Genomic DNA, 128,180 nt, shown 5'->3' with positions numbered 1-128,180 from the left:
CTAACCAAAATATAGCATTCACTCCAATTTGGGTAAGTTTGTTCTAAAAAGATAAGATTTTTGCTCCATTATTTGGAATGTACAAAGAAATTTTTTACACAGTGGTGATAGTTGCCATGAGGTTAACAAATTCACATTTTTAATGAAAATGTTACCCCTGTGTGAATACCATTGACTTCAACATCGAATTAAAAAATCTTTGAGTTGAAGAGTATAATTGAAGGAGAGGTTATTCAGTGCTTAGCACAGCAGGTTCATGTGTGGGTAGACTCTTCTATGCTACTGCTACAGAGTGGCACAACTGGATCTTTGAACATTTTTTGAAGGAAAATAAATGTACTTAGGCATTAAAGTGAGATATATTTAAGTGGTCAATGCATTATACTATTGAATATAAGCTAAGCAATACTTTTTGGGCCTTGGGAAAAAAAAAATTCCCCTTCACATTTTAAAATTCTGTTTGTAGTCCTGAATTCAATCCAGATGCTTTAACAGTTGCTTTTTTTCAGTTTGATGATTGTAACAAAATACCGTCTGCAACAGAATAAGTGGCATTTTACTTACAGTCACAGTCAAAATTCATTGACCTGCTCTGCTGCATACAAACACAGTACATTAGCATGTGTGAGGACTGTCTTTATTTAAGTTACAGGAAGAGGCAGCTTTTCTTAGGAAATGGTTAGTAGAATCATATAGTCACAGAGTTTTAAGGCGAGCATTTTTATTTACAAAACCGGAACTTCCTTTCCTTGAACCAGGAACTTGCCATAAGTCAAGTCACAAACATAAAGATGGGTGCAAACTCCACATATAGGTACTCTTGTAATTGTTATTTTTTTTTATCAGGTGTGGCAAGCAGCTGCTGTTAATTTGTCAGCTCCTCCTGGAACGTGTATTGTTTGTTCCTTTTGGAAACTGGGCGGAGATTAAATAATGAGTGTCTTTACTGGCTGTTTATCTTGGGCCAGGCCACTCTTTAATGACAGCTGTTCTTTTCTCTGTTGTAAAAAGAGTTTTCATTTTCAGAATCTCAGGATTACAGCATCTGCAGCATCTGGAGAATTTAAAAGTACTTCAGTACATTCAGCTTCTGTTCACTATTGTTCCCAAAAGCTATTCTGAGTTTTCTGTACCAAAGTGATCCAATTTTAGAGATGCATCCCTCCACAGATCCAGTAAATGAAAACTAAGCATGTCCAATAAACTGAAAGTACGTATCTGTGTTGTGATGAATAAAATATCATTCACTAGAGCTGCATGCTCAAGAAGCTTATTACAATGCAGTTCTAAAAGGCAGAAATCCTTTGTTTAGGATAGAGTTACAGTGTTTGGTGAGATAGTTTTACAAGCAGCAGGCTGTATTTGTGAGATTAAAAGAACACTCAGTGAACAGAGCTGGTAATTATTTTCTAGTTTTTGCTGTTCTGAAAATAAGTGTATGCACTGAAACATGGTGTGGTGTATGCTTTTTTTATTTGAAAAATTATTTCAGTACTTAAGGAGTAGAATAAATGTCAGCGCTTGAGGGTATAAAACATTTAATATAACCACATAGTTGATACAACACACTCAATGCCTGTTTGTGCTTCAATGCTCTGTCTCATCTCAGCTTTGCTGATGCAGAATGACCACTGGCATCAATGAAAAAAATATGAATTATTGATGCATCTGATTATGATTTGAGTCAGATGAATGCCTGCCTATAGATAGTAGAAAAAACACAGTACTTTCAAATGCATACTGCAAAAGCTGTAGTGATTTAACCTCATTACCATTATCTCAGTTGTTTTTCAATTTCTGGTTTTCAATTTCATACAAATACATACAAAAACATACAAAAAAGATCTAAATACCATTAACAATTAGGAAAATGAATGGTCTAAAACGTATGGTACTATGCAAATCATGACACATCTTTCAGTCTTTATGTTTGTCCATCTTATGTATTCATATTTTACCCTTTTCCCCTTCTCGGTATTAGTGTTTTACCCTTCTTCCAATCATTCTTACTTTTGTCTGATCACTAGGAAAGCTGCAGTTATTTGTGAAGGTTTCTTTTCAAACTGGGTGTGTGATGAATTAACTATGACTTTAACGTGGCATGTAAGAGGAAAATACGAAGATGTAATGACATGTTTTTATTTATTACCTCTTAAATTCTGCCTCCCACTCAATTATTGCTTTAAAAATTGAGATGAGTATGAAGTGCTAGAAGACAGTTGGTATTAATGGTACCAAACAGGTCAGTCTATATGTCATATATGTTTGGATTTTTTTCTGATAATAATAATTACCCTGTTGTAGTTCATTCATTATCATATTTCCTCTTCTCTTTGATGGGGAATATTAGATTGTCCCTGACAATCTGTTGCACTGCAGGTATTAATAATATATGTTATTTGCTATTGTCAAAATGTGTGTGTTTATTACACCCTAAAGATGGCCACGCATTTAAGAAAGGCATAACTGTTCATTGTATCACCATGAGTAACTCATGAATAAGGAAAAATTAAGAGCTGTAGACTTTTATTAAGGGAACTTTAACACTTCATATAACCAAAGCCTATAGATTTCAAGAAATGGAGTACAAATTTTCTCTGGAGTTCAAAAATAAGAGAAGGTGACTATGCAGGGGAAATACCATTATTTGAGTAACTCACACCTAGATTTAAAAAAAAAAAAAAGTATACTTCAGAAAGTAACCATGTTTGCAAAAGGCATATAACTTTTTTTAAATTCTTTGTTTCTTTTTTCTCTCTTGATTCTGCTGCTGTGCTTCTTCTGCACTTCTTTTCACTCCTGGATTTCTCAGTCTCCTCTGAGATGAGCTCCTTCTCGGGGAGTCCCGCTTGTTACAGTTCTCCGGGTCAGGACAAAAACTCCAAAACCTGTTAGGATCTTGTTTCTCATGTTTATTAGGATGTTATCACAAAACTTGGCAGGTCTCTCCAGACTTTCTGCATGAGTTCAATTCACTGCAGCCTGGCACATTTTGTTCTGATGGTACAAAAATGGCCTAGAACTACGCAGTTCTTTTATCTTTATACTCATTCTTATCTAATTAACAATAGACGTATATTGTTTTTCTTAATGACACAATGACCCATCACCTGTGTGCTGCACTGCGACATTTTCTATCCAATCACCTACTATTACCCAAAAACCTCTAGAAGAAGAACATGAAAAAGAAAGAAGAAGGAAAAGAAACAACATTCTAAATCCTCCATCTTGTCCTCTGCTTTCTTTAAACTATTTTAAAGTCTAAACTTTTTCACCCAGTGACTTAAGAAAACTCTCTAATCTACACACTCACACTTTTAACTTTTTCTATCTAACTTTAACAGTTGTTTTCATGTATCACCATGAAAGCATGCCCATAAATTTCATGTTATATGAAATTCAGTGTTTTTCTGGATCTCAGAGCTAAGCATCAGAAACACGTGCACACACTCTGTGTTTTAGACTCCAACAAGCAGAGACGATAAAAGAGCTGTGTGCTTCCACATTCAGATAAGTTACAGAATACCTTTAAATCACATTTGCCTGTATTCTTTGGCAGGAAATACCAATACGTGTATAATTGATAAAATATAGTTTTATAGTCAATCTTTCTTAATGTGGCTTTTAATTGTTAGAGAGTCTTTTTTTCTAACAGTTTGAAGTAACTCTTATGTAAGAAGGATCTAGCAACAGTGTCTATAAAATGATTGTGTACATAAGCAGTCTAGTTTGTAAAAAAGATACATTAAAATAAAGTAGTTTAATAGAGGTGAGAGGACAAGTTTTGTCAAAGAAATGAACCATGTAAAAGAAGGCTACCAAGTACCCATGTCTTACAGAACATCTCATTGCAAAGGTGGAAGAAACAGGAATAAGCAGTCAAGCCTTCAGAGTGAAGATTAGTTAGTGTTCAAATTGTGGAGCGAACTGGGACTTTTAATTTACAAGTCCAGTTCCTGGAAGAAAGTGCTGAATATTGATGCAGTTTTCCTTTCCTACAAAATACATTGTTTTTCTTTATATCCAAAAGGAAAATTATTTTTTTCTCTGCACTGAGTAGTGTCTACAACTGAGCAGAAATCACTGTGCTAACAGAATTCACTGTAGTATCTATAGACTCAAAATCCCATCCTGTTGCACTGTGTTAGGAACGGTGATAGTGACGACACAGACTCTCAGCTTAGTTGCAAAGAGAGAGCCTTTTTATTCTTCCAGATCTTCTTTTATAGACAGTTCCGAGAAGGTCCGAAAAGGTAAAGCAAAAGCGATGAAAATAGGTCGTCAAACCAACACATCACCGTCATTGGACAGTTAGGAACAACACCCCTTGACTGTTTCTTGCAAGTAAGTAACAAGGAGACAGACAACACATGCAAAGGTTGTTTTCCTTCTCTAAGGCCTGTTTGGATTCTTCCTTGTGATTTCACTTTCCAGACTGAGAACGTTGTGTATTTGACTTTCCTACAGGCTCAAGCTAGTGCCTGAAGCCTACAAATCTGTTATGTGACCACTGTCAGCTCTCACACCATCCTACTTAAGGGAAAATGTTGGTTACATGTTAAGAGGAGGTCAGTGCACTTTCGAATATTCATGCAACACAGGAAAAGTTGGAAGTGGAGGAAGTAGTCCAGAAAAGGAAAGAAGATATGGCTATGAGAACAGAGTATGTGTCTGCTTAGCAGTATCCATGCACAGTAGTTAAATGTTCAAAAGAGCTATGTCTTTATTTTCTCACAATGTTTTTTCAAAGATGCTGGAATGGACTCTTGAAAACAACCACCTGGGAAATAAAAACACCCCCACCCCCAAAAATCTTTTAAGGTCGTTTAAAAAATTTTTGCTGATCAAATTGAAATGAAAATGATGAAAAAATGATTCTTTCTGGAAAATATCCGCCTTGTCTGTGACTTCTCAAGCCACTCAGACAACTGTGGGACAGGACTGCACTCACCTGATAGCAGCCTTCCAAAGGGGCCTTAGAAGAAGACTGAAGTGGGACTTTTCGCAAGGGCATGTAGTGACAGAACAAGGGGGGAATGGTCTTAACCTGAAGAAGAGTAGGTGTAAATTAGATAATAGGAAAGAACATTTTGCTGCGAGGATGGTGAGGCACTGGAACACATTGCTCAGACACATTGTGGACTTCCTATCCCTGGAGGTGTTCAAGGCCAGGCTGGATGGGGCACTAAATAATCTTGTCTAGTGAAATGTATTCCTGTCCGTGGCAGGGGGGTTAGAAGTACATGATCTTCTCTTCCAACCCAACCATTCTATGAGTCCACAATTTGCCCAAACTCGTGTTTGTGTTCAGCACCATGGCCAGGGCAAAAGGTAGGGGATATGTAACAAGGACAAGGGGAATGTATAAATAATTGTAATAACAAGTAACCTTTCCGTGGATAAGTTGCTGGGTGTGTATTCAGTAGACGATCAGTAGTATATGATTAGCGAGATCTACCAGGCATAAAACTTATTGATTTCCTCCTTCTCTTGATAGTCAGTCATTAACTCTATGTTTGTTTCTCCTGTAAGTCAGAGCTGACAGTAAGGTAAATTGCGCCAAATTTAGAACTCTTAATCAGAAGTGAAAAACAATAATGCCCAAAAGGAACTATGGCCATGTCCCCTTCAATAGTGCCTTACTTAGCTTCCTCTTGAGCACCTCAAGTAAGGAGTTTAAATGTTTATTATAAGGAGCATATTCCAAGTATGAGAAAAACACAGTAAGTGCAAGAAACTCAAAACTGAATCTGAAGATGTAGTTTTGCTTTAGGTAACGAATAAATAATATTAAGGATATGCATGATTATGCTTCTCTTTCTGCCTCTGTATCAAATATAAATATGATCTTCATAACTCATGCCCTTCCCCACCCTGCCCAATCATTTAGTAATCAATGGCATATCCCCTGCAAGAAAACATTTGTACTAAACTATGTGTGGAATCTTTTGGAAAAGGAGAGATATTCTTATTTACAAAACTTCTAAATGAGTTTATTTTATCGTCTTCATTCCTTTTCTACTGAATTTCACCCAGTTGCCCTTTCACACCCACATTTTGCAAGCATTGAGCTTGGGTTGCCAAGTTTTACCAGGTTTGGCCAGGATTGTTGATGTGCAAAGCAGAGGACAAGAGACATTGCTGTCAGTGCCCATTGCATTTATTGTTTTTCCTTGATTGGTGGTGACAAACTACTTTGTACAGATCTGTATATCCTTTTGTAGTCTTTGGCTGTTAAGACGTGATCATTTGCCGCAGAATATGGCTTATTTCACTTTTCTGAAATCTTAGATCTGATTGCTGCTTATTGTCTGTTTCCCCCCATTTAAGTTATATGTCTTTAGTGTGTTTTCTTGGTGAACTAATGGAAAAGGAATGGAATATGCGACATGGTGCTACTTATTTCCATCCTGATCTCAGGATGGAGATCTTCCACTGTCAAGTCATCTGTGCTGTGGTCTTAGCAGAGTGCAGGCCTTTTTTTCCCTGGAGGTAAACAACACAATTCCACTTTATCCCTGGTAGCAGCATCTTGAAAAAAGTGTTCTTAATCATAATTTTGGGCTGTTCTTTCAATCCTAGTTCTGCCACTTCTTCCAATGCTTACACACATACATGTTCTTTTTCATATACATTCACATTCCTACCACCATCATCTAGTTCTGGGGCTAGTTCTAAAAATCACTGATTTTTATGTGTGACCCATACTCAGTGGCACTTCATATATAAGATATACACTTAGCAGTGGAAGAAGTGGTGTAGGAAAATACAAACAGCCATAGTCATCCATAATGTCCATAGCTATTCATATGCAATCAATGAGAGGCGTCTGAAGACATCCAGGGTCCTTATAAGTGGTTAACAGAACTAGAACATTACAGGTGAACATTCTGACCTTTTATAGAAAGAAAATATGCTTCTTGGAATGGAATGACCAGAATAAGAATTGTCTCTATTACTGCTATGCCTAGCCATGCTGCTTTTTTTCTCATTCCTAGTCCTTTTAGATCTATTTTGTTTTGTACTATTCACCTATTTGAGCCTTTAATATGGTACATGTAAACAGCTACAAGATCACTCTTTATTTTGATTTTATTTGATTTTTTCATGGGCGTTGCCCATTTTTAAAGTTAAATATTAATCTGATGTTAATGGCTTTATTACTCTCACAGGTATTTAATTATGTACATTAAAGCATTATTAAAGTATTTCATATCTCCACTCCTACATATAGCAGATGAGTCTCCACAGAAATACATTGCAGACCCAGTTCTCTGTGCTTGATACTCAGATTTCCAACATTGCAGTTCTGGTAGTCTCTGCCTTAGTGAAAATCTTATTCTTAGCTAATGTCCATGGACAAGAAAAACAAAACAAAAAAATCTCTCCAAACAACCCCAACCTCTAGCAATTAAAGAAAAATAAACTGTCATTGCTATAAATGTATTGTTGAGAATCTACACAGCAAGTAACTTGTTGATAATGTAGCTAAAAATGCCTCCTTGACCCTGCTGTTTCGGTAGGTGAACAATTTACATCCCACAAAGATAAGCCTTTAACTTGTAACAGACAGCTGTTCTGAAGTCAGTGTGTAACATATGGATCAAGGTGCTGGGCCTGTAGGTGCTCCAAGGTCTAATTGTCCTTTCTAACACTGTGTCTCTGTGAGGTATTACAGAGGAGGTTGCAAGCTCAGTTATGGAACTGGGGAGGTATAGAGAGAACAGGCTCTGTCTCACAGAAATATATTTGTGACTAGCAATGCTCATGATCTTGTGAATATTTTCATTAGGATTTCCATAGAATCAAGATAAGGGTCCCAGGATACCGTACTGGTTTTATCTGGGATAGACAGAATTTTCTTCATAGTGTCTGGTATGGGGCTGTGTTTAGGATCTGTGCTGAAAACAGTTGATAATACAAGGATGTTTTAGTTATCCCTAAGCAGGGGTTACACAAAGTCCAGGTCTTTTCTGCTTCTCACCCCATCAACGTGGAGACTAGGGTACACAAGGAGTTGTGAGGGAACACAGCCAGGACAGCTGACCCCAGCTGAGCAAAGCAATATTCCAGGCTATATGGCTTCATGCTCAGAAATGTAAAGTTGGGGGAAGAAGAAGAAGAAAGGGAGGGATACATTTAAAGTGTGGGCATTTTGTCTTACCAAGTAACTGTTGCATGTAATGTAGTCCTGCTTTACTGTTGGTTCACAGTATTTTACAGTACTGAACTTTTTTCTTTTCTTTTTCTTTTTCTTTTGTTAAAATAGCTTTTGGTTTTTTACTGTTCTTTTGCAAATTTTACTCATGGTATTTAGTGATTTTTGTATTGACAGTTTCAGACAGGAAGTAGTTTTTGTGAGATGCACTTGACTTCTACATGGGGTAATGATAAATGAGAATATGAATGGTGGCAATGAAAGATACTAAGTGCTTTTTTTCTTTTTTTTAATCCAAATTACACTATTTAGGCAATTCTTTTTCTGATATACAAGTCTTGGATTGAATGCAAATATCTGACATGGATTCTGTATTTAGAGTTAGAAACGGAAGTATTCTATTATTTTAATTTTAATGATGTATTCTTGTCACTATTTTGCTCTCTTCCAGCTAATCAAACTAGAAAGCTTTTTCTTAAGTCTCGTGGAGACTGTGCATGTACTCTCACCTAACTCATGCTCATGACTCAGTAGCATGCAGTAATCTTCTGTTCGCATCAGACTCCTTTTATATTTTTTACATTTACTTTGTGAAATGGGAGTTGCCAGATTGTATGGGAGTTTCTCAGTAATCACACAAAGAGGATACACCTCCTTAGTCAATTGAAGAGAATTTATTATGAAGGTAAATGCCAGAAGTTAAGCATCAATCACTTCCAAGTTCATTCAGGTGTGCTTTGTTTGCTGGCCTACTTTAATATTATTTATATAATCTGAGTCAAGATAACATGCAGGATTATATATAATTACTGTTTAGCTTCATAAAACCAAATTCTGTTAGTTCAAAATTTCTGAATTATTGCCAGCACCTTTCATGAAAATGTGATCTAGTCATCCCCATATAGGATGACTTAAATTTCTCTTTTCACATGCACTTCCCCCTCAGTTAAAAATTATTCCTTTTGTATTTGTGGTTTATTTTGGCTCAGTTCCACATACTAGCTTACATGAGAGAGACCTCACAAGTCCAGGGTCATGACATGAAAATGGCATTTTCAGCCAAAGAGGGAGATTTTTCTAGGACAGCTACAAAGTAGCTCCTATTAAAACTCGGATGATCCATATTTGTAATCTGTATTTCCATTTATATTCTGTGTGTTTAACATAGGTTTGTGTATAAGAAATACTGTCATTTGTATAAGTAGTAGCAAAATAAAATCTAGTTCAACATCAGTCAGTTCAGGAGTATTTTTTGCTTTGATTTGGATGACTCAATCTGAAGCATGTGATGACTAAACAAAGCAAAAAAAAATCCCAAATTTAGGGAATGAAATGAAAGAGTTGAAAAACAGGCTTTTCTTTGACATATCTGTATCACCATAAATTTCTTGCAAAGAAAGGGAAAAGTCCACTTCCAAATGCATGTAACATTAACAGAAACCATTATTTTTTCAGGTAAAGCCTAGAGGTATGATTTCCATTTTATTTTATTTTATCTTATTATAATACTCTTCTTCAAGAGCTCATGTGCCTGTCTCAGTCTTTCAATTTCTGTAATATCCTAAGCTATGCTGAGCACTTTGTAATAAATCTACATTAAAGTCTGACCATTTTTTAATAATTTTTGTTGTTTTAAGCACTTTTCCTGAATGATAGGTGATTTACAGAAGAATGTTCCCCTTTTGTCGGAGAGTGCTTGGATTCAATACCTTCAGAATAAATGCCTAATTGCACTGTTAGTTTACCGACAAACATGTTCAGTCTGGCCTGAAATAGCAGAAAAAGATCTTTTATTAATCATATGGTCCTCTGAGAGAGTGAACAGATGTTTCTGTAATAATTTATGTACAGGTGTGTGGTACATGGTAAGATTGGGTATCAGGGGAGCTGTGTGGGGGCCTCTGAAGGAAGAGACTTGGACAGCCCTGTGATGGACACAGGCACTGGCCAGCTGGCTCCAGACCTAGCATAACACACAGCTGAACCCATCAGCCACGCTGGTGGCTTGGAAATATATTTATTTATGTGTTTTGAAATATATTTAAGAAAGATTGGAAATATATTTAAGAAAGGTTAAAATGCTCTGTAGCAATTAGAGAGAGGAGGGAGAAATGTTCTGTTGAGGAGAGGGAGTGAGAGAGCTGCTGGCTGAGGGTTTGCAGTCAGCCAAGCTGAACCCATCATAGCTGGAAAAATGAAGATTCTTTGTGTCTAATTACAGATTTGCCAAAGTAGAGTGACACTTAATGCAACATTGGTGAAGCACTGTTCTGAACCTGAAACTTTACTCTAGTCTCTGTCTTGGGAAAGTACAGATAAGATATTATCATTTATCTCATGGACTTGCTTTTGAGTTAACATTCTTATTAAGCTATTTGCCTTCAGTAAACATTTCTTACAGAGTTTTTATGATATTCTTTTCCTCTATAATGTTTCTAACCTACGTAAGCATTGACAGAAAAATAACTGTTCTTCAGACTGAGAAAGGGGATTGTACTCTGTCATCCATGTTCTTTATGTTTGTTCACATCAGCAATATTTTGTTGTGTTAAGTTGTTACGTAAAGTCTTACTTTCCAGGTCAAGATAAGAATTCAGCTTATTTTTTTATAATATTTTTCTTTACATAATCTGAGAAGCCTCTTTAAAGGTAGATAGCCTTAAAATTTTGGGCTTATATCCATTCCAAAGTTTCTATTTCCATGAGCTATATCAGATGTTTGGATTAAATGCAATCACATCTCTCCTCCCTTTTCTCATCAGTGATTCCCTCTAATTTCTGCATTGTACAGTCATGCTCATTCCTGCTTACCTGGTCTTTGGAAAAGTGAAGAAAGGTATTCTGTGCAAAACTGAAGTGTTTCAAAATTAGGAGAGAGCCTTAGAGCCCAAGGATTCAGGTATTAAAACAGAATTGATCAGTTATAAGCGACCTACAACAAACATCTGGTCCAACTGTATTCTCACAGGAAGTTATAGAGCCATAGAATGGTTTGGGTGGGAAGGGATCTTAGAGATCATTTGCTTACAATCCCCTTACCATGGGCAGGGACAACTCTCACTAGACCAGATTCCTCAAAGGTTTCCATTTAACCTGGCTTTGAACATGCACAGCAATGGGGCATCCACAGCTTATCTGGGAACCTGCCCCAGTTTCTCATGCCCCTTAAAGTATTGAATTTCTTTCCACTGTCTAATCTAAATCTACCCTCCTTCAGCTTAAAGTCATTCCCTTTTGTCCTAACACTACATGCCCTTCTAAAAAGTCACTCTCCAGCTTTCTTGTAGGTCCCTTTTCAGTATTGGAAGATGCTTTAAGGTCTCTCAAGAGTTTTCTTGCAGCTGCTTTTTTTTTTTTTTAAGATTTTCCTTTTGCCTGGTGCACATATCTCCTTATTCAGAATGCTGGATGTGTTATACATATTGGGACAGGAGTTTTGTGGAGGTGCATATATCAAAACTCTGAGATATTCTAATGCTCTGGGTAAAAGCTATTCTGAACATTAATTACCCACAATTTGAAGTTATAATCAGATTTTTTTATTCCAAACATTTTTTATACAGCCCTTACAAAATTTGAATATAAGTAGACCCAGCAGATGTAATGGACTGAATAGCATGGACTGTCAGTCTCACTGCTGGCATTTCATAGTGCAGATAATTGACTTCTGAGAAGTGACATTTGAAAAAGCAGCATCTGAAAAGGAGAATGATGAAGAAATGCCCAAAGTATTTTTTAGTTTTGCTTTCCTTTTCTTCCCTTTCAAAAGACACCTTAGAGTAATCTGATTCAAATTTTGAAAGTGCATTGCAAATAAATAGTGCAAAATATAATGGAAGTGTGTAAAGGAAATGTTTTCTCAGGTTGTCTAATTCATCAGCTCACAAAATATTCTTCTATATATGTTGTTATAGTCACAATGTTGCTCTGATAAAGTGCTGTATTGACAATATTGTCTTTTTGATGACTCAAATTTTAGTCATAAAGTGATGTTGTTAGGAAATGTGCATGGCAGCTGGAAGACTTGGATATGAGTCAGACGTATTCTCACATTTGACGCAGTTATTCCCTGTCTTGCAATACAGAAGGCACTATTAACTACGTAACTGCTGACTTACATAACAGAAAAAAGTTAAACTTTACCATAACTGTGGCAAGTTTGCTATTCTTTTGCAGGCACAGCAAATTATACCAGCAGGATTGTAGAATTTGGTGGTAAGGAAGACTAAAGATTCTTAGCAATTCGTACTTCAGATGAGCTCAACTTTTCATAATGTCCTGTGGAACCATCACCATACCTTTACCATGACTCAGAATATTGTTTATCTAAGCTTTTTGATATTAAATCTTAAACTTACGAAAATCTGTCACTTCAGTAGAGCTGTTGACTGTGGGCCGTAAACTAAGCTATTTCATTAAGAATTGGGGAAAAATGTGAAAAGTTTAATCTATCAGCCAGGTGACTAGGTTGGCCATGCTGAAAAGTACAAGAATATACTGTGTTGAGCAGTAATACTTGACGTGTCTTTCATAAATTCTTGTTTTGAAAGCTAAAAAATAACTCATAGCAAACATTGACTTGGAGGCAATATTGATAATGCTGCTGCAGAAAGAGAGAGTGAAAGGTTTGCTCTCCAAGGTTTTGAGACAGTGAGTCTGATTTTCCATATAAAAATATTAAGTAAATGCAAATTTACTTCAGTTCCACCTTCAGTGTTCCACATCTCCTTGATATGTGAGCTCTAATGAGAGAGCACAGGTTTAGGTACTCAAGTTTTGTCTGGAATATTTTCTAGCATCTTAGTGAACTGTATTTTCAGAAAAAATCCTCTTCAGAAGACAGAGGGGAAAGAAAGCACATTTTGCAAATATTTTTTTTCCCCCACTTTTTCCTACAGAGAAAATAAAAGATTTGGAAAATTCTGATCCCCTGGGGCAAAATTACCAGAGTATGGTATGTGTATTACTAGAGTAAGGTATGTGAAATGTAATTCCCTTGATGCCTTTTCCATGCCATCTCTTCTTGGCTCAGTCCATTTCCCTGTAGTAAATCTCACAGATGCTTGAGCAAAGCAGAACTGCTCTAATATTATTTTAAATTGTCAAATATTTTTCCTTGTGTATTGATGTAGAAGCCTCTGTGCAGAGGCAATTTGAAGACTAAAATTTTCTACAAGTTGAGTGTTGGTAGGAAAGCTTACTCACTGAAGTTATTTCCTACATCTCTTCCTAATCTTCAGTAATTGTGTGTCACATGTTTATCCCCACTTGTATCTAACTGGAAGAGAAGGAAATGTTTTGCAATTTTATTCTCAGAGGATGAGATGCTGACTTCCAAAGAAGGAAGTACTATGAGTGGAAAATGGATGCTATTCTTAAAATTTCTATGCCAAACCACTTAAGGAAGGGCATGTGAGAATGTTATACTGCAGCCAGCATCAGCAGATACCTTACAATATTGTATTTGTTGGAATGAAAGGTAATGCCCATAACCCAAAGGCTGCTCAAGGTTACAGTGATGAAATTAATTCTGTTTCAGTTTTACATCCATCTAAATGTTGACTCCTTTTCTGTTGATAATTTTGGATTAATCTGTTGGCAGTGTGCATGTCTAAATGAAATTCACCCGCATTACTTTTATGTCATTGCTTTAACAGTTTCACGCACTGTTCAGCCTTCTGCTGCTTGTCTCTGTGGCTTGTTAAGTTTTTGTCAAGATATGCTGTAGAAGGCTTAAATGCCTCAGTGAAGGAAATACAGTGATTGTGTATGATACATCTCTGAATTCATAATTTGGCTAGATTTTACCAGAGCTATTTTAGAATCACTGCGAAGAGAGTTCCAGCAACCCAGTTCAGACAATCTGTGCTTGAAACAAAAGGAGTGATGTGTATATTTTGCAGTTGTATGATCATGTGTAAGGCTGTGTGTGCTCTGGTGAAATTCTGGTGGGTGGAAGAACATCAGAACAAAATCCTGTGGCCACTTCTGCAGAACAACATTACTGATAGAACATTGCTGCTTGGTTTGGCAGCCTGTGATCAGCAAGTCAGGACTACAAAAACAGATATGGAAAAGATCTCAGTCACCAAGTGTAATTGTACTTTTTGAGGAATTTGTACAGTGGTCATCCTGCGATTGCTGTGGCAAGACTGTAATTAGATTTCCTCTTAGTATGTTAACTAATAGAAACAGACCCCACATTCTTGAAAATTTGTTTATTCTTCCTAAAACAATAAACCAAATCAGGTCTCAGCTGAATTCCATCTCAAAGTTACATAAATTATAATATAGGCCCTTTTCTTCTGCAGTGTGATTCAGAATTAAGATAATCTTCCATGTAGAATCTCATTTTAAAAATAAGTATATTGCAAAATAAATTTACCCTGTAACTAAATGAACGTTAAAGATTAGCTATGTTGATGGAATGATTGAAAATAGTGTCATAAAAGTTTAAGGGTAGGGAAACAATGCATTGACATAACCATGACTCAAAACACATCTTTTATCTCTGCTTCTGCATCTGCTGCTATAACAAACACACTTGTCATGCAACCAGCTTTTCTTTTTTATGCTTTGGAATCTAGCAGTGATTGTTGTAGCACTAGTGTTGGGGCTCCTAAGTCAGACATATAGTGGAAGCTTATGGGAAGCTGTACTGCTACTCATGGGTTTCAGGAATTCAAAGAAAACCACTCCTGTTAATACTCAGCTGCGGAACCTAAATATGAAAATCCTTCTTCTTGTCACTAGTTCTGCTGCCTCTTGCATAGTGACAGCATGCAGAATTATAAGTAATATGTTTGGTAATAAAAGCACCTGAACATCTGAAATTGGAAAGAGGAAGGTGACTTCTGATTAAGATGGCTAGAAGCAGGAATGGCATGAAGTTCCACAGAATGGTCAGCTTAGGTATAGATAACTTATATAAGCTTGGGGCAAAAATAATAATGATAAAGTGGAATTAACTTTGCTGCAAAATGGTTGGTTCCTTCAGGTTGTCAAGTAATTTATGGTAAATTCATTAATGCATACATACAGATGTTATCTGTGTATAACCAGTAAGGTTCTTCTGGATTAAAAAACTTTAAGGTAGCTGAGCAAGAAATAAACCAGGCTCTGATGTCTACCTCAAAGACTGATTATTTCTGAAAGACATATAAAACAGATGGTAGACAGGATCATTACCCTTCTGGCAATAAGGAAACAGAGACAGTATAGTTTAGGACACCTTCTAATGCTAGCAAAAGTACAAATACCCAAAACTTTTGGAGATAAGAATGTCTTTATTTCTCTTCAGATCATCACAGTCATGTAAACTCAAGTGTGAATTCTGTAAGAGTGATCTGAGTGCTTAAAGACATGTTGATAGCCCTTATTCTCCAGTTTGGGATGTCACAGCAAGCCACATATATGTCAGAAGAAGGGACAGTGGGAAATTGTTGGTCACTCTGAGAAGCAAAGACTGCAGAAGGAAAATTGTCCTGTGTAACTTTATAGCTCAAGAAGGAATCATGCTTCCTGTACAGGCAGGACAAAGCTGGAGCAGAGTAAATCAGTCTCTAAAATTCAGAGATGCTTAGCTAAAAATAGCTCTTCTCCTACACAGAATATATAAAAATGATAAAAATACTGGCACATTGAACTGAGATATGGTGCAACTTCAGTTGAAGGATGATTACCTTTCCCAGTCCCAACAAATGAATGAGACTGGTTCCATTGATGTCTAGAAGTTTCATGGCAAAGAAATCTGAATGGAAAATATGCAAGTTTCCAACTTACATCTGTCAGCATACACATCCATTTTAATCTAAAAAGGGGTCAGGTTTACTGTGTACATAAGTAATGGAAACACTTTTTCTTCTGAGGTGATAGTTCTAGCCAAGAGACTACCTAGAAAAACACAGGGAGGAAAATAAAAGCTCAAAATACAGTCCTTTGGGACTCTCCTAAATGTTTTTAGAAAACATGTCCAAACTAAGAGTTTTGGTGGCATAAAAACCAGAAAATTCCAAGTTGGGAGATGTCTCTGAGATATCTTAACAAGTTAAGTCTGGTAAAGTAACCACTGAGGAAAGATCTCTGTAGACTGTGGTTTTTCTTTGTTTTCTATGAATGGTTGGTTCTAACCAACCATTACTATTGTAATTATTACTATTATTATTACATATTATTACTATACGTAATTATTGTAATTATTACTATTTCTAATTATTACTGGGTTTATTTTTATTTTCCAAGAAGGAAAAAAAGTTATAATCTTCCACTGTTAGACTCATGAGGGAGAAAAGGGCTACTACTTAATTTCAGCCAGGACTATTGAGTGATACACTATGTAAGGGTAAGAGAAGTGCAAATTTGTATTCTCAGATAGAGAAAGGAAAAAATCTAAAACCTTTTGAGATGTATTGAAGAAAAACAGGAAGATGTTCAGATGGAGTCTAGGCTATAGTTGAGATGAAATTATTAAATAAAAAAAAATCAGCTAAAGAATATGCTTTTATGATAAGAGGATGTTTCTAGTTGACTAGAGCAGTCAAAAGGGCTAAGTAAAAAGTTTCCTTGATGTTTTGAAAAATATAAAAGTTCTACTTGTAATATAATTAATGAAAGTAAGAAATATTTTAAAGGATGAAGAGGATTACAGATTTCTTTTCACTGCATTGAAAATTTTTTGATGAGGAAATGTAGAGACTGGCCTGGGAGCTTTAAGAAGTAAACCCTGTTAATGCTATGAAGTAGATGTGTTACAAGATGTCTTGAAGGAAGTGTGCTTTATCTCAAAGAGCCTGTCTTTTGTCTTTGTCTTCTGAAGACAGTTGCAGAAAGACCTTCACAAAGGAACTTTTCAGCACAAAATCATGTGCATGTGAAAATCTTCTATTTCTGAAGCAGCATTCTGAACTGGTTCCTGATTCTGTTTTCTACTTTCTTTCTTCTCCCAATGACCCTCCCATCTTTCTCTGCACAGAGCAAACCTGACCCCATAGCTTTTGTAGGATCTGATGTGTGACAGCAGACTGTAAATTTATCATTTATGTAGAAAGTAAGCCAGAATGAAGAAGAATGTTTAGCAGGATTAGGGACAGTAATATTTTTCCATTTTTCCTTATTTTTTTTTTACTTTTTCTCTAAAGTTAATACTAGTGAGAATCTCTCCAACTTTGATGGAGAGTCTGTTGCACCATGATAAGGTTTGAAGGAGCACCTCTTTTACTGTAAAATTTTTGAACTTACTGTGTCACCCAGTCTCAATTATGTTTTGGGTAAAATATGCAATATGAGCAGTATTTTGGTTTAGATGTTCCCAAGAGCTTTTAAAATTAAAGAAATCAAATAAATGCCTGCAAAATAATTTTACAACACATGATGTGCCATTTTATTTGCAAGGGTTACTGTTAATTACCAAGAGCTTCACAAGCATCACTTAATTTTTTACAGAAATCATTTCATCTGATGATGAAAAAATTCTTTGGTTTTGAAGCCTCTATTTTAGGGTTTCACCTTAAAATGTCTTCAAGGGATTTCTTTGTTCATCCACCCCAAAATTCATTGTTTGTTATGGGAGTTGCTGAGGGTTTAACTTGGCGTGAACATTTGAAGGATTTAAAAGCACAGCATCCTGTAGATGAAATAGAGCAATAAAAAATTACATGATTACTGAATCAATATTATACTATTTCCTTATGCTGAATTCCTTCATTTATGGTGAAAAATGATTGTCTGTTTACTTCTTATCTTCTGCAAATATCACATCTGTTTTTTCACCCCTCCTCTTGCCTCCTCCCTTTGAATCTCCTCCCTGTGATAGAATCAATTGCCTCAGTGGCTATTATAAAAAGCCGAGTTTCCAGTGGAGTTCCCATTCACCCTCCTTAGCCACCATGGGGCTAAGAGTGGCCAGCCTCTTCCTCCTCTGGCTGGCTCTTTCCTCTGCTAATGAAATAAAGAAAGGTAAGCTCTAGAGATGGAATGGTAGCAGACTGCCTCCTGGAAAAGAGGGAGAGAGCTGTGGAGCTGGAATGAGGCAGTGCATTTAAATAATATTCTGGAGTTTTAGGACGCCTTAAATTGCTTAAGCTTTCAAATATTGAGGCTGCATTGCGTGGACAAAATTGGTAGATACTACTTTCTTTGGAGAAGTTAGTGCCTGTATCTACTACATTGATTTCTAGTTTGATGTGCTTGGAAAATACTTTCAGAGTTGCTTTTCTTTCCATGCATTGAGTCTTTACTAGGTACGGCAACAACTTGACAGAAAGTAACTGTAGGACTTTGAGAGGTTCATTGTTAAAGCAATGAAGGAAATGAATGATTGTGTCTTCTGTTACTTTGGAACAACACAAGTTGGTCTTCAAAAATGAATGTAATAACATTGAAAAAAACTAATTTTGTCATTTAGGACATTTTAAATCCTTTTCCAAAAGCTCTAACTTACTGTATTTGCTGTAAAATTTGAAGTAATGGAATGGAGCACTCTTACTGAAAACTGCTTTTTAGAGAAAAAGGTGATGAACTATATCCAATGATCAGGTTTGGGCTATTGAACTTGGTCTGCTGTGTCTTGAATTCAGCAATGGGAGGATAGCTTTACCTTGGATTTGGTCTTCCAGCTGTGACCTCCAGGGAGGATCTCTGTGTAGCCTTTCTTCTGGGGAGGGAAGCATTCCAGCTTGGCTGGATGTATCTGGTATGATTGATACCATCAAAGTATAGTAACCTAGAGGTGTCCTTAGTAGTTTTGCTTTCTCATGTTAAATGATCCAAGAAAATCTTGTGAAGATGAAAGATATATCAAGATTCCCAAGGAGGATCAGCTTTTATGATTTGCCCCTAACTTACAGTATCTGGAGATTCATCAGATATTGTGTTAATTTGTATTATTTGTTGGTATAGATGGCTGGGAAAGGAACAAATCATCTTCATATTTTGCTATTGCAAAAACTTCTTTTATTTTTCTCCTCCTACTATGGCTATTTTCTGACCTATCTTCTGAAAAATTTCTGTCTTGCAGCAATAGGAATCACTACTGCTTTTAGGAAAATAAATAATTCCCTGAAATCTCCTGTTGTGCACAAGCCCTTTCATAACTATTAAACTATTTGCCTTCCAGAGTAGGTAGTACTTTCTTGGTTTCCCACCTGTTTCGTTTCTAGTACATGTTGCACTAGGAAAGAAGATGGTTCTTGGAAAAATTCAATATTGATAAAAATAATACTGTGATTCAGAATAAAATCATATGCTTGGCACAGAAACCAAGTTAGTGGTCAGTATTAAGTTTCCTCACCTCATGCAGATAAGTTCCTTCACGTTAGTGAGGATTACAGGATATACCATGGTCTCAGAATTATTTATTAATATCTTATTCAACTTTAAAGATTTTAATATTTTCTGCTGACCTGGCGGATACTTGATGAGGCTTGAAATCTATGGAATCACTGTGCACATAATTGCAAGTGGTCCCTACCGTAAAATGAAACACTTACCTTTTTTAACACTAGAGCATTTCTTGCACTTCTTTTCATATCTATTTCTTTTTCATCACTTAACAGGAAGGACAAGAAGCCATGGCCACTATGTCTGCAGCACTTGGGGAAACAACCATTTCAAAACTTTTGATGGAGACATCTACCAATTCCCTGGCATTTGCGAGTACAATTTTGTTTCCGACTGTCGAGAGGCTTACAAGGAATTCTCTGTCCACATCCAGCGTGCTCTCAACAGCAATGGCCATCCTGAGATCCAGTATATTCTGATGAAAATCAAGGATATAATGGTCTACCTCAAACCAAACCTGGTTGTAGTGGAAGGGCGGATGTAAGTTCCTTTACTATAATGGTATTCAGAGAAATGTGCTGGGAAGATAAAAGCAGAATTGATTTTTTATGCAACTGTCTGTGTACCACTGGAGAAACTGCTACAAAGAATTTCCACAGACAGACAAACAAACAAAAAATCTTTTTGAAATTCAGCATTAAAATTGCTTTGGGGAGGGGCTTTAGATTTAATTGTCATTTCTACACTGGCATAAGGGATTATTTAAATAATCTCATTAAATAAATAAAGTCAGGAATATGTCTGAGTAAATTGTTCTTCCAGTTGTGCAGAAAACAGTGTAGCTTAGGTGCCAGTTTTTTCACTGTCTTAAAATGACATAACTTCATTTATTTAATGGCATCATCTTGAGTTTTACCTTAGCAGATGGTCTAGCAAATCCTTGAAAAGTAAATGCATTTCTCTGTGTTTTTTTCCTTTTATTTTCTGACAGAAGAGGGTAGTTTTTTCTGATCTTCATAAATAATTCTTTAAGATCTGATGGCCATTTCTCAAGGGAGTTTAGTAGATACATCACAGGTCAAAATTTACACTAATTTATCTGTGGCAATATGTAATTTTTTCAGACTAAGCAGTGTTATTTTTCTCCTTCTATAACATGATTAAACAAGAAGCTTGTCTGACACCGTTACTGATGCTAAGTAGTGTCTTCACCTAGTCTTTCCTATCATTGGTGTATCCTTGTAGTGTGTGCATTTATACTCTGAAGCAACTCATGAGTTAATTAGTATATTTTAGCATAATTGAAAAAAAGAGAACTTTTTATTTGTCATTGGAGAACTCAGTTTTGCCCAGAATTCAACTTTTGCTCTAAAGTTCGCAAGCCACTACAATGAAAATATGTTCAGAGATTGAAGGTAACATTCAGTTTTCCAAAAATTATATTAGAATGCATGAGAAAACGGAAGAAAGTTACAAAAAATTAATTCTTGCCTCAAATTGAAAAAGCTCTTAATTGTGTACTCAAGTCTTAAAAAGAACTCCATGAAAAACAAGTTAGAAGTCCTTTTATAACTGTTTCTCTTAAACCAAGCCATTTTTATCTTAGATAAACTTTACTGTCATAAAACAACAGATCTCTGCTGAACAGGTTTTTGCTGCTTGGATTGAATTTATTTTTTTGTAGAACTTAATTTTCCGTATTGATCCTGAAATGATAAATGATCAAATGTCATGTAAAATAGCATTTTGCAGGGCTGAAGTGAAAACTGTGAAGTAGCAAAGTGTATGGATTAGCCTCCAGGTACTTGATCCACTGACTGATTGAATGTCCTACTATTAGAAAAAAAGATAAATATTCCGTGCTGTGATAGTTAAAAGCTGAAAAGATGTCCAACATTTTATGCTCCCCCTCAAGAAACATAATCTATCAAGACTTCATTGTTTATTGATGAACAATGCAGTCAAAAGTAGAAATAATGATCTCTGAGTTTGTACCTAGATGTGTAAGTCATTTGGACACGTTAAAAAATGTCTGAGGTAAATAGCTGTAAAAACCCCAGTGACAAAAAATTAGGAGATAAAGCTCTCCCAGTCAGGAGACTAGTTAAGAGATGTGCATACACATGCATGAATCCTGATGGATAGAAATTACATTGATTAATCTGTACAAAATTAACCACTTATTTTGATTGGATTCCAGTTTACATTACTGCTTTTTGAACAGACTCTAGTCCTCTAGATTTTAAAGGATAAGACTGCCTGCCACAATCCTTTTATTGCTGAATGAAATTCAGCAGTTCGATTTGCTTGTAAGACATGAATTGTTATCACACAAAAATATCTATGCTCAGCCCTCTGCAAACTGTCTTCTGTCACCATTAACAAGCTCAGTCCTGTACACTTAAAACAAAGTAACTAACTACTGAAAGAGCTACTGAATTCCTCTTAACATTCTCCTTTCTTTTCAAAATTTTGTTGGCAGTCCCTGTAACTGCCTGTGCATTCTGAACTCTCTCTTAAGGAGGCAGTTCCTGGCAATGGAACATTGATTCTCTCTGAATTGGCTGAGATATTTTGGTAAAGAAACACTGTAAATTATGTTGTAGCTCCTTTCATTGATGTAAATTATTAGTGAGTGTTTGAATATCCTCTGTTAATACCACAATGATGATGGTTTTTCTTTGATTAATTTAAAGACATCTGACATTTTGGGTTTTTTTGAGTTAAAGAGACAGAAGTGTTGGGTAGGCTTTTCCTCTGAAATTGCTTTGCCTTATAAATGAGTTTTTTCAATGAGTTATTGTCCCAAGTGTCAGAAAGAAAAGACTTTATGTCTCATTAAACAAGGCATCCTGTGCAGTTAGGATGAGGTAGTCAGACTAGTTTCTCTATTCCTTGTGGTATTTGGCTTATTGCAGACATTCATGTCAGCCCTTAAGTTTCCTAACTAATGCAATGTCTGTGATTTTCTTCTAGTGTGAAGACACCTTACTACACCTCTGGTGTCCTCATTGAGAGCAATGAAATTTACACCAAGATTTATGCCAAATTAGGCATGGTTCTGATGTGGAACCAGCAGGATGCCCTGATGGTATGTATGATCAAAGTATTTTTAATTGGTATTTCCTGGGTTTCCTGGGATATTTCTCTATCTCAGTTGGAAAAAAAAAAAAAAAGAAGGAGGGGAGAAAAGGAGGAAAAAAAGATAATTCTTTTACATTTTTCCTTTTTCTTTTCGTTATTTAGGTGGAGCTGGACAACAAATTTAATAACCATACCTGTGGTCTCTGTGGGGATTACAATGGAATTCAAATCTACAACGAGTTCATCAATGGAGGTGTGTCATCCCACCATACTGACAACTGTCACTGAAGATAGGCTGGCAAGCCCTGTGCATAGAAACACAGGAGAGCAAATTTCACTTGAGAGGTTTCTGTGATTGCCCCAGACTAAACATTAAGTTCCAGTGCTGCATTCCTGATCTAAATTTATTCTGTTCCAGATTAATCTTTTTGTTCTTTACTAGCCTTCTTTTCCTGTTTCCCTTTTACATTTTTGAGCACAGTTAGACATCATTCGGAGCAGGTACCTGTGTCTGACAGGCATCTTTGATATCATAGTAACTGTTTCCCTTAATCAATAGAGTTTCAGGAATCAGGTGCTCCTTGTCAATTTTTGGAGCTCAGAAAGTTCTCTTTACATTTTTTTCTCATAGATGCAAGCTACAACTCAATTACATATGGGAACATGCAGAAGATCAGCAAACCCAATGCCAAATGTGAAGATCCAGATGAAACTCAGGCTCTTCCAAGCTGTAATGAGCATGTAAGTATTCCTTGTGGTGAACTTTATTTACATGGGCACATGGAGACATCCTTGTGCAGCAGGGAGTTAGTTGCAAGGAGCTGGAAGGACTCTCCCTTCCAGGATAAATGGTTACTTTTTCTTAGCTGTTCAAAAGACAACAGGTTTTTTTTCAAGATAAGAAATGTCCAGAAACTCAAATGCTTAAAAATCTCTTAAACATTATTCACCTTCCTCCTCAGCGTGATGAGTGTCAGAGGTTGCTGACTTCCCCCGCATTTGCCGATTGTCGGCTACGTCTGAATTTGGAAATGTACATCCAAGCCTGCATGCAGGACAAGTGTGCCTGTAATGGGAAGGAGGACTCCTTCTGCCTCTGCAGCACCATCTCTGAGTATTCCCGCCAGTGTTCACACGCAGGCGGCCGCCCGGGAGAATGGAGGACACAGAACTTTTGCTGTAAGCAGCTACACAAATTTTACAAAGATCCAAATGTTTCATGCATGTAGAACCATGAAATTTAAATTCATTACTTCTTCACAAAACTGTTGGCATGTATTATAAATTTCATACCAGTAGTGCTAAAAATATGATGTTCTCCCTTTTTTTTCCTACTGTTACTTTGCTATTAAGAAATATTTTTCGGCATATTCTGCTCCCATTAAAAAAAACTAAGATTTGATGCTGCAGGAGATGGGAATAATTTGAACTATTTGAAAGCAAAAGAAGTAAATATAAAAAACAGTTCAGAACTAGATGAACATGCTTTTCCATGTGGAGTCTGGCTTGAGACACCACTGGCTTGAAGGGAGTAGGATGTATGATTTGTGGGTTTCAGGAATGATGAACTTAAGTCAAATAACTCATGGTGTCTTTCTTATTCCTTCAGCCAAGAGCTGTCCTGCTACCATGGTCTATAGAGAAAGCAGCTCACCCTGCATGGATACTTGCTCACACTTGGAGATCAGCAGCCTTTGTGAGGAGCACTACATGGATGGCTGTTTCTGCCCTGAAGGCAAGTGCTATTCTAGCTGTTGCACCTGGGACAAAAGCAAGAGCCCTGGCTAAAGGAGTCTTACTAAAATACTACATATAGTCAAATAATATCGTAGAAACGAGTAGTGATACTCCTTATTTTCCTCCCTAGAGGAACATAACTGTAAAATTTTCTAAGGAGGTAATAATTGATTAATTAATCAATTATTTTATAGTTCAAACATATGAACACAGTGTCAGGTAATAAACCTGCTTTTTAATTCTCAACTAGTGGGGTTTTGATCCTATATAGTAAATCATGCATTTTAAATTGAATAATTCTGAGACAATGGAGACAATGGACATAATTTGCCCAGAGAGTGGCAGTGAGGGACAGCAAGTGAAATTCTCAGGCTTGCCATCAACCTTAACCTTAGGAAAGAAGATCACAGTGATAATCTTCACAGACAAAAAGACTAAAAATCTAAACATGTGACATTCTGAGATTGTTCTTATAAGCTTGCAATAACCTTTTTATCTATGTATAGTTATAAATGAACAGGCTTGGATTTTCAAAGCTGAATAAAAGTGCTTTCCCTCTGTCTTATTTACAAAAAATAGAGACAGTATTCTTCACAATTTAGATAAAACTCAGCCTGTGTGGAAAATTAGAGTTTTTCCTCTGTGGAAATTGCTTATTTGGAAAAGAGCTGCAATATTTAATGTTGTGTTTTATAGGAACTGTGTATGATGATATCAGTGAAAAAGGCTGCATCCCTGTTAGCCAGTGCCACTGCAAACATGGTGGAAAGGCGTATGCACCTGGAGAAAGCATTTCCAAAGAATGTGAAGAATGGTAAGGATCCTGGTTGTTTTACATTCGTCTTTGAATGATTGTAAATGGGTTTGCATTTTTCAAATTACCAGTTGGTCATGACAGATGGCCTGAAAACACTCTGAATTTAATGTTTATGTTGCATGTCTATAGAACAAAATTTCTGAAAAGTTTTCTTGATTCTATGGCATATGTCAGAGGGAAAATCTCAAGGAAATGGTCAAGGCTACAGTTCTAAAACACCTGGGAATAGCTTGCTGGTTCCCAGATATACAGATACTTTCAGTGATGCCAGCTCCTGTAACAACTACAAGCATTTTTTGTATAATTTGTCTGTTTATAGCACCTGTAATTCAGGCAGATGGACCTGCAAAGATTTACCCTGCCCAGGCACATGCTCAGTGGAAGGAGGTTCCCATATTACCACCTTTGATGGGAAGAAGTACACCTTCCATGGAGACTGCTACTATGTGTTGGCCAAGGTACTGTGTACTGTGGGGCTGTTCTCTTGTAGAATGAAGCACATTCCATAAGGCCACTTCCATAAGGCAAGGAAAGCAGAAATGCTGGAAGCTGTACTAGAAAATTCGGGATTTAGCTGTAATAGCCCTAGGGGAAGCTGGGGACTTACTGCGATGGTTGATTAACTCAGTGAAATAGAAGACTGCCTATGCTGTCATTATCCAGTGGAGTCCTTTGTATTTAAGAAGTCAAAAGGTGTCAGGATTAGACATTCTTTGCCACTTCTGTAATACCTATTTCTGAGTCAAAGTCAGGTAGGGAAAAGAAGTAGGCAGCTGTTTCATTCATCCTTAAAATATCTGGTGTCCATTCTCCTAGAGAATGAGGAAAATCTAGAGTGAAGGTTATAATATGACTGATGAATTTAGTCTTTGTTGTGGAAATCATCTCATGAGATTTTTAATTTGACTAATGGAAACTTCTTTCCCTGTGACTGTAGGATACTGCAAATGAAAGTTACGCTCTCCTGGCAGAGCTGGCTCCCTGTGGTTCCACGGACAAACAGACCTGCTTGAAGAATGTTGTGCTGTTAGTGGATAACAAAAAGAATGTAAGTGCTGTTCTCTGGATTCTGCTAGATATATTGAAAATTAGCATATTTCCCTTAATGTGGGTGAATACTTTTTTCTTCTGGAGTCATTACTGTGGAGAGATAAGGAACCTCAGGCAGGCTGACAAACAGCTCGGGTTTCTGCCTTGAGAATTCAAAATAAACCTAAACTTAAGAAAAAATAAGACTCAAAACAAGTGACATTTCCCCCTCCTCTTTCCTCTGCTCTGTGCAATATGATTATTCTCACAAAATTCCAGGTGTCTGGAGAGAAGAGTAGCATTCTTCTCTCCCTCATAGTTTTTTTCTTAATTCAGATATAATTTTATAGATCTAATTGAGTCTTTTTCAGAAGAAAAAGACTGTCTTTGAATGGTGATACAATCCAACCTTCTCAAATATTCACTTTAGTATTCTTTGTTTATGAGAATATATAGACTATCTCTATACATAATTTACATACATATACACATGATTTTCTTCACATATTTATGAATTTCCTTGTTCTTGCCAGCATTAATAGAACATAAGAAAACCAAGATCAAATAATTTTATGTTTCTATGTGTACAGAGTAGCATCTGAGGAAGTTTAATAAACTGCTTTCTTACCATGTCAGAATCATATTAACCATCACACAGAAGCTGTAGCACAGGCTTTAATAAGGAATAAGAACTTGCTACAGATCCTGAAGACCTAGTATTTTCTTTTACTTGCTGAAACCAAAGTTCCCAATATAAATGAGTGTTTCCTTTCATTATTGCTGTGAATTCTTTAGGCAGATGTAAGAGAAACACTGAATAGTAAGACGATACCTTACATATACCCTCTAGGGCTGCTTCCAGGTTCAATTTTCAGATAGATTTTTCTTTCAAAAATGTGGAGCTCTAGATGAAGCCTAAATGTGTAAAATGCACTTCCTGTTAATTTTCTTTGTATTGGTTCCTTTTCCTCAGTCCCTGAAACCTCATTGATTCTGTTTGCCGTTACACAGGTGGTGGTTTTCAGATCAGATGGCAGTGTGCTCCTGAATGAGATGACAGTGAATGTGCCTCATGTGTCAGGTAAGGGACACAGCCTTGTATGTCAAGTGTCACACACCCAGCTTCTCATGCAGGGATGTATTTTTACAGAGGCAAAAGTGGAATAGAGGTATTTAGCACTTTCCAAACCTGGTTACATGGTGTGGACTTGCCCATTTGGTTCTGATCCCAGAGATCAGTCAATATAAGAAATAAACTTGTTAAGTTTGTGAGGACCAGCATCATATCTAGTTGGTCAGTGATTTTTAAAGGAAAATAAATATTAATTTGATCCTGGTATCAGAGATTTCATACTGGGTGATACATGAGAATCTAATAAGAAGTGCTTTGGCTTTTGGCAACCTGTGTGTCTGTTTACTACAACAGTTCATATTTTGTTTTTCAGCCAGCTTCTCAGTATTCAAGCCATCTTCCAGCTACCTTGTTGTACAAACTTCTTTTGGGCTTCAGATGCAGATCCAGCTGTTTCAAGTCATGCAGCTGTTTGTGACTGTGGATCAATCAGTTAAAGGAAAACTTCAAGGCAAGTCTCTATGCAAATGCGAAGCAAAGCTGTGCTGTTTCACAGCTGAATAATCACTCTTTATGAGTGATTACTCATACTACTTGTTAATTCAAGGGGAGAAAACTGAAAGAAAATTGAATCAAGCAGACTAGAAATGGGTTTTTATTTTTTGATATTGAAATTACCTATCACTCTGGTGCCAGTACATAGATGTTTTTTAGAATATTCCTTACTTTTGTATTCAGTTTAAATTTTAACTATCCACAAAACCAGTTTTTTGGTGTATTTTGTGGTTTCAATATCATCAGAAAGCATAAAAAATATGGGTTAGGGTAGTAATCTCTTGAAGCACAGGTATAGTATGGAATAAGTAATGCTTATGTGAATTTTTTACCTTGTTCTCAAATAGGTCTTTGTGGAAACTTCAACGGAAAGGAAGGTGATGACTTTAGAACAACTAGTGGGCTGATTGAGGCTACAGGATCTGCCTTTGCTAACACATGGAAGGCTCAGTCCACCTGCACAGACCAGGCAGAAAAGCTGGAAGACCCCTGCAGTCTCAGCATTGAAAGTGGTAAGCACATTTAATAAGTCAGATGGTCGGCTTCTGCCAGGATGAGCAGTGCCTGCTATGCGTTACTGCAACAGCTGTGTAAGAGTTGTAGTGGGGTGGTGAAGATTTTTTTTACAGGACTGTAAAATTAATCATTAATATATGCAAGTAGGTATACATACAAACACTTCATCAAACTGAAGTGAATATTTAAGGGGTAACTGTAAAAGAATCCTTGGGTGGAAGAATGAGAAAAACAATCATTAATTTGTCTTATCTGCGAAGACAGGTTGTATCTCCTAGCATTATCTATCCTTATGTTTAACTTAGCTTTATGGTCCCCAAATGGAAGAAGTTGTCACAATTCCATGTGTACAAGTTGCAAAAGTATGGTGCAATTTTTGATTTTATGATTGCATGTCTCTGAATCAAGGATTAGAAGTACATGTATGGTGATTGCATGTTGTTTCTCCACTACCCAAAATGCACACAGTTCTCTCATTTGTATTGTTGCACTGCATTTATGTGTCAGCATTAAGTAGGCTTGGCACAAAGAAGATAAGGAAAGGTGACGAATTTCTCCTTTTTTTTTTCAGCAAATTATGCTGAGCATTGGTGCTCTTTGCTGAGAAACCCAAAGGGTCCTTTTGCAAGATGTCACTTAGCCATTGATCCTTCAGAATACTATAAGGTACTGTAATTTTGCACTCTTTTAGTACTACATTATTTCAGATAGTTAAGTGCAGACATTTATCATTGTTTGAACATTTGAAATATCAGTGGGTAGTTTGTCCATAAGAGACGCTGAAGTTTCTGCATTGACCGATTCAAGCAACATAGCATCCAAAGTATCTAATATGATGAGATCCTTATGGGCTGCTGCTGAATAAAAATGTACATTTTTTTTCTTTTGCTTTCTTATGTTTTGTGTTTCATGTACATTTTTATTATCTTGGATATTTGGACTGAAAAGAAGATTCAAGAGTTGCACTTGTGCACAGTCTAAGCCTACCCTTAAACATTAGTTTCTGTAAAGTTGAGGGGAACATTCCAACCAGTACGTGGTTGGAATGTAACACCAAATCATTTTCATGCCAGAATCTCCATGAATTCTTTTTCTCCATGCTCATTTCTGTTGAGCAGTAAGTGAGGCTTACCTGAGGAAAAGGAATTCCAAAATCATTGCTTATACTTGGAAGTCAGTGTAAGCTCAAACTTTGTTAATGTCTTCATAGACCTGGTTAATATTTTGCCTTTATTATTCTAGTTTTTGTGGATCTCTGCATTTCTAATTAGTAACCGAGAACAAATGGTATTAATATCCTTTGAAAAAGGTGCTCTTAGGAGGCTGGCTACTTTTTAAAGATTCAAGAGGCTTGGCTTAGGTTAGAATGAACATCCAAATATTTTCATTGTGTATTAAATGAAGCAGCACTTTAACTTTCTGGTCTTTCTCTATTCCTTCCATTGTTCTCTGGTCATGGGAATTAATACAAACATCAGGAAAACAGGACATTTTGTAGCAATCAAGTTGCAATTGCCCATTGATTTAATGACTTAAAGACCCTTTTCTTCTTTTTTATCAGAAATGTAAATATGACACCTGCCTCTGTGAAGACAATGAAGAATGTCTGTGTGCTGCCCTGTCCTCTTACTCAAGAGCCTGTGCTTTCAAAGGGATCATACTGGGAGACTGGAGAAAGAGTGTCTGCAGTAAGTAGTGGAACAGTAATCCCTGTAGAAATAATTAACCATGAGAAATAAGAGGCTCTCTCTGAATTTGGTTGTCAGCGATCTCACTGTTAAGGGATTTGGAGTATCTTAGAAATGTCTAAGGGACCTAAAAAGGACAATGCTGATAAAGTTTACTAATTCATGTTATATTCTTCAGATGTAATCTGAAAGTTTTATACTTAAAAGTAGAAATCAATATTTTTAACTTTCACCTTCTTTTCCCAGTCTTTCTATTATAATTCTGTTTACTAATGGAATCCCAGCCATCAGGGCTTTTACCATGCATTTGTTTAGCAATGTCTTTCTTTCTGATCATGCTTGCTTTTCATCAACAATTCAGTATGTTTGAGACTGGAAGTTTATTGTATTGTGCTCTGTATCTGATTATCAGTATGTGAAATAAATAGGAGTATGAAAGTAGAAACTATTAGTAGCAGTTAAAATTAAGTCTTCAACTGGTAAAATTAGATTAGCGTTACTTGTAACTTCTGATAATTTTGTACTTTAATAAGGTCTAAGGGAATGTTTTTATCACTACATTCAGCACAGCCAAAGAAACCAAAATGGAAATGTCAATGCCAAACTGTCCATCCTGCATTCTTTATTTATCAGTTTGTTTTTTTTCCCCTCCAGGCAGTGAAGCATCTTCTTGCCCTGGAAATCAAGTCTTCCTTTACAATCTTACAATGTGCCAGCAAACCTGTCGTTCCCTTGCTGATGGTGAAAAGTATTGCTTGCAAGACTTTGCTCCTGTGGATGGCTGTGGCTGCCCACCCAATACGTACTTGGATAAGCATGATAACTGTGTGCCCATCTCCCAGTGCCCATGTTATTACAAGGGATCATACCTGGAACCTGGTGAATATTTCACAAAAGACGGAGAACGCTGGTATGTTTTATTTTGGCTTCTTGTTTGTGGAGAAAAAGCCCTTTAAAATTGCTTATTAGGTGTAAGGTGCTTAGGTTTTTTGGTACTTTAATGGGTATTTTTAATGCATTTCACAGCATCTTTTTGCTGACCAAAGCATTATCCTGTTGCAATGCAATGTATCAATAACTGAGATGTGCAACTTGCTTTGGAGGTGTGAGTACTGGCCTTCACAGATAAATGTTATTCTGAACCTGCAGTGTTAATAAGGCTTTCAAATTTATATAAACAAATCCTTAGACTTAAATTTAAGATCTTGACCTTGCTTTTTTTTTAAATTTCTACTTACTTCACTTTTCTAGTGTTTGCCGAAATGCGAAGATCCAGTGCACTTCAGTGAAAATAAGAATGAGAAGTAAGTGACATTCTATAAACTAAACTAGAATAAAACCCATGACGAACCTCCCAACCCAAACCTACTTCCCTTTTGAATTTTCCATTTACTTGTTTTGTGTGTTTTTTTCTCTTTATGTAAAACAGTAACACATTTTCACTTTATTCTCTCTTCAATGAGCCTACTTTTCTCATAAGGATAGACTGAGATTTCTACCTCAGAAACTAGCACCTTTCACTCACATTACTTTTGCATTGTCTTGGTTGATCTAAAGCAACAATGTACCTTTCAGGTGGAAAAGAATGTTCTTCCAACAAGACATACTTTGACTGCAATGCATCCTCAAAGTGGACATCGCAAACACCTCTACAACTTAGCTGTCATACTCCTCAAACTGATCATGTAAGTATTCAACTTTTCTTTGTGTCTTGCTTTGTTTATTCTGTATTCTTTACACATGGTGCTACACAGCAAATACAGTTGTAACTAACCATTTATTTCTCTTTGGTTTAATCTACCCTTCTTTTCCCCCCCCATGATATTAATTTGTTGCCATTTTCACAATGATTCCGCTTATGGTTTCCTTCTCCTCTTACTTTTTACTGTCTTTAGTAGAGTCATCATTTCCAACTGAAAAAGAATTTGGGTTCTTAGACAATCAAAAAAGAAAAGAAAATCATTAGAAACCTAGAAAAAAAACCCTTATAAACTAATCAATATTAGACTGTGTGCTTGTAAACAGAGTTTATTTAAAGAGTGCTTGTGAAGAAGTGGAATTAAGATGCAGTGCTTTGTCATAAGATAATAATTTCTCCTTATATTCCTTAGTTCCAGACAGAGTGTGTCTCAGGCTGTGTGTGTCCTGAAGGTCTGTTTGATGATGGCAGAGGGGGCTGTGTTGAGCAAAAAGATTGCCCATGCATTCATAACAATGAGTGGTATTCTTCTGGAGGCAAGATAAAAGTGGACTGCAATACCTGGTGGGTTATAAGTGAATACTCTCTTCTCAAATATATTCTATGCAGTATATTCATAGTCCTGTCTAGTAGTAGCTGCAAAAGCTGGAAGTATCATCCTTAATTTTAAGGAATACTTATTGCTATCTTTGAAAATACAGATTCTGCTGAAAGTATGGGAGTAGGAGTTACCTCTGTTTACAGTAGGCATCTCTTGTTGGGAAAACTCCCTTATTTTTTAAAAATAAATGCTATCACATCTAAAGATTGTAGCTCAACAGAGTAAAAATCATGTTATAGGCTTAAAAACAGGCTAAACAATTGAAGTTGAAACTTGGATATTTTGTACGTTATTAATGTTATATCAGGCAGCTGCTTGGTTTGTTCTGCAGTTTTTCAAACTGCACACTCTCGGCGATGTCTGAAAATTCAACTTCTCTGCTCTCTTCTAGCACCTGCCAGAAAGGGGTTTGGGAATGCACTGATGATGTGTGCTATGGGACTTGTATGATATATGGAAGTGGCCATTATAACACTTTCGATGGGAAATTCTATGACTTTGATGGGAGCTGTGAATATGTGGCTACTCAGGTAATTCTCATCAGGAGGGCTGCAAAAGAATTTGATTGCCTTGAAAATCTACTTTCCTTTTTGATTTTGTCATTCCTTATTGCCTGTCATTGTTGTTCCCAAGGTATTCACACATTCTGCCGGGATAAATTGTGTATTTTCAGTGCAGGCAGGCTGTGAGAATGTGGATTCTTTTTTACTAGGCTGAGACTGTGTTAACTGTTTATATGTATGCATAGAAGTGTACATATATGGTTGTGCATCTGTAAAAATATGTGTGTGTAGGATCTCACATTTGAAGGGGCAGTAACTATTTATACATCGTGAAGATTTAAATTATTTCAGTTTTTATGAGAGTGAACTACAAAGAAATATGCTACCTCATTTCTCATGTTCTTTACTTTTTTTAATTTTTTTTTTCTTTTTCAATAGGACTTCTGTGGTGCGAAAAATTCCAGCGGCTCATTCAGTATCATCACAGAGAATGTCCCCTGTGGAACTACAGGAGTCACATGCTCAAAGGCTATCAAAATGTTCCTAGGGGTGAGTGATGATAGTCAGCACAAATCAGTAATTGAGTATTACCAAAAGTATAATGTTCCAAAGTCATGTCCCTAAAAGCAGCTGTAACAAGTATTAGAGGCCCTATCAAATTATTCTCTAAAGGTGTCGGTTCTCAGGTGATGAAAACTCTCAAACAGAAGTGCTACACCACTCCCTGCCATCTTGAAAGTCATCTCAGAGTTTGAGCTATTGGTTTCAGAATAAGTTACATTGTTACAAGTATCTAATATTTTATCTCATCATAGAAGTTAGTGTTATAATACTTCTCTCTTTTATCTTTCAGAAAACTGAACTGAAATTGGAGAACAAAGAGTACAAAGAAATTCAGCGAGACGTTGGTGATGATGTGCAGTATTGGAACAGGACAGTCGGCCTGTACCTGGTTATTGAGGCTAGCAACGGTGTGATGCTGATCTGGGACAAGAAGACTACTGTTTTCATCAAGCTGAGCCCTGATTACAAAGTTAGTGCCTTTCTGTCTTTTTCTGAAGTAGTATTATGGATAGACAAGGAAATGTAAATGTGCTTTTATTCTGACTCCATGTCTATATCCGCTCCTATATCCTCTGTGCGCTGATGATTAGCTTGCATTATTACCATCACAGCTTGCAGAAGTGTTTCTGGGGTTTCTTACAGTCTATCACAATGCATTGCACAGAATGCATAGGATGTTATTCCAATAGAGATAAACATCTTGGGAAATACTCCTGAGTTTGTGAGTATTGATAGCCAATCATCCAGAATAATTTAGGGGACTGCACATGTACTTCGAAACCTACATGCAATCTCAGCCCTGTGTTAAAACCAAACTCCCTATACCATGTATGGCCATGGTTCTGGTTCTTGAAATTCAGCATGCTGAATTGCAGAATATTGAGGCATTGTAAAAACAGTGACATTCTGTTTCTTGAGGGGACTGGTGGACCTTAAATAACACTACCAAAAATTCACCATTGAGGGCAGATTGATACATTTTCTTTCAAGAAAAATGGGTCCCTGTAATTTCTTTTCCATGAATGAAGAAATGGTGCTCATTATGCTAGAAACTTTTAATAAAAACAGCTTTGAGCAGAAATTAATTACCTTAGGCTTATATTAATAGGTGAGTTATGATAAATTGAGAAGAATGGGGAATAAATAATTCTTTTCTGTAAGCTGTAAGAGGCTTGGGCACCCTTTAATATTTTAAGTTGAATGTGGAAATAGAGATATGGAAATACACTAGATATAATTGATTTCAAGGAGAGAAGACATGGCAGCTGAATAATTTGCTGAGGACAGACAAATAAAGATTTATTTTCAGTACAAATGATTTGACAGTAAAGATGAAAGTTGTCCTTTACACAGACAGTCATTTGTCATTTTTCATGTCAATGTTTTGCTCTTATTTTACCAGAGCCTGTTTCTCACTTCCATGGTATATCTAAAAACTCAGTTTTCTTTTCCAGGGCAAAGTGTGTGGTCTGTGTGGCAACTTTGATGACAAGGCAAACAATGACTTTACAACAAGGAGTGGACTGCAGGAGACTAATCCTCTGGATTTTGGAAATTCCTGGAAACAATCTCCCATGTGCCCAGATGTCACAGAAGAGATTAAGCCCTGTGATCTGAAACCACACCGGAAGTCCTGGGCAGAGAAAGAATGCAGCATCATTCAGAGTGAAGTCTTCAAAATTTGTCACTCCAAGGTTTGTAGAAGACAGTAGGTGATGGGACAGCACAATGCATTTCTGATAATGCAGAACCAAAAAGACCATCAGAAATGAATGAAGAGATAGTTAAATAGAGTGATCTTCAATTAAGTCTTCAGTACAGCTACAGGTGTCAGCACATTTCATGTGGCCTTGGTCAAAGTAGTCTGCATCTCTGTGGCAATGGGCCTGTGTCAGTGGTGGTGGTAGCCCCAGCTGTACAAAGCCATATTCATCACCACAGTTTCACTACTACTCTGCAAGTTAGCTTCAGAAATGTATCCTGAACAGGTCTGTATGTACTGTAGTAGCACCATCTCTTGTTGAGAGACAGTCAGTATTACAAGTACTGAAGGACTACAATCATCCTATCAGACCTATCTCTGGATGGAAATTCATACTAAACATGGAAGGTGGCTGTTGAAGAGGCTACTACTTCTTGTAGTATTCAATCCACAAAACGATCTTCTTAGGCACCACTGACATCACATAGTTTCGACAGACAGGTACTGGTACTGTGCCTCTGAATTGCCACAGCAAACACTGTGACAACCCACAGCTTCCAGAGTACAGTGCACAGAGAGCACTTCTCTTTATTTCTCATCTCTTTTCTGATGTATGGTAATACTAACAACAGTTTGCTCCCAACTAACAGTGGAATAGTCACAAGCAATTATTAATTTAATTAATTTTCTATATGTTTCCACATGGTTTACTTCAGCAACAAAAATCCATTCTAAGTTTCTTCTCTTGCAGACTCAAACAGAAAAACAAAAAAAAAAACCAAAACAAAAAAAAAAGAAGCTTTTTTTAATGTGTCATTGGATAAACTCCAAAAACTGACAGGCACAAAATTATATGCTTCATATTTGCTGTGAATGCAGACTTTCTGACATTGTTTACCATTTGGTTGGCAAAGGTTGCTGGAAAATAAGACTTTGCTGGCATCAATTCAACTTGGTTTTGGGAGCACTAGAATGGAATTCTATTAGGAAATGTGAGCAGTGCCAAGGACTCTTACTTTGTTTTTTCAGTCATAGCAACTTATGAAGGAACTATATTATTTTAAGTCTATTATTCACCAGAACATATTGAGCAGCTTCAAGCTTGTAAATGTTTGTGATTTGATGACTCTTAGACACACTCTCATTCCTGGCCAGCTCAATTCCCATATATCAAGAGATCTCAAATGTATTAGTTTGAAAACTAATTTGGAGATGAACTAGGGCATAATTTCTTTCCCTGACAGGTGAACCCACATCCTTTCTATGAAGCTTGTGTTCATGATGCCTGCTCTTGTGACAGCGGTGGAGACTGTGAGTGCTTCTGCTCTGCAGTTGCAGCGTACGCCCAAGAGTGCATCAAGGCTGAGGCCTGTGTTTTCTGGAGAACTCCTGATATCTGCCGTGAGTAACAGATAAACACAACTGTATCTTTCTAGCTGCTGTCAGAAAGCCAGTCAGATAAATCATTAGCACTGCCACTGAAAGGTCACGCTTTCATGGCTGCTTGGTGAAATATTTTCTCAGCATATCAGGGAACAAACAGGGCTAGTAAATTTGTGTATTTCAACTCTCTTTTGTTCAGCCTGGCTTCTCTTCTCTTCTCTTCTCTTCTCTTCTCTTCTCTTCTCTTCTCTTCTCTTCTCTTCTCTTCTCTTCTCTTCTCTTCTCTTCTCTTCTCTTCTCTTCTCTTCTCTTCTCTTCTCTTCTCTTCTCTTCTCTTCTCTTCTCTTCTCTTCTCTTCTCTTCTCTTCTCTTCTCTTCTCTTCTCTTCTCTTCTCTTCTCTTCTCTTCTCTTCTCTTCTCTTCTCTTCTCTTCTCTTCTCTTCTCTTCTCTTCTCTTCTCTTCCTCTATCTCTCTTTTCTCTCAGCTCTTAAAATTATTCAGAATTTGATTTTAGCAAAAAGTATATAGCACTTCCATACTTTAGCACTGAACCTAATCGGTGTTATGTATATTAAGCAGTGTCCATTAGTGGTGCTAGTACTCATATCAGTACACCATAAATTAATGTGAAATAGTATTTAAATTAATATTACCCCGAAAGTGCTCTGATCAAAATTTTGAGATTTTAAGTAGCAGAAATATATATTTTTTTAATTTAAAATTTCAGTCAGATTCAGAATTTGGACTAGTTGGAGCTTTTAAGTGTAGGAAGCCAGTGAAACAAAAATTATAAGTTTCATTCAGGTCTGATATATAAGATAATAAAAGTGCCTTCCTCTGTCTCTAGTAATCTAAGCTAAATTTATGTTTGATCATATCATCATCATGGCTCATATGCTTCCTCTTGGACTTCCAACCTGTGTGAAATAGCAATATGGAATGATTTTGTATAAAATGGAAGAATCTTTAGGAGTTTGCTAGTAGCTATGGAAGAAAAATACTCTTAGAAATATACCTTCAATTTTAAACTAAAGTAATTTTTTTAAAATATTTTTCTTTACTATTTGAAACATTTTTACCCAGTGGCTTGAATATTTAAAATATAAATCTTAAGTACCAGTGTTTTGAAGTATCCTAAGTTCAAGCAGAGTAAATCTGCTTAAGGCCAGGTCTTTTACCTCAAGAGAAATTTGGCCAGCTTAACTTGTAGATTGATGTAGCTTGTACCTTTAAAGGCCTGCTCAGAACTGCATTCTGGAAACCTTGATTTTAATCAGCTTCTCTCTTTTCTCATCAGCAATATTCTGTGACTACTACAATCCTCGCAATGAGTGTGACTGGCACTATGAGCCTTGTGGCAGTAATATCACAACCTGCAGGATGATCAATAATGTCAGCACCAACTTTACAGTACCACTACTGGAAGGTAATAAATTCCTTGCCATTTTGTATTGTGTTTTGTATAACTTTGTTCAGATATCTTTTAATAATTATGGACTAGTCAGTCAACTTGATGAGATGTTCCTAAATCTGCTATGTTGAGTTTGCCTCCAGTCTTACATAAATGTTTCCTATAATGTAATTTATTATTTATTACCATCAATGGGTGATAGTTACATTGCTGTCAGGCACAAAACTAGGTCTGTGCTTGGATAATATCCTGGAACATTCATTATTATTACATCATGGTTATTTTGAATCCCATGCAAAAGTATTTCAAAAGCAGGAAAATATTTGATATGGCAAAGAAGTGAATCACTGAGAGTTGGGCATTTTTACCCTGATCATTTTTTATGTACCAGATCATATTGCCTTTACTAGATTAGTGTGCAACATCCACCTGCCTTTACACTGGAAAATATCTTTCATAGCAGACACATGGATGCTGCTATATATTGGATTAACGGAGATTCTGTTTCCTTTGTAGATGAGATATTAGTAGGTGACAGTCCTTGTGGTTGATAATGAAACAGGAATTTCACATTAAAAGGACAGCAATGATCCCAGAATGGGAAAGTGTACAAGTATACAAGTGTACAAGTTCACAAGCGTACTTGTGCACTGTAGTTACTGTAGTAACTACATTATGTAGACATAAGTACTGTCTCTATATGGTAAAGCTGGAGAAAAAAGCTGTATTTTTAGCCATAAAGTCTTTTTGGTCAGGACTGGAAGCACTCCAGTTTAGGGATTGGCAAGAAATGCCTTGAGTTTGACTTTGCTTTGAACTGCTATTAAAAAATGAAAAGGAAAAAAATCAAACAAACCAAAACTCAAGAGAAACAAAACCAAACAAAACAAAATACCACCAAAAAACTCTACTAAAAAAATCAACAAAAATCCTTAATCAAAATATTTTTTAAAACCCAACAAACCTTTGTGTTTTAAAATAGTCTTACATTATTAGAAAGATTTGGGAAGTGTCAGAAGGCAGATTATTATATAGCAAATTATCTTTCTGAATTATTTTTGTTGTTTAATTTCAATAGAAATAAAGAGCACACCTATTTTTGTTAGGACATCTTAAGTCCAGTCTGGCAGTATAAAGTGAGTTAAGTATCAGTTAATTACATGGTTCTTCAGTTTAAAGGCTATTTAGAACTCCAGTACAGTATAAAGAGGACTTCATATCATTAATAATTGGACTTAATAAGAGGTTATTTGGAGGAAGGAGATACAATAATAATAACAGAATAATATTTTTAAGTGTATTTACATGAAAAATGGAATAAAAATTGACAGAAAATTAATCCATTGCAGTGAAGTTTGGATCACTGCCCAAGGGTAAGGAAAAACATTGGTAAATTATCTGTTTGAGGCAGAGATATTTGGTGTATTCAAGGCATATAAACAAGGTCTAATGTTCCAAGAAATGTTGTGATGAACCTGTTTGTTAGTGAATCTGCTTCCATATTCCTCAGAAGATTATTATTGATATAGTGATCTATACAAAAATTGGGGTGTATTTTTGTCTTAAAATTACTAGCTGCCCATAGAAGTGAGTTTAAATTAGGGGTTTCTCCAAGGTACTGAACTAAGAAAAAGAAACTTCACTAGTTTTCATAAAAACCTCTTGCTTAATCCTCCTCACCTCAGTATTATCAATGAGAACTGTTGAAGTCTTTTGGAAAGACTAATTGTCCATGGTTTGTTTTGAATGGGGAGTTTTACTTTGATTTGAATGAGAAGTTTTACTTTCTTCTATTTCTTTCACTATGCTTCATTCAGTGAGAATAATTTACTTTCAGAAGATAACATATTGCTGAGTTAACTTTTTGCACTTTTTTTGTACTTTTTCTTCATCCTGTATTCTGTTCTACCTATCATCAATAGGTTGCTACCCCAGATGCCCTAAGGACAAGCCTATTTATAATGAAGAGACAAAGGAATGTGTGACTGAAGACCAATGTGGATGTTACCTCGAGGATGGAACCCATATACAACCTGGGCAAGAAGTACCCACAGAAGAAAACTGTACAATATGGTATATAAAAATTACTTGCAGTAATTCAGGAAATAATTTGTGTATGCTGAGTCCCTCATTTACTTTATTTGGCCTCAAACAAGTAGAGATGCAACTTCAACTGAAGAGCTGGTATATTCTTGCATTTCATAATTTTCCATACCCATAATAATCCAGATTTCAGGTTGGTAGTCTTAGTATAAGAAGTGTATTAGCAAATTCACTAATTATATCTGTCAACTGTCATAAATTATATCATGAAACCTGGGTGAACTTCTGAAAGAACCTTTCAATTCTCGGGACTCTTTGGGAAGAGAGGTACTCTGCCTTGCATTCTCACTTAAAACTGGGACTTCAAAATCACTGTAATCTGAAATACTCTTGCCCTGAATGAGATAAGTTGAGTCCCAATTGTTTGCTTAGTGTTAGCAATGACAGCACTTACTCTAGCTCAACATGGTGACCAGAGAATGATCTGATCTAGCTGTAAGTTCACTCTGTAAAACAGTTGTTATTGCAACCTGCAATTGTACTGAAAGTGGTGACTTAGTTTGAAAGAAAAATGGTAGGCAATACTAAAAAAGATACCCAGAAAAATATCCAATAGTGTGAATGAAGATCAAGTGACAAATACCAATGTTTCTCTGCTCTTGATTCTGCTAAGAGGTGTCATAAAACATAAGCAACATTTTAATTTTTGAAAATTTTTCTTTTAGTGTCTGTGTCCCATCAGGATCCATACAGTGTAAACCACTCCCAGGTAAATAGCATTTGGGTTTTTCTGGGAACAGAAGAAAAAAATATATAGAACTACTCTGCCTGGCTCTACAAAAGACTTAGTATTGATTTAGAATAATTCTTTTCAGTGCTAGTGAAAGTTGTGACTAAAGAAAATTTGGCAGCAGTTTCATCGAACCTTGCTGTTAATACTTCTGGTTCAACCTTTATCTTATGCCCCTTCAGTCTTTCTCCCTATGTCCCATACCCAAACTAATGTATTTCACTATAAGTTTGCACTTCCTGAACATGTAGTTATTAATATAAAAATGTCAGATAGTAAATTGAAATTATTATTTCTCTCAGAACATTTTAAAACCTCCTTTCTAAGTCTGTACCACCAGGCATTTTATTCAGGACTTGATTAAACATGTTCTAATGTTGCTTTAACTGTAAAGATAAATTAGCACAATATAGTAGATCTAAGCTCCAGGTACAGCTCTGAAACACATGCATTATTCATGTAAATGCTCTCTTGTCCATAAGTATTTTGCCTCTGCCTCTTACGTGGTAGTAGAAAAATTGCACAGTAAAGCTCTTTCTTTCAGGGTGTCCTTGTGTCATCAATGGAACGAGTTACGAAGTGGGTACTGTTGTGGGACAAGTACAGGATGGTGACATATGTATAATATACATCTGTGCAGAAAATGGTTCTGTAGTTCCTGGTGAAGTCTATCCTTGTCCAACATCTTCACCTACAACCATTTCAACCTCCTTCCCTTCCAGTACTCTTACCACCACTACCACAGGTAAATCATTAATACAGATGTGATCTAAAAATTGTTTTCTTTAAGGAAAATATTTTAAATATAGAAAGTACAATTATATGGGATTATAGTTGACACAGAGCAATATTTATGGATTTTTTTATCACACCACAATAAGAAAGAATTTTAGCCTTTTAAGTTGATTTATTTCTCATGAAAGAAATTGTAAGTATAAATGTACAGGGTGCCTTCCTATTTCTGAAAAGGACATGTTCACATATCAATATCCTAATGGGATAGTAGAAATAATGTTAGGGTGTCAGCAAAAAAAATAAAAATACTATTATATTTATTTTGAAATGACAGAGTAATCTCTTTTTGTTCTATTTCAGTTTCCACTACAAGCCATCCAGTAACTACAAGTAAGTTATAAATGCAAAACAAGGTTGTTAAAAATGTCAAAGGAATATTTAAAGGAAGAGTAAATGAAAGACAATCAATACAGAAAAATATATTTTAAAGAAAAATGAATATTTTTTTTATAATTTCAAAAGTGCCATTAGTGTAGAGAGAAGAAAGATCTTTAAAGGCTTCAGCTTCGTAATTTTATTTTGATGTAAAACATCTAATTTAAAGACCTGGTAATACAGAACTGATTTTAGAACTCCTTTCTTTGGAAAGATGACAAATTACAATGCAGTCCTCTAGTCCTTAATAGAAGAAAACAAAAAAGGGATCTTTTCAGGATGTTCTCTGTAAAGTCTGAAATTTCTGTCTTTTGCTGCAGCTCCTTGCTTTGGACTAATCTGTGATTGGACTGAGTGGTTTGATGTTAGTAAACCTGAAGAAGGTGGTGGTGACTATGAAACATATGATGAAATAAGAAAACATGGATACAAGATATGTACAGCTCCTGAAGAAATTGAATGCAGGGCTAAGGATAAACCTGATGTGAGCTTAGATGATCTTGGTCAGAAAGTAGAGTGTAATGTTAAATATGGGCTTATCTGCAAAAATGATGAGCAAGATGTAACTATGTGGCCACTTTGCTATAATTATGAAATCAGAGTAAACTGTTGCGAGTGGCAAGAAATTCCTTGTGGGTCTACAATTATACCTACTATATCACAAGCTCCAACCACCACCAAGACAACAATACCCACAACCACGACTTCAACAGAGATTACCACCCCGCCACCTATACACATCCATTCCACAACAAGTGAGTATACACCATCAGTCCTCACTCTAGTAATTTCAACATCTACACCGAAAAAATTTACTTTGCCTTTGAAGAAATAAAGGGCTATTGGCTACTAAAGGCAGGTCACAATCATAGAGAATGTTGATCTGCAAGGAAGTCTTACTAAGGAGGGTTTGGACTCTTAAGTTCCTGCCGGAGAAAATATGCCAGAAGTGCCTGGTGTGGAGAAAAAAGTAGGCCATGCTTCAAACTTTTGTTGATAGAGGAATTTTCTGGGTGGGGCTGTGCAGGCATCCTTCTTCAGGTTGACATTTCCTTTCTGATTTTGTGAGAAGCACTTTCCAGCACCATGCCTAATCACTTCCCTAGGGAGAGAGGGCCCTTGACACTCTATATGCATGGACATCAAGGATTCTGCGTTCTGGGGCTGGAAAGAGAGGGCTGGCACTAGAGACCTTTGCAATGCCTTCTGGAACCCTTGGCTTACAGAGCGCCAGAGCCCATCTGAGTTCCTATTCATGCTCAACTTAGACAGATGCTGAACTGATGGAAACTCTTGCTTTTCCTGCTGTTGGACCTTGTCCTTCAGCTGGCCAGAATCTAGTCACTGGGCCCATGCATGGTGGGCAATTGGAGTGGGGCTTTTTAGTCTGTGACACTCTCATTCTAGGAACAACTGGGCAGACTTTCTTCCCTTTCTCCTCCTGCATTGGCATGTCAGTGCAAGTCATTGCCAATGGTTCCAGATCTTAGAAGCAAGGATTACACTGGGAGGCATTTGGAACAGTTTTGCACTGAAGAATTCCACTTGTTGTGAACTGTAGCCTTTTGCTGATGATACCTGCTAGAACTCTGGGAGGCTCTTCAGCAGGCTAACATTCCACCAGGGGGAAATTTCATGACAGTCAGGCAGGAACTTCCTCTTCACTCTTCCATCTCTGACCATGGATTCACCACCACACAGCTCTTACTCCTGAGATTTGTGAGGTGTTCAGGTAAAGAGGCAGAGACAGAAGGCCCCAGACACATTAAATTAGCATTACTCCTACTCATCTCTTTCCTGTTTGTAGGTCTCTCTGGTTTGGTGAGAAGCACTTTCCAGACTATCCCCAGTAGCTTCACTAGGCAAGGAGGGCTGTGACCTCGCATGTGCATGACTTTTAAGGATTCTGCTTTCTGGGGCCAGAAAGGAAAGGCTGGTCCTAGGGGCCGTTGCAATGCGAAGGATGGGCTGACCTCGCTAGCTCTGTGGCAACTGCCTCATGCACAGCTCCTGTTCTGTTCACATGGCATCCCACTCATGCATTTGTGCCTTTGTTTTCTCTCTCCCTGCTGTTTCTAACAGGCACACCGAGCACAGCATCCCCTACATCGGAATTGCCAACCACTTCCACGTTGCCAGAGACTCCCAGCACCACCACCACCACCACCCCTACAACCACCACCACCACCACCACCACCACCACCACCACCACCACCAGCAGATCACCGACAACAACACCGTTTACACCAAGTACTGTCTGTACGTTCCAAAACCAAATAATTCCCTCCAAAAGCCCTGTGTCTCCCACTGGAATGCCAACAAATAATTCTCTGGCTCTGTTGTCATTTCTGGCCTAGTTGCAGGAGTAGGAAAGGTCCATGAGCACCTCCTTTTGTGGCTCTGGATGGGATCAGAGATGGCTGTAAATTCTGGGCCTTTTGACAGACACAAGCTCTGGGTAGCTGGATTCTACCAGTGTTCCTGTTGGTGCTTGTCTCCAGCTATCTGTGAGCTGCTGGGAAGCAGCTGAGGCTTTGTCAGCAGCGTGTGTTGTGTGCCTGCTTTCCCTGTGGTTGGGTGCCTTCCCAATGGTTGGTTTCTCCATGAGATATTGAGATGGTGTGCATGGCCCAAGAAGCTGAGAGAGTGGCAGGACTATTTGTTTAGCCCTGCTCTGCCTCCTGTGTGGGTCTCATATGAGTGGCTTTTGTACACAAGATTTCCTACAGAGCAATGTGACCCAGCTGTGGGGGGCACACACCGAACTCCTCAGCGCCTGTGTCCTGATTTGGGCCTGGAGTGGGTTGTAGGGCCAAGAAGGAGAGGCCTGGCCATAACACTGAGCTTTCTTGTGGCCAGTGTTGGCTGAGTACAGTAGCAGCCTGAGGGGCACCACTGAGTGCAGGGGATGCCCAGAGCACCACCGGTGTGTGAGCTGGTGCCCTGCATTGTTGTCTCTGTCCTGTCTGTTTCTGATTGTTTGTCTTCTTGTCACCTCGCAGCCTGTGAGTGCATCTGGTCTGACTGGATTGATGTGACCTACCCAGACGGTTCCAACAAGGACAGTGGTGACTACGAAACCTTTGAGAACATTTGGAAGAACGACCCCTCCTGGGAGTGTGCCAAAGTTGAGAATATTTCATGCCGAGCAGAGAAATTCCCTAACACGCCCATTGCAGATTTAGGGCAGAAAGTGCAATGTGATGTTGACGTAGGGCTCATCTGTAACAATAAAGATCAGCAGATAGGAGGTGTAATACCGATGCCAGTCTGCCTCAACTACGAGATCAGTGTCTGCTGCACCCCGAACAGACCAGAGTGTCTTTCACCTCCAAGCACCACGAGCACCACAACTTCCACAGCTTCAACCACAACTAGCAGTGTGTCCCCTCCAATATCAACAACCACTCCAACGACAACAACAGAGAAGACTCCCACCACTACCACCCCTACCACCACCCCAACAACCACCACCACCAGCACCACCACCACGCTGCCCCCCAGCACCACCACCAGCCCTCCGAGCACAACCACAACGGTTCCTGTCTCAACAACACCCATGTCAACTACTTCAAGCACATCCACGCCCACACCAACATACACCACCACCACACCAACTCCAGGTACTTTTCTGGACTAGCCTCTGTTGTGTTCCTTTGCTATGGGAAAAATGAAGGTGCCTTAGTGCCTCATTTAATTTGTCTCTATGGGATTGCCGACTGGAGGAATTACTGTTCATCCCCTAAAGAGCCCTGTGCTGAAAGCTATTGTTTTGGCTGGCTGGTTTAGAAGAACAAGTATTTAGGGGTGCTAAGGTAAAGGTCTGTGCTTCCCCGACTGAAAAGGCTCCCAGGAGAATTTTCATGCTGGTGCCCAACTTAGACAGATGCTGAACTGATGGAAACTCTTGCTTTTCCTGTTGTTGGACCTTGTCCTTCAGCTGGCCAGAATCTAGTCACTGGGCCCATGCATGGTGGGCAATTGGAGTGGGGCTTTTTAGTCTGTGACACTCTCATTCTAGGAACAACTGGGCAGACTTTCTTCCCTTTCTCCTCCTGCTTTGGCATGTCAGTGCAAGTCATTGCCAATGGTTCCAGATCTTAGAAGCAAGGATTACACTGGGAGGCATTTGGAACAGTTTTGCACTGAAGAATTCCACTTGTTGTGAACTGTAGCCTTTTGCTGATGATACCTGCTAGAACTCTGGGAGGCTCTTCAGCAGGCTAACATTCCACCAGGGGGAAATTTCATGACAGTCAGGCAGGAACTTCCTCTTCACTCTTCCATCTCTGACCATGGATTCACCACCACACAGCTCTTACTCCTGAGATTTGTGAGGTGTTCAGGTAAAGAGGCAGAGACAGAAGGCCCCAGACACATTAAATTAGCATTACTCCTACTCATCTCTTTCCTGTTTGTAGGTCTCTCTGGTTTGGTGAGAAGCACTTTCCAGACTATCCCCAGTAGCTTCACTAGGCAAGGAGGGCTGTGACCTCGCATGTGCATGACTTTTAAGGATTCTGCTTTCTGGGGCCAGAAAGGAAAGGCTGGTCCTAGGGGCCATTGCAAAGCGAAGGATGGGCTGACCTCGCTAGCTCTGTGGCAACTGCCTCATGCACAGCTCCTGTTCTGTTCACATGGCATCCCACTCATGCATTTGTGCCTTTGTTTTCTCTCTCCCTGCTGTTTCTAACAGGCACACCGAGCACAGCATCCCCTACATCGGAATTGCCAACCACTTCCACGTTGCCAGAGACTCCCAGCACCACCACCACCACCACCCCTACAACCACCACCACCACCACCACCACCACCACCACCACCACCAGCCCTCCGAGCACAACCACAACGGTTCCTATCTCAACAACACCCATGTCAACTACTTCAAGCACATCCACGCCCACACCAACATACACCACCACCACACCAACTCCAGGTACTTTTCTGGACTAGCCTCTGTTGTGTTCCTTTGCTATGGGAAAAATGAAGGTGCCTTAGTGCCTCATTTAATTTGTCTCTATGGGATTGCCGACTGGAGGAATTACTGTTCATCCCCTAAAGAGCCCTGTGCTGAAAGCTATTGTTTTGGCTGGCTGGTTTAGAAGAACAAGTATTTAGGGGTGCTAAGGTAAAGGTCTGTGCTTCCCCGACTGAAAAGGCTCCCAGGAGAATTTTCATGCTGGTGCCCAACTTAGACAGATGCTGAACTGATGGAAACTCTTGCTTTTCCTGCTGTTGGACCTTGTCCTTCAGCTGGCCAGAATCTAGTCACTGGGCCCATGCATGGTGGGCAATTGGAGTGGGGCTTTTTAGTCTGTGGCACTCTCATTCTAGGAACAACTGGGCAGACTTTCTTCCCTTTCTCCTCCTGCTTTGGCATGTCAGTGCAAGTCATTGCCAATGGTTCCAGATCTTAGAAGCAAGGATTACACTGGGAGGCATTTGGAACAGTTTTGCACTGAAGAATTCCACTTGTTGTGAACTGTAGCCTTTTGCTGATGATATCTGCTAGAACTCTGGGAGGCTCTTCAGCAGGCTAACATTCCACCAGGGGGAAATTTCATGACAGTCAGGCAGGAACTTCCTCTTCACTCTTCCATCTCTGACCATGGATTCACCACCACACAGCTCTTACTCCTGAGATTTGTGAGGTGTTCAGGTAAAGAGGCAGAGACAGAAGGCCCCAGACACATTAAATTAGCATTACTCCTACTCATCTCTTTCCTGTTTGTAGGTCTCTCTGGTTTGGTGAGAAGCACTTTCCAGACTATCCCCAGTAGCTTCACTAGGCAAGGAGGGCTGTGACCTCGCATGTGCATGACTTTTAAGGATTCTGCTTTCTGGGGCCAGAAAGGAAAGGCTGGTCCTAGGGGCCGTTGCAAAGCGAAGGATGGGCTGACCTCGCTAGCTCTGTGGCAACTGCCTCATGCACAGCTCCTGTTCTGTTCACATGGCATCCCACTCATGCATTTGTGCCTTTGTTTTCTCTCTCCCTGCTGTTTCTAACAGGCACACCGAGCACAGCATCCCCTACATCGGAATTGCCAACCACTTCCACGTTGCCAGAGACTCCCAGCACCACCACCACCACCACCCCTACAACCACCACCACCACCACCACCACCACCACCACCACCAGCCCTCCGAGCACAACCACAACGGTTCCTGTCTCAACAACACCCATGTCAACTACTTCAAGCACATCCACGCCCACACCAACATACACCACCACCACACCAACTCCAGGTACTTTTCTGGACTAGCCTCTGTTGTGTTCCTTTGCTATGGGAAAAATGAAGGTGCCTTAGTGCCTCATTTAATTTGTCTCTATGGGATTGCCGACTGGAGGAATTACTGTTCATCCCCTAAAGAGCCCTGTGCTCAAAGCTATTGTTTTGGCTGGCTGGTTTAGAAGAACAAGTATTTAGGGGTGCTAAGGTAAAGGTCTGTGCTTCCCCGACTGAAAAGGCTCCCAGGAGAATTTTCATGCTGGTGCCCAACTTAGACAGATGCTGAACTGATGGAAACTCTTGCTTTTCCTGCTGTTGGACCTTGTCCTTCAGCTGGCCAGAATCTAGTCACTGGGCCCATGCATGGTGGGCAATTGGAGTGGGGCTTTTTAGTCTGTGACACTCTCATTCTAGGAACAACTGGGCAGACTTTCTTCCCTTTCTCCTCCTGCTTTGGCATGTCAGTGCAAGTCATTGCCAATGGTTCCAGATCTTAGAAGCAAGGATTACACTGGGAGGCATTTGGAACAATTTTGCACTGAAGAATTCCACTTGTGAACTGTAGCCTTTTGCTGATGATACCTGCTAGAACTCTGGGAGGCTCTTCAGCAGGCTAACATTCCACCAGGGGGAAATTTCATGACAGTCAGGCAGGAACTTCCTCTTCACTCTTCCATCTCTGACCATGGATTCACCACCACACAGCTCTTACTCCTGAGATTTGTGAGGTGTTCAGGTAAAGAGGCAGAGACAGAAGGCCCCAGACACATTAAATTAGCATTGCTCCTACTCATCTCTTTCCTGTTTGTAGGTCTCTCTGGTTTGGTGAGAAGCACTTTCCAGACTATCCCCAGTAGCTTCACTAGGCAAGGAGGGCTGTGACCTCGCATGTGCATGACTTTTAAGGATTCTGCTTTCTGGGGCCAGAAAGGAAGGGCTGGTCCTAGGGGCCGTTGCAAAGCGAAGGATGGGCTGACCTCGCTAGCTCTGTGGCAACTGCCTCATGCACAGCTCCTGTTCTGTTCACATGGCATCCCACTCATGCATTTGTGCCTTTGTTTTCTCTCTCCCTGCTGTTTCTAACAGGCACACCGAGCACAGCATCCCCTACATCGGAATTGCCAACCACTTCCACGTTGCCAGAGACTCCCAGCACCACCACCACCACCACCCCTACAACCACCACCACCACCACCACCACCACCACCACCACCACCACCAGCAGATCACCGACAACAACACCGTTTACACCAAGTACTGTCTGTACGTTCCAAAACCAAATAATTCCCTCCAAAAGCCCTGTGTCTCCCACTGGAATGCCAACAAATAATTCTCTGGCTCTGTTGTCATTTCTGGCCTAGTTGCAGGAGTAGGAAAGGTCCATGAGCACCTCCTTTTGTGGCTCTGGATGGGATCAGAGATGGCTGTAAATTCTGGGCCTTTTGACAGACACAAGCTCTGGGTAGCTGGATTCTACCAGTGTTCCTGTTGGTGCTTGTCTCCAGCTATCTGTGAGCTGCTGGGAAGCAGCTGAGGCTTTGTCAGCAGCGTGTGTTGTGTGCCTGCTTTCCCTGTGGTTGGGTGCCTTCCCAATGGTTGGTTTCTCCATGAGATATTGAGATGGTGTGCATGGCCCAAGAAGCTGAGAGAGTGGCAGGACTATTTGTTTAGCCCTGCTCTGCCTCCTGTGTGGGTCTCATATGAGTGGCTTTTGTACACAAGATTTCCTACAGAGCAATGTGACCCAGCTGTGGGGGGCACACACCGAACTCCTCAGCGCCTGTGTCCTGATTTGGGCCTGGAGTGGGTTGTAGGGCCAAGAAGGAGAGGCCTGGCCATAACACTGAGCTTTCTTGTGGCCAGTGTTGGCTGAGTACAGTAGCAGCCTGAGGGGCACCACTGAGTGCAGGGGATGCCCAGAGCACCACCGGTGTGTGAGCTGGTGCCCTGCATTGTTGTCTCTGTCCTGTCTGTTTCTGATTGTTTGTCTTCTTGTCACCTCGCAGCCTGTGAGTGCATCTGGTCTGACTGGATTGATGTGACCTACCCAGACGGTTCCAACAAGGACAGTGGTGACTACGAAACCTTTGAGAACATTTGGAAGAACGACCCCTCCTGGGAGTGTGCCAAAGTTGAGAATATTTCATGCCGAGCAGAGAAATTCCCTAACACGCCCATTGCAGATTTAGGGCAGAAAGTGCAATGTGATGTTGACGTAGGGCTCATCTGTAACAATAAAGATCAGCAGATAGGAGGTATAGTACCGATGCCAGTCTGCCTCAACTACGAGATCAGTGTCTGCTGCACCCCGAACAGACCAGAGTGTCTTTCACCTCCAAGCACCACGAGCACCACAACTTCCACAGCTTCAACCACAACTAGCAGTGTGTCCCCTCCAATATCAACAACCACTCCAACGACAACAACAGAGAAGACTCCCACCACTACCACCACTACCACCACCCCAACAACCACCACCACCAGCACCACCACCACCACCACCACCACCACCACCAGCCCTCCGAGCACAACCACAACGGTTCCTGTCTCAACAACACCCATGTCAACTACTTCAAGCACATCCACGCCCACACCAACATACACCACCACCACACCAACTCCAGGTACTTTTCTGGACTAGCCTCTGTTGTGTTCCTTTGCTATGGGAAAAATGAAGGTGCCTTAGTGCCTCATTTAATTTGTCTCTATGGGATTGCCGACTGGAGGAATTACTGTTCATCCCCTAAAGAGCCCTGTGCTCAAAGCTGTTGTTTTGGCTGGCTGGTTTAGAAGAACAAGTATTTAGGGGTGCTAAGGTAAAGGTCTGTGCTTCCCCGACTGAAAAGGCTCCCAGGAGAATTTTCATGCTGGTGCCCAACTTAGACAGATGCTGAACTGATGGAAACTCTTGCTTTTCCTGCTGTTGGACCTTGTCCTTCAGCAGGCCAGAATCTAGTCACTGGGCCCATGCATGGTGGGCAATTGGAGTGGGGCTTTTTAGTCTGTGACACTCTCATTCTAGGAACAACTGGGCAGACTTTCTTCCCTTTCTCCTCCTGCATTGGCATGTCAGTGCAAGTCATTGCCAATGGTTCCAGATCTTAGAAGCAAGGATTACACTGGGAGGCATTTGGAACAGTTTTGCACTGAAGAATTCCACTTGTTGTGAACTGTAGCCTTTTGCTGATGATACCTGCTAGAACTCTGGGAGGCCCTTCAGCAGGCTAACATTCCACCAGGGGGAAATTTCATGACAGTCAGGCAGGAACTTCCTCTTCACTCTTCCATCTCTGACCATGGATTCACCACCACACAGCTCTTACTCCTGAGATTTGTGAGGTGTTCAGGTAAAGAGGCAGAGACAGAAGGCCCCAGACACATTAAATTAGCATTACTCCTACTCATCTCTTTCCTGTTTGTAGGTCTCTCTGGTTTGGTGAGAAGCACTTTCCAGACTATCCCCAGTAGCTTCACTAGGCAAGGAGGGCTGTGACCTCGCATGTGCATGACTTTTAAGGATTCTGCTTTCTGGGGCCAGAAAGGAAGGGCTGGTCCTAGGGGCCGTTGCAAAGCGAAGGATGGGCTGACCTCGCTAGCTCTGTGGCAACTGCCTCATGCACAGCTCCTATTCTGTTCACATGGCATCCCACTCATGCATTTGTGCCTTTGTTTTCTCTCTCCCTGCTGTTTCTAACAGGCACACCGAGCACAGCATCCCCTACATCGGAATTGCCAACCACTTCCACGTTGCCAGAGACTCCCAGCACCACCACCACCACCACCCCTACAACCACCACCACCACCACCACCACCACCACCACCACCACCAGCCCTCCGAGCACAACCACAACGGTTCCTGTCTCAACAACACCCATGTCAACTACTTCAAGCACATCCACGCCCACACCAACATACACCACCACCACACCAACTCCAGGTACTTTTCTGGACTAGCCTCTGTTGTGTTCCTTTGCTATGGGAAAAATGAAGGTGCCTTAGTGCCTCATTTAATTTGTCTCTATGGGATTGCCGACTGGAGGAATTACTGTTCATCCCCTAAAGAGCCCTGTGCTGAAAGCTATTGTTTTGGCTGGCTGGTTTAGAAGAACAAGTATTTAGGGGTGCTAAGGTAAAGGTCTGTGCTTCCCCGACTGAAAAGGCTCCCAGGAGAATTTTCATGCTGGTGCCCAACTTAGACAGATGCTGAACTGATGGAAACTCTTGCTTTTCCTGCTGTTGGACCTTGTCCTTCAGCTGGCCAGAATCTAGTCACTGGGCCCATGCATGGTGGGCAATTGGAGTGGGGCTTTTTAGTCTGTGGCACTCTCATTCTAGGAACAACTGGGCAGACTTTCTTCCCTTTCTCCTCCTGCTTTGGCATGTCAGTGCAAGTCATTGCCAATGGTTCCAGATCTTAGAAGCAAGGATTACACTGGGAGGCATTTGGAACAGTTTTGCACTGAAGAATTCCACTTGTTGTGAACTGTAGCCTTTTGCTGATGATACCTGCTAGAACTCTGGGAGGCCCTTCAGCAGGCTAACATTCCACCAGGGGGAAATTTCATGACAGTCAGGCAGGAACTTCCTCTTCACTCTTCCATCTCTGACCATGGATTCACCACCACACAGCTCTTACTCCTGAGATTTGTGAGGTGTTCAGGTAAAGAGGCAGAGACAGAAGGCCCCAGACACATTAAATTAGCATTACTCCTACTCATCTCTTTCCTGTTTGTAGGTCTCTCTGGTTTGGTGAGAAGCACTTTCCAGACTATCCCCAGTAGCTTCACTAGGCAAGGAGGGCTGTGACCTCGCATGTGCATGACTTTTAAGGATTCTGCTTTCTGGGGCCAGAAAGGAAGGGCTGGTCCTAGGGGCCGTTGCAATGCGAAGGATGGGCTGACCTCACTAGCTCTGTGGCAACTGCCTCATGCACAGCTCCTGTTCTGTTCACATGGCATCCCACTCATGCATTTGTGCCTTTGTTTTCTCTCTCCCTGCTGTTTCTAACAGGCACACCGAGCACAGCATCCCCTACATCGGAATTGCCAACCACTTCCACGTTGCCAGAGACTCCCAGCACCACCACCACCACCACCCCTACAACCACCACCACCACCACCACCACCACCACCACCACCACCAGCCCTCCGAGCAAAACCACAACGGTTCCTGTCTCAACAACACCCATGTCAACTACTTCAAGCACATCCACGCCCACACCAACATACACCACCACCACACCAACTCCAGGTACTTTTCTGGACTAGCCTCTGTTGTGTTCCTTTGCTATGGGAAAAATGAAGGTGCCTTAGTGCCTCATTTAATTTGTCTCTATGGGATTGCCGACTGGAGGAATTACTGTTCATCCCCTAAAGAGCCCTGTGCTCAAAGCTATTGTTTTGGCTGGCTGGTTTAGAAGAACAAGTATTTAGGGGTGCTAAGGTAAAGGTCTGTGCTTCCCCGACTGAAAAGGCTCCCAGGAGAATTTTCATGCTGGTGCCCAACTTAGACAGATGCTGAACTGATGGAAACTCTTGCTTTTCCTGCTGTTGGACCTTGTCCTTCAGCTGGCCAGAATCTAGTCACTGGGCCCATGCATGGTGGGCAATTGGAGTGGGGCTTTTTAGTCTGTGGCACTCTCATTCTAGGAACAACTGGGCAGACTTTCTTCCCTTTCTCCTCCTGCTTTGGCATGTCAGTGCAAGTCATTGCCAATGGTTCCAGATCTTAGAAGCAAGGATTACACTGGGAGGCATTTGGAACAGTTTTGCACTGAAGAATTCCACTTGTTGTGAACTGTAGCCTTTTGCTGATGATACCTGCTAGAACTCTGGGAGGCTCTTCAGCAGGCTAACATTCCACCAGGGGGAAATTTCATGACAGTCAGGCAGGAACTTCCTCTTCACTCTTCCATCTCTGACCATGGATTCACCACCACACAGCTCTTACTCCTGAGATTTGTGAGGTGTTCAGGTAAAGAGGCAGAGACAGAAGGCCCCAGACACATTAAATTAGCATTACTCCTACTCATCTCTTTCCTGTTTGTAGGTCTCTCTGGTTTGGTGAGAAGCACTTTCCAGACTATCCCCAGTAGCTTCACTAGGCAAGGAGGGCTGTGACCTCGTATGTGCATGACTTTTAAGGATTCTGCTTTCTGGGGCCAGAAAGGAAAGGCTGGTCCTAGGGGCCGTTGCAAAGCGAAGGATGGGCTGACCTCGCTAGCTCTGTGGCAACTGCCTCATGCACAGCTCCTGTTCTGTTCACATGGCATCCCACTCATGCATTTGTGCCTTTGTTTTCTCTCTCCCTGCTGTTTCTAACAGGCACACCGAGCACAGCATCCCCTACATCGGAATTGCCAACCACTTCCACGTTGCCAGAGACTCCCAGCACCACCACCACCACCACCCCTACAACCACCACCACCACCACCACCACCACCACCACCACCACCACCAGCAGATCACCGACAACAACACCGTTTACACCAAGTACTGTCTGTACGTTCCAAAACCAAATAATTCCCTCCAAAAGCCCTGTGTCTCCCACTGGAATGCCAACAAATAATTCTCTGGCTCTGTTGTCATTTCTGGCCTAGTTGCAGGAGTAGGAAAGGTCCATGAGCACCTCCTTTTGTGGCTCTGGATGGGATCAGAGATGGCTGTAAATTCTGGGCCTTTTGACAGACACAAGCTCTGGGTAGCTGGATTCTACCAGTGTTCCTGTTGGTGCTTGTCTCCAGCTATCTGTGAGCTGCTGGGAAGCAGCTGAGGCTTTGTCAGCAGCGTGTGTTGTGTGCCTGCTTTCCCTGTGGTTGGGTGCCTTCCCAATGGTTGGTTTCTCCATGAGATATTGAGATGGTGTGCATGGCCCAAGAAGCTGAGAGAGTGGCAGGACTATTTGTTTAGCCCTGCTCTGCCTCCTGTGTGGGTCTCATATGAGTGGCTTTTGTACACAAGATTTCCTACAGAGCAATGTGACCCAGCTGTGGGGGGCACACACCGAACTCCTCAGCGCCTGTGTCCTGATTTGGGCCTGGAGTGGGTTGTAGGGCCAAGAAGGAGAGGCCTGGCCATAACACTGAGCTTTCTTGTGGCCAGTGTTGGCTGAGTACAGTAGCAGCCTGAGGGGCACCACTGAGTGCAGGGGATGCCCAGAGCACCACCGGTGTGTGAGCTGGTGCCCTGCATTGTTGTCTCTGTCCTGTCTGTTTCTGATTGTTTGTCTTCTTGTCACCTCGCAGCCTGTGAGTGCATCTGGTCTGACTGGATTGATGTGACCTACCCAGACGGTTCCAACAAGGACAGTGGTGACTACGAAACCTTTGAGAACATTTGGAAGAACGACCCCTCCTGGGAGTGTGCCAAAGTTGAGAATATTTCATGCCGAGCAGAGAAATTCCCTAACACGCCCATTGCAGATTTAGGGCAGAAAGTGCAATGTGATGTTGACGTAGGGCTCATCTGTAACAATAAAGATCAGCAGATAGGAGGTATAGTACCGATGCCAGTCTGCCTCAACTACGAGATCAGTGTCTGCTGCACCCCGAACAGACCAGAGTGTCTTTCACCTCCAAGCACCACGAGCACCACAACTTCCACAGCTTCAACCACAACTAGCAGTGTGTCCCCTCCAATATCAACAACCACTCCAACGACAACAACAGAGAAGACTCCCACCACTACCACCCCTACCACCACCCCAACAACCACCACCACCAGCACCACCACCACGCTGCCCCCCAGCACCACCACCAGCCCTCCGAGCACAACCACAACGGTTCCTGTCTCAACAACACCCATGTCAACTACTTCAAGCACATCCACGCCCACACCAACATACACCACCACCACACCAACTCCAGGTATTTCTCTGATCTGTGCTCTCATGTGTTGCCTTGCTGTGGGAAATTGAAGGTCTCTGGGCACCTCCATTTGTGCCTCTCTGTGGGATCTGAGGTTGTGTGCTGATTGCCGTGTATCCCCTGAAATGGCTTTTACCCAAAAGTTGTCCTTGTGCTAGTTGTTCCAGAAGGAGCAAGGATACAGGGGACTATGTTCTCCTCTCCTGTCGAGACATTGCTCATCTTGCTACTGTGCATACATCCTTCCCTGACCAGACATTCCCATCTCAGCTCTTGCTTCATGAGTTAGTGTGGTGTTCAGGTAAAAAGGCAGAGATGGGAAACCTCAAAACTTATCTATCTCAGTAGATGAAAGGCCTTACTCCTCGTCCTGTCTTCCCTGTTGATAGATCTCTCTGGTTTGGTGAGAAGCACCTTCCAGCACTATCCCCATTATCTTCACTAGGCAAGGAGAGCTGTGACCCTGTGTGTGCATTTTAAGGATTCATCTTTCTGGGGCCAGAAAGGAAGGGCTGGTGCTAGGAACCTTTGCTCTGCTAGGGGTGGGCTGATCTATGTCTGTATCAGCTGCCTGATTTGCAGCTTCTGTTGAGTTCACGTTGGGTCCCGCTGATACCTTTGTGTCTTTGTTTGTTTTCTCTGTCCCTGCTGTTTCTAACAGGCACACCTCCATCCACACCGAGGACAGTACCCACTCCATCAGAATTGCCAAGCACTCCCTCGTCACCAGAGACTCCTGCCACCACCACCACCACCACCAGGACTTCTCCAACCACAACCACAACTGTTACTGGATCACCAACACCCACCTCAACTAGTTCTAGCACATCCACTGCCACACCAACATATACCACCTCCACACCAACTCCAGGTACTTCTAAGTTTTGTAGTCTCATATGTTATTTGCCTTTGGAAGTACTGAGGGTCTGTGAACATCTTTTTTGTTTCTGTATGGCATCAAGAATGGCTTAATTTCTGGACAGCCCCTGAAACAGCCTTTTCCCATAGCTGGCTCTTCAGCTTGGTTTTAGAAGACCCAAAGACTTAGTAGCTTTTGCTACTGTTGGACTTTGTGTTTCAACTGGCCAGAGTGGCGTCACTGGACACATTGAGTGTAATGGAGTGGGGCTTGACTTTGTGACTCTTGCATTTCAAACTATCTTTAGACACAGATGTGTAGACTTTCTTCCTTCTCTCCTGCTCCTTTGCTATGTCTTCCATGCTTTTGGAAACAGTTTCACTCTGCAGACTGTGACTTTCTGTGAACAGTGGTCTTTGCCTGATGAGGTTCACTAATACTCTGGGAATTCCTGGTATCAGAAAACCACATGCCAATCAGCCAGGAACATATTTCTGTGCTTGCTTTCTTCCCTGATCATAGCTTCCCTTCTCAGCTCTTACCCCAGGATTTATTGAGGTGTTATAGCTAATGAGGCAGAGATAGAAAGCTCCAGCATGATCAAAAGCACTGCTCCTTCTTATCTCTTACCTATTGGTAGGTCTTTTTGATTTTGTAAAAAGCACTTTCCAGCACTATCCCCAGTCTCTTTATTAGGATAGGAGGGCCATGACCCTCTGCATGCCAAATTTCAAGGAGTTTGCTTTCTGGGGCCAGAAAGGAAGTGCTCGTGCTAGGGATCTTTGCTGTGCTAGGCATGGCCTGACCTCTCTAGGCCTGTGGCAGCTGCCTCATGTGCAGCTTCTGTTCAGTTCCTATTGAGTCCCACTGATGCCTTTGTGTCTTTGTTTTCTGTGTCCTTGCTGTTTCTAACAGGCACACCTCCATCCACACTGAGCACACCAAAATCAACAACCACTCCCTCACCACCAGTGACTTCCACCACCACCACCACCAGCCCTCCGAGCACAACAACTACTGTTACTGGATCAACAACAACTGTCTCAACTCCTGAAAGTATGTTCCCAATGCTAGTAATTCACATAAAAACTACTCTGCCTCTAACCACAAAACCAACAAAAAATTCTTTGGTTCTTTCATCATTTTTGGTCTTTCCATGGGAGTAATGAAAGTCTGTGAGTACATCCATTTGTGGTTCTGTGTGGGCTCAAGGATGTGTGTAACTTTTGGGCATTCCAGAAAATGAGTTGTGCCCAAAATTCATTTGGGCTGTTTCAAAAGTGATGAAGATTCAGGGGTCCTGGGAAGCAGGTCTTGTCTTTCTTGATGCAACAGTGTTCTGAGGAGGTATTTCATCTTGCTATGCAGCTAAGACAGATACTGATCTGATGGAAGCATCTAAGACAGACGTTGAACTGATGGAAAATATTGCTTTTTCAGCTGTTGGACTATGTCCTTCAGCTGGGCAGAATATAGCCATAGAACCCATGATGTGCAGTTGGACAATGACTTTGCTTTTGGCACTGACATTTCAGGCACTGTTTTAGGCACAGCTGTATACAGTTTTTGCCCTCTCTCCTCCTTCTTGGCTGTATCTGTGCTAATGCTTGTCAGTGGTTATAGATGTAGGAAGGAAGGATTCACCTGCCATGCTTTTGGCTACATACTACCTCTTATTGGTGAACTGTGGTCTTTGGCTTACGAGATCCACTAGTATTCTGTCATGTCCTTTATAAGGATGATATTGGAAGAATCACATGACAGTCAGGCAGAAACATGTTCTGGTGCATGATCCATTCCCAGACTACAGATTCCTCTCAGCTCTTACTCCATGAATTAGTGGTGTGTTTAATTAATAAGGCAGAGATAGAAAGCCCCAGCCAGATCCAAAGCATTACTCCTCCTCATCTCTTCCATACTGGTAGGTCTCTCTAACTTTATGAAAAGCACCTTCCAGCACCATCTCCAATCTCATCACTAGGAAAGGAGGCCCATGACCCTCTCTGTACATAGATGTCCCTTTCTGCACTGAGAATGGGAAGGCTGGTGCCAGGGACCATTGCTGTTCTAAGCTGACCTCTCTAGCTCTGTGCCACCTGCCTCATGCACAGCTGCTGTTCAGTTCACATTGAGTCCCACTCATGCATTTGTGCCTTTGTCTGTTTTCTCTGTCCCTACTCTTTCAAGCAGTCCCACCTTCATCCACACCAAGCACACCAAAATCGACAACCACTCCCTCGCCACCAAAGACTCCCACCACCACCAGCCCTCTGAGCACAACCACAACTGTTACTGGATCACCAACACCCACCTCAACTACTTCAAGCACATCCTCACCAACACCAACATACACCACCACCACACCAACTCCAGGTAATTCTCTGGCCTGTGCTGTTTTTTATTACCTTCCCGTGGTTGCTCTCAAAGTACTTGAGCATCTCAAATTGTGCCTCTCAGTGGGATCAGGGATGAGTGTAACTGCAGAGGGATGGGTGTAACTGCAGAGCGTCCCTGTAGCAGTCTTTACTTAAAACTTGCCTTTCAACTGGCTGTTTAAGAAGGAATAAGGTTTTGGGGTTCTGGAGAAAAGGTCTTGGCTTCTCTGACAGAATACCTTACAAGGAGAAATTTCATGCTGCTGCCTAGCTTACAGAGATCTCAAACTGATGGGAAATCTTGCCTTTTTTGCTGCTTGACCTCATCCCTCAGCTGGCCAGAACATATGCACTGGACATATGTGCAATTGTGGCGTGGCTTTGGTTTTTTTTGGTACTGGCATTTTAGGCACTGATTTGACATAACTGTGTAGATCTTCCTCCATCTTTCCTGTTCGTTTGCCCTGTCAGTGCTAATGCTTGTCAGCTGTTATAGATGTAGAAGGATGAATATACTTTAGGGAATAGTTTCACTCTGCAGACTGTGACTTTCTGTGAACTGTGGTCTTTGGCTGACATGTGCCTAAGTGCATGGATTTCAAATATTGGGCTTTTTGTGGCCAGAAAGGAAGGGCTGGTGCCACATAGGCTGACCTCTCTAGCTCTGTACCAGCTGCTTCATGTGCAGCTTCTGTTCAGTTCCTATTGAGTCCCACTGATGCCTTTGTGCCTTTGTCTGTTTTCTCCGTCCCTGCTGTTTCTAACAGGCACACCTCCATCCACACTGAGCACACCAAAATCAACAACCACTCCTTTGCCGCCAGAGACTCACACCACCACCACCAGCCCTCCGAGCACAACCACCACTGTTCCTGGATACCCATCTACCATCTCAACTCCTGAAACTATTATTACCAAAACTCCGACGTCTCCACCCACAGAAGCAATAAGTAATTCCCAGGATTTAATGTCCTTTGCTGGTTTTAGAAAGCAGGGTTAATTGTGAGCTTAAAATATGTTTTAGTTTCTGTACTCTGCACTAATGTAGTTGATTATATTTCAAAAACATTCCAGCTAACCTTTCAGCAGCAATGTCATATCCCCTACTGTCCCAGTTCATCTGCCTCTTGTAATGGAGATGAAGTATGTGAAGTAGTTTGCCTGTCCTCACCCAAACATGAATTCATTTTTTGTTGAAGGACTGTCCTTGTGGGCTGCCTGAGCAGAACCAGTGTCTATTAATTCCTCTAGCATTATTACTGCACTTTTATTAGGTACACAGTGCTTCCCTCTCTACCATATGTCACTTCTGCTAAAAAAACACATATAGATGGCTCTGAGGCTGGCCTGTGAGAATCATGAACACTTTTTAATATACTATTAAAACACTATTTTAAAGGAGTCTCCATTAGCAACCATAATGAAAACTGTCCATGTGAAAAAGAAGGAAAATGTATTTGGGGTTCGTAGCATCCCAAAACAGATTGTGTGTGAGTAGTCTTAAAGGCCTGGGCATTAGAAATGAAACACAGGCTGCTCCAGCAACTGCTCATTTTCTGTAGAATCAAATGACTCTGAGCATAATCAATGGTGCTATGAACGTGCCACATGAAGCAGCATAGGGAATAATGGTCTTTCCATACAATATAATATGACAGCAATACAGTATTAATCAGAGTTTATTGATCTACTTAGTGGATTTCCCTGGATCTAGGACTGCTGAACTCTTCTCTGCAATATAAAGTTTTAACACCGCAGAAGATGTTCCCTCTGACACTGATTGTTAAAGTGTTTATATCGACGTGTCCTATGCAAGACGTAGAAGATTTTGTTAATAATCCCTCAGTGATACAAAAACCACTAATGAACAATTTCTGCTTTATTTCTATCTAAAGACCCTATGCTTAGGCTTGTTGAGCTACATATGCTTAGTAGAAAATGAGATGACATTAGGAAGAAAATGCAATTTCCCTACTTGAAATACTGTATTCTCTCTGTCTTAAAGAGACACCAGAGGTACCGACAGAGACAAGCACTCCAGTTACTCCTTCAGCTACCCCATTGCCAACAACAAGAACGACAGAAATAAGTACGCCTCCTGCAAGCACCACTAGTCAACAGTCAACATCACCGGTGTCAACAAGCCCAGTGACAGCTACCACTTCTGAAGTCACTGAAACAGGATCAACCACCAAGACAACCACTTCAGGCCCCACACCCTCAAGGTCCACCAGCACCACACCAGTAACAGAAACACCTGTCCATGAGACCACTACCACCAGGACCCCAAGCCCTCCAACAGGATCATCTCCCACCACTTCTAGCCCTGGCACCACCACAACCTCAGGACCAAGCAGCCCTACAGGAACACTACCAATATCAACAACTCCATTCACTCAAACAGGATCAACCACCAAGACAACCACTTCAGGCCCCACACTGTCAGTGTCCACTCCCTCCACCACCACAGTAGGAACAGAAACAAGTACCCCAGGGACAACCTCTGCAACTGTTACTACTCCAACAACATCAACCCGCCCTGTGTCAAACACCACCTCTGGTACTACTCCAACAGAAAGCTTTACCACCACTTCAGGAACCACCTCTAGTACTTTTACCACAGTCAATGCAACCACCACTTCCACCACCCTTCCCCCTGGCTCAACTACTACATCTGGGCCTACTGCAACCTCAACTGCAGTCACCACTACAGGAAGTTCTACACACAGTGTAACTCCTCCAGTTAATGGCTCGAGTACAACTACAGGTCTAATACCAACAACTAAAAAAACTTGTACTATTTTCCCTAATGAATCTTATGAGGTGAGTAGATTCCATGCTTTCATTGTGCTTTGGATGGAGAGTAGACACATAGCTTCCATGTTAGTAACCTAGAGTAGGCATTAATCTGGATAGGAAAGGTAGCATCAGTCTGTTCTGTTTGTTTAGTTTTCTTGGACATCAGCCGGACTTCTAATGATATTTGATTTATAGTTTATATATTGCTATTAGCTCTTGGAAGATAATTTTTAGAAAGCTTTCTGCAAGGAGATAGATCACAGTTCTGTGTTTGTTGTAGGATAGCTCTGATGAAGAGGAAACCAAGAACTAAATGGTGCTAAGCTATCTTTTCTATTTCTGCTTTTGAATAAGTCCAAAGTGGGTAAAAGTTGCTTGTTTGTGTGTTTACTCAGCCCAACAAAAATCCACAGGGCTGAATTTGTCTGAGTTTGGAATGAATCATACTTGTTCACAGACTGGTTTCAGGAGAGGACTGTGAAACAGATCACTGCATTCAAATGCTTGTGAAATTTGACTCAGACTTCTTTTTTTTCTTTTTTTTGAATCCTCCACCTCTGACACAGACAAGTTAGTGTCTTGTGCATTTCTAAAGCCTCCTCAAAGTTTAGATGCCTACCAACTTGCTCAGTAGATCTGCAGGAATAAAAAATTATACATGGATGAAAAACTGGTAGAAGAAGAAAAAACCTCATGCAATCACAATGCATGCACATAATCACCTTGGACATTTTTCTCTGAACTATTTGCGTTCACTGTAGCTTTAGCTATTAATCTGTTCTAGGCATTCAAGTGAATTAAATATATTAGCCATTCATATTGATCAGTGTCTTTCACTGTTCTTTAGAGAGGGTGTTAAGGTGATGAGGTTAGGTGAAACATCTCACTTCTTAGCTGAAACTTGAAAAGGTGATTCCCATTTTGGTTTACTGACTTGACTTTTGTAAGTGAAAATGCTTTTCACTTAGCAGCTCTCAGTTGTTTTATCCTGCAGACCAAGATAGTGCTGACTGATGCACTTCCATCCTATTTTCAGATTTCTGGTGGGGGAAATCTTATCAATAGACATATGGCTTTTTAGAAAACTGAAGAAGATATTCAGGCATAACTATTGTCAGTCTCACTGCTTCCTAAGGTTTGTCTCCATCTCCCCCCTCCCCCTCTCTTTTCAAACACAGCAAGGTGAGTCATGGTGGCTCTGTAACTGCACTAAGGTAATATGTATAGAAGACAACATTGTCCAGGTGATTCCAGTAATCTGCAATCCACCTCCAAAACCAACGTGTGCCAATGGACTGTCTCCTGTGCCAGTCATTGATGAGGATGGATGCTGTTGGCACTGGGAGTGTGATTGTAAGTATATATTTTGTTGAATATTTAATCTCCTGAGGGAACAACACTATTGTCAAGACCAACAATATTTATCAGGGCTCAAGTATCGTGCAAGGCTGTGATTCTGGTGTTGGGTAGAGTGCTCTGTTGATTCTTTTTAGCTAATTGAGGGATTTGCTTAAGTTGCCATTATTACTACGTAACTGTTGTGATAGTAGAGTAAATTGGTCTCCCAAAGTAGGATTTAAATGTCTAGATGCAGACATCGATAGGCTAGATGCCTATATATATATACGTTACTTGTTCAGACTATTGGTAAAGATATATCTATGTTACAGTTAATCCTATTCTCAGCTGTCATTAATGTCAGATGAACTGTGCATTGAAAGTGCCTGTTTTTTATGACGACTTCTAGCTAATGAGCTCATGCATTGACATGTACACTTTATTAAAATTAAAACATCCAAAGTTCACAGAGGTGTTTCCCACATCTACAGATTTTGCTTGTAGTCTGATATGATTTTGTATGTTGCCATAAGAGCCTAACTTAGCTGTATGTTTTTTTAGGCTACTGCACTGGCTGGGGAGATCCACATTACATGACTTTTGATGGATTGTACTACAGCTATCAAGGGAATTGTACATATGTCCTTGTGGAAGAGATAAATAAAAAAGTCGACAACTTTGGTGTCTACATTGATAATTATCATTGTGATGTACGGGATGTAGTGTCCTGTCCTCGAACGCTCATCGTGAGACATGAGACTCAGGAAGTGAGGCTAACAACAGCACAACCAAATACTCTACAAGTAGAGGTACTAAAGAATGATAACATTGATTTCTTGATTCAGATATTAATACTGCATCAACAGGATAATGATATTAACAAGGTCTGGGGAAAAGAATTCTTCTGTGTTTTAGATTCAGTAACAGTTTAGATTATAAAACTGGAGTGCTTCAAAGGACTTCAAAGGACCACTTCACAGCATTTTTTTACTCTGAATGTTGGGGGGAAAATTCTACAACTTCTTGTCTTTTTAATCTCAAATCTTTGCAGGTCTCTCCTAAATACACAAGTATGCACAAATTGCTAAGAGTTAAGGATATAAAATAATTTATAATTAACATTAATCTAACAAAGGAAAACAATGTGGAATGGGATGAGATAATGTAAGGTAGACATGACAACAAAGTGCTGACCTGAAGCATTTTTTTAAAAGTACCATTAGTAGCTTTGACTTGTGTCACCTTTTTAATTTTTCAGAATAGGGCAGCTATATGTTTATTCCATTGAAAAATGTGATATCAGAGTTTTTAGGCTTCAAAATTAGTGAGAAGTGTTTGGGGCTTTTTGTAGCTTTTTACCGTTTGGTTTATTTTTTTACATTACTGTGTGAGAACATTGCAAGTTGGGTTGCAACATATTGTTGAAAATTTACAATATTTAGACCTCTTTTTTTCTCTAAAGCAAAGAAATCTCCAATTGCTGAGTGAAAGTAGTAGTGTTAGTTTCACAGGTATACCATGGCTAGGGTATTTGAATAAGTAATATAGTTTTAGTCTTATTTCTGTTATTTAATTTTCCTATAAGCATGTACCCTTTATGCCAAGAAACCTAAAACTTCATACCATATGAATTTAGGAGAATTTTATATTCCACTTTCAGGAGGATTCCTTGATGGCATAGTCACTCTAGTAAGTCTGTTGAGTGTTAAGATTTAGCAGGTTTAAACCTTGAATTTATAGCCTCATTTGTTGGAGGTTGATGGGCTTTATGTGGCTCAGAGAAGAAAAGTTTGACTTTCCAGTAAGAAAAGGAACACAGGAACATTTGTTACAAATTAAAAGGATATTATTTACCTTTACATTCTCTCTGCAAAACAAAGGAACAGTCAATTGTTTTGAAAAGTCAAACTAAATTTATGCCTCTTTTCTGTTTTCCTTTATTTATTAGGTGACAGTAAACAACCAGCTTGTGGCTTTGCCTTATAAGAAGTTTGGTGTAAGCATCTATGAGTCAGGCATAAATCGTGTTGTGGAAATTCCTGAGCTGAAAATGAATGTGACCTACAATGGCTTGTCCTTTTCTATCAGAATGCCCTACAGCCTGTTTGGCAACAACACCCAGGGCCAGTGTGGTAAGGCTTACTCTTCCAATTTTTGCACTCTCAGAAAACCACAATGACAGTCCTGCTGCAAAGATGAATAGAATTTCCTAACAAATCTGTGAGTGAATTATTTTTCCACTTACCACCCTTAGGTACTTGCAATAACAACACGGCAGATGACTGCATGCTGCCAAATGGAAACATTGCAGCAAACTGTGAAACCATGGCAGATCACTGGCAAGTTGTTGATCCATCCAAACCACAGTGCTCTCCAGGCCTAGTTCCTACAGGTTCACCTAGCACAACACCAACACAGCCTTGCAAAGAATCTTCCATCTGTGAGCTTCTTTTGGGAAGGTAACATTCCTCTTGCTTTCACAAGCCTTTGGTCTTTGACTCAAATGGAACTTTTAGGATTAATTTACCAATGGAAAGTGTTTCTAACTATTGCTCCATTTCTTGTATATTTATGGTTTGCTTCTACTCCTTTCACTTTTTCTGGCTTTTGTTTTTTGCTGACAGTTTCTTTCAGCTCTCTGGCTGCCACATTAACCTTTGTTGATGTTCCCACATTCTTCTACACTCTCTATACTCCCTTGTCCCATGTTCTTTCCTTTTCCCACTTTTACTTAGTAGAAAACAGAGTCCAACTGAAAACAAAGATCTTAATTTTTAGAACACCATGTCAGAACTGAAAATGAAAAAAAAAAATCAAAATCACTTTAAAGAGATAGCACATGGTTGCACCCAATAATATACAGCTCCTGGACTCAAAACATTGCTGTCTAAGTGTTTTGTAGGTGAGGGAAGACTATTTATATATTGGAATGTTACTATCTGGATAAGTGCTCTTAGCACAAATCATCATCAATAGTCTGCATCCACATCTCCTTAATCTCCCACATCCACTGTTGCCACATCATAACATGTTAAGCACATTGAAACATGTATGGATCATTCACTAACTAATATTGGTAAATATTTCTGTTTCTAGTGTGTTCAAGCCATGCCATGCATTTGTCCAACCTGAAAAGTACTATGCAGCCTGTGTTTTTGATAGCTGTGTACTTCCCAACCTAGACCTGGAATGCTCAAGTCTGCAGATCTACGCTGCCACCTGTGCCGATCAAGGCATGTGCATTGACTGGAGAAAACACACCAATGGTGTATGCTGTAAGTATGTGGTTATTCATCTTGAATTATTAAGGAAGATTATGTGGAACTGTTTCAGCAGTAATGTCATCTGCTTTCTGAGTAATGAAGGCAACAATAAATCACAGCAGCTGCTCTCTTTAAATAATTTTGCAGGTAACATTTTTAACAATGGAAATGATGAATGGGCCTGCAAAAATATACATGTATTGGCTGTGCCAGAAACATCTGTATCAGTACATACTTTTTTGTATGCAGGCAGTTCTATGCTTGGCAGGCATCAGCAGATCACTCTCTATTTTGTGACATGTACATGAGTTTTAATCTGTAGTAAGAGCTCAAAGGGAAGGAAGACATTCCCCTTTGAGAACTTGTGCAAAAGAGACTGAAATTATGGGAAAAAATTGTAATCAAGACGTATCACCTTAGTGTAAAGTACAGTACTATATCTCTGTCACTAAATTGCACAAAATTATTCCTTTTAGAGATATGAGTCTATCTGGGATTTTTTCCTTTTTGCTTCTCAAGATTGTCATGGATACATAGGAAAATGAGTAAACAGTGTTTAAGTTCTTTGCAAAAGGTCATGTGGCTTTTATATGATATTGTTACTGAGCTGTTCCTCCTTTTTGTTCTTCCATTCCAGCTCATGAATGTCCTCCAGGTAAAGAATACAGAGCATGTGGTCCTATTAAAGAGATGACCTGCAAATCAAGGTAAAAAATTCCTTCGCAGTTAGTTATAGCTTGTACAACTATTCAGTCATATCTAATGCACAGGTGAAAAATCAGCCTCCTCTCACATCTTAAACTGACTGTCAAATTTATTAGCACTGTTCTGCTGACCCTAAATCTGGGTGCCTGAACTGTTTCTGTTGTTTGACTATATCAAACACAAGACACAGACAACCTCCAATCAAAAATGTGCAGATTATTTGCTACTGTATTTTCAGTGAAAGGTTATTTGGCATAATCCTCCTGTATGTGCCTACAACATTAATGGTGTTCCTCTGTCCATTTTGTCTCACAGAGGACAGAACAACACATCAACTAAACAAGTGGAAGGCTGTTTCTGTCCTAATGGAACCATGCTGTATGACTCTGGTGTGGATGTCTGTGTGAAAACCTGTGGTGAGTTTTACTGCTTCACTTGGATGCATGTTTGTTTCCTTTTCATTTTCTTACATGTATGCAACATAGTTTTGACTGTATGCAGTGCTCATACAATGTATAGTAGAGATGCCTCCTGTTATATATTCCACTGGTAATGGAAATTTATTTTGGTATTTTCCAGGCTGTGTAGGAGTGGATATGATACCAAGAGAGGTAGGATGCTGTATGTTTTTGGATATCAAGTAGAAGTTTGGGTGGGGAGAGGAGAGTGATCTCCACTGATACAATCTTGTTTTATCATCTCCAAACTTTGTATTCCTGATTTTACTTCTGTTCCTTTTAATTGGTTACTATGCAATCATTCATTTTATTGTTTTTCAATGGCAGTTTGGAGAAGAGTTTACAGTGGACTGTCAGGACTGTATTTGCCTGGAAGGTGAACATGGCATTGTGTGTAAGCCTCACATATGTGAACAAAAGAATGTCACCTGTGATGGAGAAGGCTTCTATGAGGTCACTGAAGTCAATCCTAAAGACTCCTGCTGCCCTCTTTTCACTTGCAGTGAGTTTATACTTTTGTTTCTAGTCTTTCTCTACCTCTTGGAAATAGATAGGAAAAACACTGAGCTACCTTAGTACCAGAGATCTATAGCAGGGAGTCACAAAATAGTATCTTTCCTCATGCTTTTTAAAATCAACTTGCCCAGTGCTAGGGAAAATACATTTTTATATTGCAGTGATTCAGTACAACTGAATTTACAGTTATGGGACTCAACATACCTCAAGCTATAGTTCTTGTCTTCAGGGGCACATTTTATTTAAGCAAAATGCAAAGAGATTATGGAATTCTCCATGGATTTTCATTTTCCAGCAGTTGCCTAAAATCCTGGAGAGAGTAGGAGTTCTCTACTTCTTTGCATAGAATTGTGATACTTTATCAACACAGGATAATTGCATAGTAGAAAAAAATTCATAAACTAATACATCACCCAATATCCAGTGCCTGGATTTATGAGGAAAAACATGTTCCCTATCTGCAATTTGTTTCTTTGAAGAGAATCTGGACTGTTTCCTAGCAATGGAAAGTTCATCCTAAGAGCTTTAATAAGTGCTTATTTCTAATAGCTGTGATTTAGTGTACTTTCTGGCTTATTCTTTTTTGTTGTTGTTGTTGTTTTTTCTCCTCAGAATGCAATACAAGCTTGTGCACAGCTAAAGCCCCCAAGTGCTCACTGGGATTCGAAGTTCATTCTTATATTCCCAGTGGTCAGTGCTGTCCTGTATACCAATGTGGTAAGTCCCTTGGAAACATATTATAATGAATAGCCTCACAGTTTTATTTATTACATAATTTAGCATTACCCTTAATGAGACTGTATGCAATAGCCTGCTGAAAAAGGTTTTAAACACAATCAGATTCTACAAATGCACTACTATTAAAATTGGCTATTAGTGCTGTAGTTATAGGAAATCAGATATAGCTCAAATGACTCGAGTTCAATTTCCTGCTTATAAATACATGTAATAACAGCTACAGAATTAACTGGGATGATGGTCTCAGCTTAATCTAGCAAAAAGTGTCTAGAAGCATCCCCAACAGAAGACAGATTTACAGTTCTTGGTAACTGAAACAAGGACATTCTTGGCTATGAACTGGACCATGTATTTTGGGACAAATCTTTGTCCCTTCTTGCACATGCAGTATTAGTTTTTATACTTTATACATATCCTATCTCATACCAGAATTGGGGAATAACCATATGAATTGTGATTCATTGTGGAAGAAATTATGTTGGTTAGAGTGGGTTGAAGACATTTGTTATTCTTTTTTCCTATCTAAACATCTAAATCCGTGCTTATTAACAGTTCCCAAGGGGGTTTGCGTACACGAGAATGCTGAGTTCTTGGTAAGTTCCTGTTTCAACAGTCTTCTAAAAATGCTTAAAAAACACTTAGTGTACTTGATCAGAAGTGCTGTGGAAAAGTTTAACCAGTAGAACAAATATTTTAGAAATTTTCATATTTCTGTCAGAAGTTTATCAATTTCACACAGCCTAAACCTCTTCTGAAAAGTTTCCTGTGTAGGAATGAAATTGAAGAGCTACATGTATGTCAGTATCATAGAGGAATTTAGGTTAACTGTGCTGGAATTTTAAAAAGTCAGTCCACATTTACTGTCAGCACATTATTGCAGTTAAAATTAAAAGACATACAAATAAGTATTATTCTAACTAAACCTAGATTTCTAATAAATTCTCTTGGGTTTAGTAATTGTACCTGTTCTTTTAATATCAGAGTTTGTCATTGCTATACAGGACTTCAATAAAGACACACATTAAATTATATTCAGTATTAAAATGCCTTCATAAATGGCTAGCCAAATAGCTATCCAGTTGTCTTTACAGTTTTTTTCCTTTTCCATTGCTTCATTTACTGATGTCTGTTAAACATGTAATATCTCAGTAATATGTGATTTTTTTCCTTAAATATGTAGCCCAACTCCTCAGTCTTTGTTGACAAGTGTCAGAATTGTTTCTGCACAAATGATGTTAACGTCAGCACTCAACTGAATATCATCTCCTGTGAACGTGTCCCCTGCAACACATACTGTCAACCAGTAAGTGGCAAAGTTAAAGAAACAAAAGACCCCAGAATTCCCATATGTATGAACACCTGTTTGATCAATGGGTGGTATTAAGCAAAGGACAGTTGAAACCCAGAGACCAACTCCAGCATGGATATCAACAGTTCTTCGAGCAATCTACTGCCTGAGATTCACTGTGTAACTGCCAGCATTCCGTTCACACTGGCAGAATTAGCTGGGAAATTTCTGTAGACCACTATGTGGAGTGATATTTAATTATTATGCATATTTATTCCAGTGCTTTAATTTATTCCATTTATAACCTGCTTCTATTACTTGTCTTCTGTTTGTTGGAACACAAAAAAGGCACAAATCCAGAGTGCACTTCAAAGTGTAATCAATTAATGGAATAGTATGTTTTCATTTATTTCTCAAAAATTCATCTATCATAGTGCTCTTGTTTTTAATTAATTTAGTTAATTAATTAATTTTAATTTTTAGGGATATGAAATTAAACCAGTGAAAGGTGAATGCTGTGGAAAATGTGTGCAGACCAAGTGTATTATACACACAGCAGACAATTCTGAACTCATCTTGAGTGTAAGTATACTCTATGTATTCTCTTTCTCCACCAAATATGTAAAGTTCCCAGTTCCAGAAAGGGAACATCTCCTTGCCAGAAACAAGGCTTTAGTTTGCACCTGAAAGATCAAAATATCATCTAAAGCAAAACCTAGCTACAATTTTTTGACCTGAAGGTAGATCTCATGAAATAAAATTATCTGTAAAGGCCATTCCTGGAATGAGAAATCCAATACCACTGGAAGGGTTTTTCTTCCAGTGTCTGGAAGCTTGGGCTTTTCTATGTTATATGATTTCTGTATACTGAAAAACACTATTAAAGTCTGCATATGAAATAATTCTATTGCCCTAGTAGGATGAAGGCTTAGGGTTTTTCTTAATTAACATAAAACAGTCTAGCTTTTTGAAGGCAAAATCTATTGGCATGGATGATTTTGTTAAGGTACTCTATGTACTTTAGAGACATTTTTCTTTCTTGAGGAAAATATCATAAACTGAAATTCTCTCCATGTATGGCATATTGCAATACATATCATGATCTGTATCTCAAATAGCTTTTAACCTAGAAATAATTGACTGGGAAACAAGAAGAAAGTCATTATGAGAGGGCAAGAAAATTTCTGTTTGAGCTCCCTTCAGCTTTCCTTATTACATTATGCATTTCACTTGCAGCCTGGAGACTTTAAAAATGATCCTCACAACAACTGCACCATTTATAGCTGTGTAGATGTCCATAACCAGCTTATTGCTTCCACATCTGAGATTACCTGTCCAGCATTCAATGAGGACAGCTGCAAACCTGTAAGTAAAAATGGAAAATTTACCCTCTACTCCATACATAGATTCAGTTCATACTTCATAGTTCATTCATACTTCAGTTTAGTTCAGCCGTCTATCTAACAACAAAAGTAAAATTTAGCTCTAATGGCCTTTTGTCATAATTTCTCAGTCCTAAGGGCAAAAGTTCCAGATACATCTATGCACAGCCCTTTAGAGTGTATAAAATAAGATACCTGGGTGAGGATTCAAGGTTTATAACTGGTAGCTGTCTCTCAGTAGCCAAAATACTGGTCAACACTGAGATGCTGAATCTTTGCTGACTGCTTTGTTTGGAGCTCTGTTTCAGCAAGAACCAGGTTTCCTTGGATGTCACAGAAACACAAGCTATTCAGTCAGTAGACTGCCAGTAACACCTGCATAGTACTTATTCAAATACAGAGGACTCTGAGAAACCATTTGTTGGAATTGCTTCTGAGGAAAAATTGCATGATGTTAACTGTAGACTTCCTTCAAAGAATTGGTTTTATTTTCACAGTCCTTTGTAAATTGATAGATTTCAAGTTTTGGGCAGAGGATGTTGTCTTTCCTTATTTAGATCAATGTCACAGTTTTCACTGGTTATTTCCTGCCATTGATGAATTGCTCTCCTCAGTTTTTTGCCTTAATGCCTATTTAATATAGAAAAATTATATAATGTATTTTTTTTCTGTTTCTTTTTTCTTTCAGGGAACTATTTCGTTCTTACCTAATGGTTGTTGCAGAACCTGTAAGTATGCCAGTGTATCTGAATCAATAATACAGAGAATGAATTGTCCTCTTAAATCAGCCCATTTTCCAGATAAATTTGTATTTAAATAGATACTTTTATATTTATATTTGTCATTCCAAGTCTTCACTGTCCAATCTCTCTGGAGAAATTTAAGCTGCAGCAGAAAGACCACTTAAGGCAATTGAGTACACCAGTGAAGCCCAGGGAATGCTGGGGTGCGAGGGATTTCTGGATCTGTTTCACTGAAAGCATTTTCTGCTCTCTCCCTGTAGGTGCCCCTCTGGACAGCCGCACACCGTGCTCTGTGCGCCACAGACAAGACTTCATTGTCTACCGTGGCTGCCGCTCCGTGGACAGAGTCGACTTGACTGAATGTGAAGGAACATGTGGAACCTTCTCGCTGTAAGTAAACTCAACAGACAATGAGATTTAAGTCCTGGTAACACTGAGCTTGTTTATATAAAAGGAACAATAAATAGTAGACTACACAATTGTAGAAGACCTGGAACTATCTGCTTCCTGATTCAAGGACATAAAATAATGGAATCTGTGACTGACCGGTTGATTTGTCATAATACAAAGCAGAAAAGTGTATTAAATTGTCTTTGGATTCAGACAGCTCTGATAAGACCTATTTATCCACTAAGAACTGGCTTTGTGTCAGACCACCTAGGCTAGAAATTGTCACAAAAGAACATGGTTTATTTCCTATAATGAGAATGAGCCCAGAGAGCAGCCAGACTTGGCAACTGGAAGTGGAAAAGCTGCTTTTCAATAGTTAACTCCTAAACTAAAATACATATACATCTTTTAAAGGAAGATTCAAATATGCATAATTTTTTTACAGGGAAGAAATGAGAAAATGAATGCTTTAGGTGAGGTGTTAGTAGAGTAACTTGACTGTGCATTTTTCTCTGAAGTGAGAGAATATATTGAAAAGTGGCTATAAGGAAGTGGTTAGTAGGACACCTGTTAGTGAGCTACTAAAACACTGGAAAAACAGTGTTTAACTCTCCAAAGAAACTGTCACTTCCTATCACTAAGTCTGCCACAATGTACCTTACATGGATGAAAACTGATCTTTAGTATCACATGGAACTCTGAGAAGCCAGGCAGTTCATTAGTATTTTGAAATTCCTGATCATCTCAGGGTCTTGCTGTGATTGCTTCTACCAAATACAAGAAAAAGAAGGATGTTGTCACAGTTTATGTCCTGATATTGACAGATCCTTCAGGTTAGGAATGGTGCTTAGGAAGCTGATGAACACAAGGCTGCAAAAAATACTTTGCTGTGAGACAGGAACAGAAAGAGCCGCTGCTTCCCCTTCATGTTAACACTGCCCTGATTGGGTTATGCATTTTATAATCAGTGTTCTGTCAGAGAGCTTAACACTTCCATTAGCCACAACTGCAGCTCTTCTCACGAGAGTTCTGTACCTGATTTCACTCTCTCCTGTACATTGACTTCTGGCACAGAGTAACGTTGCTGTTTTACATGTTAACAGATACTCTGCTGAGGCCAATTCTATGGACCACAGCTGCTCCTGCTGCAGAGAAACACAGACCACTGAGAAGCACGTGGTTCTGAGATGCCCCGGTGGGCGCTCAATGTCACACAAGTACGTCTACGTGGAGAGCTGCAGCTGTCAGGACACTGAATGCAGCAGGCCAAAGTCTAATGAGCTGCAGAACAATGAAGAAAATGACAAGGCAAGCACTCTGAACCGGATCAAGAGAGCCATCAGCTTAACATCAAAATGAAGGCAAAAAACCCCTGGCATCATTAACTAAAAGGACTGTGAACCATTCTTACCTTCCTTGACTACTTTTGAACTTTACTTTTCCCAGTAACTGCCTCCTGTTTGTTCTCTAATTAATTTGACAGTGCCCTATTTATTTGTGCACAAAATAAGAACACAACTTTGTATTCTTACAAGTGCACAGCCTCTTGGGTCCTTTTCAAATCTGCTTATTTTTCTGTGAATGATTAAAAGCACATCTCAAAAAGCATGGCTTTTGTACTTATTCTTGTACACTCTTGATGAGTTTGAGTTTGAAGAGAGAAGTTCTTTTTCAAGTTATAGGAAGTCAAGTGATTTCCTAAATTTTTGGGGTATCTACTCCTGGCTCCTTAAAAGCTGATCAGATTATGCTGTTCAAAAGACCCAGTCTATAAGGTGAGAGAGAAGATGATGCTCTCTGCCAGAACAAAGGCAAAGATGAATAATGATCATGAAATTATTCAGATGACTCGGAGAAGCTTCTAGTTCAGCACCAGAACTTACTTTAGCAGGCCTCTGTATGTTAGAACTGTCTCAGTTCATCTCAATTATGTATTTTCACTAAAAAGGTAGCCCCTCAGCTATGTGAAGTTCACTCACAGTGCTTTCAGAACGTCTAGTTACTACTGTAGTAAGAGCTCTCCAAATTCCAACATTTTCAAAACAGATGCCCATCACTAAGCTAGTAATCCTAGGCCTTCTCTGCAGAAAATGGAAAGCAATAGCCATTTTAGATATTCATGTGTTTCACAACAAAGGACATATCTAAGGGACTGCCTGTTTATCTTCTTGTAAGGGGAGCTGAAGCAGGTAACTGGAAGATGTTCATTTCTCTTGAATCATCTTAGAGTACAATTAGGGTAAACCACACCTGTTGTAGTGAAAAAAAAAGTGTTTTTGGTTTATTTCGTCTTCATTAATGAAATTTTTATTGGCAATAGCCAGCCTCAAAACTGGCATCTTTGCTACCTAGAGGATTGGTCGCACCATTTTTTGCCACTAGTAATCTATCAAATATGCTGCAGCTTAAAAGGCAGATAAGATTTCTGCCTTTTTATAAGACTGATCAGGATGTGCAGAAATTGAAACTCCACATTTTTTTCAGCATTACAATACTATGATTGGAAAGCAGATTTCTCTGGAGTTGGAGTGGTAGCTGATCTAACAAGAAGGAAGTTTTGTCAGTTTACAGAGCAAGCTGCAAAATTAATGAAGCCCAGTTTCTGCTTTAGTACAGGTTTCTAAGGATTTCTATCTCTATATTGAATGTAAGATGTGACTGAGAGTTTTCTCCCAGGGTACTTACAAAGTCACTCTCCTCTGTGGATTTTTTGTTATCTGACAATTTCTGTGCTGACACTAGAACCATACATTTCCTTGAGGTTTTGCAAAAACTGCTTTTCTCAAAATCTGTTGACATTTAGCCAACTTTGAGATTTTCACTTTTGTAGTTAAATTTGGCTGAAGTCAGCAAATAAATTCCAGAGACAGATACAAGGTGTGATCAAATCTATCTTGTTTCCTATGAAAAAGAGATAAAATATGAGCAGTCAGTAGTGGCATTTTGCTGCACACTGTATTTACACTGAAATATAAAATCTTCCTTGCTTCATTTATTTTTCATTTTCTGTAGTTTGCACAGGCTCTTTCTGTCCCTTCTAGTGATCAGCAAACTACTTCTTAATGAGGAATTCTAAAGATCCTGGGTAAAAGTCAGTAAGGCTGCAGATTCTGGCTTCACCACTGCAGGGCAGTCTATGGCTGAGAATGTAAAGTCACTTCATACCAAAAAAGCAAGCTGCCTCGAAAGGGAGTTTCTATTTCACCATTCAGAGGGATTTATCTCTGAGAAAAATGAATGGCTGATCTCTCCCCACAGTTATTTATATGCTCTTAGTAAGCATTGGAAAAAAGATTATTCTGACAGGAATTTACATGCAAGGTGTTTGCCACAGTGCTCTGGCTTATGGCAGCCTTCTCGGTTTTAGTGCTGGGTCAATGCTGCCCATAACCAGGTTCACAAGCACACACTGTCAGAGAATTCTTACTTACAAGTGCTTGGCAGTTCCAGGTCAAACCTCCACCCTGTTCTGCACTCTTAGTCATCTTAGGACTTTGTGGTTCAATTTGCGCCTGCATTTCCAGTGGAACTGGATGACAGAGTTGAGCAGATTAAACTTTCTCCAGTGGAGAAATCCACCAGTAGTATTTAGGAGTGAAAGAAAGGAAAGAACCCTCAACTGTGTATCGCTACAAACAGTAGTAGTGGCAGTGAGCAACACTTTTGGTCCCCTCCACAGCCCTCTTGGAAGTAAATTGAGATCTGTATTATCTGATCCCAGGAAGCATTTTGTTTCCTAAGCAAGAGCTGTTGGGTCTGCAGGCCACAAGAATAGATTCTTCTGGAAAACTCAGGAAAAAAACGAAGGAAATGTCTCTCATTGCCCTCTCTGAAAGGGTGATGTCAGCCCATTAGGGACTCAGGAGATGGTGGAATTTTCTGATCCCATTGTGCTCCAGGCAGGACCTACCACAGAGGACCCTTTTCTGCTTCATAGAAAGCATTAGTACTGGAAAGGAGTGGGCTTGACTCTCTCTGTCCTCAAAGAATTACTCCATTCTCCAGGAATTGCCTTGTCTTCTGGAGTCTAGCAAAAAGGGAGCAGTAGCAAGAGCCCACGTCTTGTCTCCATGCCTGAGTCCTGTGCCCATCTCCTCCAGACTTTCTATCTATGTTCATTGATGGTGAGGGGTTTCTCTTTGTTTTGTTTCTTTTTCTTCCTTTCCCAGTACTTAGCAGTTTCAATTTTTGTCTTGAAAAATGGGGAAGCTTTCTTGGGAGGCCAGTAGGACTTCCAGCCACACAGCCTTTGAAGACCTAAAACCCCAAGGTCCCAGCTCCTGCTGTCCAATATCACATGGGTTTCATTCCTACTTGTAGTCTTCTCATCCGAGATAGTTTGAATCTCAAACAATTTCCTTGTAGTTACCTGAAGATGCACTGGAAACTCAGTGTTGTTCATAGGACTCTTCAGCAACACAGTGAGAACTTCCATCTGCAGTTAAAAAGGAGTTCACAGAAGATTTGCTGATAAAAAGAGCACAGTTGTTTTATGAAGCATTACTGGATAAGTGTTTTGAGAGCACCAGAGACAGAAAGGAAAGTACTTGTTAGCAATATGGAAAAAATCACTGCAGCTATCTGAGGTGAGGCAGACGGGATTCAGAAAGAGGGGAAAAACCACATGCAAACCAAGAAGAATTCTTCCCAAAATAATACAAGTTAGGGGCTTCTGATCTAATAACTACCTTTTTTTCTGATCTAACTATGTTCTTTAATTGAATTATTTTGGGCTGTGGGAAGGGTAAGATAAAATTTTCAGTGTGTTTACCATTTGAGTGTATTTTGCTAAACCACACTTCACTGAACTAAGCACATGCAACTCTGCACATAAGCCCTAGTGAAAGGTCTTTAGCAAAAGGCAAAGCCCTAAGTAAATAATCATGGAGTTACTGTGCTTGTTATACACTGTTTCACTAGTCTGGAAAAGCAAACTCAGATACTGGGAAAAAACCAGAAATAGACTTACAAACTCTGAGATCATAGGAAATAACATTCTTGTAGTTTTAGGTCTGACAAAATATGAAATACTTTTAAATAACTACAACACTGATACACAATTCCTGAAATTTCACCTCTCAGCAGAAGCTTTGAGGGGTAGGGGGGTATTTTAAGGCAGAATGTGTTCTTAAAGTTGAGAGCCCTTATGCAGGGACAAATTTCTAAAATTATCTAATTCTTTTCAGGCTGCCACAAACACCTGTGTTCTTAACTGGTAACCTCCCAGACTAAGGTTCAAACAGGCCCAAACAGGCTACCTAATCCATATTTCCATCACTAATATGGAAAATCCTGTAAGTTCTTTTTCAGCTTCATGTTTCTAAAATCTGTTCCATACAAACTGAATTCCCTTTAATGTTCCAGTTCTTCAGCACTCTTACATGAAATGCTTGAATTCTTTTCACAGACTAGTCTCTAGAACAGTAAAAACCACCACTGTGATGTGGTGGTTACCATTACCCCAAGACTTTGAGAAAACTCAAGCAGAGAGAAAGTATTACAGATCTGGCACAAAGACGAAGCACCTGTGCTCCATGCAGCTTTCTTTTAAGCAGTAACAAAAGGCAACAGGAACAGTGATCAAGGAATGTGGCTTTACACAGTGCCTGTGACCTGACACCGCAGTTAAATTTCAACAGCTTGTCCATTTGGACTAATGTAGCTGAGCACTTCTTGCCCTTTTTTTGCAGAATCTATGGGATATGTATGATCATTCTCATTAAAAGTACAAGTCTGAGAGTCTGAGCAAAATGTAAGGGCAGGTAGTTCCTGGGTGTCTAATTCTACTTTCCACACAAAAAACCCTAGGCCAAAGTTGCTTAGATTCCCACCTTAATTTGTTTTCTTGCCCTATCTCTTAGCCTTTCTTTTGGCTTGTAGTAACTTTCAGTCATGGTGGATAAGGTTACTGGGTATGTAATTTCATGTAATTTCAAGGTTATAGAGACTTCAGTATTAAGCATGCAGTGGCCTCTTCTGAACTATCTTGTCACCCAGAAAATAAGAAAATGCTTTTTAAAAAGAGGTAGAATCTGCTCTAGCCTAAACCCCGTAAAAGTTCTAATTATTAAAGCAGAAAATTCATATGCTTCTCTTTGTTCTGCTACGCCATATTTTTCCACCAGGAAGGCTGTTTAAAGAAAAACCTTTCAAGTAGAAAATCTCAAGGGCCCAACCTCCTGATGAGATGACTTTCTGTACAGGGAGTCTCTCTTACGTGAGGAAGTGCCAATAGGTCAAAGAGACCTGTGTGCACAATCACCAGTCAGCCGTGTCATTACTCCTTGTACGTGGATTTTGAAAGATCTACATCTTCTTAAAGAAAAACAGAAAGGAGCAGCTGGACTCATTCCTTGCAAACAGGAATAACTAATGTCCTTGATTTGTTCACAAAAAGTCAAGGAGCCCTATGGCAAGATGAGAGGTTAAGGAGCTTTGTGTCCATTCTGAGGAAAAATGTAAGAAAACATTCAACTGCCTCCTACCAAAACTGAAATACTGAAGGCATTCATCATGTATTTTAATGGACAATCAATGATAGATATCCATTCCCTCCTTTCCCACTGCCTGCTACAGATCACCTTATCATTAAATGACATCTGTTTCAAACTGTGTGGTAGACACAAATCTGATAGATCAAATAAATCTTTAATGTAACTTTCCTGAATTCTATGATATCATGCAAAGGATTAAAAAAGATAATCCATGTTGTTCTTGAATTCTACAGGCAATTTAGAATGTATGAATGATTGTTATAACTACCAGATATTTAAAATATTTTGCCAAAATCACTTTGGATGTTTTTTATCATATGGATTATTGACACAAACTGCCTGACAAACGAAATGTTTTCCTAGATAACATTGCTTTGTTAGCAGACCACATGTAATTTCCCTAGAGTTATTTTCTAGGCAGATGGTAAAACACCATCTTATAGTGGCTACTCATTTCAAGAAGCAGTACCAGTTTTGCCTGAAATGAACTGGATTGTTAGAGGATTTCCAAGCTCAACCTCCCAGTGCTTGGACTGATTCAGGATGGCCATAACTCTTTAAAGCACATATGGAATCACCTTTTGGCAGAAGGATATGATACAAATGCAACTGCCAGTACAGTGGCTGGCTATGAAGGACATTAATCCACCAGATACGTCCTATTCGAGCATGTCTTTTACCAAGTTTGTAGCAAAAATACAGTTTTGTGAGTCACTGGTATATTACATTAGCTTCATGATGGCTTATCTTCAGTGAGTCAGTGGTGATAAAGAAGCTGAGTTAATATTTACCTATTGTATTTACTAAAATCACATACCCTTTAATGGCAAATGATCCATGAAATGGGCTGTAAAGGGGCCAAGAGAAATTGTTCTTTTTGCTAATACAGCTGCAGAAGAGGGAAGGCCTCTTATCCTGCAGGGTCCAATAAAGGGAAGAGTTATTAATCCCAGTTTGTCACTGCAGGGGGAATAGTTATAACTTGCATGCCAATAGCAATTATTCAGTGGTAAGTGACCAACACAGTCTGTAAGCTCCCTGTCAGTCTGCATTTCCTTCTGAAAAGCTTCCATGTATTTCTCCCGAAAACCTCAGTGTTTCCACGCTTGAATATAAAAACTTCATTTGAATGCAAATATCCTTCCCTTGTCAGTAGCCCTGAAATTACTGCAGAGGATTGAAGCAAACAGTGATTTCTAAGAAGTGTAGCCTGCAGTATCTGTGGAGAAACCAGAAGCAGCAGCTCTGGCTAGTCATTGACAGAAACTCTGCTCCCCAAGAAATGGCAAAAAGGAATGGCACAAATGACAGAGCTGACAAGCAGAGGTAAGAAAATGGCTAGGTACAGAGCAAGAGGACTGGGTTTCCCATTACTCTGAGTAGAGTTTTGCTCTTGCTCTTCTCAGGGGAGAATCCCAGATGACTGATACTACTGTCTCTGCTGAGTAGAGCATAAGTGGATGTTGGTTCAATGAATCATTTGTTTTATTCTGTCTGTTCCTTTAACAGTTTTAACATGTGCTGTTCATGTTCTTCCCAGTCCCCTAAGTGCTAAGTGGGGCTTAAAGGGGGAAATCATGCCTTAGCTCATTCTTCCTGCCCATCCTCGCATTACCTTGAATCACCCCACATGTAGAACACAAAGGGCTGGAAGTTGTAGAGGTCAACCTCACTATGTCTTTGTCATCAAAGGACTACTCCAACCTGAAGGCTATCTTTGGCAAGTAGTTATTACAGGGTTCCTGCTGCTTTTGTGCAACTCAGTGGGAATAAATGGGTTTTTTTCCAGAATCAGGAATCATACTCCTAGAGTCTGATTCTTCCTTCTACTCTCATACCAAAATGAATGAAATAGGCACTTTGATTTCCTGGGTGGGAATGGGAAAAGAAGAGGACAGTGGTTGAAGAAACATGGATTTTATCTCAGCAGAGTTCAGATTTTGACACTAGCATTGACTTTGGAAAATTAATATATTTCATCTATCCACCTTTACCCTCAACTTAGTCTCTTAGCCCCTCTTAGTCTGTATCTGTGGTCTACTGACCTGTATGCTTTTCCTCCTGGGCTTAACAGCCTTTCCCAACACCTGCCATTGGCCCTGTTCTGTGGTTTGAAGAAGAATTCAGTGTGAAAATTACCATTTGAGTATTGATATTTCACTGTATTCAATTTCAGATCATCTTCATATTTCCAATGTCATATTCTTATTGTTAAGTTTATCTACTAGATATTGTCCTAGCTTACTTTGTACCTATTTGGACAGAGTTCAGGAGGGAAGATGTGTTGTGATCAAAAGGAAAAGCAGCAGCAGTCCATGACTGCCATCACCAGTGCCATAAAGTCTGTTGGTTCTGTACTCCAGCCAAAATGGCAGGGCTTCAAGAACTACCTTCCAGTAGCGCCCTGCCTCAAGTGCGACTGACAATGGAATTAATGAGACATGGGCAGTGGCAAAGGGGTAACACGAACTCATGTTTCATGTCCTGCACAATGATCATGCACACTGGTGCAGAGTTTTCTTTAGAGCAAGGGCAGCAGCAAATCTTCATCAGGCAGAAGCTGTCACCTGCAATTCTGCAAAGCACCTTGTACCTGTGTAGGGCAGCAGCTGGCAGGAGCAGTGGGACAGCTTTGGGACACTTCACTTTGGCAATAGCACAAAGCCTGGTAAAGCAGTGAGCAAGACCCTGTTCCCAAGGCCCAGCTTGCTGCCTGCCAACTAGATAAAAGGCATTCATATCCATATTCCCCAATGGATGAATGGGCAGGCTTGACCTGAGGCCTTGCAAGAAGGGGCAAAACTATGTCCACCTTAAACTGTACTTGTGCCCACTTAACTACTGGCAATCACTCTGGTTTTACTCTTTTTCCAAAGGGGATAGAGTAGCTGGAAGAGTGGGAATGTCTGTTATCCATGTTTGATTTTCTGGGACTAGGTGAGAGGCTTCCTCTCTTGTCAGGGGCAGTTCACCCATGGCACAGATGAGGAAAAGAAATGCAAGGTCAGTTTGTGTCAACAAAGCAAGTAAATCTCTAGAAAGGACTCTAAAATTACCGATATCAAAATATCTGACAGGATGTCCTATTAGGGGCTGTAGAGCTCATGACTGAGCTTACTGGATTTTTTATGGGTATGTGGTAGGGTATTAAAGTACTTTGAGAGCACCAAGGGACCTTTTTGCAGCAGTGTAGTTTAGGTGGTGAAGGAGTGAACTGTGGTCTACATTGTGATGGGACTTAGACACTGCTCCTTAATGGTATTTGGAGAATCCACCACCTCTATGTGCACAAAGAATAAATTAAATCCCATTTGTCCAGTTGAGGTGAGAATTTTTGCACTTTTGGTTTTGTTTCTGGTCTATTGAAGCAGTATATCTGGCCTTTTTCTGCAAGATATTTTGGATACAATTCTTAAAGAACAATGTCCTCCTGCAAAAAGATTTCGCTCTAAATAAACCCTACATTATGCCTGACCTGATAATACTTTTTGCTCTGTTTAGAAATTGCCATTAAAGCTGGTAGAGGCAACAAACACATTTTCTTGTGCTGAGGGACTCTGCTGATGTGCGCAACAGAGAAAAACTCTGAAAGAGGTCAGTGATTGCTTGTAACTAATCAGATGTTATAAAAAATGGGAACTATTGCTGTCAAAGAAATAACAACCATCAGAGGAGGGTGAGGGGATCTATTTTCAATGGGGGAAATTAGAAACAGACAACTCTCTGTCCCCATAAAGCAAGAAAGAACTGTATACCTGTCCTGTCTGAAAGAGAGGAGTTTTCTGGGTGCTAATAATGAATGACTGAAAGAAAATTTAATGAAGCTCCACCTTTCAGGGACCCTGCCATCGATGTTTTGTTCTCATGCCAAACTCCTGGACTATAAAAATCTGCCTATAAGCCAAGAAAAAACACTTCCCTGAAAGGATTTTCAAGTTACGACTTCATGGCAAGATGGAAATAAAAAATGGGAGATCATTTTGGATCTTCTGCCTCATTTGGAGTTTTTGCAAGGGCAAAGAACCAGTTCAGATAGGTAAGAAAATAATTTAATTCTTGCATTACTTGCACTCATATGGCTCTCCAAAGGTGAGAAATAGAGTTGATAAATGAAAATGTGTAACATATTCACGTAAGAGCTGTGGACATGCCAGATACTGTTAAACATTGTACATTTTTATCCTTATTGTCAACTACTTAAGAATTTTATCTTTTTTCTTTAATTACTAGGTAGTGGATCAACTGTTTTATGTCCTAAGTGACTAATCTTAAAGAGGAGACCCTCTGGATGCAGTTTTCACCAAAGAAACAAAACAAAAAGATGGTGACACCCTTTTCAACACATTTCACACATATTCTTCATAGAAGAAATACTTACAATATCACCAGCTAGGCTTGACTGACCAGTAAGAAATGCCGCATTAGCAGGAATCACAGTTTTGTGGTCTGTTGCACAGCTACCTCCTGGTTTGATTCTTAATGTCTTAAACCTTTCCCAGCTGCTTAATACACAGTTGATTACCAGTTGTTGCTGCCTTAGTAGTTCCAGCAATTTCACTTCCAGGACATCCAAACTTTCTCATTTGTCCTTGCTGCTGTGTAGAAAAGTGCTAATTTGCCCTACTCCAGTGCTGCAACCACCCATGACAGTAGCAGACCCTTTAAAAAGGTGTTTCTGCAAGACTTACTGGGCACTTGATTGTGAGCTGCACATTAAAAGGATCTGAATTTCTCAGTTCTTCCCTGCTGATTCTTAGGCAAGAACATTTAATAATATTTTAGAATTCACTGAGCAAATGAGTAACTCTTTTTGATTTATTCTGTGGCGGATTTTGCTATGTTGATATTCCTAAACATGCTACCTGAACAACACAAAGAAATTTGCCCATTTCATTTGTCATTCTTTCAGAAAAAATGTTGAAAGTATTTTGTAGCAAGCATATATAATTTAATTCAAGGTAATTCATGTTTTCTTTGTGAAGCTCAGTGGTGTGAATTGTGAAAACTGCTTCCTGAAGTAATGTCTTATATGCACTTAGAGTATGTATCTAAACCTTTGACAGAGGTACAACTTAGAGGTCCAAAACATGAGTTTGGTTGAGAAGGAAAACCAAATATTTCTTAGCCAACAGCTGAAGTTGGTAGTAGCCTCAACCACTGAGATCAGCAGCTGCCACTTTGCTGTAAATTCATGCCACCTGTGATATCTCCAGAAAGCACTCAATACAAAGTCTTGCCTGAGTTAAATGAGATTTAGACATCCAGAATGGGATTCTCCTCATCCACTTCACATATCTACAGTGCAAATATGTCTACAGCATAAATATAGACACAGCCTTTCTAGACAATGGAGAGATGCATGTGCTTTTCAGCATCTTCTTGCTAGGCACATATGTAAGATGAGAAAGCTGAACCTCTTCTGTTTCTCACTGTTAACTTCAAAGGAGACTGGGCTAATCTACTCACATTGCAGGTATCTCTGTACTTCAAAAGTCATGGACTTCAAAAGTTCAGTGAGATGAAACTGCTTCCCACAGGCTAGTATCTTCCAGGAGTTATCATTTTTCCTTTGAAAATCTCCTCTTTAATGTTTTTCAACAAAAAAGGGTAAGGACCTCATATGGGGTGGATTTCTAAGCTCCCCTACTATGATTTTTCTTTAGTCCAGGTCTCCACTGTCAGTAGGAGCGAATGTGCCACCTGGGGCAATTTTCACTTCCATACATTTGACCACGTAAAGTTTACTTTTCCTGGAACCTGCACATATGTCTTCGCTTCACACTGCAATGACAGCTACCAGGACTTTAACATTCAGATCAGGCGCAGTGCCAAGAACAGCTTCCTGATCTACTTCACTGTCACCATTGATGGAGTGGTCCTGGAGGTGAAGGAGACAGGAATCACAGTGAATGGGAAGAAGTGAGTAAAGTTTTTTTTGCGCTGCATTTTTATCGCTACGTGTTAGGTGGTGTGGCTGGAAAGCAGTGGCTGTGTATGCCCACAGCCTTTTGAACAGAGTGTTGTGAAGAGTCTCCCCCATAGAGGTTGAGAAGGCAAGAGCATTTAAACTAAACTACATGTCCCAGGGACCAACACCAACAAGTTAAGAGACACCAATAGAGAGTAATGTGTATGTAATACAAACAGAAAGTATTTTAAGGTTCCCTTAATGCTGCTTTGAATTGAGAGGGAGGGATGGAGGAAAGTACATAAACCCCAACACATTATTTATAAAAAGTTGAGGTTTTGTAAAAACTCGGTGTTTTTTCTTTTTCTCAAAACATTATTTCTGTGGTACTAACCCTACTATTTTATGTTGCTGTTCAGGAGCAGATGGTTATTTTAGGAATAGTTTTCTGTTTCCAGATAGATTAGTCTAGAAAATTGCACTGCTTTGCAGATTTTTAGAAAGTTTTAGAAAATTTTGCCAATTTTTAGAAGTCAAAATCCACACCTTTCAATCCAATTCAAAATGAACCACAAAGGAAACTGCAAAGAGAGAGGTAAAAATATTCCCTAAGCAAAAATCATATGCAACAATATCTGAAAGCTGGGCACAATACTAAGGGCAGTTCTCATGAGAAGTGCAGAGTCCTGTTCCTAGCAAAGAATTATGAAGGGCCTAGGCAACCTTTGACTCTGGGAAAACCCCTCACAGTTTTGTTGGAGAGAAAATTGCAAGCATATGTGCTGTCTTGACAGCCTTCTAGAAACAACCAAATATAGAATAGCACCACTCTGTTGTAATTATAGCACCAAAGCCCGTATGTATCTCCTAAATCAAAGGGGCGAGAAATCTCCTATCTTCTAGCTATTTTCTGAATTTCTAAGTTTTTAGGCTGTTGCAAAATGAATGGTAATTGTCTTGGTAAGATGGAAAAGTAATGTAGGTCTGAGTTACATCAGTACATGAGTAACAGAACAGAGTTGTTTCTGAATCCCAAATGTCAAGGAAATCCTGGAAGGATGATGATAACCTGCAGTGTCCTCATGTGGAGGGCCATTTTCCCAATATTGTCATCTTTCTCTTTATAAGCTTTTGAGTTATATCCTTGGGTTTGGCTGCCTTTTTTCAGTCAAATGGCTGATGTAGTATTGACAAGAGACCAAAACGCATGGAGTTGTGGATTAAGGCTAGCAGAAAGTCACAGTGGACAATGTAATGCATTGTGTGGATGAAGTTTGACTTTGCAAAGAGCGCAAGAGTGCATGTCTTATGTAGTTCCTTTTAACTCTAGTTTTCCTTCCGATATGTCTATGAGGATTTCATCAGTCTGTTTTTTCACTGCAATCTGTTTTGTCCCCTCAAATTTCCAGGATCACCATGCCTTTCAGCTTGAAGAGCATTCTGATCGAGGACACCTGTACTTACTTCCAAGTCACTTCCAATCTGGGCCTGACACTCAAGTGGAACTGGGCTGACACTCTCCTAGTATGAACAGCCAGTTAGTTGTTTTCCTCCTGGTGAACCTCATCAGTAATGAGAAGCAGGGCTGGATGCAGGCACTGGGTTGATATATGAAATTATGGAAGGGAGATATCACTGTATCCAAAAGCTGATAGAGAAATACCAAATTGGGCAACAGTTTCACAGGGCAGGGGTATGGAGGCAGAACCCTGTGGTATTTCCAGCTGATTTTATGTAACAAAAGGGTTAACCCTGGATATAGCACATCTGTAGTTAGTTCCTTGCTCAGTGGGGTACTGGCAGCAGCAGCCCTCCAGCTCTGAATTGCTACTCTGTCTTGCTCACATGTGTGGGAAACCTATCTGTGTGATCACTTCATTCCTGGGCCCTTTCACTCCAAAGTGATGCTATGTGGGAATTCTCCTCTAAAAATCTACCCTGCAATGTCCTCTTCTGCAACAGTACATTTACGTTTTTGTGTGTGAACACTTATCCTTCACAATCACGACTGAGATTAAGTAAATGGAAGTTATATGTGCGTCATGTTTTGCCATTCACAGAGACAGAAAGAGGGTAAAAGGTGAATAGAGAGAAAAAAATATCAGGAAGTAATCAAGTGATACTGAAATTCTGATTTATTGAAGTATTTGCTTTCACCCTTCTCATGTACTAATACCTAAAGTGTTAAAGGCAGTATCTGTACATTACTGTAGAGTGGACACAACAGTAGAAAAAGCACTGCCTTTTTTTTGGTGGACCTGAGTGGCACCAGTACTGTTCTCCAAGCATGTAGGAGTGATTAAGTGCAATAGTTTTCTCCAGCAAGGCAAGAGTGTGCTAAACTGGCTGTTTATTTCCACTAAGTATGGGCGAAACAAGTAATGCTGGGCAGACCCATGCCTAGAAGTGCTATAAAATTTTCCATCACCCTATGGACTAGAAAACCCATTACATATGCCTAAAAGTTTAACCAGAAGCTGCTTCTTTACAGCATTCAGCAATAGAGCACAGTTATTTGACCTGCCCAGAGAGGAGTTGTGGTACCCTGCAAGATGTACCAAATGTCTGTATACCAGTGTCTCTATACTGGGAGACAATGGTCCAGAGATGAATCCAGTATTCCACATGCTTCAGTTACCTCTTTAGTGGGTAGGAATGACAGGATTCTCTTCCCATTTGAATTAAATCTGTCTGCAGATAAGTTTTATGAGAGATTTGTACCAGAAAAGGAGATTGGTACAAACTGGGAATGAGCATTTCTGCCACTGCCCTTTTCTGTTGTGAATCACTTTGCTTCAAGTGTTGCTGATATGGGAAAAAGTCTTCAAACTCTGTGTTTCTTCTTTTGTAGCTGGACCTGGAAGAAACATATAAAGAGAAAATATGTGGTCTATGCGGGAACTATGATGGCAATGAGAAGAATGATTTGATTTTGGATGGTAGGTCATAGATACAGCATATTTCACCCAGAACAGACCTCCTTATACATAACATGAAACTTGATATCTGTTTCCTCTGATATCTGAGCAGACTTTCAGGTTTCATGACAGGCATATGAAGGTTTACATATACAGGAGATGTATTTTAAAAGGTTCTGAGATGATTTGGGATTTTCTGCTCTTTTCATATTTGTAAGTCTCCAACCTCTTTGACCAAAATTAATTGCTTGTCTATCATGCAGTAACATTTCCAGGTTCCCCACTGACAATAACATACTCTAAGGAAATGCATGAGTGCATTTTCTATTCTTCTATTTTAATCGTTCCATGTGTGATTATTTTTGCCTCTATAATGAAATGAAAGCATCAGAAAAAAACAAAGTATCTTGGAAGAAACTGTGGTGCCATCCACTGACACCTTCAGATATTGCAAATAGCTGAGCCTATAATGCTGCAGCAAGTTGTATGGATGGAAAGAAACCTTCATCCCCGGCTATCAGCTGCAGGATTGAATCCAAAGTTATAACAACATCCCTTTATGTAATACCCATAAACTCCGTAAGGTCAAACACACCCAAAACAAAGAGAAGTCTTTGGAAATGATCAGAAGTAACAGAAAGTTCAAGAGTCTCACATGATTTTAAATGCCCTTTTAAAGGCTGACAGCAGGCCTTGATACAAGCGTGCCAGATTCCTGACTCTAGCCCTAGAAGAAGGTTATATTAGGCTGTCATCCTCTATAAAATATGGATGCTGGTTAAATTTGGGCATCTCTTTAAGTACATAGTGCCTTTGAGCCCAAAGAGTAAGTGCATTTTTATAGCCCATTAATTGACCTAAAGAATTGTGGGAAGTTACTGAAATGCATCTGGGGATTTTTGCAGGGTATAAAATGCATCCGAGACAGTTTGGGAACTTCCACAAAGTAGAGGATCCATCACAAAAGTGTGCTGATGTGAGCCCAGATGACCACACTGGAAGACATCCCAGAAGGAAAGACAACAGATGCAGTGCATATGTAAGTTTGTGGGACCAAGAAATACAAACCCTCCTGACCTACAGTGTTGAAGAGACTGTTGAAACAAATTTCAATTACAGAGGATGCACTAAACTGAATTTTTCAGAACTCTACACATGAATTTGAGCAAGATCATGATCTTACAGCTAAAAGAATATCCTGTTATGGTGTTAAAGAAATAGATATTGGGAAAAAACCCAATTGAATGACAGCTTCCAGTACTAGGCAAAGGACCTTGTGGCAGAAAGTTAGACTGGATAATCTCCTGAGATCCCTTCTAACTTGAATTATTCTGTGACCCTGGAACTATGTCATCAAAAATCGTGATGTATATTCAAAAACCTAAAATGTGGTAAAATGTCAAGTATTGCTTTTCTTTCTCTTCTGTTTTTGTTTTGTTGTTGTTGGTTTTGTTTGTTTTTGTTTTTAATAGAAAAAAGGATGCAAGAAACTTATGTCCCGTTTTGGAAACTGCCCCAGAGTGGTTGCCTTTGATGACTACACAGAGACATGTGCTGAGGATATGTGCCACTGTGCAGTTAATTCTTCTCACTCTGATTTGGTTTCCAGCTGCATATGCAGCACTTTAAACCAGTACTCTCGAGACTGTGTCCTGAGGAAGGGAGACCCTGGGGAATGGAGGACCAAAGAACTCTGCTGTAAGTAGCTACTGCTCTGGAGACTTACTTCAGGTTAGACATTTACACAAGTATTGTGATCCCAGCAGAGCAAAGGTAGGAGCTCTGGTAACTATCTTGAATCAATCTGTGAAAGTACTTCAACACAAACATAGTTAATGGAAAAGCTTCTACAAATTTAACTTGATTTTGCTCCTTAAATTAGAACCATTGCCCACCTCCTTACATCTTACAACTAGGTTTTCTCAAGTTCTTTTTTTTTTAATATTACTATGCACAGCTAGCTCATAAAGAGCCTTATTTCAATATGGTGACAACTAGGCAGAAGTAGTTACTGAGACTAGCAATATGTTTGTATTTATCTTACCCTGTGTTTTCATACTCAGTAGTCCAGTTACTGAGCAAGAAATCTCTTTAAATCCAGGGGAAGGCTACAGGTAGTTCACCCAAACTGCTGGTGTGGATTGGGATAGCAAATTAATGCCAGAAGATCTGATGCTTCAGGCAAAAATAAACTCTTATAACTCCCTAAATTATTCTGGTGTTCTTTGCTTGTATGGTGACTTCAGCTGACCTTGAGCTAGTAAAGTAGTGTGAAATAATTCATATTTCCCAGCAGCACAGTTTTGTCCAAAAGATAAAGTAAAAGTGGCCATAAAACATTCCTTTAAGAGGTTAAGCAAACACGACATATCTGGATAGAAGGTCTTGCAAACAAGATATGGAGTAAAGGAGGAAGAGGGGGTTGGGTAGTGACACAACAATTTGAGAAATCTTATAAATACATCATTAACATACTCCATTTTGGTTTGGTCTTGCAGATCAGGAATGCCCTAACAACATGGAGTACATGGAATGTGGAAATTCCTGTGCTGACACATGTGCAGATCCAGAAAGGAGCAAGATTTGTAAAGCCCCATGTACAGATGGCTGTTTCTGCCCTCCTGGTAAGGCAGCTCACTTCTGCCAATGATCACACACATCAAGGGACAAAAAGGGAGGTTGCTCTCTTTCTTTAGCATTTCACACAACAAATAAACTGCTTCTTCTAGCATAATTTACCAACTTTCTTCTTGGAAGAGCCAGATTTCTAAAGATTCAAGATCCAGACACTGGAGATGGGAGGCAAAGACTTTTAAGGACTAGACAGGGAAAAAATAGTGCATATATGGAAAGAGGTGTTCTCTATACAGTAAGACTGCAGCTGAAGATATCTTGTGAGATGCCTCCCTGCTATGACACTAAATCTTGCTGTAGCTTAAGTGACACAAAACATAACTCCATTTCCAGGTATGAGCATGTGCAAATTTGCACATGAAATAGTCTAAGATAAGGCCCTGATTTCTGTTACATTCACAATTAGAAAAGGATGGAAATTGGATCACACCTTTGCAATCTGGCACTTGATAATCCTGCCCACAGTGAAAAATTTCATAACAGGAAATGTTCCTTGAGTTCTGCATTGCTTTCATTTGAGTTCTAGTAAGAAATATTTTCCACACATTAACATCTGAAAGGACCTGGTGTGGTGTTTTCCTTTAAAAGTATCCCATTCATTTTAAGAAATACTGAGTACTCCATTTTTTTCCATATTCTAATCTTCCTTGATGGTATTTCCCAGACTCACCAAAGGAATATTAACTAGCCATTGTCTGAACAGGAACTATCCTTGATGACCTCAGCAGCAAGAAGTGCATCCCCAGAGACAGCTGTCCCTGTACATTTCAAGGCAAAGTCTACTCATCTGGAGGAACTTACTCCACTCCATGCCAGAACTGGTACTCTTGTGGTCTTGATTACACTAACAAGGGAGAAGTATTTATTTCAAAACATTGATGAGTTGCATTCTCTACTTTCTTCTTTCTCTCTCTTTTTTTTTTTTTTAATATTTTGTCTTTTTGTCTTAAATAACAATTCAAAACCTTGCTCTGAATGGTTTTCCTAAATGTAGGAAAACTTTGTGGTATTCCTCGACCACACATAGTTATTACCCACCCTCACTGGAAACTGCTTGTGAAAACTGAGATCAAGATCTCAGAATGTAGACAAATTAGACTCTTTACTGATTAATTCAGACTTTGGCCACTAGAGTGAGATTAGAAGTAATACCATGTTAATAAGTGTCACTTCCACCAACATGTGGATTTCCATAAGGCTGTTTAGAGGCCAGATCTTAGAAGTCCTGATCCTTGAGAATGATTTGATTTAGAAAAACACCTGGCAGCTTGAACCCATCTCCATTCTGCACTGGTGAAAGGTGATCAGATCTTAGGTATATTACTCTCAAAACAGTTTTATTTTTTCCTCTGTATGTGTTATCTGGGCTCCTGTGAGACATCAGTTTTTGACCATCGGTTAAAGCTTTACTATAAGGAGGAATGAAATGTGGTATAGTGAATGGCCAAATATTTTGCAAGCCCCTTTGGATAAATATATCCTGCACTTTTTTTCACTTTGAGGAGAAAATGCTCCTCAAATCCCAGAAATTTTGACTAATTGAACTTAATGGGCTTTGGGTGGTTCCCATCTTGCCACCTCTACATTTACTCCTCTCAAAGCCCAAGCCTATGTGGCTGGACTGTTTTCTTCTTGTGTGCATAGGTGTGAGAACTGCTCATTATCTCAGGTCCTCCACGACTAGCTGCTGAAACTTCACATCAGTGACTTGCTGAACAGTTGTATCAGTAGCATAAGATGTTGCAAGACCCTGCTTGAAAGGGTTCTTTCTTTAAAAAGTCAAGTAAACAGTTGAGGCCCAGAAAACCATTTCTTGCTTTCCCATCTCGGTGTGTCTCTGAGGGAGCCAGCCCAAAGCCCAGTGCAGTTAACTCTCTCACTGAGAGGAATTCAACCCGCACACTTTAAGGGCCAATTAGAAAGGCTTCCACCCACAGGATTTTAATAAGAAGCCAAGATAATGAACTAAAACTACAAAGAGTCTGCATTTGTGCAGATTCAAATGGTGTATCACCTTTTCTCCCTCAAAGCTGTGTTTATTCTAATGGCTTCTTTTTGGGTTTTGCACAGTACTTGCAAAGGAGGCCACTGGAGCTGTATCTCTCTGCCCTGCTCTGCAAGTTGCCACATAGATGGAGGATTCCATGTAACAACATTTGATAATAAGAGGTTCAATTTTCATGGCAACTGTCATTATGTCTTAGCTAAGGTATGAGCAATTTCTCTTTTCGTTCCTAAGTCTCCTGAGTAGTATGAGGCATTAAAGTGAGCTGGAGCTTTACGTGACTTAATTAAATGGCACCAATCCAGCAGAGCACTTCAACACATGCTCAGTATTAAACCCCATAAATTTTTGAATTTGCCATGGAATGCAAGTCAATTGCTAATGCTTAGCTTCAAAGTTTTGCAGCTTCAACATACTTGTACTTTTTTTATTTTAATTAAATAATTTTCTTAATGGAAGTATTATTGTTGATTCAAGCAGTTCTTTTGAAGTTTTCTTCATGTGTGACTGTCAGAGGAAGTGCATGAGCCAAAATTTCTGCAAAAAGATTGAATTATCTGTGAATGCCTGTAAATGAGATCCACACAGGCTGATAGCAAGGAAAAAGAGTGCAAAGGAAAACTAGTGAAATTACTGATTTTGGCAATGAAATAAACAGTTTGAAGTTAGATATAAAATACCCCAGTTCTTTCATTACTCCTTAGCCTTTCAGTGACGCCTCTTTCTCTTCAAGCTCCCAGCCTGTAGCATGCTAAAAATGTCTGCGCATACCTTTCTCATGTCTTCTCAGAACACTGATGACACAGTTGTGGTAATTGGGGAGATCATTCAGTGTGGGACTTCAAGGACAATGACTTGCCTAAAGAATGTATTGGTCACACTACGAAGAACTGTGAGTAATTTTCCTTAATTAGTGATACATACATAGGAGTTCACTTCTATTTTCCTTACATTCTTGTATGGTGTCTGGACACTGAATTACACTGAGCCCAGATGTGATGAGGTTTTGAAGACACTACTTCTCAATGCTTAATGAAGCTTGTCAGGTTGCTCTTGTCTGTCTCACATCATATGCATTCACTAATGTGGTCTTTTTTCCTTTTCCCTGCAGACTATAAAAATATGTTCCTGTGGAAATATCTACATGAACAATTTCATTGTGAAGCTGCCTGTAAGAAAAGGTAAATCCCCTTCTTCACACCTTCCACAGAATAGCCTACGTCTATTTGCAGAGGGATTCCTGCTCCTTTCTCTAAAAAGAAAATTATTCTACTCACTGTTAGGTGGATACTAGGTCTGGGATTCCCTGGGAATCCCTCTTACTGCATGCACTGGCAAATGGAAGTTCCTGTTTACACAGCTTTGTAATTACAACATTTTTTGTTTTTTCCTTTCTTCTTTAGATGGCATCACCATCTTCAGGCAATCTACATTTTTTATCAAAATCTTGAGCTCAACTGGAGTGCAGATCCGAGTGCAAATGAAACCTGTAATGCAGCTCTCCATAACAGTGGATCATTCTTTTCAGAATCGCACATCTGGTAGGACACATAAGGCTAAACCCTTCAATGTGCTGAAGAAAATCTCTGTGGTGTTTAGTGTGTGCAAATCATTTAGACTCCATCTGTTTAAACAGGCCTTCATCAGAGACTTGTGAAGTGCAGACTATGTTCTTGGTTTTGCCACCAATCTCCTGTTAACACCATTTAAGATTTTTTGTGCTTCTGTTTCCGGTTTGTGCAATGGAATTACACCCTGTCTCTCTGACCCATTTTGCTTTTCTTTTGCCATTTCCTTAATTTATAAGCCTTTGGGGAAGATAGTTTCTGTCTGCCAGTGCTTACTGAAGCACATTTAAGCAGTTCCAATCCCTGTGCTATCACTAAGTACTACTATAATGCAGAAAAATAATAAATATGCTCTAAGCACAGGTCCTATCTGATTTATGGGAACATCAGGAAGTCTCTGAAAGAAAATGGGTTTCTCTCAGGCGAAGTCTATTACAGAGCTAAGAGTGTTCATCTAGAAGCCATTCATTTTTTCATGCATCTAGCGATTTCTTTTCTTTTGCCTTTATTTTTTTGCCTCCCACACAAGGTCTTTGTGGCAATTTCAATAACATCCAGACTGATGACTTCAGAACAGTCACTGGAGCTGTGGAAGATTCAGCTTCTGCTTTTGGTAACTCATGGAAAACTAGAGCCAGCTGTTTTGATGTTGAGGACAGCTTTGAAGATCCTTGTTCAAACAGTGTGGATAAAGGTACCAGGCTTTTCATCCTTGGCTTATCAGTGCAAAATAATTTTCACTTGATGGATAATCAAAAAAGCTTTAGAAATCTCATAAACATCAAAACCCTCTGCCTTTGAGGCTATTACTAGAGAAAATATTGTGTTTTGAAGGTCTTTGAGAGGATAGCTTTGCTTTCAAAACAAAAAGACAGCACTACTGGAGAAAGAGCCAACAAATTCATTGATGACTTGAAAAGCACATACAGCATCAATGATAGTAATTTAGATTTAAGGCACAGCACAGTTGGTTGCCAATATTTGGGCAAGTTCTTCACCCAGTCTAGGTTGTTACAGCTGTGCTGAAGTCCAGAGGAGGAAGTTATCAACAGTGCTGAGTTAAGCAAGCATTGCACTGTGCTAGGTGTCCTGTCTGATTTTTCACTCTGACTGGATTTGGATATATATATTATTTGGACTGACCTCTCCTAGGTACTGTCACATGTAATCAAAGCTGCAGCTCATAGCCACACAGCTCACTAATTATTATTACATGCTTGATATTATTGCTTGACTATAAGGAATTACCTGGCTGTAAAGAATTAAGAAAGTTTGATGAAAAACAATTAAAATTGGGAGATTCTGTATATGTTCTGCAAATCCAGCTGCAGTAATAATGTTAATACTTAGAAGATGAAATCTTTCTTTTAGGAAGATGGCTGGTTATCCTTCCAACTATGCTTATCCCTTTGATAAATTAATGACCTGTATTTCCATCTGGCATTATCTAAACACTTCAGGACATTCTAGTTCAATGTGATACCTGATAAGAATATTGATTCAGACAGTAATGTGGTTTAAGTGACTACGGACAATGATATTTTTTCTCACTTCAGAAAAATTTGCTCAGCACTGGTGTGCTCTTCTGTCCAATACAAGCAGTGTGTTTGCTGCCTGCCATTCTGTTGTAGACCCTTCCGTGTACATCAAGGTAAGGCACTGCTCCAAATGGGTGGTTTAATCTAGCCCAGAGACTGATCCCACATGAAGGTGGTCTGGCATAGGGGAGTGAAATGGGTTACAGTAGTGACTGGTGACAAAGAAATTCACTGATGCTGATTAGAAAAATTATAAAATGAGAGTTTGTGCAAGATGGGCCTTTTTGGCTACAGCCCCATAAATAATTGATTTGCATCACTGGCTTCTGTTGCATGACCCAGAAGCAAAATGAAAAAATTCAGTTCAAGATTTCAAAGTTTCAAAGAGTGAAAACTGTTCTCTCTTTGATTAGCAGAATCAGTGTTTCCACATGGAAATGAACTGAGAGTTTTACCAGCCCCATGGATTACCTCTGACTTGGTTCAAAATTCACATCTAGGGAGAGAAAATTGTTTATATCTCATTTATTACCTTTGAATCTTGTTAGTCTCCTTGTGTTTTGAATACATGAAGCTGCTCATATGTTCTCTTGGTGTAAAGCTCTATAATGCTGCTGAGAAAGCTGTCTGAGTGAGAGAGTTGCCACATTTATGTGTATGGAAAAAAATCTTTACCTCTCTGTATAAACACAAAGTTCATGCAGGGTGTGTGTATGTGTGTGATACAACTTACTGAGAAAATATCTGAGCCTGAAATTTTGCATAGAATGTAATATGTCTTCAGGTACCTTTACAAATATGGCTTATGTGTTACCTCTCCCAGAAGAAAATACATATACACATCAGAATTCATGTAAACTATAAATAAAATAGGATTTTGCAACTTTCGGTTAGGAAGAAGTAAAAATCAGTTTCTTATAGATGTGTATGTTACTCCTGCTGATCTCATCAGATTTGAAACCATGATTCGTGAAAGCCTTTTCCACAGCATCAGTAATGGCAGGATAAGTCACTGTCTATCCAGTGTGATCCTACTGCTCTGGAGTGACTAGCTGTATCTGTGCTCTTTTGTACAGCCCACACAGTTAAAAGAACTCAAGCTTTAAATTCCAGCTATACTTACATAACTAGTTCTTAAAATGTCATTAGATATGACTGACTCTCCATAAACCATCTTCATGCACCTGTCATGTCATTGGGTGCATCTCATCTGCTTACTAGGTAGGTACACAAAGTGCCAGTCATCACTGTGCAATATTTTCAGATGGTATATTTTGACAGGTCCTAGATTGTACATCCTCATGGGAGGCTGGTATAGACATTTCTTAGTGTTTTAATGAACTATACGTGCCTCTTTTTTAATATTAATCTGTTAATGAGCATTAGACATAATGTCATTGCAGTTTCTGTAACCGACTTGCTACTTCTCAGGTTTGCATAATATTTCATTAGCATACATTTTCTCTAAGAGATATTAAGTTTCACTGGTAATAATAATTTTTTTAAAAGATATTGGTTGATTGCTTTTTGAATTGCTACATGTTTTGCTGTTTCTTCTGTGAGCTAGAGATAATAATGTCCTTCTCTGTCCTATAGAAATGCATGTATGACACCTGTAATGCTGAGAAGAGTGAAGTTGCACTGTGCAGTGTGCTCTCTACTTATTCCAGAGACTGTGCTTCAGCAGGCGTGTCCCTGCAGGGCTGGAGGCAAGGTGTCTGTGGTATGTGAACTTAAATTCCTTGGGCAGGGGTGCGAGGGTGATACACAGAAAAGATTCAAGAAAACAGCTTCAGGACAGCCCCATTTGTGGCAGTCAATGTCTTTGGTCTTTAGTCATCAAGTGAGAGCCTTAAAAAACAGAATAAACATTTATCCTATAAAATTAAATTTGTAACTGCTTCATGTTCTTACAATGCATGTTCCTTGTCTAAAATCTTAGGTGAATTCAGTACTCAGAGAAGCAAAATAGTACAAGGCATATTTTTCAAATCAAAACAGAAGTTAGGGTTAGTTTTAGTTTAGGTTTAGCAATTAGGTTACTTTTGAACATGTGGGCTTCCCCATGTATTTTAAATCCAATACCTTTTTTGCATTATATTCAGCTCTCTTGTCTCAGACAATACAAATGACATTACTCACATTTACCACATTTTCCCATGTTACAGTAAAATAGTAATTTTTTCAATAAATATATATTTGTGATTATATATACATTCTCAGAAGTGTGAAAATCTTTAAAGGCATTTTCAGTTCAGGATTACCTGAAAAATGAACAAAGTTTCTTGGATATACGCATTGTCACCAAATCCTGAGTTCAGAGTCCACATATGTATGTATTTTCCTTTGGCACTGCCAGAATTTATTACAAGATGGCATAAGGTCTGAGAATAAAACTCACTGTCGTGGACTCTGAATTTTGCTTCAACATTCCCAGGTTGTCATGGATGATCAGATAGTTCAAGTAGGATTTTTTCCTGTTAACATGAAAATAGATGTATGGTTTCTTGACTAATTGCACATCTGAATAGACAACATAACAATGATTATGCATTTGGAGCTTGATGCAGCTATGATCTATTTAATTGCCTGACTTAGGAGCCAGCTGGGACACTTAATAGAGGCAAACAATGTAACTGGTGTGACACATTGTCAGTGGCATTTAAGACTGTGATAAGAACAATTTCACAAACTTGTGGTGAAATAATTCAAAGAAACACAGTGTAGTCCACAGTAAATTGTCTTAGAATCCTGCAGAGTTAGGCATTAGACACAGACACTTTACTGAAAGCTTTGTTCCCAACATTGAATTAGTGATATTTTTTATGACAAATAAGACTGGTTTGCAACATGGGGTTGCCTGAAATCTGTGTTCTTAAGGCACAGGAGGCAATATTGACTCAAACAGTGAAGTAACCTTGAGAAAAAAATGCTAATGGTTTAATCAGAACAATCATTTTAGGCCTTATATAAGAAGAAATACTCTTTTGGGAACATGGCTGAGATAAGAGTAAGGTTGTTCATGACTCACTGTTCATGAGTGAAAGACTAAATGGGCCACAACCTTCACTCTGTGTTCTGTCCCATTGTGGGGGATGGAAACTGTTCCAGCTCCTGAAGCTGCATCCACTCTGCCAAGCTGCAGGTTGTATCCCAAGCAGAGATCTGCACTGCAGTCAGCAGAGTGTGTGAAACAAGCAAATCCTGCTAGTTAAACCTTGTGCATGCCTGTTACACACTCTTCAGCAGAAGCATGAGCCATTACTGGAGTTCTGGTTGCCCAGCTTCTGGGGTAAGCAGTCTCAGCACTGCTTTTCTAGAGCTCCCTGTGTGAGCTAACTTGAAGGTATCTTTGGTATGCTCGTGTTCTCTGCACTCATGCCTCTGGTTGTGGTTTGTCATCTGAGATGCGTGTGACCACTGTCATCTTAGATGTCCTGTGACCATGAGCACTACAATCAAATTACCTTTCTCTTACCAGTCTCACTTTATCGAAAGTGATCTTATTCCTCTATGAAAATTTAAAGGGAGAAAGTAAACACATTGTTTTATTGCATTAATAGCTAATGATTGAGACAGATGTAAATTCATATTTAACATCTTTATTAATACCTTTTTTATTTCATTTACAAATACCACTTACTGAAATGTCAAAGAATAAAAAGTAGGAGAATATGTCTTGCCTGACTTACACATGGGATATTGTGTTTCCTCCAGCTAGGACCAGAAAACCAACTGGTTAGTGGTGGTAGAGGCGCTGGTTTTGAATGTGTACACAAGCCTAGCTAACTAATCTAAAAATGTGTTCCATGGTCATGGACTGGAAAACCATACAGAGCTTTATTTAAGCATGGAACCTATTGCTGATAAGTTCTTAGCATTGCTGCAAAGCTGATTAGCAGAGGTGCCATGATCAACATCCCTGTACTTTCTAGTGCATCTGTGTGTATCTGAAAAACAGCTGCACTCTTAAATTGGCAGAATTAGAAGGAGGCCCAAGATGACTAGCTCTCCAGTTCTCACTGAATTTCAAAGAAATCTGGACGCCAGATTTTCTTGAAAAATCCAGCCTTAATGTTGGTGGTTTCCTGACAAAATTCAATGTCATCCCTATGGATCAGTACTGTAGATTTTATGGCAGAGCTTTGATGATGGTGTATACTGTGAGCCTGTGAAAATTAACCAGCTTTTTATTGTCTTCCAGGGTTAGTTGAGCTCTTTAGCTTTTGGTATTTACCTCTTTGGTTCAGAGATCTTAGAAACTGTTGTTTCTCATTTCCCCAGGGGATGACAACAACAGTTTTCTTCAAGACATCTGTGAGAACTGTAACACCCTTTTCTTTACTTGGTAGCATCAATCAATTGGCAGAGTTTCTTGTCACTGCCATTTAATGTCAAAATTTGTCTCTTACAAAATATGGCCATTTCTTAAGTTATTCCCAGCCAAAGAAATCATTCGTGAAGGTTAGAAAATAAAATTTTAGCAAGTCAGAAGTTATTGGTTTCAGTTCTTGGCATAAGATAGGAAATTGTGGAAATTTCAAAAATATACACCCTGCCGAATATTTCAATGTTCAGTGTCATATAGTTTAGGCTATGCAAGTAGATTCTCCTAGAACCCTGGGAGACAAGGTCTGCTAGTTTGATAAAAGAAGGTTTATGGCTACCAGTGTGCAGAAAGGCATGCTGAAGCCATGAGAGTTGATTGCACAAACAAGGCCATACATCCCTTCTATTTCTCTTGCAAAGATCCCTCTGAGGAGTGTCCTGAGACTATGGTTTATAACTATAGTGTGAAGTACTGTAACCAGTCTTGCCGCTCGCTGGATGAACCTGACCCTCTGTGCAAGGTCCGGATCGCTCCCATGGAGGGCTGTGCTTGCCCTGAAGGCACCTACCTTAACGATGAGGAGGAATGTGTGGCTCCAGATGACTGCCCCTGCTACTACAAAGGCAAGATTGTTCAGCCTGGCAACTCCTTCCAAGAGGATAAACTCATGTGGTAAGTTGCTCTGATGATGCAAAGGCTGCTCTGTGCCTGGGGAAATCAGGGCTCATGGGGGAAGTCTCTGCTCAAATCCATGAATGGCAGCATTTCACAGTTAGGAATAATGGCAAATTTTTCCTAGATTGTATCTTCCCCTGGCAGGAAGTACAGCCACAGTAAATTCCTGCATATTCCTGCTAGCAAACAGAACTTGAAAACATGTTAAGTAGAACAATATTTGTAATCTATCTCATGCAGAGTTCATTGTTGTGTAAAAAATATCCACAAACAGTGGGAGCAAGTTTTCTAGAAGACAGAAGGCTTGGAGGAGTTTCAGGCTTCGAAATGATAAAGCAAAGTGAAATCACCACAGCATCTGGCAGACTATTTAAAAAATAAAAATGGTCCATGAAAAAAAACACCCAATTCTCAGTTTTTGAACTGATTTTTTAGAAAAGAGAGAGAGAAACTGCTGGGGTATGGGAGAAGGATACTAAAAATAGTGACATTAATTTGCATTTGCATTGAAAAACAATTGTCATTATCCTCATTTTCAACTACCTTAGGGCAGCAATGGAAATAACTACCAGGGGAAGGCTTTCTTATTATATATTTAGATGTTTATATGTTCTCTCCCTAGCTGTCTTCCAGCTGAGCATTCTAGACTATTTTGTAATCACATATTCATTTAGTAATTTAAGAGATCTCTTATTTAGGAAAGTATTAGTCTCATCTCATGGAGTGGAAAATGGGTGATTAGAAAAAACTTGATTTAAAGAAAACACACAATAAACCAGTGGCAGATGAAGGAAGAGTATTTTAAGAGCTGGATCTTTTAATCTTCCTTCTGGGGATGGTAATTCATGTCTGTGAAACTGATAGCTGTAATATTCATTTTGATAGGAATTTGTTATTCATGTGACAAGTGAAGCATTGCAGTGCCTTTCTCCCTAGTGAGGGAGAAAAGTGCAAAGAGCTGATGTGTTTTGTTTTATGGAATTTCTTTAGCAAATGCATTCAAGGAAGATTAGACTGCATTGGAGAAACTGTCTTGGTAAAAGGTGAGATTTTGTTAAATAATGGCATTACAGTGTCAGCCAGTATTTATAATGTTTTTCTGTGTTATCTCTCATTTTCTTTAACATTTTAGTATACTGCACATTTTTCCATTCTCCCAGAAATGTGTTAGTTATTGATAACATTTGTCTTTGTAAAATGTCACCAGACTTGCTAGACTCTTTAGATGATGAGGATATTTCCCAAAGCTTAGAAGTTATATGCCTTCTTCTCCCTTTACTGTTATTAGGCAGAAGCAAAACTATTAGAAACTTTAAATGATAGACATCTGCTGAAATTCTTGAATCTCTGAAATCTTCTGGCTGGTTCTGCAATTGCTGATGGCATCCTTATTGCTCTCTCTAAATTACCTTCCTGACATGTTTTCTCCTGCTGCAGATTGCCCAGCTCCTATGTATTACTTCAACTGCAGCTCTGCAGGTCCTGGAGCAACTGGATCAGAGTGCCAGAAAAGCTGCAAGACACAGGACATGCACTGTGTAAGGAGCTCACCTCCCAGCAGGGGCACAGCACAGCGTGGCTGTGCATGTAGGATTGTCCTTATCAGGCACTGATGGGAACGTGCTATGCTGGGCACACACCAACTGCTTCATTGCTACACAGCAGCTGTAGCTAACAATGTACCCGTGATATTTGCAGCATGATTCCCACTAGCTTGCAATTAAGGAGTTTTTTAAAGTCCAGAACTTTGGCTTACAGAGCTAGCACATCTCTGCTGGTTTCCTGTTCTTTCTGTGCACTAACAAGTTGTCTTCTTCTGTATCTTCTAATGTGCAGTATGTCACAGAATGTGTTTCTGGCTGCATGTGTCCCGATGGACTGGTATTGGATGGCAGTGGAAGATGTATTCCCAAAGATCAATGCCCATGTGTTCATGGAGGACACTTCTATAAACCCGGGGAAACCATCAAAGTGGACTGCAACACATGGTACGTTATCCCAGGGAGTCTTGTTTTATAAGAAAGTGTGTTAGAATTGTCAGTCCATAGTGCACCCACGGGGCAGGGTGTGCTTTGAAGCCTTCCTCTTCATCATGAGAGCCATTGGGCTGCTAGTAAAAATAAAAAGGGAAGTATTTCTCTGCATCATGAGATGATGAGCCTGCACTTGGGGAGAACAAGCACCAATATCTTCAAACAATTTCTATCCTTTTCTGTTTCCCCACCAGCTTCAGAAACCAACCTTACCCTGGCTGGTATGTGGTTGCTCATTCAATAAGGGAGAATTGAGTATGTGTGTGTTGGGTACAGCTGAACCCTGGAAAATTATTGAATTTAGTCAAAGAGGAATTGCAATGGTCCTCCCTTGAGACTTGCAGTGCTTCCAGATGCATAGTTCTAAAGATAAATTAATACTCTTGTTGCTCAGATTTCTGGTGCCATAGATTTCATTGTTATTACTCATCATGGTGGGTAGAATGCTTTGAATCCTTATCCATTACTTAGCAAGGATGAGACTGTGTAGTTCTGCCAAATGAATGCACAGAAAATAAGAGCTAGAAACACTGGTCTAATCACCATTGGTACAGGCAGTCAAGTTTTACATGTGAAGTCAAAACCTGATAAGCTGTTGTTGATATCACAGAGTCATTAAGAAGTTTTATTGCAGTGAGGGTATAGTTTTCTCATGAGAAGAGGACACACATGGGAAAGAAAATGTAGTCTCTGTGTCTGGGTATAACAACTAGATTTTCTGTCTACAGTCCTCCTGAACTAGTGAAGAGGTGAAGGTTGTCAGGGTGTGGTGGGTTGACTTTGGCTAGACATTAGGTGACCACCTAGCTGCTCTATCACTACCCTCCTCAGCAGGACAGGATTGGGGAGAAAACAAGATGGAAAAAACTCATAAGTCAAAATAAAGATGGTTTAATAAAGCAAAAGCAAAGTCTATGTGCAGAAGAAAAGGAAAACAAAATATTTATCCCCTACTTCCCATCAGCAGGTGATGTCCACCCCACTTTCAAAGGAGTAGAACTTCAGAAAACAAACATCATAGCATACACCACCCTTTTCCCACTCCATTCCCCCATTCTCTTAGCTTTTATTGCTGAGCAGACATCACATGGTTTGGAATATCCCTTTGGCCAGTTCAGGCCAGCTGTCCTGTCTGTGTTCCCTCCCAAAACCTTATCCATGCCCCAACCTACTAGTGAGGGGGAGAATGCTGAGGAAACAGCACTGATGCTGTGGGAGTGCTGCTCAGCAGCAGCCAAAACACTGGGGTGTTACCAACACCATTGTAGCTGCCAGTGCTGCACAGCACTATGAGGGCTGCTGAGGGAAAAAAATTCTCTCAATTTCAGCCAGACCAAAGGAAAGACAGAGATAATATTTGTTCACACCACTGTAACAGAACTCCAACATGATCTCTCACAGATTAAAATTCAGAAATGGTTGAAATATTCACTTTTTCACCTTGAATTTGTCTCCTAAACTCCCACCATCTGCTGACAGGAATCAATTATTTGAAATATATTTGAAGGAAGTAATAGAATAAATGTGTCTGGGTAGTAAACATGAACTTTCTGATTGGTATGGCCTCTCCTGGCATGATCTTGGAACAGTTGAGAGGGCACTGCAAACAATAAACCTTTTTAATTATTCTGCTCCTGTTAGGGGTTAAGGAAAGTCCGTGTTTCATGTAAATGTTGTCTATTCTTTGCATTTTGCCTCTTAGCACCTGCAACAAAAGGCAGTGGAACTGCACGGACAATCCCTGCAAGGGAACCTGCACTGTGTATGGCAATGGGCATTACATGAGCTTTGATGGGGAGAAGTTTGATTTCCTGGGAGACTGTGACTATATCCTAGCTCAGGTATCAATTTATTTTCAATTTTCCTTCCATATGCTTTTCACAGCCCACGCTGTAGGCTTCAGTCTGGGTAACTAAAAGGCATTCCCATGCAAAATGGCCAAACTAATGAGCAGAGCCTACTCCCCACCCCTTTCACCCAGAGCTGGTAGTGAGATTTTCCACATAAAACAAAGCAAATTGACTCTCAGAAGTGACACAAGAGGGCACTGTGTGATCCCAAATGATTGACTCCTTGGTTGGACTGCCCTTTACTGACAGCATTCCAGCATTTTCAAGGGAAAAAAATTGGTGTGGTGTTGAAAAGTGTTTCCATCAGCCGTCCCATCCAAGACTGACATTATTTTTGTTGTGACAGAAGCATGCAGAGGCTAATGTGTGAGCCTCATATATAATAATTGCATGTAATGGGACAGCACTCAGTGAGACATTTTGTCATCCCCAAATTACAGCTGGTTTTGCTAATTTTAAGAAAATGTATTTTTACCTTTTTACACTGTTGCTAATGACAAGTTCATTTTCTCCCTTAGTTTTCCTTCTTGAAAATCCTAGTCAAATATGCATCTGCCACCAGGTCATCTTCCACCAGATTATTCCAAAATTCTTTAGTTCTAGTGAATAAAGAATCCAGATCAGAGTGTCATTCATTTAGAGCTCCTGAAAATGCTTATGACTGGTCTAGTTGTGTGACAAGATCTAACAGAATGTTATCTGTTTTTCCAAGGATTTTTGCCCTAATAACATGGATGCTGGCACCTTCCGGATTGTGATTCAGAACAACGCCTGTGGGAAGTCACGCTCCATCTGCTCCCTAAAGATCACATTGATTTTTGAGGTTTGTCTAGAACTAGTTATAACCAAGCAGCTGTAGTCTAGATTTTGTAGTAATTACTGTATCATTCTCTTATATTCCATCTCAGTTGCTGCTAAAGAGTACCTATGGAAGTCAAACAGCCAGCAAGCTAAGGCAGGGAAGTTGGGAAAGACTTAGGTATTTGATGTTAACAGGGATTGAACACTTCTGTGGATGAGGGGAACGATGCAAGGAGTCAACAATACTTTATGTGTGTGCATTTGTGTGTGTCTGTGTGTTTGCATTTGTGACAGTAGGCTCAGTGCATCTGTGAGTACGGCTCACCTAGCTACCAAGATGGAGTGTGAAGATGACAGAAAAATAAATGAGAGCCAGAGAGCCAGTGCTGTTGCACTAAGTTTTCTATTTGATTTCCTTCCATGTATCTGTAGAGCAGTGAAATAAGGCTCTTGGAAGGAAGAATTCAGGAGATAGCCACTGATCCAGGAGCTGAGAAAAATTACAAAGTCGACCTCAGAGGAGGTTATATTGTCATTGAAACAAATCAAGGGATGAACTTCATGTGGGACCAAAAGACTACTGTTGTTGTTCACGTGGCACCATCTTTCCAGGTAAGTGGGGGGTGGACTGGGAGTTATGATTTCAAACTTAGAGTTATGCAACCAGAACTGGTTTGAAAAGCAAGGCTTGTAAAAAAAGGCTTGTAAAAAATTTGGTTTAATGGACAAGAAGCAGCAGCAAGCAGGCCATATCTTGTGGTTTATTGCACTGTTCAGTCAGTATAAAACATTCTAGAATATTTAGGGCTAGAAGTATTGGTAATACATTAGGAGTGTTTCTGTCACTTGAAGTCCAACTTTTTCTAAGCCGTTTTTTGCAGTCTCTTTAGAAATTTGCACCTATTTTGCTTTTACAGGTTCTATAGTTTATTTCTGTCAAAGAGTGGGCTGCACTCAAAATAACCAAAGCATTTACTGTGCCTACACAAATTACACAGGGAAAAGTCTGTGGTCTTTGTGGGGACTTTGATGGCCGCTCAAGGAATGACTTCACAACCAGAGGGCAGTCCATGGAGATGAGCATCCAGGAATTTGGAAATAGCTGGAAAATAACAAGCACCTGCTCAAATATAAACATGACAGACCTGTGTGTGGATCAGCCTTTCAAGTCTGCCCTGGGGCAGAAGCACTGCAGCATCATTAAGAGTAACATCTTTGAAGCCTGTCACAGCAAGGTAATCCTGTTCTCTCATCCTCAATAGTTTCACACTAGATACTTGTTGCTGTTCTGCAGCACATTTAAGGCATATTTTTAGTATTGAAGCTACTACACAGTAGTACAAGGCTGTGTCTCTCAACACCTCACTTCACAGCTATGCCTGTTAAATCCTGTTGCACAGTATTGAGGGAACAGCAGTGCCTGTTTTGAACAACTGAAGATAAAGAGGATAATAGCTGGCCACCAAAAGTAGAAAGTTAGGCATCTGTAAAATGTAGAGATAAGTTAGTCTAGGACTGTTTGTATGGTGATCCTTGGGAAGTTCATTTAAGTTATCTAAAAAGACTAATTATTTGGTTTATTGGAGTCACAAATTGAATTAATTTAAACAGAAACAAGGCTACTCTTCTTAATTAGGGTGTCTATATAAAGCTTCAGTGCACTTTAATAAACAAATTTTAAAAAACCTTTCCTTTATTTAATTTGTTAGTTTATGTTGCCAATGGTTAAAAACCAAGAGACACGAAGTTTACTGGAAACAGGATTTCCTTTCATACTCAGTCACTGTCTCTCAGTTGAAGAGTGCACACACTGTGTAGCTGTGCTAAGCCAAAACAAGGTAGTTCAGTCCTGCAGAAATCACACTGGGAAGGCATTTTAAGTGTAAGTGGCACCATTACACATATGAGAATAGAAAGATTTAGAGTCCAATTCTACCAGGCAGGTGAAAATAGAAAACTACCTGTTGTAAAATATCATGGCTCCTTCGTGACAATCCCAGTCTGTCACAAACCATCAGTGCAGGACAGAAATTCAGAGCCCTTTCCCTCATTAAAACACAGTACAGCAGATACAGATGTGGTGACAGCTCTGTCGGTGTTTTGACAGGTGAACCCAATTCCATATTATGAATCTTGTGTGTCTGACTTCTGTGGCTGTGACAGTGTGGGAGACTGTGAGTGCTTTTGTACCTCAGTTGCTGCTTACTCGAGGAGCTGCAGCAGAGCTGGTGTCTGTGTCAACTGGAGAACCCCTGCCATTTGCCGTAAGTACTGCTCTGAAATGCACACAGAAAGCAGAGCCCCTTGTGCTCAGGCACACAGGGGATACAGATGAGCAGAACACTCACATTGCTATGCATGTGTTACTGAGCTCTTTTTATCATGTTTATCTTATTAAAATATTTTAAACAAGATTTGAAAATAGTCCCTGCCCAGTGTCTGAGACCTAAATGTTTTTTATTCTTCTGTTCCAGCTGTGTTCTGTGATTATTACAATCCACCTGGCAAACATGAGTGGTTCTATAAACCCTGTGGAGCCCCTTGTCTAAGGACCTGCAGGAACCCACAAGGGAAATGTGGGAACTTGCTGTACAGTTTAGAAGGTAATTCTTCCTTGACTTTAATGCAGTTTATGGGAGTTGCAGCTACTAGTCTGGTTTTAAATGTCTGAAGCGCCGAAGTGACTGAAAGGTTATCCCATTGTCCCAAAAGCTCATTGACCATGCTTTGCTAATTCCCTGTGTGATGGTGCCATTCATAGCATCGTTTGCCTGCTGCCTTTAAATCTATGGAGAGATAAAATTCAATATAAATTTGCAAAGAATTTTGCAAAGAATCTGTTGACAAATGTCGTAAATTAAAACTTTGGGGAGAGAGGTAAAAAGAGGACTCGGAAAAATAATTGGTAGTAAAAAGAACATTCATACTACAATCACATTCATTTGGGGATCAAATCTATATTTGATAGAGGTATTTATGTGTTTTCCAGTATCTATGTAACTCAGACTAGGAACACTTTGTTTCATTTTCCAGGCTGTTACCCAGAGTGTAGTTCTGACAAGCCGTATTTTGATGAGGAGAGCAGAGAGTGTGTCTCCCTCCCTAACTGCACTTCATGGTAGGTCAGTTGATGGTGAGAAAGATAGAACAGGACTGGAAAGGACAAACTAGATGTTTTGTTAATGTTTATAGGCAGTGGCAATTACCACTAAATCCAGGAGTAGGTTGTTTGTAAACATAGGTACAGTTGCAGATGTTGTTTTTCTGTATACTAATTAATTTCAATGAAACAATTCTTTTTTAACTCTTTCTCTTCAGTGACCCCAAAGAGAAACTATGTGCTGAAGACTCCAAAGGTAACTTTTCACCACCCTCACCATGCATTGAGTGATGGCAGGACTGAAACAACCCAACATTACATGTTACTGTAAACATACTGGTAATAGGAGGCCAGGCAGGTAGTTTAATATGTGGGTGCACAGCAGCACAGATATACTTTTATAAGCAAAATGCAGCCTTTGACCTCAAGAGCTGTGTAAAGGATAATCATGGGGAGGAAGGAGACAGGTGTGATATGTAGGATTCATCTTACCCAGATTAATACCGCTTTTCCACTTTCTTGGTAGTCAATGAAGACAGATAGATAGTAGTCTATAGCAGGCCATTCATGATACCTCTTTCAATAAGTTAGAACAGGGAAAATCTTGTAGAAGTGCAGTTTTCTGACCATTCATTTAATAAAATAAACCAAGCCAGCTAGCTTATCAGATATGTGTTTGTGTGCCTAAAGGACAGATTTGGTTAAGTTACAGCATCATTTAATTCCCATATCTGGGAGAAATCACACCCCAAAACACAGGGTGACCCAGTAGATAACACACAGTTTAGCTGATTTTGTTACAGTAATAGAAACACTTCCTTTGGTTCTTACATGTACAGTCTCCAAAATCTGGAGAGCTTCTCATATATTTGAATGGAGTTGTGTACCACTGTATGCTTCTCATTTGTGGATGGAAATGGCTGTGCAACACCTCCTGAGCCAGTGTTTTGTCACTCAGAAAGACAGTAATCCCAGTCACACTCAGGTGCTCCAGGTTGGGCTAGGCCAGTAGCAGTTCTGATGCTTTTACCAACCAGTTATTCCTCTATGCAACATGACTCCAAGAAACACCAGCAACCAGAAAAATCCAGCACACTTTTAAATAAACGAGATAGACTCCCAGTGCAGCTTCTCAAGCAGAAACTGACAAAGTTTTTCTGCCAGGTAACTCATGTTTGATGTGAGCCTTCAGAAGCATAAATGCAGAATTTGGTTTGCTTTTAACTTGTATTTATATTGCAAGTGTCCTCTGGTGCTATGGCATTTTCTCTTCTGGTGCTTCAGTTTGTCTTTGCTGCTACAATGGGAAGACCTACACCTTAAACGAAACTGTGTACAGCCACGTGTATGGGACCGAGTGTGGTGAAGCTGTCTGTGGCCCTAATGGACAGATTGTTAAAACCCTCACCCCCTGCAGAACTCCATCTACACCAGCACAAGGTACTAGATTGATAAGAGGCTTGGTGGTGATTCTGTAGAAGTCCGTAATGATAATAAGATTTATCTATCTTGGAAAAAGACTCCTTGGAAAAAGCACGTCTAGGGTAAGAGCAGAATTTAAGACTGTTGACGTTTGAAAACCTAGGAAACAGAGCTTGTGGGTCTTGTGGTAAAGACCAAAAGTGTAGTTTTCATAGATTCTTGCTGACCTTACTGTCAGTGAGGTTGAGAAAACAGAAGGATTCAGTGATTTTTCCTTACAACTGTTACAATAAGTTTAAGCATACCACAGTTGACACTCTGGTGTTGTCAGTCTTAATATTTCATACTTCTAAATCTCGTTTTTCTTCTCCTTATCACCTATAATACACTATAGTCCTTATTGTACTGTATTCTGCACTGGAATAAGTGAGTCTCATATGGGTCACTGGAATATGAAAATAAAACTTCTTGGCAATTAACTCCTATTCGAAAGGGATTTTCCAGAGTGAATGGAATGTGAAAAAGCAGAAAATAGGAAGCAAAAAGAAGATAAAGAAAAGTGGGAAATTTGCCACATGATCACTACAAATAAAAATAAATGGCTAAAAAAAAATTTAATATCCTGGTAGAAAATTATACAAGGTCAACAAGGAAAATTAAGTTAGCTTCTCTACTCATGTGAGTGGAAGAGCTAAATACTTGATGGTGAGCCCACGTGTTTGGTATTTACTGAGAATATTAACAATTGAAATAACTACAGTGCAGTAATACCTAGAAAAGGAAGGATTATTGAAAACATTCTGTAGATGGCATAGTAAAATGTCTATATGATCTGTCTCTATTTAAACCAACAGTTTCTTTGAAAGAAAGCATTACAAATCTAAATGGTGTGCCACTGGAAATCATCTCTCCAAAGTCAGGTGAAGTACTGCAGGACTAGAAACATTTAATTGGAATGAATAAATGACAGAAGAAGGGGAGTTTATTGTATTCCATATACAAAAAAACCCAAAACCTAGAAGTGGGAGGGGGTGTGTGTAGTATTACAACACCATAATATCTTATAGAGAGAGTATTTATAAATACAGAGGGTGGTTTCAGTGTGGACATGTACAGAATGTAGTGGGGTAAAAAAAATATTACTTTTTTCTCTTTTTTTTCGTGGTTGTAGAGAATGTAAGAGATGTCATAGTGCTTGAAAGTAGAGTTGCAGAGGTTTTAAATACTAATTGATTTGATTTCCTGCAGGACCACATATTCAATATGTAACACCTGCACCTCCCTCATCAGAGGTAGCCACTCCCTGCTTCTGCAATGACAATGGACAATTGATACAAATGGGTGAGAAACCATGCAATTTTTTTTTCTGCACCATTGACATGGAAAGACGTACTGATAGATAAAAGTGCTTCAGCAAGTTCTCATTCTGCCTTTCACAGTTAGACATTATCAGAAGTTGTTACATCTTTGAACTATAGCTAACACTTTCAGAACTACAATTCTCCCATATCAAATAACTTTGCTCTGGTTTGAATATCCCTGGTATAAGGAAACTTACAGCAGAGCCCTGAATCGCAAACTGCTGAACAGGAGTTTGTAACTCACAGAAATATTCCAAAAGTGGGGAGGAAAGACTCTTCTTCATCTGTTAGTAGCTCCTGCTTCACTTACCTCCTAGTGTTTGTGAAGAGCAGATGCACTCAGTGACGTACTCAGTATTGTCTCTTCTTGTACTCATTTTCAATTCCTTCCAATGTACCTAAGAGCAGGATTTCCGATTATGCCTTGTGGCCCTCCCTCAGTCTTTGCCATTTGGGTGAATTGAATGTTCAGCCACTGAATCACAGGAACTGCAGACAGACAGTCCCCTGAGCATGGCTATTGGGTACAGATAGTTAAATGCAGAGCTGAGAATGCAGCTGCTCTGTGATTAGGCCTCAGGCTAACACTTGGGTTTCGCCCTTGCAGGAGAAAATGTTTCTCTGCCAGTGAATGTATCAGGTCGTTGTGCTTACTCCGTTTGCAACAAAACGTGTCAGATTGAATTAATTTGGGCAGAGTGTAAAGCTGGTCATACTGAGACCCTCAAGGTCTGTGATCCACATTCTGAAACCTGTCCACCAACACCTGCTCCTGGTGTAAAAAAACAAGTTCCTGCTCCCACAAGGACTTCTGTGAGTGATTGTCTTGCACTCATTCCTCCCAGAAAGGTGAGAGACTTTGAAGACGTGTTTCATCATTCATCATTCCACCATTCATGCATTTCCTGCAGCCAAGATTTGGTGTCTCCTCTGATGCTGATATCCAGCACTGCAGCTGGACTGTAGGTGTGGCTGAATGAGATGATTTAGAAGTATGCCAGAAAACCCCACTGAAAGAATAAATTAAAGATTCTTCTGTTCACCTGAAACACCTAAATGATTTTAGGTGAGCAGAGTTATCTAAGCTGAACAAAGACTAGGAAGCCGCATCTGGCAGTGTCCTACCATCAGAAGTGGTCAGGACCCTAATATATATACCTAAAATGTAGATACCAAGGCTCTCTTGATCCCTATAGGGTTCATATTGCCTGATTTCCAGAGCCAGAGTAGACACCAAGTTTTGCCATGCTAGACAAATTGAATGGAATGCAGTTGCTGTGTGTGATTTTAAAGATTTTGTGACATTACTTTGTTATTTGCCTCTCCTCTTTTTTTTTTTTCTCAATTAATCAATAGTTTAATGAAACATGGAATTTTGGAAACTGCTATACTGCCACTTGCCTGGGAGAAGGAAACAATATCAAATTGTCTGTCATAACTTGCCCACCTCAGCAACCGAAACTCTGTGTCAATGGCTTCCGTTTCACAAACCACTCCGATGAAACCGGTTGCTGTCAAGTCTCTGAGTGTCAGTGTAAGTGGCAGCAAAATTCCTGAAATTTATGTTATGTTCAGTTGGGCCTCAAAAAAGAAAAGTCTATCTGGTCAGCATCTATATTATGTTCATATCAGTTCAGTAGGATACAATGATATGGAATCCCATCTGAAATTTGGGCTGTTGAAAGCAGATATCCTTGCTAGAGTAGTTTTTCTTTATCAAACTGGGTATTTTTTAGTCTCTGACTGGAAGTGAGTTAAAAGGTCAAAACAGCTTGTACTCACAAGCAGCTCAGAAGTCAAACTTGAAGCCTGTCATTCTGTCTTCTAGGTATTTGCAGTGGATGGGGAAATGAGCATTATGTGACTTTTGATGGAGCATATTACCATTTTAAAGAAAACTGCACCTATGTCCTTGTGAAGTCAATTCATCCTGACTCTCACAACTTCTGGATTCACATAGACAACTACTACTGTGCTGCCACTGGTGGAGCAATTTGCTCAATGTCCCTTATCATTTTTTACTCCAAGTCTGTTGTTATTCTGACACAAGCAATGGAACATGGAAAAGAAACAAACTTGGTAAAGTATTTTGTTTAGATGAATTCTCAAAATTATTTTGCTGTAGTCATATTACTGTACTGCCAAATGTCCTGTCAAGACAAAGGATTAAGCTTGTAAAATATGGAATGGATAAAAAATGCAATTACTTTACTTCTTCTCGTTCTTTTTTTGCTTTGTGTTAATAAAATCTGTGTATTCTAAAAATCTGGGAAATGATCACATAACTGAAAATTGTGGTTTTTGTCCTGATATGAGTATTCAAATATAAATTGCAACATAATAAAAAGGACTATTAGACAACTGCTTTAATGACTGCCTTTGACAGACATCATTTGGTGCACCTAAGGCCTTGAATTTGTGCTGCTCTGCTTTCCAGTTTCACTAATAATGTACCTTACTCAATGAAAGAGTGTCCATAAAGACCTTTTTATTCTTTTCTTTTTAGATTTTGTTTGATGATAAGAAAGTTGTTCCAGATATTTTTAAGAATGGTATCAGGATAACCAGTTCTGGCCTTTATTCCATAATTGAAATACCTGAATTAGAGGTTTATATCTCCTATAGTCGACTTGCATTTTACATAAAACTCCCTTTCAGCAAGTTTTATAACAATACCATGGGACTCTGTGGTGAGTGTACTCATCAGCTGACAAAATTTAATGCTCTGAATTTTCCTCCTTCTATCTCTCATTCTCTTGTAAAATCTGTAAATGCTTGCAACTTCACTATTTCTCACAAATGTTAAGAAATTTATTTAATGGAAAGACACTGTCAGGAAATGTAGTTTGAAGCCATATCCCTTCTCTGTTCACAGTCTGTTTGGGATAGAATTTTTCTAGGTCCTTCTTTTTCATCATATTTACTTTGTATAGGAATGTAGGAAATGTGGAGAGTCCTACACCATTTTAGTTACTCTGGCCACCAGGAGGAAATGTATCAACCAACACATCAATTCTGGTTTTCATGAGTAGCTGGCAAACTGTTTCTTCAAACCTGCTCTTTCTGGAAACAGTCTGTGTGAATTTATCCAGGACCCCACATTTGCTCCCTTTGCACAAGGAGGAGAACTTCCCCCCAGATTCTCTCTAAAAGCATCTTTGCCAGCATCAACTGTCCTTGAACTGTCATTTTTATACTGCTACCAGGTACCTGCACCAACCAGAAGTCTGATGATGCTATGAAGAGGAATGGTGAGGTTGTCAAGTCCTTCAAAGAGATGGCATTAGATTGGAAAGTCCCATACCCTACCAACAGATACTGTAATCCTGGTGTCTCACAACTGTCAAAGATTGAGTATCATCAGCATTGTGTGCCTTCTAATCTGTGTAAAATTATCTGGTAAGACAACTCCCAGAAGTATCAGACAAATAAGTCCACGGGGCAGTTTCATTCTTCACTAAATGGCTTGGGTAAACTGATTCTAGGAAATTAAGAAAATACAGTCTTGCATACCTTGTGAAACTGAGTAGTGAACAGATGTGTGTGGTTTTGAGCTTGGCAGATATTTTTCAGCTGCATCAGAAAAATCATTCCTCTCTTAATAGTGTCTGCTGCTTGGCACTCCCTCTGCCTGTGAGCTCTGGAGAGGCCAAGTGGGAACTAGCTATAATTCAATATCTGAAAGCTCTGAATGATATGAAACACAGTCAGAATATAGTAAGCAAATACATGTCTGTTTTTAAAATAATTTTGTGGTTTAAAGAAGGATTTTCAAACATGCTAGCATAAAAATGTCAGCATATAGACTTACAGCTATTAGCTGTGCAGGAATCTTTGCAGGTAGCAGTCCAACATAATATTGTTTCCTTTCAAAGCCTTGTAAAGAATGGCGGGTAAAGCTCATTCTGTATTAAGCTGTGGGAGTGTATTGCCTATGAGAACAATTTGTAGTTGTACCTCCAGACTTTGCCTGGGGCAGGGGGGATGGTTTGGCTCTGAGCTGAATTCTTCCTTGGAAGTAGCCCAAGGTTTTTCTCCTTGCTTTGTGAAGGACCCTGACGGAGTGCCATGGCGTGGTTCCCCCCCAGCCCTACTACGAGGCGTGTGTGGCCAGCGGGTGCTCGGAGGAGCACCCCAGCACCGAGTGCCAGAGCATGCAGACCTATGCGGCCTTGTGCGGGCTCCATGGGGTCTGCGTGGACTGGAGGAGACTGGCGAGTGGACAGTGTGGTGAGCCTGGGGATGGGAGTGCTGAGAGCCTGGGCATGGGACTGCTGAGAACCTGGGGATGGGAGTGCTGAAAGCCTGGGCATGGGAGTGCTGAGAACCTGGGGATGGGAGTGCTGAGAACCTGGGGATGGGAGTGCTGAGAGCCTGGGCATGGGAGTGCTGAGAGCCTGGGGATGGAACTGCTGAGAACCTGGGGATGGGAGTGCTGAGGGCCTGGGGACGGGAGCGCTGAGGGCCTGGCAATGGGCAGCGAATTAAGCCTGGAAAACACCCCCTGGGGTGAAGCAAGTCTGGTCTGCTCTGTCCTCCCCTGCTGCTCTGGACCTGAGAAAAAGCAGGAACAAACCAAAGAGGTTGTTCCAGTTCAGACCTGGTGCAAAACAAGGGGGAACCAGGCCCACTATGTCTCCTGCGTAGCTCAGCCGAGGAGTCCTGTGTGCTCCCCGCAGCTTGGGCACTAGATGGCAACACACCGCTTCTCTGTGCCTGCTTTGCCCTGCTCGGGATCAGGGCGAGCGCTGCTGGTCCTGTCGCTTGCACCGTGCTGGCCCCTCGGCCCCTGTGGCTGGAGCGGCAGGGACCCCCTTGCCGGGCTGTGCGGAGCCGGGAGGTTGCTGCGGTAGCCTGGGCGCTTTGTCCCTTCGTGTCCTCCTGCCTCGGAGGGTAAACGTGGGGTCTGGGCTTTTTAACCTGTCTGTCTCCGCAGAGGCCAGCTGTCCTCAGGATCAGGTGTACAAGCCGTGCGGGGAAGCAAAAAGAAACACTTGCTTTAGCAGGTGGGTCATTCCCTATTAGGCGTTTTTGAAGACCACGATGTGAAAATTGCCGGGGAAGTTTGAAGTTCACATTCCCTTGGGATGTAGGTGTCTTGATTGCCCTGGGCTACGTTTTACATTCTCATTTATATTCTAATTGTACAGAGGAGTCGTTATGGACACCCCTCCCTCCCAAAATAGCACATCGGTGTTTGTTGAAGGATGCTACTGTCCTGATGGAAAAATTCTGCTGAATGATCATGATGGCATTTGTGTGTCTGTTTGCGGTAAGAAAGGGTATAAGTGGTGCTATGGGAAGTGGGGGTAAGAGCCTGACTAGAAGTGCACATTAAGGGGGTTGTTTTGGGTACAGAGAAAATGGGGGAGACCTTGTTACTGACCCTTTCTGGTGAGGCTGGAAGCATTCCAGATTGAGAGTTTCTGCCTGCTCTTATATGCAGAAACTGCAACTTTAAAAAGAAGAATAGCATATTTAAGATGTTTTTGTGTTTACAATCTGTGACTCTGCACTCTGAATTTCTCTTTCTTTTTGTATCTGTTTCTCAGATTTCAATACCTTCCTTCTGTTCCTGTTTTTCTGCTTCTGTTGTTTTCCCTGATCAAGTTACCTTTAAAGTAATATCTAATTCCTTCTATAGGTTGCACTGCACAAGATGGGTCAGTGAAACAGGTAAGAGAAAGGAAAATACTCTTTATCTGTGTTCTGTGACTTTCTTCAAAAATGACTGGATAAGTTGTTTCTTTTAATTCTAAGCTTAAAAGACAGTGAACTACAATGACAGTGTGGAGAAAACAAGATTTTATTAACTCCAGAACTTGTATAATCACTTGAGGTACAGAAATAGAAAGAGCAGTTTGTGAGAATCAGTTTCCTGGTAGAACTATCAGGCTTTCCTCTTGGAAACACATCAACTTGCAAAGGAAGGTGGCAAGTAATGGCATTTTTTCTTACTGTTTCCTTCTTCTCCCTCTAGGATTTGAACTGCAATTTTCCTACACAATAAATTAGGTCAACACAGTCCTACACTGGCTTGCAGCAGGCATTCATTGATATAATGCTTCCAGGTTTTGCTCTCTGAAGTGCTATCCCTCTTGTTTTTGTAGCCTAGAGAGGCTTGGGAACATGACTGTCAATACTGTACTTGTGATGAAGCAACCTTGAACATCACTTGCTTCCCCCGCCCTTGTGCTAAATCTCCACCTATCAACTGCACAAAAGAAGGCTTTGTACGCAAAATAAAACCACGTCTGGAAGACCCCTGCTGCACAGAGACAGTCTGTGGTGAGTAGATCCTTCACAAGGCCATGACATGGCATCATTTGCCTTCATCAGTGATCCTAAAGTGAGATGTGGTGTCCAACTGGTAGCAGATTCAAATAAGACACTGGAGTGGTTATCTCTTCCATCTATGTTCCAGGAGCTCTTGCTACCAGAAAAGAACTCCTCTGGTCCAGCTTGTACTCTAAATTAATGCCATGACCTGACAGACATTTACACTGGAAAATCCTCTGTGGATCACTGGGACCAGCAGGTGCTCCACAGGATCCTTTGACTCTTGTTCTTCTGAGATGAGAGGGTGATCCTTCCACAGAGACTCACCCAGTAAGGGAGGATGTGTTCATCTTCCAGACTTCCCTAAGGCTTCTTGTGGAGGTTCCTGATATGTTTGCCCTCAACTTTGCATTTGCACACTCCCAGTCCCAAATACCCACCACAGCACAGGAGGAGCCTGCTCCTAAACCTGGCCATTCCCAGTATATATACCAAGACACAGGACAGAGGATCCTGGCACTGGTAATAGGATGTTTTTTTCCAAGCTCTGTCTGCAAGTAATGCTTCTGGATGGGATGCTTTGGCTTACTTTGTCTCTGCTGTCTATTGCAGAATGTGATATAAAAACCTGCATTATCAACAAAACAGGATGTGACTTAGGTTTCCAGCCAGTGGTGGCTATGTCTGAGGATGGTTGTTGCCCTATCTTCTCCTGTAGTAAGTGCCTTCTTTCCTTAAGTTAATTTATTAATTCTTTGAAATATTTGATTTTTCTAAATGAGTTTTACAGCATGGCAGAAGCCTCTTCCCTTCCCACTCAGACTTTACAATTGGGCTACTTTTTTCCCTTTTGTTTCCCCCTTTTACTTCCCCCCCACTTTATTTTTTTTTTTTTCTCTTTTTTTAGAATAACTGGTTCAGGTTCTCTGCAGCCAGAAGTCAGGGAGTGTAAGCTGTTGACCACATAGTGAATGAGGGTTAAACTGAGCCCGTCCAGAAGCTCTGCTGCCAAATTATATTTCCAGATTCACACCCCTAAGCCCATTAGCTTTGTTACCAGCATGGTGGTTAACAATAAAGAAAAGGTCAAGTAATTTCAAGTATGGGTAAAAAAAGCCATAAGGCAAATAGATTTTACCTTATGGAAAATACCAGGGCAGAAAATTATCCCCACTTGATGCATAACATCTAAGCAGATGCTACATGTGGGTTTCTGAATACCAACTAGCACCATGTACTAGTTGCTTTTTTTCCCCCTATTGTGTGGGCTATTAAGTTCAGCTCTACTCTTTGACTTCTCTAAATCACTCACAATTCAGAGATTAATAAAGTAACTGCATCATTCCTAGCACAACCTTTTAATTTATTTTTTTTCTTACAGTACCAAAAGGTGTATGTGTTTCTGAAGGAGTTGAATTTAAGGTAGGTCTTCTTCCAGACACTTCCTCCTAACAAGTTAATGTTGCCTGAGTCAGAATTATCTGAAGTTCTTGTTTTCAACACTTACACAAAAAGCAGGATTAGAATGGCCTGTAATTCTTTCCTGCCAATAGTCTCCCTGCCAACCCCAAGCAATCTGTGACTCTGGGATAGGTTACTGAATACGTAATGCTAGAGGACCAGTAACTTGCTTACTAAAAGAGATCTTGCCTATGCTTTAGAGTCACTGGGTCAGAATTGTGATTGAACACAAGTTTAAAAGCTCATTGAATGCTGTAAGATTATTGCTTGGTCAAACTGACCAAAAGTAGGTGCTTGGAATTTATGAGAACTCATTTAACATCATTGATACACTTAGGAGCATCAGGCTTGTGTTCATTTTGTGATACCAGTGGTGAGGTTTTAGAGATCTGGTTGTATATTCATTTCAGGATATCCTTCCAAAAATAAACCTCGTAAGCATTAGTTTTTTCAATAGGTCAGGGGGATGTTTATTCCAGAACCCTCTGAATTCTTGTCATGGTTTTCTCTCTCCCCTATATTTCCAGCCAGGGGCAGTGGTGCCTAAAAGCTCTTGTGAGAACTGTGTGTGCACAGATGAACAGGATCCTGTGACACAGACCAACCGCATCCAGTGCCTTCCAGTGCAATGCCAAACCACCTGTCAGCAGGTCAGCACCTCCTTGACCACAATGGCTGTTGAGTTGAAACAGGGACAGTGTAACTGCTTTATCTGTGCAACACGGCAAAACAGACTCTTCTATTAATTGTTTTGTAAAATCCTTTTTAGGGTGTCCTGTTATTTTTGCTCCAGCAAATTTAAGAGGTCACCCTTGGAAAGGTGCCCTGAGGGAAAATGATTGCAAACCTGTTGAAGTCTGATTGCTGGAAGATGTTTGGTTCATTTTGTTGATGATGACAATTGTCAGTTCATAAATGAAGATTGTGAGGAAACTGCACAGTGGTTTATATGTTTCCAGACACTTTCACTTGTGAGCGGGGAATATTCAGTTACTTCTCAGTACTTGTGAGAATTAGCGCTCAAGTTGTTCAATCTGTTACTGAATATAAGCAGGGTGGTAGCTTTTCCATTCATCCCCAGATAAGGACAGATGCACCACCAATGTTAAAAATGGACAAAACCTTTCATTACACTTTTTCCTGAAGCCAGCCACACCCACGGCCACCAAAAGACCAATGGACACCCAAAACACAGGGGAGAAAATCTTCACATGTCTGACAGCAATAGTTCTTGTAGATAATTATATAAGACCAAGCAGTGGTGGTAGATTGTTCAAGTAATCATGTGCTAAGTTAATTTATTTGACCTCTTTTGTGTATTAGTCTGAAGAGAAGAATAGTCAATGACAGGGTCTTCATGGCAACTGAAGTACCCAGAAGTCATTATGCAGCAAGGCAGAAAAATTACCAGCTTTGATTGACAGGCTTAATGTGGTTCCAACAGGTTTCAAAAGAGAGCAAAATTGAAACCAGAAGGTTGGCTCATTTCCTCTGCCATCTTCAGTGTAGCTTTGATCCAAAGATGCTTCAGCAACAAGACACAGTTAACATGGATAAATGGAAACTTTATTCCCACAGGGTTTTCGCTATGTGGAAGAGAAGGGTCAGTGCTGCAGCCAGTGCCAGCAAGTGGCATGTGTGGCAAATTTTCCATTTGGCAATGTGACCATTGAGGTAAGAATTTCCTTGCTCTGCACACAAGGATGAATTATTGAAAAGACCTCAGCATTTTTTCAACCAGTGTCATGCATTTCAAGGCTGGGAGGACCTCAAGGAGATGTAAAAATGTCTGTGTTTCCAAAGTGAATGTAGATGTTTATATAGCTGTTCCCTGCTGTGGTGCATCTCACAGGCACTGCCATGTTGACAACAATATTCTCTGGCGGGAATGGAAATCATGTTACCTCCACTTCTCTTTGCATGAAATAGCAAGAAAGAATTTGCAAGGGATGGTGATGCTGTAATACTGCTCTTGCAGAGATACATGTGCTAGCTTCACATCACACTGCTCCCATCTGAAGCAGTTTGATTGTCTTACCCTGAAGATACAGAGTGTGAGCAAGCTGATATATCTGTGCTGCCACTGGTTCTGAATCTGCTGAGGCAGAAATCAAGTGACACAGCTTTGTAGCGTTCTGTGACTTGGTAACACACACAGCTAATACATCATGTCTTGTCAATGTAGCGTTGTGTGAGCATGAGCTGAGCCTTTACAGGATGGGCTTGATGATCTTGGAGGTCTTTTCCACCCGTAATGGTACTATGATTCCATGATTCTAGCTCTTTGGTTTTTTCCTAGCTCTTTGTTTTTATTACAGCCTGCTGCTCCTGTGTATGATTAATGATGCTGTTTGAACCAGTGGCTTGTCTTACATGCTATTGCTTCTCTGACAGCTCCTATGTTCTACATCTTTTCTATTTCATCCTTTTATTCCTTGATAATTTATCTTATAAGCTAGATTTTACTGTTCCAATGTATAGTTTTTATCTCTGCATGAGGAGGCTTTGCAGTTATCCATTAATCTCTATTGCAAAGACTTTTTTGTCCTCTTTCACTCCTTTTCATTTTCTTCCATCTATTAAAAAAGGAAAACTGTTTAAATCCTTTGAAAGAGTTGTTATTCTTTTGTGTTTATTGCAGCCCACAAACATTAACACACCTACCTTCTGGCATTTCTGTTAATACCTTTATGCTCATTCTGGCATTTTTTCATTCTTTTCCCTGGAAGGCCACAGAAGTGATTTTGCATAGACTGGTAGTGGGTGAGCTTGGTATAATTTGTAGATGTGAGTTGCAGACATCTCAGCCCTTTCATAGTGATATGAGCAACCCAGTCTCTGACAGTTCATTGACTTTATTAAGTCAATTTTATTGCTGTACTCCATTAGCTTTTTTTTGTTTGTTTTTGTTGGGAGAGGGGGGGTTGGTGGTTATTTTATTTTGTTTTGTTTAGTTTTGTTTTATTCTGTTTTATTCTGTTTTTTTCTTTTTTTATCAGGTTGGAAAGAGTTATAAAGATCCATATGACAACTGTACTCAGTACACCTGCACTGAATCAGCAGGCCAGTTTTCCTTGACTAGTACAATAAAGGTCTGCCTACCATTTGAAGAAGCAAACTGTGTGCCAGTAAGTATTTTACAGCCAGAAAAAGACTTCTGTAATGAGCCCTGATGCTGGCCTGGGAGTTATATTTGCTGTTCTGAATGAGTATTTCTTGATCTTTCTGATATAATCATCCTTGTTTGAAGGAAATGTGCTTTTCCAGCCCTGTGTTCCATGGAAATAAAGCAAAAATATTTGCAAACAAGCCCACACAATTTACATTGTTGTGGGATAAGCACTAGAAAGAGTAGTGTATTGTTGGAGCAATAGCATGGAGGGATTTTTCATTACTTGAGAAACATCAGTGTTATAAAATGCAATTGAACAAGCGGTAACTCACCATGGCTCCTTGGGAGACTGATGAACATAGTGTCTTGTGATATGTGCTGTACCATGAAGTGAGGAAGTGGAACATGAATGAGCAAGGGGTAACAGTCATACCTGGGCTTTCAGCTATTGGTGGTTTCCAGTAACTTTCAGAAGCATTTTGGGACTTCACAGCAGATCAAAGCAGGGACTAGGACAGCCTTGTACCCCAATTAGCTCTGGGGTAGGCTCTGCTCAGGACAGGCTGTTCAATTCCAGGGGCAGCTGTCATTCTCTGGGGCTGGGGTTTTTATGATGGCTTCAATTTGACCTAAATAAGATCAGGCACGTATTACAGGGCATCTTACCTGACTTTAGAGAAGGTATATAGTTCTAAGAAAATTCACTCCCTTCCTTGCTGGATGATTTGTTTTGGTTTGGGTTTTTTAAGCAGCTTTATATATAATTGGTAGGCAAATAGGTCTGATGAAGAATTTGTGTGGATTAGAGATAAGGGACTGTAACAGAACTCTCATCATTGCTACTGTCTGCTTAGCACGGCAGACATCTGAACTGACTATTCTGCTTACTTTTTCAATACAGGGGACAGTTGAGGTGTCTTCAGATGGCTGTTGTAAGACATGTGAGTGCATTAAGTCACTGCTGCTCTATTCCAATACTGTTTGGGCCTTCCCTGCTTGTAGCTGTTTCTACATGCACATTCCACAGACTGAAAGACAGTTTTACAGCAGCAGAACTGTCCTGTACCTCACAGCAGAGAATCTGCCTCATTCTTCCAATGGGAACACTAAAATTTTTTTATCTCCTTTTCTGTGTTTTTAAATAACTGAAATACTATTAGCTTGAACAATACTCCTGATAAGAGAACTTGTAGAAAATATTTTCTGTGTTCTTGCATCTGCAAATTGCATAGAAACAAAGTTTTTTTTTCTGTAGCATCCACTCAGAAATCCTAGGTTGTTATAGAACCACAAATGTAATTCATAGCAATTCTAGAAAAACCTAAACCCTTCGTGTCTCCTTTAGGTCTTGATTCAACAGTATCTTTACATGCTAAAGCTAGTCCACAAATGAAAAAGTACATTGACCAGTGGGGAATCATTTTGCTGAATTAATGCTGCTTTGCACTCCTATATGTGGTTTTTGTTGTGCATTTGAACTGTGAGAAATTTTGCTAGGATGAGATGTCCTTGATTTACTAGCAGATACCTTTCAAAACATTTGTTCCCTGGTCTGAAGAAGCCTAACAGAAGTGTTCTTCTGCCCAGGTATTGACCTACCCCACAAGTGCAAACGCAATGTGAAGGAGCAGTACATCATCCATGGCAACTGCAAGTCAGCTGCTCCTGTCCCAGTGCCCTTTTGTGAAGGGATGTGCAGTACCTACTCTGTGTAAGTACGAAGCCTTTCTCTGTCCTTCTCTGCGGCTTGTCTTCTTGGGTTCTTGTCACCAGTGGGCTGCAGCTGTTTGTCCCCTTCCTGCTGTTTTGAAGGGAACCGGTTGGGAAACTGGGTGTGCAGAAGAGCAGCCATTAGCAATGGCTTCATTGTGATAGAGTGCCTTATCTTAGCCAGGAAAATAGATCCTTTGGGAAAGATGTCAGCTAAATTTATTAAACGTGCTCTTAAAACATGTCCTTGTATGATTTTTGAACAGCTCTAGGAGGTTTTCCTGCCTTTTGTTTTCTGCATGAATTACTCCCTTCTGTCTTGCTAGAATGGGCCTAATCCAAAATCCATGGAAGTTACTGGTATTTTCCCCACTGGTGTCAAAGGATCTGGCCCTGCATGGTCAATAGTATCCTGAGAAAAGGCTTTTATGAATAATAAGAATAGATGAGAAATTTTGTTCCTTAGTAGTAAGTGCATTTGGAGCAGCAAATACAGATGAATTTGGGACCACAGGCAGCAGACTGATGTGAAAAATCTCATTTCTATAGGTATTCTTTTGAGGCCAGTGAAATGGAACACAAATGCACTTGCTGCCATGAAAAAAGAAGTCACAAAGCGAAGGTGGAACTGGTTTGCTCACACCATAAAACAGTCCAGTTCACATACGTGTACGTAGATGAATGTGGATGTGTGGAAACAAAATGCCCAAAGAGAATAACATGAGTGTAGATTAAAGGAAACATTTCATCTCTCATTTAATCCTTCTCTAGTAAGTGAGTAGTTTAGAAAATAGCTGAGTAACCTTCAAATGACCATAGTCGCACTTTTTCTTTCTGATATTATATGCAGTTATGGAAATTAGAAGATTTTACTCTAAATGTTCGTAGAATAAACTGCATTTCAAAGAGGACTTCTTCTCCTGTTTCAGTGATGCTGCTAATGGCGAAAAGTGGCTGATGTCTTTAATTGCACATTGTGGTATAGACCAAGGTTATTACAAGACACTCTAGAGACAACTAATGCCTTTCGAAAGTCCTGCCTGAAGAAAGTGCACATTTTTAAACCATAACCACGTGTCACTTCATTTCCCTTAGAAGGGACACAACAATCACTTCCACAGCTGCATTTCAGGCAGAGGCAGGATTTGGCTCAGGGCCACGTTTCTGATCTTTTCCCCAGTGGTCCCAAATCTACTTTGGCTGTGACTCTGGGTCACTGGAGGAAGTCAGGATAGATTTTTTCCTTCTTCACAGTGAGTACTATATCAGAAGTATGAATACATGGATCTTATATATACACTTGAAAATGAATATGTTTGCACCATTATTGATAGTCCTTATCTCACTGGGGGTTTTTATTTGCCAACATCAAGCTCTGATCTGTGTGTTAGTTCAGTATCACTACTGGTTGCATGACTATGATTTGTGTTACAAATAATTGACTCACAGCTAGCATGCCCAGTGGTAATGGTGACAGTATTTCATGTGGACAGGGATCAAAATGATCCAATGATACCTTGAGGAGGCAGATAGTTCTGTTATTTGAGCAACCTGTCTTTTGTGGCCTGAAAGAGACTTAAGGCTGTGACTTTCCTAGTGTCCTGCAGCCTGCTGTGGAGGCTTTTTGAGAATTGTTTTGCAGGGAAAGCTTTTGAACTGACCAAGTAGATACGGCATGCATTATATGTTAGCTTTCCATTTTTGAAGTGTTGCAGCTCTTGAGCCCCAAGGAAGCTTTAATTTGCTTCTTTTTTCATAATAAATCCTTTCAACAGATGTCAGGTTTTCTTTTGATGTGTTCATCATGGTGTTACTGATCTTAAAATTGTGCAGATCCTTGATATTTCTTGATTGTAAGTTATAGGAACCTCCAAATAATTCAGTTAATTGTCTGTGCAATGCAGCTCCCTTGGAAAGCACAATTGCTTGGCTGAGGCTCATGTACAAATTTCACGTTAGTCCAGAAAACTGTTTTTATTGATACAAATCAAGTGCACAAATGCTTTTGTACGGCAAAGAACAGCACCAAAAAAAAGGACATTTCTTTCCTTCCTCCTTGCCTTTCCCTGAGGGGGGAGAGGTCGTTCTTGAGTACTTTTGTAATCAGAATAGTAAGCATACTCTGTAAGTAGTCATGCAAATCAACCAGCCAACCAACCCTGCAAATCAATAATTGTCAGCAAGATGACTTAGCAGGAACAGAAGCAGAAACCTTTCACATCTCTGCATTATCTTCAGGTGGGAGAAAGGAATAAACCACGATCTAATCATACCAGCTATCTTTAGATTTCTATTCTCTTGTCTGTTTCAGTGATGATAAGATTTTATACAGAAGCTAAGAATGGCATTGATATTTAAAGGCATGCTTTCTTGCTCATTTTTGGCATGCATTTTGCTTTTCAGGCAAGTGAAATGCTCACATTAAAGGCATATTTCCATCTCCAGGATGCTTTTGATCACGTGAAATCTCACATGCTCCTTCTTCATTCCCAGTTACACCTGACACTCCATTTACTCACTCAATCCAGCATCTAACTGGCGTGATAACTATGTGATACTACTTAGAGCCCTGATGGCCAGGCTTTAAAGAGAACTCTGGTTCTCTGTTTGGAGGTCCAGTCTTACTTACCTGCCAGCAAGGTAAAGGCTTTTTAATGAGAATTTCAGCTTCTTCAGCTAAAAGACAGTGAGTAAATATTACAGAATCACAGAATATGCTGATTTGGATGGGACCCACAAGGATCATTGAGTCCAGCTCTTGGCCCTGCACAGGATGCCCCAAAAGTCACACCATGTGTCTGAGAGCAATGTCCAAATGCTTCTTGAACTCTGTGTTGTGACCACTTTGCTGGGGAGCCTGTTCCAGTGCCCAGCCATTCTCTGGGTGAAGAACCTTTCCCAAATATCCAACCTAAACCTCCCTGACACAACTTCAGGCTGTTCCCTTGGGTTGAGTCAGAGAAGAATTCAGTGCCTGCGCTTCCTCTTCCCATCATGAGGAAGTTGTAACTGCAATGAGGTCTCCACTCAGTCTCCTCCAGGCTGAACAGACCAAGTGACCTCAGCCCTTTCTCATACAGCTTCCCCTTAAGGTCCTTCACAATATTTGTTTCCTTCCTTTGGACCCTCTCTAATAGTTTAATATCTTTTATTGTGGTGACTGAAACTACACACAATACTCAAGTCAATGGGTCGAACATTTCCCCACTCACCACAAAGCCAAAAATCAGCCTGGAGGCTGATTGATCAAGATGCTGACAAGCTGGCCCTTCTTGCTCAGTGCCTCTGCAGCAGCAGCAGCAGCAGCACTGCTGCTTGTACGGAGCAAGCTGGACTGCAGCCAAAGTCTGTGTGTCCTTCTTTAGGCTGTTGCCACAAGCTCACAATGGGCAAAGTTAAACACAGGTGACATTGGCTGAAAGAGCTTGATTTGACCATGATCCTGCTGTGGTTGCTGTGTGGCTGCTCCTCACGTGCGCAGGGTCAAGCCTTCATCTGTAGCCCAAGGCCATCTCTTCCAGTTACTGACTGGTCTCAGAAAGTCAAACATTTCCTGGCCTAACTCAAGAAAAATCAGTGGCATGACTCCAAATACTGTTTCTTCCTTTTGCGTGAATTCTTCACACCAGCATAAATTTCAACAGGGTAGCCCCAGGGGAACCAGAGCTCAGCTGAGCCAGCTGGGCCAGGGCTCAGCTGGTTTCAGCCTGTAGCCATTCTTTCCTTATCATGTGAGGATGGTACTCCCAGCTTGCTGAACAGTTCCGAGCTAACACACCAGGAAGTACTGTCACATATTGCTAAAATAAATATTTGTCAGAGATACTGCCTCATGTCAGGTGAACAATTCCTAAGACGCTTTATCATTTTACTGGTGTGCTGAGTCTGAGCTGCTGTTATAGGATGAACTCTGACTTGCCTATTGGTTTGAGGCCTGGAAAGGTCAGTTCACAACACTACTTGGATGTAGTTTAGCTATTTTTTTTTCTTTTGTTACCAGTTATTGGCATTTGCAAGGAGGAGAAGAAAATTCAGGTTGTACTCTGAAATTTTATTTGGGGAGAGGCGCTATTCTTTGACCTAGTTCTCTACTGAGTGATCCCCTGGCTGTGGAATCTGACCTGTAGTGTTATCTATGGCGTGCTTTATTGATATCAATCTATTCTGATATCTAGAATCTCGAGCTGAGAACAAAGATTGTGAACTGTAAATGCCCTCTTATATAGAAGGGAT

At 39.9% G+C, this 128,180-nt stretch overlaps 2 protein-coding genes across 4 annotated transcripts; both read left to right on the top strand.

The window, feature by feature from the left end:
• The first annotated feature begins 18,017 nt into the window (after nucleotides 1-18,017).
• On the top strand, nucleotides 18,018-74,356 carry MUC2 (mucin 2, oligomeric mucus/gel-forming). Of its 2 annotated transcripts, none has more exons than XM_088057344.1 (62): nucleotides 18,018-18,112; nucleotides 19,711-19,975; nucleotides 22,412-22,526; nucleotides 22,682-22,772; nucleotides 23,151-23,260; nucleotides 23,482-23,698; nucleotides 24,129-24,254; nucleotides 24,953-25,070; nucleotides 25,393-25,531; nucleotides 26,011-26,121; nucleotides 27,114-27,183; nucleotides 27,548-27,685; nucleotides 28,077-28,241; nucleotides 28,817-28,911; nucleotides 29,807-29,933; nucleotides 30,588-30,843; nucleotides 31,185-31,237; nucleotides 31,509-31,618; nucleotides 32,045-32,196; nucleotides 32,625-32,763; nucleotides 33,175-33,285; nucleotides 33,590-33,769; nucleotides 34,755-34,994; nucleotides 36,247-36,403; nucleotides 37,684-37,812; nucleotides 39,720-39,870; nucleotides 40,566-40,609; nucleotides 41,175-41,375; nucleotides 41,726-41,755; nucleotides 42,121-42,555; nucleotides 43,883-44,059; nucleotides 44,803-45,423; nucleotides 46,497-46,736; nucleotides 47,810-48,046; nucleotides 49,117-49,293; nucleotides 50,037-50,654; nucleotides 51,728-51,967; nucleotides 53,041-53,280; nucleotides 54,354-54,530; nucleotides 55,274-55,894; nucleotides 56,556-56,765; nucleotides 57,669-57,809; nucleotides 58,944-59,126; nucleotides 59,896-60,078; nucleotides 61,134-61,951; nucleotides 63,106-63,280; nucleotides 63,827-64,074; nucleotides 65,214-65,397; nucleotides 65,520-65,724; nucleotides 66,362-66,540; nucleotides 67,166-67,235; nucleotides 67,549-67,649; nucleotides 67,813-67,844; nucleotides 68,019-68,193; nucleotides 68,820-68,924; nucleotides 69,498-69,538; nucleotides 70,126-70,248; nucleotides 70,717-70,815; nucleotides 71,470-71,598; nucleotides 72,304-72,343; nucleotides 72,619-72,748; nucleotides 73,852-74,356. In XM_088057344.1, exons 1-62 carry the CDS (start codon nucleotides 18,043-18,045, stop codon nucleotides 74,105-74,107), a joined length of 11,520 nt encoding a protein of 3,839 aa, XP_087913470.1. In that variant the 5' UTR covers nucleotides 18,018-18,042; the 3' UTR covers nucleotides 74,108-74,356. The 2 variants fall into 2 exon arrangements, with proteins under 2 accessions (XP_087913470.1, XP_087913469.1); XM_088057343.1 differs by having other exon boundaries at nucleotides 58,941-59,126.
• Nucleotides 74,357-80,216: 5,860 nt separating this feature from the next.
• Nucleotides 80,217-124,858, top strand: LOC102114478 (mucin-5B). 2 transcript variants are annotated; one of them, XM_088057660.1, is made up of 51 exons: nucleotides 80,217-80,251; nucleotides 80,396-80,568; nucleotides 82,744-82,836; nucleotides 83,080-83,278; nucleotides 84,906-85,161; nucleotides 86,560-86,674; nucleotides 88,002-88,089; nucleotides 88,974-89,107; nucleotides 89,541-89,766; nucleotides 90,567-90,692; nucleotides 91,406-91,523; nucleotides 92,773-92,911; nucleotides 93,498-93,599; nucleotides 93,819-93,888; nucleotides 94,111-94,248; nucleotides 94,805-94,969; nucleotides 95,832-95,926; nucleotides 97,410-97,536; nucleotides 100,563-100,815; nucleotides 101,809-101,861; nucleotides 102,256-102,356; nucleotides 102,655-102,806; nucleotides 104,554-104,692; nucleotides 105,414-105,524; nucleotides 105,935-106,114; nucleotides 106,501-106,737; nucleotides 107,610-107,766; nucleotides 107,977-108,105; nucleotides 108,536-108,620; nucleotides 108,821-108,858; nucleotides 109,887-110,042; nucleotides 110,879-110,944; nucleotides 111,273-111,365; nucleotides 111,993-112,234; nucleotides 112,742-112,919; nucleotides 113,214-113,464; nucleotides 113,892-114,075; nucleotides 114,592-114,784; nucleotides 115,437-115,615; nucleotides 116,322-116,391; nucleotides 116,536-116,657; nucleotides 117,030-117,061; nucleotides 117,496-117,673; nucleotides 118,277-118,381; nucleotides 119,046-119,086; nucleotides 119,653-119,775; nucleotides 120,704-120,799; nucleotides 122,125-122,253; nucleotides 123,139-123,178; nucleotides 123,825-123,948; nucleotides 124,497-124,858. In XM_088057660.1, exons 4-51 carry the CDS (start codon nucleotides 83,197-83,199, stop codon nucleotides 124,669-124,671), a joined length of 6,393 nt encoding a protein of 2,130 aa, XP_087913786.1. In that variant the 5' UTR covers nucleotides 80,217-80,251; nucleotides 80,396-80,568; nucleotides 82,744-82,836; nucleotides 83,080-83,196; the 3' UTR covers nucleotides 124,672-124,858. The 2 variants fall into 2 exon arrangements, with proteins under 2 accessions (XP_087913786.1, XP_087913787.1); XM_088057661.1 differs by lacking the exon at nucleotides 80,217-80,251 and having other exon boundaries at nucleotides 80,343-80,568.
• The last annotated feature ends 3,322 nt before the right edge of the window (nucleotides 124,859-128,180 follow it).

Source organism: Pseudopodoces humilis, chromosome 7, assembly GCF_049639895.1.
Source record: "Pseudopodoces humilis isolate 2021_Gansu_Grassland_sample_001 chromosome 7, ASM4963989v1, whole genome shotgun sequence".
In the NCBI taxonomy this organism is placed as follows: domain Eukaryota; kingdom Metazoa; phylum Chordata; class Aves; order Passeriformes; family Paridae; genus Pseudopodoces; species Pseudopodoces humilis.
Note: the sequence above shows the minus strand (reverse complement) of the source record. Positions and strands in the feature narration are given on the sequence as shown.

Coding starts and splice junctions, on each gene's coding strand:
- MUC2 (XM_088057343.1), top strand. CDS start 18,043: ATGGGGCTAAGAGTGGCCAGCCTCTTCCTCCTCTGGCTGGCTCTTTCC. Junction 27,184..27,547: donor GAATGTGCCTCATGTGTCAG/GTAAGGGACACA, acceptor TTTGTTTTTCAG/CCAGCTTCTCAGTATTCAAG. Junction 67,236..67,548: donor GAGATGACCTGCAAATCAAG/GTAAAAAATTCC, acceptor TTTGTCTCACAG/AGGACAGAACAACACATCAA.
- LOC102114478 (XM_088057660.1), top strand. CDS start 83,197: ATGGAAATAAAAAATGGGAGATCATTTTGGATCTTCTGCCTCATTTGG. Junction 100,816..101,808: donor CAAGAGGATAAACTCATGTG/GTAAGTTGCTCT, acceptor GAATTTCTTTAG/CAAATGCATTCAAGGAAGAT. Junction 114,076..114,591: donor CAATACCATGGGACTCTGTG/GTGAGTGTACTC, acceptor TACTGCTACCAG/GTACCTGCACCAACCAGAAG.